The sequence below is a fragment of the Lithobates pipiens genome, unplaced genomic scaffold (assembly GCF_037356315.1).
Source record: "Lithobates pipiens isolate NorthernLeopardFrog02 unplaced genomic scaffold, aLitPip1_a1.2 Scaffold_13, whole genome shotgun sequence".
Classification (NCBI taxonomy): domain Eukaryota; kingdom Metazoa; phylum Chordata; class Amphibia; order Anura; family Ranidae; genus Lithobates; species Lithobates pipiens.
The window spans coordinates 387,954,398-388,084,568 of record NW_027507718.1 but is presented as its reverse complement, the minus strand read 5'-3'; the positions used below and the strand labels follow the sequence as shown (position 1 = coordinate 388,084,568).

General features: G+C 42.3%; 4 protein-coding genes across 6 annotated transcripts in view; 2 read left to right on the top strand and 2 right to left on the bottom strand.

Moving 5' to 3' along the window:
- Positions 1-22,773: 22,773 nt before the first annotated feature.
- CFAP96 (cilia and flagella associated protein 96) lies at positions 22,774-46,934 on the bottom strand. Its single transcript, XM_077477318.1, has 8 exons — positions 46,698-46,934; positions 42,279-42,412; positions 39,024-39,243; positions 36,354-36,491; positions 36,055-36,130; positions 31,991-32,170; positions 27,717-27,889; positions 22,774-22,951 (listed from the first exon to the last, which is right to left on the bottom strand). Exons 2-8 carry the CDS (start codon positions 42,373-42,375, stop codon positions 22,903-22,905), a joined length of 933 nt encoding a protein of 310 aa, XP_077333444.1. The 5' UTR covers positions 42,376-42,412; positions 46,698-46,934; the 3' UTR covers positions 22,774-22,902.
- A 178-nt stretch (positions 46,935-47,112) lies between these two features.
- On the top strand, positions 47,113-76,403 carry UFSP2 (UFM1 specific peptidase 2). 2 transcript variants are annotated; one of them, XM_077477316.1, is made up of 12 exons: positions 47,113-47,226; positions 50,345-50,423; positions 55,718-55,901; positions 56,007-56,073; positions 58,020-58,177; positions 60,267-60,459; positions 63,322-63,468; positions 64,453-64,617; positions 65,397-65,521; positions 68,409-68,485; positions 69,854-69,978; positions 75,627-76,403. In XM_077477316.1, exons 1-12 carry the CDS (start codon positions 47,224-47,226, stop codon positions 75,711-75,713), a joined length of 1,410 nt encoding a protein of 469 aa, XP_077333442.1. In that variant the 5' UTR covers positions 47,113-47,223; the 3' UTR covers positions 75,714-76,403. The 2 variants fall into 2 exon arrangements, with proteins under 2 accessions (XP_077333442.1, XP_077333443.1); XM_077477317.1 differs by having other exon boundaries at positions 47,223-47,259.
- A 16,957-nt stretch (positions 76,404-93,360) lies between these two features.
- Positions 93,361-111,493, top strand: LRP2BP (LRP2 binding protein). Of its 2 annotated transcripts, XM_077477314.1 has the most exons (9): positions 93,361-93,478; positions 95,679-95,806; positions 96,366-96,475; positions 98,969-99,082; positions 101,870-102,012; positions 102,085-102,190; positions 106,011-106,234; positions 108,415-108,580; positions 109,538-111,493. In XM_077477314.1, the coding sequence occupies exons 2-9, from the start codon at positions 95,689-95,691 to the stop codon at positions 109,601-109,603; spliced, it is 1,047 nt and encodes a 348-aa protein (XP_077333440.1). In that variant the 5' UTR covers positions 93,361-93,478; positions 95,679-95,688; the 3' UTR covers positions 109,604-111,493. The 2 variants fall into 2 exon arrangements, with proteins under 2 accessions (XP_077333440.1, XP_077333441.1); XM_077477315.1 differs by lacking the exons at positions 93,361-93,478; positions 96,366-96,475 and having other exon boundaries at positions 95,681-95,806.
- Positions 111,490-130,171, bottom strand: part of SNX25 (sorting nexin 25) — a 229,212-nt gene continuing 210,530 nt past the window's right edge. The window contains exons 14-19 of the mRNA XM_077477313.1: positions 127,378-127,542; positions 124,546-124,663; positions 119,240-119,306; positions 116,508-116,689; positions 113,887-113,987; positions 111,490-112,150 (exon numbers count right to left, since the gene is read on the bottom strand). Coding sequence (XP_077333439.1) covers positions 112,055-112,150; positions 113,887-113,987; positions 116,508-116,689; positions 119,240-119,306; positions 124,546-124,663; positions 127,378-127,542 — 729 coding nt within the window. The 3' untranslated portion in view covers positions 111,490-112,054. The remainder of the gene's footprint in view (positions 112,151-113,886; positions 113,988-116,507; positions 116,690-119,239; positions 119,307-124,545; positions 124,664-127,377; positions 127,543-130,171) is intronic.

The window sequence follows — 130,171 nt, the reverse complement described above, 5'->3', positions numbered from 1 at the left end:
ATATCATTCCACCAGGACCTCCATTGAAGTCATATCAGTGAGAGTTGTATATTCGACCAAGAAGAGCGTGACACGAGCGGCACACACTGGGTCTCTGTTATCCTATATGACTGCACCACCAGATGATGGACGATACTTGCACTTTCAGGTAAATTTGTTACAGCTATAGACATATATCTGATCATTTGGATCCCTGACTTTATACATTATATGCCACAATCTGTGGAACTTATTCCTGATTGCACATCCATTGAGCCTGATGCGGCTTACATAAAGGACATTTTTGGATACCAGTGAGCGCTGTATATTTGACCAAGGAGAGTGGCACACACTGGGTCTCTGTTATCCTATATGATTGCACCACCAGATGACGGATGATACTTGCACTTTCAGGTAAATTTGTTACAGCTATGGACATATATCTGATCATTTGGATCCCTGACTTTATATATTATATGCAATAATCTGTGGAACTTATTCCTGACTGCACGTTCATTGAGCCTGATACGGCTTACAAAAAGGACATTTTTGGATAGAACTGTGTGCATTTTTTGCATAGGGAAGGCAGGAGGGAACATAGGAGGGGGTGACCCTACATCTGTAATAGCAGTGTTTAGCATTGTTTTTATACCACATGTCTTGTTTTGTTTTTCTATTTTGATCCTTTTTTACACATTTTTCTACAGCCATTTATTTCACCTGTGTATATCTGGTATTGTCATAGAAAGGACCCCACAGGTTTTGATGGGCAATTCACCTGTGGAGTCTCTTTATACTGTTTAAGATGTTTGCGTGAATTTTCTAATAAAGTTTACAATTTTTTCATTTATTATATATTTTTTTTATCAATAGTTTTTATTAAAGTTTACATTTTTATCAAGACAAATGACAGAAATTATGACTAAATAACAGATCAGTTACAGTATTTAGATACATAGATAATAGTATCCAAAAATAATAAAAAATATAATATAAAGAAAACCATATTAATTATCTCAATTATAATCGGGATAATAAAGATAACGATTGGGAGGTTATTAATACATCCATTGTGGAGACAATACACAAAAGTAATATCAATATTATCTTCATATATTTATATACTGCCAATTTAAGTAATTCAAAGATGATGAACCTAAATATATTCCCGAACACCCCTATGGGTGCTAAACTGTGTTCGGGACAGTAATAGTAACCTGTAATTTAATAGATACAAAATAAAGATTAAAATATTAGAGCGGGGTAAGTAATTTTTTTAATTCAAGTTATCTAGGAACAAAGAACTCGTGCAATGTTTTGGGGACTAGCCCATTTTAACCATGGCTGCCATATTTTATGAGTATGTTCTTTTTTGTGAGGCCGAAGAGCTAGAATTGATTCATAAATGTAATGAGTTTGAGTTGATTCTATCACTTCTTTTATGGAAGGAGGATCAGGATTTTTCCAGTTCCTCATTGTACTGATCCTGGCTGACAGCAAAATATGTGTAAACACATTTCTAAACTGGATAGGATATCGATCAAGATCAATGGATAATAGAGCCAGTGAGGGATTTGGAGGAATGACTGTTTTGGTAATCTCAGACATAACTTGAAAGATTTCTTCCCAATACTTCCCAAGTTTAGGGCATGTCCAAAATGTATGCAACATATCACCTTTTTTGCTGCACAATCTCCAACATTTGTCGTCAAATGTGCCGTTGAATTTAGATATTTTCTCAGGAGTAAGATACCAGCGTTGAGTCAATTTAATGGATACTTCCCATAGTATAGAGTAGCATGTGGCTTTATATGTGGTGTTACAAGCTTTTTCCCATTGGTCAATTGTATAGGTGTATCCTAAGTCTTCTTCCCATCTAATTAAAGGGATAGTCTTTGTAAACACACTTTTTTGTTGAAGAAGATTATAGAAAAGAGAGATCCCCTTTTGTTGATGTATGGGGATCTTAAAGTGGGGTACCCCCTAAAAAAAAAAAATTAAAAGTCAGCAGCTACAAATACTGCAGCTGCTGGCTTTTAATAATCGGACACTTACCTGTCCCGGGTTCCAGCGATGCGGGGGAACGAAGCCCCCCCCTCGCTCCCCGCTCCGCTCGCGGCGCCGTCATGCATACTGTGGGCACCCGGCTGTGGCTTCACAGCCGGGCACCCACTGCGCATGCGCGAGCGGCGCAGGGCGCCGTGATACGCCGTACAGTCACCTGGGACACGTGACAGGTCCCAGGTGAATGTGCGGCGCGAGGGGAAGTGATGTCACCAGCCCGGGCAATGAAGAAGGCAGACTACGAGGGACCCCCTAGCAACCGGTATTTAGAGGTGAGTAAAAATTTTTTTTTTTGCCAATTATTTTTTTTTGATTTTTTTAAAGAATTTTAAGTAGTTTTATTTTTTGGGGGGCAACTCCACTTTAAGGAAGGACCAAGCTGATTGGGGAACATTATAGGTCCATGGTTGGAAATGCAATTCTTAGTTCGGATGTAGAGGAATAAATCTGAATTTGGCAATTGAAATTTCTTTTGAAGTGTAGGAAATGGTTTGATCACCCCATTATCAAGTAGATCAGATAGATATTTAATTCCCTTCTCGATCCATGGTGTAAATGAGGTTGTATTCATGAAATTATGTAGAGTATTTAGCGGAATTTGGACTTTGGTAGGAAGAGGGTGTGAGGAAGTTAGATGCAGAAATCGAACCCAGGATTTAAGTGTCGCTAATAATTTATTATATTCTTGAGCTTTCTTGTCCCGATATGAGCATGCGTGAGCCCGCTATGGTCTCACAGCATCCCTCATTGTTTGCCTCTATAATACGTTTGTGCTCCTGAGAAGGTAGCCCCTCATATTGACGGAATTTTATTTGAATTCGATTTTTGAGCGGATTCAAGTGCTTTCCTTTATTATTTATTACTGTCTGGTGTGTTCCTTGGCCTTCGTGATGCTGTTTGTTCACTAAGGTTCTCTAACAAACCTGTGAGGGCTTCACAGAACAGCTGTATTTATACTGAGATTAAATTACATACAGGTGGACTCTATTTACTAATTAGGTGACTTCTGAAGGCAATTGGTTTCACTAGATGTTAGTTGGGGGTATCAGAGTAAAGGGGGCTGAATACAAATGCACACCACACTATTCAGATATTTATTTGTAAAAAAATGTTGAAAACTATTTAGCATTTTCCTTCCACTTCACAATTATGTGCTACGTTGTGTTGGTCTATCACATAAGATTCCAATAAAATATATTTAGATTTTTGGTTGTAACTTGACAAAATGTGGAAAGTTTTAAGGGGTATAAATACTTTTTAAAGGCACTGTATTATATATACAGTGTGTATTTGTACTGTATGTACAGTATGTGTATAAACTGTTGAGGATCGGGAATCCTCTGTAGATGAGTGATCTCAGGGAAATCTCAGAGTCCGGGACTTTCTCAGACACAGAAGATCACAGTAGCAGCCGCCAAAACCCCCAAATATTTTCCGTGCCCCCTCCCTTGCAGGAAGTGATTTATGTCGATCGAGCTCCTTAGGAAAAGGTATAAGCCAGGAAGGGCTAATTAGGAAATCTAACAAGAGCACCACATTCCAGAGTTCATGTTCAGCAAAAATATATTACTTTACAAATGGACTTCAGAGGTGTCATAGACATGAATTGAAATGACCTACTATATAAAAATGGGGTAATTCCCCCTACAAATTTTATGATAAAAACATTCAATAATCTTTGATTAAAAACAACTACAAACAGCTCTGCAAAAAGCCATATATCCCAAATATGTAAAACTATAAAGATTTGTAAATACTATGTAACAAATACCACTGATGCTGATACTCAGACCGTGCAACCGATGAGAGTATATTTTTTTGTAGGTAGTTCGTTCAAAAAGCTGTGGTTCAATGTGTTTCACTGGAATTATAACCCACTTCCTTGGGAGACAAATAGGTTACAGTATTCAGAACAAACCTACAAGTGATAAAACAAGTAATCGGTAACGATATATACTAAATTAGCAGAAATATAAAAGACCATCTCATAACTGTATAATAAATAGAGGCAGTATGTCTCCCGGACAACACTCGCCCCTCCTTGCGATGGAAAATCGTGGTAATAGGTACCCCCCAAATGCGAGAGCAGGGACTAAAGTAGGATGCTTCAGCCAAAACAAAAAGGGGAAATATATATATATATATATATATATATATATATATATATATTTTTAAGGTAAGTTAACAGATATAATTTAATGTCATTAACACCTTCCTGCCCGGCCTATTGTAATATGACAGCTTGGCAGGAGCACTGTTTTTCTGGGAGGACGTCATATGACCAAGTGACCGCTGTGGCCAGACACAGATGACACGACAGTTGTACATAGTGAAATGCTTTGTTACATGCCTTTCATTGTGTACTATTGTGATGAGCTCTGTGATTGGTCACAGTCATCACATGGTACAGACAGAGCCAATCACAGCCCATCTGTACCATGAGATTTACTGTGGCCAATCACATTAATAAGCACTGAATGAGTAGCTTTCATTAAGAAAAAAAAATGTGGCTTATAACTGCAAAACAAAGGAGCAACCAAACTTCCACCACACGCCACCCGTGTAGTGATGATTACCAGCCCAATGCCGTAACCAAGAAACAGCATACACAAAATGTTTTCCAAGGAGGATCAAAAGAGAAAAGACCTCCCACGGAAGGATAAACGGCTACTATGGCTGTAGTGGGCAATTATGGGAGAGTAATAAAATGTAACTCATATTTTATTAGCTATCAAAACTACAACTATTTAAAAAATCACTTGGCAAATAAGAGCTATATTGAGCTGGTGTTGCTGAATATCAAAAAGTGGCACACCAAAAATGCATCAAAGCATGTGGTGCACCAAACCAAAAAATACACAGACAATAGACACAGAGATAACAGACGGACCAGGCGCCTTAATTACCAAAGATGCATTGAGACCCTGTGGTCAAACCTCCAATGATAGAAATATAAATATTGAAATTACTAAATATAGAGGGAAACTATGCATGCGTGGCCCCCAGCCAGGGGTGTGGAAAATCGAAAGAAATAAAATTTCCATAAAATAAAGTGCCTGTCTGGCTAATTTCCAGATATTGCACATAGGGGCTGATTTACAGAAGCTTTGCGCCATGAGTTGCGGCGCACGCTGTTGCGCAATGGCCGTTTTCGTATTCACAAAGCATTTGCGCCTGTAACACAGCGCAATTCCCCATTTACTATCAACATGCCGGCGCAAGGGAAGCGACGATCTGTGCGCCGCTATAGACCTGGCGCACGCATTCTTCAACTTAGAATTAAAAGAAGCTGGAAGTGCCAATATTATAGGGGTGATGTGGGGTGATGTGAGGAAGTATAGTTATAACTGTCCAAGTAACAAATATGCCCAAAATAGAACGTAAAAGTAACTTTCTGTGAACAAGCCTGCTGCGCCTGCAAATACACTTGGAACTGTGTGAGGTCAATTTATGCACTGTGCATACGCAAGCGGCATTTGCGCACGTTCAAATGCTTTGGTTCACTGCGACGGCAAAATCTTAGTAAATTTCAAGCCACGTAGATTCATTTGCATATGTTGAACAGGCGCACCTCTCAACTTGACTTTTTTTTTTTTGCACTTTTTCACTTCTATGTTTTTTTTTAAGGCTATTTGCACCCAGGTCATGTTAGCATTAAGAAAAAATAAAAATTAAGAAAAAAAATGTGTAGGGGTCCCCAAAGAAATATAGCAGTATACATTTTGGCTAAACTCGTGAAGAAATATTATTTATTTGCAAAATTTATAACAGAAATAAAAAAAGCACGTTTTCTTTAAAAATGTTCAATATTTTAGTGGTTTTGCAAAAAATAAAACGTGATTAAATACCACCGAAAGAAAGGTCTATTTGGGTACAGCATGACCGCGCAATTATCAGTGAACCTGCATTCACACCTTCATTTTCAGACAAAAAGTCAGGCATTTTTGCAGCGATTTTTACAGCATTTTTTTTCCACGGTTTTGCAAAAGGTCACCAACGTAAAAAGCAGAAAAACGCCTGGAATCTGCCCAAAAAGAAGCGCATGTACTTTTTTCAGCTTCAGGTGTTTTGCTTCAGGCTACAAAATGCTCAGATGTGAATAGGCCATTTAAATGGATGGGATTTTGCTTGTTGGGCATTTTTTGGGCGTTTTACAAGCTAAAATTGCTCAGGTGTGAATGCAGCCTAACAGCTCTGAAATAAATAAATTGGCCTGGGCAGGAAAGGTGTAATTGAAGTGGTTAACCTCTACAGATCTGCGCTATAGCCGAATGATGCCTACAGCGTGGACCTGCTTTGCCGGGACTACGTCTATTGACGTCCTGTGCCCGAGCTGCCTGCGTGCCTCCTGCAGGGTGTGCGCGGCGAACTCTGTGATCAGCGAGTCTATGAGACTCGCTGGATCACAGATTGGAGTAAGGGGTCAATCCTGACCCCTTGTCACGTGATCAGCTGCCAGCCAATGACAGCTGATCACGTGATGTAAACGGAGCCGGTAATCGGCTATTTTTTCTCCTCGTGCTATCAGCGCGAGGAGAAAAAAAAGAGCCGATCACTGGCAGCCATAAGAGGGACATAAGTCCCGATCACGGCGAGCTGCTGCAGATAGCTGCTGCAGATCCTTAGTGACCACCTGTGCCCCCCACCAGTGCCACCTAGCAGTAGGCAACAGTGCTGCCTATCAGTGCCCACAAGCGCCACCCATCAATGCCACCCATCGGTGCCCACAGTGCCACCTATCAGTGCTTCAACAAAGATGGCACTGATGTGCATCACTGATCAGTGTCACCTACCAGTGCCATCTATCAGTGGTACCTATCAGTGCCGCCTTATCTGTGCCAATCAGTGCCCACCAGTGCCGCCTCATTAGTGCATATCAATGAAGGAGAAAAATTACCTGTTTGCAAAATTTTATAACAAACTTTGAAACATGATTTTTTTTTTCAACATTTTCTATATTTTTTTGTTTGTTTAGCAAAAAAATAAAAATCACAGCAGTGATTAAATACCACCAAAAGAAAGCTCTATTTGTGGGGAAAAAAATTATAAAAATGTCATTTGGGTACAGTGTTGTTTGATGGCGCAATTGTCATTCAAAGTGCGTCAGCACTGAAAGCTGGCCTGGGCAGGAGGGGGGTTTAAGTGCCCAGTAAGCAAGTGGTTAAACAACCTTTCCAAGGAGGAAAGATGTAAAGCATTAAACAAATACCCAAATACAGATTTCAGCTGGCTAACTTGACTAGTGAAAAGACACAGGTCCCGATTAGTTTACCGTCCCAAAAAGACTTGATAATCAAACCATCTAAAAAAAGGTTGAAATAATGCATTAATGACCAACAAGCAATATGGAGGAGATGTGCCTAAAACATCCTCAATCAGGATTGGTATGAACCTTTTTTCCCCTCCTAGCACAAGGCTATATCAGGGATTATAAAATATTTTAGGTAATGGCTTTCAGGAAGCTCTAAATGACAAAATTGCATATGATTATTTGAATATGGCCTTTCCCAGGACACCTACCGTATTTGCCGGCGTATAAGGCGGCTGGGCATATAAGACGACCCCCTACTTTTCAATTAAAAAAATTGGTTTTGTGCTGTACTCACTGTATAAGACGACCCCCTTGTGCAGGAATTCCGTATGTTCAGAAACGAAGTTGGCACCGGGTAACTTGCTGTCTCACAGTATACATATAGTATACCGCCCTGAGCCAATCACGGCAAGCTATGCATTCTATTATTGCATACAGTGCCTGCTCGGATTGGCAGAGGCTGTTACATCATCAGCCCGCGCCTCTGACTCTCACAGCCAATCCGAGCAGGCTGCAGAGGTTGTTACTCCAATCCGAGCAGGCGCTGTATTCATTAATAGAATACATCACCTGCCGGGATTGGCTCAGCGGTGTATATTGTATGTATACAGTATTACCGCACACCTGGCGAGTATCCGGAGGGCTTAACATCCAGCGGATGGCTGGCATATGATAACCCCAGCTTTATATCTGGTGTATAAGACGACCCCAGCTTTTTGCTCATTTTTTTTTACTGTAAAAGGTCGTCTTATACGCCGGCAAATACGGTACATACTTTCTCCCTAAAACTCAGAAAAGTCTAAACCAGCCTATGGGTCCTCCCAGGGAGTCAGCTGTGGGATCTCATACAGAACTAGAGAGCTGTTTTATAGAATTTAATTTGATGCCTCACTTTAGGCATTTGTTAAAGATACTGTTGACTTGCTCAAGTATCTAAAGGGTGTGCAGGTTCCCCCCCAATGCCCGGCTTGTAACTATTGATGTGGAGGCGCTTTACTCCAGCATCATCCAGGGGCAGGGCATCGGGGTGGTGACTTCCTCAATGACCAAGATCAGTTCATTTGATCCTTAAATTCCTTCATTGTCAAACTATTAATGTAGACCAGCATTTCTGAACCGGGGTGCCGTGACAAAACGACCAATAAGTTCCCCAACTTAGGCAGCTATCTGCTGAAACATTCTACTTGCCTTTCTGCATTACAGAGGTGTTGTTCTGCTGTCTCAAGCTTGCTTCCCACTGCCACAGGCATTTGGGAAGTTGTGTGGGCCTCCCGACCACGTCCTGCCAACCAATGACATCTTTGGTTGGTAAGGGCGGGTTGGGTGTACGCACAGCTTTCTGGGATGCACTTCAGCAGGTCTTGGGATATGCTGGCTGGCCCACGTTTGTCCCAAAAAGCAGCACGTTTGTCTGTGTGTCAGGAGTGAGCGTGATTTTGTGCGCGTTCCGCAACACACAGTAATGTAAACCAAACCTTAGTCTAGAGTGCCTCGAGACTGAAAACACTTTTCAAGGCCGCCTCAACTTGAAAAAGGTTGAGAAACACTGCCCTAAACTGACAGTGCTGCTGTCCAGGTACCACATTACTTGTGATACCATGGTTGTGGTCTATTTGATTACCATTTTTTGTGATGCGTTCTGTGATGGAGAAACAATACGGCACTTTTTTGACCGTATTTATTATTGTGTATTTTACACAGCAAGTGGGCAAATGTTAGCTCCCATTAGTCAACATTTGGGAACACACCATTATTTTGATACCTCCGTCATGATATTTTGTGCATTAGACTGGATCATAAAGGTCCCTAAGGGAGGAGACTGCGACTGCCAGATCCTTCAGAGAGAGAGCAAATGGATAGAAAGACTGTTGGCTAAACCCCAGCCTTAATATAATGTACATATACAAGCCTTTTTTGTAGTCCCTTGCACCAGTTGGGCACCCCTGTTTAGGTTTATTTTTTATTTGTGGTCATTTTCCATCTATTATTTTTTTATTTTATTTTTTTAGTGAGTGACCCCGAACAGACATCGGGGTCCTGCACTAACAGAAGCAACCTGGCATTCTTTTATGTTTGTTCCTGCACTTCACTGATCCTCCATCAGGGGCAGTTGCTTATGATGCTCCTGTGTGTTGTCTCTAGTGTGAGCCAGCCTCACTTCTGCCCTGAGGGGTATCATTGGCAGGGGCTCTCCTGCACATGTGTGTCCACAGATAGGCTCTCTTGCACAGTACATGGTGTCAGACCAAAATGATTGCCCAGGCGTGTGATTGGCATCTCCCTCGGGTGCTATTTGTGGAGGGGGCTGTGAATCAAGCATGGAAGATGGTTTGTGCAGTGCACGAGATGCTGATCGGCTCTTGTGCACTGGGTAATTTTGATATTTTGATTTCATTTACTTCCACTATTCTGGGCAGCGTTATGCAATCTGTGCTGTGATGCTATCTTTGAGTTTGCGGAAAGGTTGGTCTGTGACTGTTTCCATTACAGGCTTTACAATTGGGTTCAGTTGGGGTTTTCTGAACGCACACCGATTATAGCAATTCTTATCTGGGATTACTTTAGCCCTAGGGAGTTTGGGGGTACTTCCACTGTTCTTAGAATCTTTATTTTCATTATGTGCCTTTTTGTTTTGGTAAAAATGTTTTTCTGGTTATTTCCTAATTCATGTTTTTAGTGGTTGGTGCTCACTCTTAGACCCCCCCCCCCCCCCCCCTTATTACCACTGATTATCCTGGATTTTTTCTGCCCTTTTGGATCCAGTTGGCTGCTAGATGCTTTCTTTCTCTAAAGGTTGTACCTGTTTCTGGGCAATGTGAACTTATGGTAAGATCCTTGTTTTTTTTGGGGGGGGGGGGGGGGGGGGGCTTTACATCTTGCCGCCTTTGTTCTGTTATTGACAGAGTATTATATCTGTTGAAACTTACCTTGAAAAAAAAAATGTCCTTCCCCTTTCCGTTTTGGCTACAGCATCCTACTTGAAGTGGTCCCTATTGCCAAGATTTCCACTCTGTATTGCTGTGGTGTCAGTCCCCAAGGAGGGGTGAATATTCTCCATTAGACACTTTGACACTATTTATTATACATGTTATTACGAGATGGCCTTTTATATTTCTGTTGAGTTGATAATGTCTATTTTGCATATTGGTTATAATTCCTGCAAAAAGCTTTTAGACACTTTTTTTTTAAACAAAATACCTACAATAAACTGTATGCTCATTGATTATAAGGGCTTATACCAAGTATATCATATATTTAAAAACTTTTGAATGTTTTTAGCATTTATTTGTACTAATACAAATTACCCCATTTTTTATAATATAAAAGTTTATGACATGAGCACCTCTAAAGTCTCTTTGTAAACGAATACATTTTTCCCCGCCAATGGTGTTTTCACCCAGTAAGCGATTTGCTCAGCTGTGTCTTGTGGAGGAGGAGTTCTACAAGAAATGGGGTTCTTCAGCTGTTGACCTGGCCATTTCCTACTACAATTATACCATGATGATCCAGATTAGGCCCCAGTCTTTAAAGTGACACTAAACAACATCCTTGTACTCCAAAAATAATCCATGCACATCCACTACTTAATGGCTCTGTCAACAATTTTCCTTGAAATCATTTCCTAGTGTGTTTCTCTGCTTTTTTGACCTTGGGAGACGCCACTGTCAAATTACAGTGTCCTGCTGGGGGTGGGGATTCCAGCTTTCTTGTATGGATCACATCAGTTCAGTTTTACAGTTTCTCATCCCTAGACTGCTTATGTTACACCTTCAAGCAATATGCTTGTCAGGGTGGATATGCTCCCTTCTGCTGTGTGGAAAAGCTTTGTCCTTGCTTCACTTGATTCTACCCTGTATTGCCATGCTGCTTTGGATACAAAGAGACCTACTTAAAAAAAAAAAAAAAAAAGACATTCTCCATTCTTAAACAAATAGAATGGGTAAATTATGACAATTGGTTCAACCTAGAAAAGATTTTCACCCCTCTGAAAATCATTGCCAAACTATATCCATTGTGAAAAGTTCACAAGAAAGTGGTCTGTTCCAGCAGTAGATCCAGCCGTCTCAGTCTTAGCCCTTGTACACACAGTCGGAGATTTCGACGGAATGTATCCTATAGGACCGTTTTGTTGGATAATCCGACTGTGTGTGGTCTCCATCGGACTGTTTTCCAACTTGTCCGTAAAATTTTCAGACAAAATGCTCCGATCGGACATACTCCGATCATGTGTAGCCTACTCCGACGGACAAAGTGCCACGCATGCTCAGATCAAATTCCTAGACCAAAGCTATTGGCTACTAGCCTGAACGTAGTCCCGTCGTAACGAAATAACGTCATCACGTTATGTGCAATCAGATTTTCCGACAACTTTGTCTGACCGTGTGTATGCAACAGTTTCGGACAAAATCCGTCAGACAAAATCCAACGGATTTGGTTGTCAGAATGTCCGACCGTGTGTACAAGGGCTTAAACAAACATCTCACTGTACCAAATGATTGCTCCTGAATTGAAAGATTCTGCAGGTAGGAACCTTTAGATGCTCTTAATGGCACTAGTTATACTTGCAGTCCCAGCTCTGCAACCAGCTTTGTACTGCTGCGATTCTCTAAAACTGCAGTGATCTGGACTAGGACAATAGACAGCCAACAATATCCTGTACTCCAGGACTGTACTTTATCTGAGCAGTTTTTTTCTGTGGATGCCCCAGAAGAAGTAATGACACATTTCCAGAATGGCTCTAATTTCCATTCTCATGCACAGAATTTTATGGCTCAAAGCCTGGTCGGTTAAAGCTGCCAATAAAAATGCCTCACACATATGCCCTTGAAAGGAGGATGTCTTTTTGGTGAGGCACTTCACAAATTCATCCAAGATGTGACAGGTGGACAGGTTCTTTTCTCCCAGCGAAAAGTTCCAAAATCTTCCCCAGCAGTCTCTATCTCCTAAAAATACAGAGCACCTCCACAATACTTAGACTTCAGCTTCTAAGCCTAAGTTCAGCCCTTCCTTTTCAGCACAAGGCCTGGCCCACAAAACCCACCAAGTCCTCCCAAAGAGTTGGGTATGTCTGTTACAATTTGCAGACTTCCCACAGCAGTAGGTTCAATTGAAGACGGGTTCAAAGGATTCTGTTCAAACCCGTTCAATGTACCAAAACCCAATAGGGTTATTCGTCCTATTCTGGACCTTAAATTGAACTAATACCTTTAAATTCCAAAAGGCCAGGTATTGTTTCTCTGCTTCTCACCAAAACATCATCACTAGATGGATAAGACAACTCATTGGCAGAGCTTATATTCTAAAGAAGGGGTCTCCAAAGTACAGTCTGTGAGCCACAACCAGCCCTCTAGGACATTTTTACTGGCCCACAGCTAGAGTCCTCAGACTCACTGCAGGGACAGTCTCTCTGCTAAAGTTTTGTTGTGCAGCGGAACCTGCAAAGCATACTTACCCCCACACCAGCAGTATGCAGTGCAGGTCCTGAAACCACTCCCGGTGCCTCAATGAGGTTGATTTACTAAAGGCAAATAAACTGTGCAGTTGCACACAGATGAAAACAAAAATCTGACAGGGGTTATAACCCTCCCTTGCTCTATCCTAAAATGGAAAAAAATGGTTTTGCCTATAGTTCCACTTTAACCACTCCCCACCCACACTATAGCCGAAAGACAGCTACAGTGCGGGGCTTAATTGCCGGGAGGGCGTCCATGGACGATGTCCTCCCATTTACCTGTTATCCGTGTACTGCAGCGGGCGCGCATCAGGGAAAATCTGCATTGCCCGTGTCCCTTGGACACAGCCAATCAGAGATCATGGTAAATGGTCAATCACAGCATCCATTTACCACACGAGCGGCGTGTCCAATGAGAGATGATCTTAAATGTAAACATATGAGATCATCTCTCATTGACGGCTCACCCTCCTCACACAGAGACCGCATGTGAGGGGGGAGAGCTTCTGTGCTGCAGATCTGTGAGTGCCTATCATCTGTCAATTTACAGTAAATACAGTGCCTATTGGTGTCACAGTGCTCATCACTGTTATGTCGTGTGCACACGATCAGACTTTCCAGCGGACTTGGTCTGGCAGACCAGGGTCCATCAGACAACTCGATCGTGTGTGGGCTCCAGCGGACTTTTTCTTCCCCAAAGTCCGGCGGACCTAGAAATAAAACATGTTTTAAATCTTTCCGCCGAAAGTCCGCCAGACCCAGTTTCTGTGGGGAAGTCTGCTCTTCTGTATGCTGGTCCAACAGACCAACTACGACCCAACGGCAACTACAGCACCTGCCTGAGAGAATGTTTCCAGCACGATCCTATCACACTGGTTCTCAGCTACAGGGTACTGTACACCAGGTCCTTAGGTCTGGTATGGATTTTAAGGGTAACCCCCATGCCAAAAAAAACGGCGTGGGGGTCCCCCCAAAGTCCATACCAGACCCTTATCCGAGCACACAACCCAACCGGTCAGGAAAGGGGGTGGGAACTCACCATACATCTTAACAAATACCTTGGAATGTATAAAAAGAAGGTAAGGTAACAGCGCTAAATTAACACAAAAGGAAGAAAGGACTAGCAGCTGACACAGTTCATTGATCATTAACCACTTGAGATCCGCGCTATAGCCAAATGACGGCTACAGCGCGGACCTCCTTTGCCGGGACTACGTCTATTGACGTCGTCCCGTGCACGAGCGGCCTGCGCGCCCCCTGAGGGGCGCGCGCGGCGCGCTCTGTGATCGGCGAGTCTATGAGACTCACCTGATCACTGATCCGAGCAATGGGTCGATCCCGACCCCTTATCACGTGATCAGCTGTCAGCCAATGACAGCTGATCATGTGATGCAACGGAGCCAGTAATCGGCTATTATTCCTCCTCGCGCTGACAGCGCGAGGAGAAAAAAAAAGCCGATCACCGGCGGCCGTGATCGGGACATCAGTCCCGATCACGGCCAGCCCTGGCAGTGCCCACCTGCCCCCTGCCAGTGCCACCTTAATAAAACATAAGTGCCCCCGTCAGTGCCACCCAGCAGTGCCCACAGTGCCACCCAGCAGTGCCACCCACAGTGCCCACAATCTGCCTCAACAACGGTGCTGCACCCCAGTGCCACATATCCGTGCCCATCAGTGTCATCTACCAGTGCCCAGCAGTGCCGCCCATCAGTGCCACCTATCAGAGCCACCTATCAGTGCCCATCAGTCCCATCTATCAGTGGTACCTATCAGTGCCCCTTAGTGCCACCCATCCGTGCCACCCATCCGTGCCCATCTTTGCCCATCAGTGCCACCTTATCTGTGCCCATCAGTACTGCCTTATCTGTGCCTATTAGTGCCGCCTTAACTATGCCTATCAGTGCCAGCCAGTGCAGCCTATCAGTGCCCACCAGTGCAGCCTATCAGTGCCGCCTCATCAGCGCACTTCAATGAAGGAGAAAAATGACCTGTTTGCAAAATTTTATAACAAACTATTAAACATGATTTTTTTTTTTTTTTGCATCTTTTTTTGTTTGTTTAGCAAAAAATAAAACTCAGAGCTGTAATTAAATACCACCAAAAGAAAGCTCTATTTGTGGGAAAAAAATGATAAAAATTTCATTTGGGTACAGTGTTGTATGCCCGCGCAATTGTCATTCAAAGTGCATCAGCGCTGAAAGCTGAAAATTGGTCTGGGACTGAGGGGGGTTTAAGTGCCCAGTAAGCAAGTGGTTAAACTTAAAAATATATAGTCTAAGGTGCAGCGCTTATACACGTTCCATCATTGAAGAAACCAAGGTAAGAAATAGATGATGAGGAGACCTCCACCTTTTCTAAGAAGTGCAGGAAACAGCACACAGCACCAATGTGTATCGAATCTGCTTACCAGATTATAAAATAGAGTGGATCATCAAAAATTATTTCTGGCAACACAACTTCCATTTCCTCTCAGATAGAAAGATGATCATTGGAATGTGGTATATTCAAATGGATGTCAATCCTCCTCAATCATCGTACATTAAGCGTAGAAGACAAATGTAGATTCACCATCAGTTTGAGTTCCATTTGCCCATTCTTCCGAAATTGCAGAATTCCCGTGTAAAGGCCTGAATACTGACATCCATGAGCACAAGGCTCACATCGGGAGTAATCCTCAATATCACTTCTTTATGGGTAAATGAATGTCCAAATGGAGTAACCAAGAATTCTTGAGATATATATTCATATATGGGGTTCTCTTCTTCCCATATGGAAATATGAATCTCCTCCAGATAAAACCGCCCGTCCGTCTTGTTCTTTCTTCTCATGTGTTCATCCTGCGTTCTCCAGGGATCAACTGCCAATACCTTGGAATGTCTGCTTTCAATAAAGGGGTAATTTGGGGGGTATATTTGTACTTTTCTAGCTTGTTTGGGTTGAAGAAATGACCCCCAGTACATCAGCTGTGATCAATTTTTTATGATTTGCACCATAGCTTGTAGATTCTAACTTTCACACAGACCAAATAATATCCACTAATTTGGGTTATTTTTACCAAAGATATATAGCAGTATAAATTGTGGCTAATTTTTTATAAAGAAAAATGTATAATTTGCAAAATGTTATCATAGAAACAAAGAAAAATTCGGTTTTTTTTTCAAAAGCTTCAGTCTTTTTTTCATTTATAGAGCAAAAAATAAAAAACCCACAGGTGATCAAATACAACCAAAAGAAAGCTCTATTTGTATGAAAAAAAGGACAAAATTTGGATACAGTATTACATGACTGAGTAATTGTCATTCAAAGTGTGAGAGCTTGACTATTGGACTTACCTTGGCCTTATATGAATGGAGCTTTCAAAAACATAAAATATTTAACCACTTCTGGACCGGCTCATGCCGATATACATCGCCACTTTGAAGAGGGATATTGTTGTTATGGCAGCAGCTAGCCACCATAACCCCGGTATCCTCTTCTTCAGTGAGCAGTCCGGTTTCAGATAAAAGTGGTCTCTGTGGCGGATTCACGAGAGATCACTTTTACCAGCAGCTGGAGAGGGTGCCCCCACCGCGGCAGAGGCGATCGGCTTGGTATGGAGATGAGTGAGGGGAAGATACCATTGCAGGGCAGAAGCGACATCAAAATGGCACTTGCACCCATAGTTTTTAAAGCAATATTTGACCTCAGATCTCATATTTAAGAGGTCCTGTTATGCTTTGTTTACATTCCTTGCAATAGGAATAAAAGAACAGTGTAAAAATAAAAGGTAAAATAAATAAGAAAAAAAATATTTTTTAAACCTGCCGAGCTCACGCACAGAAGTGAACACATATGTGAGCAGCGCCTGCATATGAAAATGGTGTTCAAACCACACATGTGAGGTATTGCCACGATCGGTAGAGCGAGAGCAATAATTCTAGCCCTCCTCTGTAACTTAAAACATGCAATCTGTTTAATTTTTTCAATGTCGCCTATGGAGACTTTTAAGGGTAAAAGTTTGTTGCCATTCCACGAGCGGGTGCAATTTTGAAGCGTAACTTGTTGGGTATCTATTTACTCGGCATAACAACATCTTTCACAATATAAAAAAAAATTGGGCTACCTTTTACTGTTGTCTTATTTTTTTTTAATTAAAAAAAGTGTATTTTTTCAAAAAAAAAAAGTGCGCTTTTAAGAAAATATGGTGTGACAGAATGTATTTCAACGACCAAAATTTTATTCTCTAGGGCAGGGATATGCAATTAGCGGACCTCCAGCTGCTGCAAAACTACAAGTCCCATCATGCCTCTGCCTCTGGGTGTCATGCTTGTGGTTGTCAGAGTCTTGCTATGCCTCATGGGAATTGTAGTTCTGCAGCAGCTGGAGGTCCGCTAATTGCATATCCCTGCTATAGGGTGTTATAAAAAATAAAAAAAAAGTATAATGTTTGGGGGTTCTAAGTAATTTTCTAGCAAAAAAAAATATGTTTTTAACTTGTAAACACCAAATCTCAGAAAGAGGATCGGTCCTTAAGTGGTTAAACAAAAAAAATATTTTTTACAGTATATCAGTAGCCCTAGAAGCACAGTAACTTTTTTGTATTTTGTGACAAAAATTTTGTAGGTATATGCATTTGACCCCAACTGTTGCAAGTGTTATCTTAACACCCCCAATTGAAATTTTGTGGTTATTGGAGACTTTATTTTGCATCAAAATGTTGGTTCTTGGGTTGAATTGGGCTAGCGAGTCCTGGACAAATGATCAGTCATTTGAATACTATGCCACTTGTAGGTAATTTTCCTTACATTGAAACTATTTGGAAATCTTTTGTAAATCTCTTGTTAGCCTCATACGCATTTAAGTGTTTCTTTCTAAAGGCTTCAGAAAGCTCTAATAGCAAAAACACTAGAACTTAGATATCTGTGGTTTAAGTCAGGTTCCACATGCATACTCCAAGGGGGTTCTAATCATTGGCACTGAATCTGGAATCTAAAATCAAAATGAATGGATTATGAATGGTGGTAAATGTAGGCATGTACTTACCTTTTTCTATTTGACCAATCTGCATTTTTGTTAATTTAGATTATGAAAAGCACCAAGCCAATTTTGTATGCCATTTGTTCAGATATATCACCTTTATCTGCAGGCACTATTTGAATTAAGATCTAATGTATGCCAGTTCAAATATGTTGAAAAAGTAAACTATTTTCATGGTATGGACTTACTTTTTCAAATGACTGTACCTAGTACAGTTGTAGTCTGTTGGCTCCTAATAAATTGCTTTATTTTCTTATTTTGCAACTAAATAGAGTTCATTTTAAAGTGGTTGTAAACCCTTACAACCAACTTTGACCTACAGGTAAGCCTAGTTTAAGCTTAAGATTGCGCCGTAGACATCGGCGCACAGGCACACTGAGCGCGCCGCGGTCAACGGCGATATGCCGCGAGTGGTGGCTCCCGTCCGCTTGCGCGGGAGTGGCGGCTTCGCCGAATGACAGCGGCGGAGCAGCGAGACCCACCGAGAAGATGGATGCTCCGGACTACAGGGAACAGCGGTGACTTCGCTGGCTCCTGTGTCAGGTAAGTGACACATAATGGACTACTATGCGATGCATAGTAGTCCATTATGCTTTACCTTTGCAGGGAATCAAAGAGGAAGTAAACTTATCATTGTTTACTTCCTCTTTAACTCTTCTTGTTTTTCTACAAATATATAAAGTATATAAAAAGCAACTGACTAGAACCTTGGTTTGTAAAAAGGGAGGCAGTCAGAAGCACGCTATGTGTGAGATCTGAAGTCAGCATTTATAAGTTTGGCTACAATGACATTAGGAGGAAACATAATATTGGTATAATGTTCAGCGCTAAACAATCTGATGAAAAAGATTAACTTTAAACGTTTAAATGAAAAGGCATGCATCTGCATGCTGATACATGAAGGTGCAACCATATGAATGGTGAGTGGATTGAAAGTTCTGGGGGATGAACCCCTAATAATAAGTAATGGCTACCCATATCTACTCTGCGTTTATATACTAAAGCCTAGTACACAAGGGCTGAATGTCGGACGGCATGAGCCATACCAATAGAAACGGTTCCAATAGAAACCAGCCCAATAGAAACCGGCAGACATTCGGCTTGTGTATTGCTGAAGGTTTTTGACTGAAAAAGGTCTTCAAATTGGCTGCCGATCAGCGCTCTTAGCCAATGGGGGGGCATCCGCATCCCCATGTCAGAATGCAATAAAACAGCAGGGGAAATTTCTATACTAACATTGGATTGTTAGTACAGTGGCTCCAACCTGAGCTGTCAGGGGTTTTTTTTGTTCAGCCTGCTGGGTTGAACGACAAAAAATAATTAGTGTGTACCAAGCTTTAGGATAGGGTAAATGGGAGTAAAATAAAACTAAACATCACATTCTGTTTGTACAGTCTTCTTTAGATTTAACAGTTATGTAGTATAAGGACAAAAGAACACAACCAATAAATCTCTGACCTAGTTGCACAGACCCTAACAATGCTTTGGTAAATCTAAAGAGGATTGCACAATCACACTAAAACATACCACAGGCATTAAAATCTGCTTAGATCTTGCAATAAATGGTTCATTCAAATGTTACGAATGTATTAAGTCTTACGTGAACATACTTTTATATTTATGTATATATGAAGTCAATAGTGTGTATAATCACACGTGTAGCCACGTTTAAAAAAAAAAAACACAATTGTTTCAGTCATAACTTGCAAAACCTAAAAAAATGGAATGCTTCTGTTTCAAATGGACCCCTTTTAAATACCTGGCATACATTTACTAATATATATTTTGCTGTCATCCATTGAAGGACACAGCACTGCAAATAATCACCTGTGGGTTTATATCACCATCTGCAGGAGGAATAGACAACAGCTTGTTAGAAATCTCTGTTGGATCAAAACTTTTCTAACAATTCATCATTCATAGAGCTAGTGGTAGTTGGCTGTCAGGACATTAAGAGGCCTCCTATTGACTTACAATTGCTTAGAGTGTTCTGCTTACATATACTGGCTTTGTACTCATAGTGCTTCACACGCTAGCCAGAACCACTACCTCCACGATGATGAGGCCTAAACTGTACTGCCTGTTCTGGTTTAACAAACTCCATGGAATTTATCCTCTTGGCGCCGGCGTTTCCTGGCCCTTTTAAGAGGTTTATTATGCCGGGAGCACGGCTTAAGATCACGTGATTGATCATGGTGGTCACTTGGTCAGAAAATTTTTGGTCAGTCAACGGTAACTTTGCTAGGAGCATGCGCACTCTCAGCACAAGTGTATACACAGCAAAAATGCTGCCCCTCGGAACTAAGGACCAGGCGCAGAGAGGCCACATATTTGCATACGTTCGGTGCCAAGGGATTAATGAATATCTCAACCCGTAATTTCATATTCCTGATATGTGCCTGTTGTATTATATAGGATTTAAATAGCGCCAACAGTTTACGCAGCGATGTTATACCATGTACTTTTATAAAAAATGATCCTGTTTTCTTTGTACTGCTTTGTGTAAAATACGTGTAAAATTCCTGCCAGTCACTCTATTTTCCAATTAAAAGCTGAACACGCTAAGCATGGGATCACATTGTGGTAAGTTCTCTAACTATGCTATGAATGCAGCCTGCACTCCTCCAATGATCAGGCTTGTGCTGACAATTCACTGGGAAGACCAGTGTGTTGCTGTGTCTCCTCCTCCAGGTCTCTAAGATCCTTATGCAGCTGAGAACAGAGGGTATGTGATCACTTATTAAAAAAAAAGGGGGGGGGGAGTTATTTATAATATTTATAGGTGTATACACAAATGTTTTGCCTTTCATTTGTATTTTAAAATGAATGGGTTGTTTTACAAGGTGAGGGTTCATAGTTAAAGTGTTACTAAACCCAGGACCCCACAGTCACTATATCTGGTCTCCCATAGTACACAGAACATGGAAATGCAATTATTTTAGTAAATATAAACTGCCAAATACCTTTTCTCATCAGCCATATATAGCAGTCTTATGACTTCTATAAGTGTCTGGTTAAAGCTTGTTTGAATTTTCATTCTACTCAGACTGTCCTATGAGGCTGCAGGACCCCAGGATCTCTGTCTGGGCAGTGCTGATATGTCCTGTGCTAATCACATGTACCCTCCCAAGAAAAAAAACTCAGCAATACACACCAAACTGAGCATGTGCAGGGCGTCCCCAAGACTCTGTTCTAACAGCAGATGGATTGGGGACAGTGGAAGGGGAGGGTCACAGAAGACAGGATCAAACAGCCTTTTTACACAATGTGCAGGTTCCACAGCGATTAAAACAAGCATGCTTTACTGCATATACAGACTGATTTTACTGTTGTGGGTTTAGTAACACTTTAGTGTCATCTGGTTTCCTGTAGCCTATGTAAGAAAAAGCAGTAGCTTTTCAGGTCCTCAACACATGTAAGTATTTAACTGTCAGATTCATTGAATTCTTTCTCCCTGGTGGTCTCTCCACTGGCTTGTATGTCACTACAGGATATATGAGCCGACAGGAGAAACCACAGCGATAGGGTCACCTTAACCGGTTCCCGACCGGCGCACGCCGATGTACATCGGCAGAATGGCATGGGCAGGCATATTGGCGTACAGGTACGTCCAATCTTTAATGCTGCCCTGCCATCGCGAGTGCGCCACTGGTAGCGAGTCTGGTCGCGGGTCCCGCGGACTCGATCGCCGCGGGCATACCCGTGATCGTCTCACGGGGCAGCTGAACGGAGAAATGCCATTGTAAACAGCATCTCCCCGTTCTGCCTAGCAACTAGTGATGCTGATCTCTGCTCCATGTGATTGGAGCAGAGATCAGTGTTCACTAAATTAAAGCCCAGCCCCCAACAATTAGTAACACACCCCTAGGAACACTTAACCCCTACACTGCCACCCACTGGTTAACCTCTTCACTGCCAGTGTCATTTACACAGGAATCACTGCATTTATATAGCAGTGATTACTGTATAAATGACAATGGTCCCAAAAATGTGTCCGCCATAATGTCGCAGTCACAATAAAAAATAAATAAAAAAAAATTATATATATATATATATATATATATATATATATATATATATATATATATATATATATATATATATATATATATATATATTATATCGCTGATCGCCGCCATTACTAGTAAAAAAAAAATTATTAATAAAAATGCCATAAAATTATCCCCTATTTTGTAAATGCTATAACTTTTGCGCAAACCAATCAATAAACACTTATTGCGATTTTTTTTTTTTTTTTTTACCAAAAATATGTAGAAGAATACGTATCAGCCTAAACTGAGGGAAAAAATGTTTTTTTTTATATATTTTTGGGGGATATTTATTATAACAAAAAGTTAAAAATAATGTGTTTTTTTCAAAATTGTCGCTCTATTTTTGTTTATAGCGCAAAAAATAAAAACTGCAGAGGTGATCAAATACCACCAAAAGAAAGCTCTATTTGTAGGAAAAAAAGGACGTCAATTTTGTTTGGGAGCCACGTCGCACGACCGCGCAAGTGTCAGTTAAAGCGACGCAGTGCCCGAATCGCAAAAAGTGGTCTGGTCTTTGACCAGCAAAATGGTCCGGGGCTGAAGTGGTTAAGGTCCCTTTGAATGGAGAATTTAGTAAAAGCCTTGACATCTAAAAATAGAATCTGCTCAGAAGTGTGTGTGTGTGTGTGTGTGTGTGTGTGTGTGTGTGTGTGTGTGTGTGTGTGTGTGTGTGTGTGTGTGTGTGTGTGTGTGTGTGTGTGTGTGTGTATATATATTCTATAACCTTATCTGAAATATTACCTGTCCTTTTGTAGCCCAATGCAGTCAAACCTGCCATAAATGTGCTTTTAATTTTCCAAGAGTTTGATGATTCAGACTCTCTGTTGTCTCAAAAATGCTATTAGCATAATCAAAAATAAAAATAAAATGTAGATTTCTATTTGAATTAATGGAAAAGGTTTGTACATTTCATATCACCAGCAAGGTTTATTTAGAAAAATAAAAACTGTACAGAGGACTATTATGATTGTCTTGGTGTTATGACGTGAATTTTGGCGTTGAATTCCACCTTTCCAGCCTGTCAGCTTTCAGTATGACGTTAGGTTCACAGTCTTGTAATTCACTGGATTCACTGACCTAAAAAGAATTATACAATTAACCAAATAGTTAAACATGTATAACAATACTGGCTATGCTGTATAAAACTGATAAATCAGAATATAGGCACACACACACACACACACACAAACTCTTCACTGGACTCAATGGGATTTAATGGAAGTGATTTTTTACTTTATGAATGGCAACATGTATATATATTTAGACTGTGAAGAGACTTTGATAGGCAGAACGGAGTCCAGCTGCCATTCCCTTACCAATAAGAGAGTCTCAGTGGCAAGTATAGGCACTAACGTTATAAGGGCCAGTTCACACCACATGCAGTCCAGCTTGTTTTTTTCTGCATCAGAAAACGTTTGGAAGTAGGTTATATGGTTTCCAATGGCATAGTTCACACCAGTGCGGTCAGTTCCAGGGCTTTCCAGTTCCAGAAAAAAGTAGAACATGCTGCATTTTTCCTGCACTGGACTGTACTGCAACGCAGTAAAACACAACAAAAATGCACTGGAACTCATCAAAAATGCACCAGACTCCAGTACAGTGAAATAATAACAGGGAAAAAAAAAGCATCTGGAAACGCATTAAAAATGCACCAGAACGTGTTAAAAACATGCATGCAAAAAAATGCACCTGGATCTGGAGTGCGTTTTTGTGGTGTGAACCAGCCCTACAGCCAAAAGTCAGCCAAGTTAGGCCCCAAAAACAAAATTAGAGAGGGGCCCAAAACATGCTTTACTTGTGTCATTCTTACCCTTCGGATTCAGTTCTTTCTGGGTTACTGACCTAGAATAATTGTACAGATAGTTTATAGATAAAGATTTCCCACTTCGCTAGCATGTTTTTCCAGATCAATTCAGGAAATATTGAAACCAGAGACAACCAGGCAACTTATGTTTTCAGAAGGCAGTCTGTAGTAGCAACTTGTATATTATACTGTTTTCACCAAAAGTTCATGTTAAAGGGGTTGTAAAGGAAAAAGTTTTTTCATCTGACAGCGTCGGCCCCCTCATCCCCCTCGTTTAACTTACCTGACCCCTCAAAAGTCCCGCGCTCGCCCCCGACATCCTCTTGGCCGCTCACCCTGGCCGTTGATTGGCTAGAGTGGATGGATTGAAAGCAGGGCAGCCATTGGCTCGTGCTGCTGTCAATCACATCCAATGATGCGGCGCGCCGGGGGCGGGGCCGAGAGATACAGTGAGCGGCTACAGCCACCAGCTGTATCACGGGAGCACGCCCGCAAGCACTCCACATCATGTGAGGGAGCTCGCATGAAGTTGTGGAGTCCTTGAGGGAGGGAGCTGAGACAGCCGCCAAGGGACCCCAGAAGACCAGGTTCGGAGCCATTCTGTGCAAAACGAGCTGCACAGTGGAGGTATGTATAGCATATTTGTTATTTAAAAAAAAAAAAAAAATTTCCTTTAGTGACCCTTTAAAGTGGTTCTAAAGGCTGAAGGTTTTTTACCTTATTGCATTCTATAAATTAAGGTAAAAAAAACTTTCAGTGTGCTGCCCTCCCAGCCCCTTACAGCGATGTGCAGGAAAGCAGCTCTCTGTCTCCCCACTGCACAAAGATGGAGCTGCGGGAGCCATTGGCACCTACTTCTGTTAATCACATACAGTGAGGAGGGAGCAGTGGGCATGCCAGAGCCTTGCCAATAGACACACAGAACTGGCTCAGTAACGAGCAAGCAGCTTGCTATGGGTGGGGCGCAGAGAAGAAGACATATATAGATACAATTCATGCCATCAGAAAAATCCAATAATATGGTATCAAATGCATTAAATTAATTATACTCTGGAGAGAGGATCAGTACCTGGCTGTTCTGGCTGGCAGGAGTACCTGGTTCATGAGGCTAGAAAATCCAAATTACAATTCCCTTAGCAGGCAGTGTGTAACACAAAGCAAATTTGTGTATAAAGCGGTCTCCCTGGAGTCAGGGCCTTGTTTAAGGCAGGACAAAAGGGGCAGCTGCCCTGGGCCCTGTCATTGTTGTGGGGCCCAAAGCAGCTGCCTCATACTTGCCAACTATCCCAGTTTAAATTCCCTTGAAGTTTTAGTCCCTTGCTGTGTCCTGATATCTCAGTGTGAAGTGCTGCTACTAATGCTGCCCAGCTCTGCCCTATTGTTGTGTACAGGTGACTCACCTGCAGACCTTGTGTTTACATGTAAATAACCTGCATTCATATGTAAATATATGCATCCTGGCTCCATATATATGTAAATAAAGGCGGCATTTATATGTATATCCTGCCCCCTGCAGTGAGATGATGTGCTGTAACCTCTAGCAACCTATCAGTGAGCAGTATTACTGTACAGTAATCTCTAGCAACCAATCAACAAGCAGAAATCATGTGCTGTAACTTCTAGCAACTAATCGGTGAGCCGTAATGTGTGACGTAACCTCTAGCAACCAGTCAGTAAGGGTAATGATACACTGTAACCTCTGGCAACCAATCGCAATCACTTCCTGATCTGATAAAATCAGTTTACTGTAAGTCTAGCTGCTATTTATTGTATGTCTCAGAGCAGGTGGAGAGCGAAACTGTATAGGGGGGGGGGGGGGCAACAAAACGTTTGCCCAGGGTCCAATCAATATTAAAGATGGCCCTGCCTGGAGTACAACTTTTAGGCTGGGTTCACACTAGCTGCAGCTGTGGCTCACAGCAAGGGGTTCAATACGAGTCTGTTCACCATTTCAGGTGCGAATCAGGTCCAAATCTTCAGCTGAATTTGCACCTGAAACGGACCAAAAGACACACAGGACCCTTCTGCAATTCAAACCACAGCCAACCCGGAGCTGTGTGAACTGGTTCCATTGAGAGCTGGTCCCTCTCGCCTGTCATGCGAATTGGATGCGGAGAAACTCACATCCAGCCTCAACCAACAACATGGCATGTTCTAAGTGTAACTGGACATCCCCCTGAAGTACTAAGGAATGGATAGGATTGCAGGGCACAAGATGGTTTTTAACAAGTGGCCAGGCGATCAAGTCAGTGATATCAGTCTTAAACTGGTTTGTTTAATCCCTTCCCGCCGAGCGTACGCAGATGTGCGTACTCGGCTTCCGGGGGTTATACAGGGATGATGCCCGCACCTGCAGGCATCATCCCGGTACCGTTTTTCACAGTGGGCGATTGGCTATCCAGCCATAACAACCAATGTGGCTAAAAGCCGCTCGGCTGTTATGCGGGAGGGGACGTCCCCACCTCCCGTCGCTGTTACCGGTGGTCCCGCTCAATCGGGAGCAGATTCATGATCCGATGCCTCCAGCTGCTGGGCAGGGACTGGAATGAAGCCGTAAGTGGCTTCATTCCAGTCTCCTAATAGTAAACACGGAAGCAACGTCATGACGTCACTTCCCGTTTACTCGGCTGCCAATGGTGCCGGTTTTAAAAAAATATACAGTATTTAGAATCGCCGTTTTCGGTGATCTGAATACATTGAAGTATAAAGGAGGGATCAGGGTTCTTTTAAACCCCCGATTCCTCCATAAAGAGTACCTGTCACCACCTATTACTGTCACAAGGGATGTTTACATTCCTTGTGACAGCAATAAAAGTGATCAAAATATATATATTTTTTTAAAAAATAATTTATTCATTTTAAGCGAAGCAAAGAAAACGCATACGGAAGTCGCGCCCGCATATGTAAACGGTGTTCAAATCACACGTCAGGTATCGCGATCGTCAGAGCGAGAGCAATAATTCTACCACTAGACCTCCTCTGTAACGCTAACCTGGTAACCATAAAAAAAAATGTAAGCGTTGCCTATTGAGATTTTTAGGTACCGTATTTTGTCGCCATTCCACGAGTGTGACATGTTTGGTATCTATTTACTCGGCGTAACATTATCTTTCACATTATGCAAAAAAATTAGGCTAATTTTACTGTTTCGTTTTTTTTTAATTCATGAAAGTGTCCCTTTTCCCAAAAAGTTGCTTTTAAAACACCACTGCGCAAATACTGTGTGACATAAAATATTGCAACAATCGCCGTTTTATTTTCTAGAGTCTGCTAAAAAATATATATATATAATGTTTGGGGGTTCCAAGTAATTTTCTAGCAAAAAATATGGATTTTAACTTGTAAACACCAAATGCCAAAAATAGGCTTAGTCATGAAAGGGATAAAACTGGGAATGGGAGCTTGGGGCAAAGAGTGATAGAATTGTAATGCCGCGTACACACGATCGGACTATCCAGCAGACTTGGTCCGACGGACAATCCGACGGACTTTGCAGCTGAGGTCCGCCGCACTTTCAAGCGAACGGACTTGGCCACACACGATCACTCCAAAAGTCTGACGGATTCGAACGTGATGACAAAGAATAAGGAAGTTCATAGCCAATAGCTGCCCTAGTGTCCGTTTTAGTCTGCCGGACCAGCACACAGACAAACGGATTGTCCGCTAAAAGCTGAGTCCCACTTTGTTAAAAAAAAAAAGCTGAGTCCAGCGGACAATTTTTAAGCAAGTCTTATTTCTAAGTCCACCGGACTTATGGGAGCCCACACACGATCAAATTGTCCGGCGGACTCTGGTCCGCTGGACTAAGTCCGCCGGATAGTCCGATCGTGTGTACAGGGCATTACTGCACCAAAGTTTTAATTAAGCCTTTCCAATAAGCTGCCAAGTAATGTAGTTCAGCAGGAGAGATGTAGAATTACCACATTTTTTGCTGTGTTATGAGGATAAGTTTTTTTTTACGTTCTTTTTCTCAATTAAATGGCAAGAATCAGAATACATTAAAACAGCAATGTAACATTTCCTTCTTGTAGTACTTACCTGACAACATGTGATGTTATTATACTCTTAACAGGAAAAGATTTGGGTCCTGCTGGAGGCTGGAATGACTTTCCCCCTTTAACGATGGTTGCACTTTTAGTAAGTCTTTTCCCATAAGCATCATTGGAATGAGTTGGGTAAGGGTCAAATGTTCCTGCTTTCATGCCACCTGGCTGCCAATGACATAAAAAATAACATTTTATTACATGACTGTAATGGCTGTCAATAATATTGGATTTTTATTTTCTTGCGTGTTATGAAACTGACAATCTCTAGGCTGGATGCAGCTTGTAATGAAGTCAACTTATCTGCATAATTTGGTTTGTGCGTTCCTGTGTCCCCTCAGGGGATAGGACATGAGGCTGCCCTCAGTAAGAAACATACAATTATTGTATCCTGCTTGAGGATTGAGCCAGATGCCTCGGCGCCGGAATTCAAAGTACCAGAGATAAAAATGAAGTCGTCAATCTGTTGAGAGTTCCTTCAGTGATGGATGGAGGAGCTGATGACTGCAGGTCTCACTAGGAGGCTAGAAGACACATAGAACAGTTTGTTTTGTATGGGCTGTTGCTTTGTTTTCTCCACTGCTGGGACTTGTAGTTCTACATTGTTTGTGTAGCTTTCTGGACACTGGGACTTTATTCTCTGCCCTTCCTGCAACTGCTGTCTGTGTGGTCTAGATGCTGCAGCCAGGACACACAGCCCTCTGTGGACCCGTGATGTGGCTATGAAGGACCTCCACCCGCCAGACCTGTGGCAGAGCCATGCCAGGCTTTGTAATGATCCCACAATTATTGTCAGGATCCACTCAGCTGTCTGATTAAAATACGTCTCTGCCTCTCAGTGCGTGGCTAAGAAACGGAACCAGCTGCACCCACTCTCTCCTGCCCAGCACTCCAATGAGCTCTGGAGGAACAGAGTGGAACTGCTTTACACTCTGAGCAGACTGAGATATGAGTGATCACCAGTCATGTGATTGTTCAGTTCTCATTCTTAGAGCTATCATGAGACACCTGCAACTCATAAAAAGGTGAGTATGTACTTTTCTATTTTTAAAAACTCCAGACTTCTTCTTGAGTTACACCATTATTGTCAAAGCTTAGTTTTGTCACTCTTCGTGGTTGGAGTTTAAAGCGGTTCTAAACGCTCAAGATTTTTTATCTTAAGGTCAAAAAATCTGGGTGCAGCTCCCCTTATACTTACATAAGTTCCATCTCAATCCAGCGATGTGTATGAGAGCAGCAGCTCTCCAGGGTCTCTCTCTCCTCAATGGTTCACACAACAGCAAGAGCTATTGGCTCCTTCTGCTGTCAATCACAGCCTGTGGGGGACCCAAAAGAAGAGGATCGGGGTCTGTTCTGTGCAAAACAATTTCCCAGAGCAGGTATCACATGTTTGTTATTTAAAGCGGAGGTCCACCCTAAAATGGACCTCCGCTCATCGGAATCCCCCCCCCCTCCGGCGCCACAATCGGCACCTTTCAGGGGGGAGGGGGGTGCAGTTACCTGGATAATCCAGGTAACTGCACCCACTTCCGGGCTAGCTCTCTGCGGAACGAGCGTAGGTTACGCCCCCGTTCCGCAAGCGCCCGCCCCCTTCAGCAAGTGCCCCGCTGCCTGCTGGGAAACACACAGCTCCCAGAGGCAGCGGGGACCGTCCGGATTGCGCCGCGCGGCTCGCGCATGCGCAGTAGGGAACCGGGAAATGAAGCCGAAAGGCTCCATTTCCTGATTCCCATACCCAAGATGGCGGCGGGACCCGGCAGCCGAGCGAGCGATCGGCTTCGGGTGCCGACATCGCGGGCGCGCTGGACAGGTAAGTGTCACTATTTAAAAGTCAGCAGCTGCAGTATTTGTAGCTGCTGGCTTTAAAAAAAAAAAAAAAAAAAAACGCGGAGTCCCGGTGGACTCCCGCTTTAACCTCTTCCCACCAGATGTACGCATATATGCTGCCTCTCGGCGGGTGGGCTTTAACATCATGAGGCTGCATATATGCGGCTTAAATGTAAACATTTCTGTGCTGAGAGCGTGCGCGCTGTGTGCTCCCTGGCAGGGATGGGAAAGCTCCCAATGCATACTTACAATTGGGAATTTCCAATCATGTGACAGCCAATCACATTAGCTTTTTTAATGACCTGGACACAGAGGAATGTGGCTTTTCCAGCAATGCTCAAACTGCTGGTAAGTTTTTGTAAATTTCGGGGGCAATGCCATATGTGTGTGTGTGTATGTGTGTATGTATGTATGTATGTGAACCTGTTACCACATACTGTCTTGTGTTTAGTCAGTCCAGTTTCTCCAGAATTTTTAAACAAGTGCTGAAGGCTGCTGTGAACACATAAGTGCGCCTTTAGAAATATTACAATAACTGAAGCGGAGGGGGCGGGGCTAAAGACGAAGCAGGGTTTTCACCTCCATTTCTCTGTGCTATCAGTTGTATTCATGTTACACTTCTATCACCATGCTCCTGGGTGGCTGGGTAGTCATCAGAAGGTATTTCCACACCCTCTGTGTATGCGATTTAGAATTTCCACTAGAGATGCGGCAATATATCGGCTGCTGAAAATTATCGATCGAAAATAGGGTTATTGGCGATAATTTAAAAAAAGTGTCGATAATGGCATGCTGCATCCCATTGACTTCAAAATGCAAACATTGCCCCCTAGTGACAAAATCGAGTCCCAGTGACTTCAATGCAAAAACGCCTTCTTCACAGCTGATGCTTGCTGGCTTTTACTGCTAAAAGACCCCCTAACATGTTTACGTGACGGGTTTGAAGCAATTTAGCGTGTTTATGGCTGCAGCTGGCCATTTTTACAGCTGGCAATTCTCTTTCTGATAAAAGGGATCTGGGTGGCTGATTAGCCACATGATTGCTTTTAGAAGCAGAGGGAGGGGGTCATCCATGTGCCCCCCCCGACCCCCCCCACACACACACACTGCTTGCCAGTGTTTCTCAGGCTTACCTTCTCTCCTGGTGAGCCTAGGAAACAATCTGGTGGTTTGCGTGGCTTGCGACAGAGGTGAAAATGGATGGGACTGCCTGCACAGGAATGCACGGAACACCTGTGCACTCCCGTGCAGCCTCTGTGTCCCAATTGACATCAATGGGACTGCCTGCACAGGGATGCAATGAACACCTGTGCAGCTAAACATGGCTTCGCTGTAGTATGCCCTGCTTGAACAAGGCCTTAGGCTTTGATTAGACTTGTGGTTGGGGAGCCAACTGCTTAAGTTGCAGTGGACAGGGTTGTTTACAAGCTGTCGATGCTTTGTGGCATGCAAAGTTGACCTGACGATGCCAACAATTGAAAACCACACATATAAGTCAAAGGGTGAAGTACCGCAAATGTCCCGCAACCATGTGCAATGCACGCAGCTGTGGTGCATTTGTCTGCAAAAATTGGGTCATACAGGTGGTGAGGAGATGTCATATCGCTTCCTCACTGCCTGTCAGTAGCCTCTGGAGTGCGATTCGAACATGTCTAAATCTGCCCTATGTTTATTTTGATGATTTTTTTTTTTTTTTTACAATTACATTTGAGGGGGGGGGGGGGGGCTTTGGAGAGACATCAGGGGTTTAAACAGACTCTAATGTCTCTTTTTGGACAGTCCCATTCTTTGCATCCTGAATAGAATAGGAGCCTGTATAGAGACTCCTATTCAGACACAGTTTACTACGCATCAGTGATGAATGAATACGGAAGCGAACGGTATTGATAGCTGACTGTATTCAGTCAGGAAAAATGCTGGTAAAGGCAAGTTTACCAGCACTCCCCGGGGGGGGGGATCTATTTGGATAGGTAGATCCCTCTGTGGCTTACCTGCAGCACCCAAAGCCAGCGGGAGGACAGAGGAGAAAAGCTGGCAACTGCAGAGTAGCCACAAGGATCGGGGTTTGAGAGGAAATCAGTGCAGCAGGGGTGAAGAAGTCACTGAGCTTTTAGCAGGAGGAATGTCAGATCCATGCAGCATATGGACCTGGCAGCAAAAAAGTTAAAGGCACACAAAATGAAGATAGCAATGGTATTTTTCTACTTTTATTAGTACAGAGTCTAAAAGAGATCTACTATTGTTCAAAGCAAAAACAATTGTATACATAGAATGACTTACAGCCCTGAAATCATCATTCGCATACAACAAATCATGTTGCATTTGATTCATTTACTCTTAATCACTTTAATAAAGAATATTTTGTGCTTGGCCAGCCTAAGCGTGTGTAAAAGTTTGAAACAAAAGATAAACATTGCATGATGGCATCTTTGTTTTACCCACCTCTTTAGCAGGTGAACTGGGCTTAAATGGTTTCACAACTTGCTTTTTCTCTGCCTTCTTCTTTAGTGGTGGTAGAGGTTTATCAGACCGATAAGGGTTTCCTTCAAAATAATCCTTTGGGTAAAGGTTTAACCGGAAAGCACCACCTTTTAGCTTTGATTTGTGGCTCTCAAACTCTTTCTGAAATGAAAATCACAGAGAATCATTGTGGGGACCTTAAAGTAATGTTACTTTGGATTCAAGTCCATGTCCCCCCCCAAAACACACAGACTCTGGGAACCCTGTATCTGCCATATTATAGTGATGGCTTTATAATGTTGAGTCTCATAGAAGGTGCCCGATGTCATCAACTCCAGCCACCTGTCTGTCTGTTAGAATGTGCTTATTGTAAATAAGTCTAGTATGGGATCTAAGAGTCATTAGAGCCCCATTGTTGATTGTGCTAATTAACCCTGCAATTGTATGAAGGAGTTCTGTGTTGAGATGTATGATAATGTGTATTGTATAGTCGGTGAGCTAGGAGACGTGAAGTCTGTCCTAAAGGTCATGTCTCTGAGTCACCTAGGCTGTCTAAAGGATTAGATAATTAGCTCATGTTAATTAGGTTTCTGGTTACAGGCTGTATTTTCATCCTGATGTATATATTTGTGTGAGATCTCAAAATAAAGAGTCTGATTCCTGCTTGACCCTCAACACAGAGGCTTGTCTCGTACTTGGGGGAGAATTATTCTTATGGGTTTCTTGTTTGGCTGATTGTAGTGTTCGGTAGCTGCCTTTGTGTTCGGGTATGGAATGTCCTAAACGACTTTTACCCCTTTCATACTCGGGGTGTCCTTACATACATCATTATCCAAGTGTTTCTATTGCTGATGTGCTTTTGTCAGAATGATTTTGCCTACTTTCCCATCCTGTTGACAAGGGAATGGGAAGTGAGAGGGGTCCCCCAAACAGGGTCAGAAACAGCAATAAAAAGATGGGAGTCCAACTCTTCCCCACTGCATCCAAGGGATAAACCAGTTTTGGCTGTAGTTGTGCTTTAAAGTTCACCGCTGGCTAGACTAGGAACATTAAAGTTTTTACCAATTATTAACAAGAGGCAAAAGAGCTTTATTACAAGTCACCACTGATCTCTCCAGCTTCATGTAGTGTTAAGTAATACATCACAAGAGAGACTCTAAACTTGGGTTTTGGTCAGTTTTTAAAGTGGAGTTCCACCCACATTTAAAAAATAATAATTTGTCACCCGTGCTATAAATTAAATACTCAAAAGCATGTTAGTAATACATTTTCCATTCAAGTACATCTTTTTTTATTTACTTACCTTTGTTTTCTGCTTCCTGGGCACTTCCAATTTGATTGTGGGCATGTGAAGCCCACTATGACTCTGTTCTGGGATAAGGTGTTGCTGGCTACCCAGCATGCACCTCCCGATCTGGCGCTTGCATATTCTACACAGGGTGTAGAGCAGAAATAGTATCTTGTTGCCATTACAATGGGTGGCGATGGAGGAAGTGCCCGCCCTGTTGTTAAGGAAATGACGTACATCGTCATTTCCGTGGCCCCAAAGGAGGCAGAATATAGGAGACATCCTAGCAACAAGCCACAAACTAAGCAAAAAATAAATAAAATATTGCCAAATTTTGTTCAACTTGCAGGAATGTACTGATTGAGATAAAGATTAAATTATGGGTGGAACTCCGCTTTAACTACTGGGAGTTTTTGAGGGGGCTAGTAGACTGCCAAGGTTCTGCATACAAAGAAAGCAAGGGGAAAGAAACAGTGATTTCAGTGCCTCTGTTATTAATTTTGAAGATTACTTTCTCCTCAATGTCTGAAGCTACAGGGATGACTTAGGGCTTAAAGTGCTTTTAACGTAATTGTTTAGAATATGTATATTTATGTGTGTAGCCTGTGCACAGGTTTATCTTTAAGTATAACTAAAGGCAAAACTTTGTTTTTAGTTTTGGATAGAGTGCAGGGTGATGAGAAAATCATGATAATAAGAATAAAGTGATGTATGAAAGAGGCCACTAAAAGGATAATGTACCCTGAGGTCATCCACCCGGTATAATGTAAATGTAAAGCAAAATTGTGAATAAGAGGACATTTAAACGATATCCCCTGATACCTACACATCATATATCAGCACACTAATAATGTATATATAAAAGGTAAGATCTTTATTACAACATGTTAAAATATAGCATATCATGACAAAAGGGCCACATACTGGCCCACACTATGCGAAACACATGTGATAGGAGTAAAAAGTCAGATGTTGGAAAATGCCTAGGCGTTACGTGGTCCAAGCCGCTTCTTCAGGGCTGCAATCTCTCAGACTTCTGACTAGATACCTCACATTATCATCACATCTAGACTGGAGCTGTTGGTAAGCAAATTCTACTGTCAGTCCTAGATAGAGGTCGACCGATATATCGGCCGGCCGATATATCGGCCGATATTTGCCGTTTTTTAAATAATCGGCATCGGCCGATTGTTCTGATAAAAAGCCGATTTAGAACTACAGCGGGACTTTGAAATGACTTCTGTAAGAAGTCAGTGTGAGTTGCCTGAGTCGTCATAGCAACACTTTCCTCCTCTCTGGGCAGACTGCCAAGAAAAGAACTAAATGATACAATGTTTACACTTCAATGAATTAAGTCATCTCTGTGTGTAGAAGTTCCCAGTTTAACCATTTAAAGACTAAATCTTTTCTGACACTTGTTGCTTACAAGTAAAAATCCTGTATTTTCTGCCAGAAAATCACTTAGACCCCCCAAAAATTATATATATTTTTTTAGCAGAGATCCTAGGGAATAAAATAGCGGTTGTTGCAATATTTTATGTCACACGGCATTTGCACAGAGGTCTTTCAAATGCATTTTTTTGGGAAAAAAAGACACTATTTAAAAATAAAATAAAAACAGTAAAGTTAGCCCATTTTTTTTTTTTCGTCCAAAAGTTTTGACTACCTTTTTTTATTTAATACATACATTTTAGCGGCTCTTTACCATCATTTTAGCGGTGCTATTTGGCTGCTAGTGGGGCACATATAACCCAGCTAGCGGCCAAGGAAGAGGTTAAATGCGCCCATGAAGCACTGCTGCCAAATCGCATTGCATGCGCTTCGGCAGTGGTGCCCATTCATATCAATGGGCAGGAGTGGTGGGGGAGGGGTATACACCACTCCAAACGTGCTGCTTGCAGGACTTTTTTTTTTAAGATCCTGCCAGCGCATCGCCTCAGTGTGAAAGCACTCTGTCTTTCACACAGACTGCAGGGGAGCCATTTTGCAGGCACTTTACAGGCGCTATTTTTAGCCCAAAAGCGCCTGAAAAACGCCCCAATGGGAAAGGTATGTTAGATCAAGGGGGATTAAAAAAAATAAATAAATAAATAAAAAAGGAAAAAAATAAATAAATAAAATAAAATCGGCCTAACATATCGGCCCAAAAAAAATCGGCATCATATATCGGCTATCGGCCGCCATGATTTCTAAATATCGGCATCGGCATCGGCCAGAGAAAAACCCATATCGGTCGACCTCTAGTCCTAGAGCTGAAAATGCCAAAGTACTGAATTCTAGATCTACTGTTTTGGTTGCCAACGGATTTGTAATGTTGACTAACCATTCTCATGACACATCTACTAGTCAGCAAGAACACTCGGTTCGTTCCTGGTTTAGCATAAATCCCCCTATTCCTATCTCACTGGATAAAAGGCGATGATGCTGATTCGCTGCCCAGTGAGGAGGAGATGACATTTGAAGCAGAACTGCTGAACCGGGAAGATGGATTACTTAATCAGAAGCTACATACCTGGCCATGTAGCACAGAAAATGTGTGTAGATACAGAAAGCTAAGGAGTTTTATATTTCTTTGGAAAACAAGGAAGCCCCCTTGAAGCCACAGCGTTCCACTGTAGAGTGCTGCTCCAAGGGCCAGTATTGCCTGGTGCAAGTTATGGCTTGATGAAATATATTTTATTTTACAAAGATGCATTATTCCAAATAGATAATACTGGAGGAGGGTAACTGGTTAGGGCGAAACATGTAGTAAACTAACCTTCATCAGTTCTCTTGATCTGTCATAGTCATCAGAAGCATATGGGTACTGTTTACCTATAGTGAGGCTTGGATATCTGTGGAAAGGGAATCGTCATTTCAATGCACAGTACAGCAGCCTGCAGTAAAAATGATTTACAAGATCAAATATGTAGTAGTTATGCTTTCAATTGCCAAATAAGACTCCTTGCTTGATCTTACAGATTAAATGTAAGTGCTACAAGCAATTGCTTCAATTTTGCTCTGGCTATTGCTGATCCTTTTTTTTGTTAATTGGCATCACTATATATAATACCTTACCCATATCCTGTACCCTTCTTGGGAGGGTTGGAATAGATATTCTTCCCCGGCGCAGTATATGCCTTCCTTGGTTTTAATTCTGCACTAAAAGATGGAACTGGACCACCCAAAGTTCCATAAAAGTTGCCCAGGCCAGATCTACAAAAAAAAAAAAAAGAGAAAACAGATTGCATGGTTATCACATTATTTACACAGTGAAAATTATAATAATACAGACACGGCAAAACAATGCTGTTGGCTACAGAAAAAAAAAATCATAAAGTTGTGATCTAAATAGATTTGTTTTATCTTTTTCATTTAGTTCTCGTTTCTTTCATATATCTACTAATATTCATAGGTCCGTTTCCACTGTTTTAACATTCTTTCATTCTCTTTTCCTTAACTCCTTCATGACCAGTCATGGAGGAGAAGCAACCCTGAGGTGGAACTTCACAGTAGTGATCACTGTGATTGGCTAATCACAGTGATCACATGTGTGGGAGTCAGGTCTCCCAGCTCCCGACCGTTAGGATAGGACTTGGAGTTGTCGGTAATAGCTTAGTTTCAGTGCTGGGAGCATGCTTTCAACACAAACACAGGAACACATATATGTGGCGCCTAGAAAGAAAGCCCACTTCCTGGACACCACATATACCCTATATTGTCAAAAGTATTTGGACACCTGCCTTTACATGCACATTAACTTTAATGGCATCCCTGACTGGCTTGCCTGGCTCTCTGTTTCTGCTCCAATTCATCCCACAAGTGTTCTATAGGGTTGAGGTCAGGACTATGTGCAGGCCAGTCAAGTTCCTCCACCCCAAACTCGCTCATTCGTGTCTTTATGGACCTTGCTTTGTGCACTGGTACACAGTCATGTTGAAACAGGAAGGGACCATCCCTAAACTGTTCCCACAAAGTTAGGAGCATGAAACTGTACAAAATGTCTTATGCTAACACCTTAAGAGTTCCCGTCACTGGAACTAAGGGGCCAAATCCAACCCCACGCCATAATTCCCCCCTCCACCAAAAGATTTGGACCAGTGCACAAAGTAAGGTCCATAAAGACATGGGTGAGTTAGTTTGTGGTGGAGGAATTTGACTGGCCTGCACAGAGTCCTGACCTCAACCCGATAGAACACCTTTGGGATGAATTAGAGCAGAGACTGAAAGCCAGGCCTTCTTGTCCACATCAGTGCCTGACCTCACAAATGCGCTTCTGGAAGAATGGTCAAACATTCCCATAGACACAATCCTAAACCTTGTTGGCAGCCTTCCCAGAAGATGTAAGGCTGTTATAGCTGCACAGGGGGGCCCAACTCAATATTGAACCCTACGGACTAAGATTGGGATGCCATTAAAGTTCATGTGTGTGTAAAGGCAGGTGTCCCAATACTTTTGGTAATATTGTGTATGTGTTACATGGTTGTAAGCAGTTGACTGATGTAGCATATTTTTTTTTCAGGTATTTAACCTGAAAAATATATACTAATATATAAAACATATTTAAGCTACAATTATATAATAGCCTGAAAGTGCACACACTCAAGTTTAATTTGAGGGTATGTACATCCAAATCGGAGAAAGTGTTTAGGAATTACAGCTCCATAGCCATCCCCCTTTTTCAAGGGGGATGGCTATGGAGACCAAAAGGAATTGGACAATTGAATGAAAAGCCGTTTCATGGCCAGGTGTGGTCTACTCCTTTGTTATTTCTTCATCAAGCAGGTAAAGGTCTGTAGTTGATTCTAAGTGTGGTATTTGCATTTGGAATATATTGCTGTGAACCTACATCATGCGTTCAAAGGAGCTTTCCATGCAAGTGAAACAGGCCATTGTAATGCTTCAAAAACAAATCCATCGGAGAGATAGCAGCAACATTAGGAGTGGCCAAATCAACAGTTTGGTACATTCACAAGAAATAAGAATGCACTGGTAAACTCAGCAACATAAAAAGGCCTGGATGTTCACGGAAGACAACATTGGTGGATGATCGCAGGATCCTCACTATGGTAAAGAAAAACCCATTCACAACATCTAGACAAGTGAAGAACACTCTCCAGGAGGTGGGCGTATCATTGTCAAAGTCTACAATCAAGAGAAGACTTCACGAGGGTAAATACAGAGGGTTGACCATAAGGTGCAAACAATTCATAAGCCTGAAGACAAGAAAAGATTGTTTTTGTTTTAATTCTGGTGATATACAGAGCCAAAAGTATGAAAATTGTGTCCAAATATATATGAACCTAACTGTATGCATTTCTGCTGGCAGAATGATAAATCGGGGTTGATTTATTAAAACTTGAGAGTGCAAAATCTGATGCAACTCTGCATAGAAACCAATCAGCTTCCAGGCTGTTTTGGTCAAAGTTTAATTGAACAAGTTGAAGTTAGAAGCTGATTGACTACCATGCACAGCTGCACCAGATTCCGAGTGCTCCGGTTTTAGTAAATCTCCCCCAACGTGTCCATCTTTTACATATTTGACAGGGCCTCTTGAATAAATACAACTTGTAGTAGCTTCTGCTTTTAATTTGTCTAATTCACATTGGAAAATGAAAGGAAGAATTTGAATAGATACTTGCATGGATTAGAAAAGTGAAATGCACAGATCTTGCCAGATGTGCCTGAGAAGTACAACAAGTTGGTGACCCAGTATGATCTACCCAAATCAAAAGATTCACTACTTACGGCTTTTTTTCCCCATTAGCTGGTAGAAATGCTTTTCCCAAGTTCTTCTTGGCCTGCTGCATATGGTACTGCCTTCTTTGTTTTAGTGAATCTGTATAGGCTTCACCTTCAAATGTACGTTTGAACTGAGCATCAAAGTATCCTCCTAAGGTGTTAGCCATGGTCTTGGAGCCACCAGGGAGCATTTGCCTGTTTTTACTTGCTGCTTCGTTAAACGGCTCTGGAATGACGCACACATTATACTTTAGTTCTGCATATGAATGCTCATAACACAGCATAAATTGTATATGTTGGTAAAACTCAACAATATCTTTCCCATGAAGCTTAGAGTGGTTTGCAACATTAATAGAAATGTGACCCCCTGCATTAGACCCTGCTGTAACACTGAAGGCTAATACTGCACCCCCGATTTCCCCTATAAGTATTAGCATCCGTTTCCTCCTACTGCTATTTATATTGCTTTGGCAAACTAATTATATCTAACAGCATTGACAATTTGTTATACAAGTACATCAATGCAAGTTTACACCTACAGAAACACTGGAGACATCTGATGTTACAGTCCTGGTCAATGGTGAATGGGATCTTCTCTCAGAGGCAGTAAATATCTTATGTTTCTTAAAACCAGAATACAGCAGAGCTTAGGCTCTAGTAATTTGCTTGTTGCAATATTTTATTCACTTTATTAATTTCTTATAAATATAAATGATACATTCCTGGAATATCACAATTCAAGGCAATTGTGTAATCCCACCCCCCAAAAAAGACAAATGTACTTTTTATCATTAACCACTTCCATACCGGGGATATTCTGGCACTCCTCTCCTCCATGTAAAATCCTCTTTTTTTTGCTAGACAACTACTCAGAACGCCCAAACACACACACACATATATGTATATATATTTAGCAGGCACCCTAGGGAATAAAATGGTGGTCATTGCAACTTCTTATCTCACACGGTATTTGCTCAACAATTTTTCAAACGATTTTTTTTTTGGAAAAAAAACTGTTTCATGATTTAAAAAAATAACAAAAAATAGTCAAGTTATCCCAATTACAAGGAATGTAAACATCCCATGTAATAGGAATCTTTTGTGGCAGGTCCTCTTTATGGAGAGATGTGGGGTCAATAAGACCCCACATCTCTCCTCCAGACTGGAAAGCATGAGAGAAAAAAAAATCCAAGATCTCATGCTTACCTGCCCGATCACAGCTTTGTATACATCTGCAGCCCAGACGTGATGTCATAATGTCGCGCCCGGGCCTCTGACGGTCATAGAGATGACTGGTGACCATCTGGTCACCGTAAATTTCTATGGCTGTCATTCGGCTGCGGGCGATTCTTTATTCTTTATTCCGGATGGCAGCGGGAGGGGGGTCCCCTCCCGTTGTCTGTAAGAATGATCAAGTGGCGGAACCACCGCTATGATCATTCTTATGGTGCACAGAATCGCAGGCTAAAAACAAGGATATCTGAATGATGCCTGTAGCTGCAGGCATCATTCAGATATTCTCACTAAAAGTCAAATGACGTCTTTGGGTGGGAAGTGGTTAAAATATAATTAAAAAGGCAAAACTTTTTTTCAGTTTGGATAAAACAGAGAGAGATTACAACACCTGCCAGGTTTTTATTATATATGTACGGAAAGTATTCAGACCCCCTCTTTTTTATATTGCAGCCATTTGCTAAAGTCATTTAAGTTTCTTTTTTAATAAATCTGCAAAAATGTCAACAATTCTGTGTTTTTCTGTCAATATGGGGTGCTGTGTGTACATTAATGAGGGAAAAAAATGATTTTAGCAAATGGCTGCAATATAACAAAGAGTGAAAAATTTAAAGGGGTCTGAATACTTTCCGTCCCCACTGTATATATATATATATATATATATATATATATATATATATATATATATATATATATATATATATATATATATATATATATATATATATATATATATATATATAATTTTTCTCCAGATTAATACAGATTTTAGAAACAATGGAATTCCAAGACTGGGGAACTACAGGTTTCTGACAGTTTATCATAGTCCTCGCAGACCTCCAAGTCAAGAGGTATCAATTCTCCTTTCCAAACAGATTCCATGGAAGGAATCAAAAGGCAATTACGGATGATGAGGGTCCCTTCCTTATCGTCAAGGGACTCCTGTTTGAGCAAAAAGTTACTTTGGTTAAAGAGGAAGTAACTTCCTCTTTATTTCCCTGCAAAGGATAAGCATAATGGGCTACTATGCATCGTGTAGTAGCCTATTATGTGTCACCTACCTGAAAACGAAGCCTGCAATGTCACCGCTGTCCCCACTAGCAGCCATATTCACCCCTCTTCCTTCTGGGGCCGCAAACGCCGGCTCTGTGACTGGCCGGAGCCGTATGATGTCACTCCCGCGCATGCGTGGGGGAGCCGCCAGTCACAGCATGACCCGTTTAGAAAGGGCACGATCTGCCCTTTCTAAAGTGCGCATGCGCCCTAGACATCTGTGCACAGCTTTATTGTAAATATCTTCTAGCACCTACAGGTAAGCCTTAATATAGGCTTACCGGTGAGTAAAAGTGGTTGTACAGGGTGCACAACCACTTAAACCTATACTTACCGAATGAGGATCAGGTCTCCTCACTTGAGACACGTCTACATTTGGTGCATCAACACAAGGAGGGTCTCCTGTTGGTGGGTGGGGACGTTAAGTTGGCACTGGATCCCACACTTGATGTGTCCAAAAGGTGCTTCCCACTTATTCTATGTGAAAATATGCAGAGCTAAAATACTTCTCCAGGATCTGCAATTGGTGGATAGCTGGAGAACCCTTCGTGTACAGAAAAGGGATTATACATTTTCCATTGAGGTGAAAAACCACAAGGGTTTACAACCCCTTTAGGCTAGAAAATCAGCTCTTTATTGCTGTAGGTTTCCCTGTTGTAGATTTTCTATTACTTCCTGAGTGGTAGAACTGTGGCCATGTCATCTTGACATGAAGTGAGGGGATATCTCTCTAATATAATCCCACATAGCAGTAAAAACCTGACAGGGGTTCTAATCTCCACTCAAAAAAATAAAATAACGTTTTAGGTTGACATATACAGTATAGTGTAAGAGAAAGAGGTAGAATGTACACAATTTGGTTAATTTTAATTGTACACATTTGGTATTTACTTTCTTTTTCAAGCACACACCATAATAAAATACTTTCCTACTTATCTCTGATTTGATGAAGAATCTTTGCTGAAAAATACTTACTAGAGCCAGGAGTGACATATGTGTCCCCAATACTGATATAGCCCATCTCACGGAATAGACCGATCCGGTCCATATCGGATTTTCCATCTAAAGGCATTGTAGCGCAATGCAGATATGGCACTCTATGCTGTGACCTAAAGCAGAAAAATACTTTTAGATAAGCTGGAAGAAAACAATAAATTATATGCTGTCACAGCAAATCAGTGAAAACGCCATGTGAGTACAAATAGGAATTATTTATTAGGCACATACTAGAGGACTATGCATTATTAACACTAACTAACTAGCATAGGTGTCAATGCTTAACAAGTACAGCATGTTAGTAAAGGCTGTAGCAGTGACACGCTCCCTGTGCTGTCACATTTAGGCCTGATTCACACCTATGCAGGTTGCAGTTTATATATTCCAGGTGCATTTTGCATTTTGTCAATACATATTTTTGATCCATTGAAGTCAGTGAACCTAAAAACCAGAAAAAAGTCCCTGGCCCTTTCCATAAAATGCACAGATGTGAACTACATCCATAGGAAACCATGTTAAATGGACTGTAGTGTGTTTCTGCAAAACTGAAACTACCCCCCCCCCCCCCACCACCGGGTAAAAGCGTTAAGCCAATCACCAAATGTCCCTAGCAGCACTCTGGACATGAGATGTGAAGGATTAGATCTAACTAGAGAAAAAGGGGAAAAAAAGATTATTCCTGGACCACCACAAATCAAAAACACTATTTAATAAAATCACTTTGAAAAATACACTCCTAGCATTTCTGGCCACGGCCATCTTAAGAGCAAATAATTAATGTAGTATTCACTTCCTGAAATCCATCTGCCCTTAGTTCAGGCACGCAAGCAGGAGGGTGTGCTTAGTTGAGTAAACCCCTCCTCCTCTCCTGAACACCCCTGGGATGTATGACATCATTTGCCTAGGCCAGAAATCAGGAAGCAACTGAAGAAATGTAAAAACAAAAAGTTTAACACAAGAAAATATTATATTCTTTCATATTTGTTTACAAATGCTAGCAGCATAAGGATTAAAAATAGTCAACGTTGATTGCGAGAGTGAAGTTCCACCAGATATGGATATTTTATACATTGATACATCTTGGACCAATGTAACTATGTATATTCCATACCTGGCTCACACCCCTTGAAGCTGAAACTCATTAAAGCAGACATCACTACTCCAATTTCTGATCCCATGCCAAGCGGCCGGCCTGCTGCATTCAAAACACAGAAGGTTGGCCACTCAGCATGGGCACCATTCAGATAATGCTTTGCATGTTCTGAATAAATGCAAAGTGTTCTCTGATTGGAAGAGGTGGCGAGGTGGGGTGATAACTTACCAGGAATTAATTTTTAAGGCTGAGCTCCATGGAAGTTAAAATGCTCCTGTAAAGTGGGGCTGCCCCCTGCAGTGCAAAGATTAAATGACAAGCATGGACAAAGTTTCTTTAGTCATACTTCTCTTGTGGTTCACAGGAGTCCACTTACTTTTGTTTTCCTGTAATCCAGAGTGAACTCATAGCGAGCTAAAGCTTGCTATCATCTGCCATCAAAGAGCTTCTCCAGTCTCTGAAAAGGATCCCCACTATATTGTCAGTATCCACCCAGCCAGGGCCCGTGCTACCACTAGGCAAACTAGGCAGTCGCCTAGGGCGCACTGCTGCCTAGGGCGCCCAGCCACTGGTGTTTCTGCTCTCTTCTCTCTGAATCAAGCAACTAAGTCTCAGTATCAGCAGGCAGCTGCCACTCTATTCGCATAAAGTGTCAGAGGTGCAGCGGCAGCAGAGGACTGTATCTGTGCCCCGACTCCCAAATGAATAGAAGCAAGCAAACATTCATTGACCAGGTCATTGGCTTGAAGAAGGAACCAATCGGTAATTCCCACAACGCGGTCCATGCTGGTCGTCGCCCCCTCCTGCTAACGTCATTTACGGGATTCATGCTCCACGCTGACTCGCGATTGACGGCGTGATTGCTTCACCAGTGTTCCCAGAGCCTGGGGTGTTCACCTGCTGGTTATCCTGGGACCTTCTGCTGCTGCATATCGTTATCCTTGGAAAGCTGTGATACACTGGGACCTACTGATGCCGGATCACCTGCTTCATACATCCATGTTATGCCTCTTCTTATCCTTGATTCTGTAAGTGTTTTTAATCTTGTTTGGGGATATTAAAAGTTTTAATTCTGCACTTAGAGGCGCCTTTTTTATTTTACCTGCTCCTTCAAAGCATGTTATTTGACACAGTGCTTGTCCTGTGTCATTTGGCCCCCTGTAACACCTACAAAACCTGGCTGATCCTGCCAGTTTCTCCCCACCCCTCTGTAAACTGACCACGGTGTATCATGGCTGCTGAGACCAGACACCGTGGTCAGTTTACATGTCTTTATCATTAGCAGCCGGATATCTGCTCTCCTCTCTGCTCCTGTGTCCTCCCCCCTCCTTCCCCTCTCTGTGTGTGAGCCGCCCCTCCCCCCTCCTGCTGCTCTCATAACACTAACCTGTATACACCATCAGCACTGCCTCCTATTGCAGTGCCCCCCTCTGTGAATGATTTATAAATATAAATGCTGTGAATACCTCATTTAAGAGCCGATCACATGACCAGCCAGCTCTCTCCTCCAGACTGACATCAGCAGAGGAATCTCAGCCCCGCCTGCTGCCTTTCTCAGAGGAGGAAAGGATGAAGCTGGCCAGTCATGTGATAGCAATCTCACCAGTGAAATTAGGTATTTGCAGCATTTATTTTTATAAATCACATACAGAGGGGGATACTACAATAGGAGGCAGTGCTGATGGTGTATACAGGTTAGAGTGGCTTAACAACCACTTTAACCTCTTCACTCCGGTGCCTCCCGGCCCTTTAAGAGGCTTTGATTGCCGTGGGATGGAATGGAATGGGGCTTAAGACCATGTGACCGCTGTGATTGGCTGTCGTGTGATCCGAAAACTCCCGATTGCTCTTTCAGCTAGGCCTGGTAATTGTGATGGGAGCGTTCAGGGCGCATGCTCTCAGCGCAGCAAATATGTAGCCTCTCAGTGCCTAGGACCAGGTGCCGAGAGACTGTATATTTGCATGCAACCAGCGCCACGGGGTTAAGGGTCAGATCACACTACTGCGATGCGAGAACCTGTGTGAATCCAGTACGGATTCCTGCATCGCATGTAACCCGCCGGCAGTTCACACTGCCCTATTCAAACGGTTGAGGGTGTCAATAGAAAGTTAATGACACCCCCAAAGCGGCTTGCATATAGCAGTGTGAACTGTCAATTTGGACAGGAATCGGATCTCATGGGTGTAAACTAAGAATGAGCTCAGGTGTGTTCACAACTCCACGTGCCCGATCCCGCCAAGGAGGCTGACACTCCACAGAGCTAATCACAGGCAGTGACACATTTGGCGATCTGCAGCTGCACAGATCAGGAAATGTCTCACTGCCTGCGATAAGCGCTGTGGAGTGCCAGCCTCCTGGCGGGATCAGGCACATGGAGTTGTGAACACGCCTGAGCTCATTCTTAGTTTACACCCATGAGATCCGATTCCTGTGAGGTCCAAAAAAGGGGTCCTGCACGAATTTGGTCTAAATGCAATGAGAATTCAGCCATACTAACTGTATGGCGAAATTTTCATCGCACAGACATCGCATGTGATCTGCACAGAAGTGCAGTGCGAATCACATGCGATGTCTGACATTGCAGCAGTGTGAACCGGCCCTAAAGTGGTTGTAAATCCTCACATATACCCAGTGGAGTGGTTGGCCTCAGGTGATAGACAGAGATGAAACAAATGTTCCTACATAACTTGTACCCATATATCTGCAGCCTCTACATATGTTCAAAGTGTTGAATTTTAAAGCTTGTCTGAGAGTGCAGAAAACAAAAGGGGGCAGAGAGCTGAAGTTACACTCTGCAGAACTCAGCGAGAAATCTGAGAGCTGATTGGATGGAATAGACACACCACCCCCTTTTCCCTTTACACAGGAACAGAGCCAAGGCTGTCAATCACATGCTGTGCCCTCCCCTGTCACCTTTTTTCCTCTTGGTGTCAGGAAAACTTTTCAGAAACGATTCATGCAGATAGCAGAGGAATAGAGCAGCACACAGAAATAACACTTAGTACTCTGGACTGAGACAAGTAAACACTATGCAGGGATATGCTTTGTTCAGAATTCATGTCTGCGGTTTACAAGCAGTTTGATGCCCTAGCTTGCCTGTCAGTGACTTGGACTATTCCTTTTCTTGTTTTCCTACCACATCCAGCCAGTGATTAGAGAAGGAGCTGTGTAGTGATAGATGTCAGGGAAGCTCTGCTGACTCTTTTTATTAATGTAGAATTACACTCTGTCTGCTGAGGATCCCAGAATAGGGTGACCCCCCCATGCAATCTCCCTGTTCCCCCCCCCCATAGACTGACTCTACCTGCTGCCTCTGGCTCCCTCTTCAGGTGTTCTCTCTGTGACAAGGGCTGTTAGCTGTGGTTACCATGGCTACAGACTAGATCATTAGTGAGAGCTTCCTGTCAAAGTCAATTGAGCATTTCTTTATAGAAACAAGACCCGGAGTCATCTCAGTACGGCTTATATGAACTCCCATTAATGATCTGTAGAGCACCTTCAGCGACCCCGGAGATAAAATATCCAACGGGTATTTATAACCCCATCTTCGTCAAACTTGGTAGCGCCCAGCCGTGATTGGCTTTCTCGGAAACAATGCATGCCGGGACTTGTAGTTTTCCACTATGTGTGCTGAGGCTGTCTGAAAGGTGGGGAGGTGCCAGGGGACGTTGAGCCAATCAGACCAGAGATAGTCACCTCTGGGCCCTTCAGGTGACACGTGCTGTGTGCGGAGCGTATGTGATTGGAGGGCGAAGGAGGAAGCGGTGTGTGATTGGCTGTGCGACAAGGAAGGACTGCAGCTGGATGTATAGCGGAGAGCAGTGGCAGACATGGTGAGTAGATAGCGGAGAGTAGCTGTAAACATGGTGAATTTATTATTCGCCATGAAGAGAAGAATCGCACTCTGCAGATGTAAATTGCTTGGCTGTCCTACTCATCCACCGGCTTCAAAGCTTTCAGCCAAAAACGCACTCTCATTGGTATCAGTGGGAGGAAGAATGAGATCTACAGATCACCTCCTGTGCACATACATCACCTACATACACAGAGAGTATATTATAAAAGTGGGTACACCCCTCACATTTTTGTAAATATTTTATTATCTTTTCATGTGACAACACTGAAGAAATGACGCTTTGCTACAATGTAAAGTAGTGAGTGTACAGCTTGTATAACAGTGTAAATTTGCTGTCCCCTCAAAATAACTCAACACACAGCCATTAATGTCTAAACCACTGGCAACAAACGTGAGTACAACCCTAAGTGAAAATGTCCAACTTGGGCCCAATTAGCCATTTTCCGTCCCCGATGTCATGTGACTTGTTAGTGTTACAAGGTCTCAGGTATGAATGGGGAGCAGGTGTGATAAATTGATAAATTTGGTGTTATCGCTCTCATTTTCTCATACTGGTCACTGGAAGTTCAACATGGCAAAGAACGCTCTGAGGATCTAAAAAGTTATTGATGCTCTACATAAAGATTGCCAAGACCCTGAAACTGAGCTGCAGCACGGTGGCCAAGACCATACAGCGGTTTAACAGGACAGGTTCCACTCAGAACAGGCCTCGCCATGGTCGATAAAAGAAGTTGTGTGCACATGCTCAGCGTCATATACAGAGGTTGTCTTTGGGAAATAGATGTATGAGTGCTGCCAGCATTGCTGCAGAGGTTGAAGGGGTGGGGGGGGTCAGCCTGTCAGTGCTCAGACCATACACCGCACACTGCATCAAACTGGTCTGCATGGCTGTCATCCTAGAATGAAGCCTCTTCTAAAGATGATGCACAAGAAAGCCCACAGTTTGCTGAAGACAAGCGGATTAAGCACATGGATTACTGGAACCATGCCCTGTGATCTGATGAGACCAAGATAAACTTATTTGGTTCAGATGGTGTAAAGCGTGTGTGGCGGCAACCAGGTGAGGAGTACAAAGACAAGTGTGTCTTATCTACAGTCAAGCATGGTGGTGGGAGTGTCATGGTCTGAGGCTGCATGAGTGCTGCCGGCACTGGGGAGCTACAGTTCATTGAGGGAACCATGAATGCCAACATGTACTGTGACATACTGAAGCAGAGCATGATCCCCTCCCTTCGGAGACTGGGCTGCAGGGCAATATTCCAACATAATGACCCCAAACACACCTCCAAGACGACCACTGCCTTGCTTAAGAAGCTGAGGGTAAAGGTGATGGACTGGCCAAGCATGTCTCCAGACCTAAACCCTATTGAGCATCTGTGGGGCATCCTCAGAGGGAAGGTGGAGGAGCGCAAGGTCTTTAACCTCTACCAGCTCTGTGATTTCATCATGGAGAAGTGGAAGAGGACTCCAGTGGCAACCTGTGAAGCTCTGGTGAACTCCATGCCCAAGAGGGTTAAGGCAGTGCTGGAAAATCAAGGTGGCCACACAAAATATTGACACTTTGGGCCCAGTTTGCGTTATTTAGAGGGGACAGCAAATTTACACTGTTATAAAAGCTGTACACTCACTACTTTACATTGTAGCAAAGTGCTGTCACATGAAAAAATATAATAAAATATTTACAAAAATGTGAGGGGTGTACTCACTTTTGTGAGACACTGTACATACTGTATAACATACCAGCACTGGAAATGCCATTCACACATTAATTCAACATGGATCCATTTCAGTGCAGGGCTCCCCTTAAAGCGTTCATAAACTCCATTTGGGCACTTGTACCTACAGGCAACCTTGCAATAAGGATTACCTGTAGATAGAAGGAATGGAATGTGCTTAGTTTAGGAGATATTCAGTGTCTCTGCAGCCAGTGACATCATCGACATGTGCACTCTGAAGGAGAAGCATACGCGTGCCGTCCCTTCAGAGCTGTGGGAGTGATGTCATCACAGCTCTGCCGTTCAAACATCCTTTGCCAGTGTTTCCTGAAGGAAGACCATCTGAATGGAAAAAAGTCATCAGCACATCAAGGATTTCTCAGAAGGGTCCGAAGTTTATGAACATGGTCACGCAGTACACACCTGGCAATGTTTCGATGCCCAGCAGGGCCCCTTCATCAGGCAAGTGCTTGTGCTGTACCACGTGACCATGTAAATAAAGCTTTGGACCCTTCTGAGGAATCCTTGGTGTGCTGATGACATTTCTCCATTTAGATTGTCTGTGGTTTCCAGCTGGTGGTCATTATAGCACCCAGCATTATTACAGCCATTTCGATGAATGTGTGCATAGGGAATATTGCAACTGAAGTAAGACCAGGTGAAGATGGAAGCCCTGTTAGAGGTGAATAGACTGGTGCAAGACAGATCAGATCACCTTGTCAGGTTCTGAAGGGTGGCCGTCTGCATACAGCCCCGACTCCCTGTTGCATAAATGTGAATGGGATGGGTAAAAGATGGCTTCAGCTCCTCTTCTCTACCTGTAGAAAACTCCTCGGATGCATTTCGCCCCTTTCGGAGTATAGTTGTAGAGGCCTCCACCCCCTGGGTCACATCATGGACAGGAGGAGTGATATTGTGTGTGTGTATGTATGTGTATGTGTGTATATGTGTATATATATATATATATATATATATATAAAATGTGTCAAAAAATGCTTGTGAAGTCTTACTATTTCATTCTTATTAAAGTGTAAAAAAAAAAAGTGTATATGCTTTAAAAACAATTATGCATTTTTTTTTGTACCTTATTTCAGAGTGCCTCTTGGTGCTCACATGACCGCCCACTGCTCTCCTCCTGGCTAAAGTCAGCGGGAGTTCTCAGCCCCTTCCGCTGTAGTTGTCAGATCTGGAGAGGAAAGCAGTCACATGAGTGCCAGGTGGCACTCTGAAATATGGTACAAATCGACATAAGTTTTATAAAGCACATACACTGGGGCACATAACATTATCTAACATGGGATTGTATGAAAATGACAAAGTGGCTTTTTTTTTTGGATGGATTTAAGTAATCAAGAACTTTCTTTTGTAATTATTATACAGGTTGTTTCTGAAGCTCCAGAAATAATTTTTAGAACACGAGGTGGTCTCAGTGTGTCATTTGACTTGCCAGCAGCTGATGGTATGTTTGACCTGTTGCCTTAACGCAGAAGTCCAAATGAAAATCCCAATTTCAGTGTTAACATTTTGTGCTCCACATCCTCTTTCTACAGCTTAATAACTTCTCTCTGCCTGGAAATTGCTGTAACGGTAATCATTTTCCTGAAGGATTACTATAGGAAAAAAACTAAAAATGTTCTGCTTCCTGACAGAACCCTGACAGATAACTCTGACGACGGAGTAGTGGTCCCTGCCAAGGTCAGGCATACCCGACCATGTTCTTCTGCTGTTGATGTGCAAGAACGACAGGGCTCTCGTATGGAGCAGAGAGCCAATACTAGTGCCGCTCATCCTTCTGGTGACCTGGCAGACACCAGCGGCCCAGTACATCCTGGTCATACATCCAGCACTGCAGTAACACTTGGTGATATGGAGAGTCCCATAAGTGCAGTTCAAGCTAGTGAGGTGGCTAGCACAACTAGTGTCTCTCAGCACCAAGAAGACAAACACAGGCCCGTCGAGCCCATAGTGCCCTTCCTGCTGCATTTGCCAATGCAAATTGGGAGCCCACCACTTCTTCTGCACCCATACTTCCCCCATTCACTGATCAACCTGGAATTCAGGTGGAAACAGTTGATTCTACGTCACTTGATTTTTATTTGCTGTTTTTCAAGGAAGATCTCTATAGATCCATTGTGGACCAAAGCAATTTGTATGCTGGTCAATTCATCGCCGCTAATCCCAGTTGACCCTTGCCAGAGATTGGAGACTTATTACGGTCTCTGAATTTAAGACTTTCATGGGCATAGCTAAAAAAAAAAGTGAGTTGCGGTCGTATTGGTCCATTAACCCAATTCACCATATGCCCTTGTTATCTTCCTCCAGGATCAGGACACGATACAAGCAGATCTTGCGGTTCATGCATTTCAATGACAATGAACTCTGTCATCCTCGGGGTGACCATGAATACAAACGGCTCTACAAAATTGGGCCCCTCGCAAACCACTTCAACCGGCAGTTTGCAGCCTTGTTTACACCCAATCAAGTTGTCTGCATTGATGAGTCCATGACTAAGTTTTCTAACTGCTTGTCATTCAAACAGTATCTTTCCCAGCAAGTGTGCCACGTACGGGTTTAAGATGTATAAGCAACGTGACAGGGAAACAGGCTATACATATAGTTTTATGGTTTACAAGGGAAGAGATAGTTACGTAGAGCCGGAGAACTGTCCAGACTACATAGGGAGCGCTGGTAAGATTGTGTGGGACTTGGTGTCACCCTTATTCGGAAAGGGGTACCACATGCATGTGGACAATTATTACACAAGCGTGCCACTTTTTAGTCACTTGTTTGATCATGGAATTGGCGCATGTGGCACCGTGCAATCTAATCGCCGGGGCTTACTCCAGCGACTTGTAGATTTCCATCTTAGGCTGGGGGAGAGAGTCTGATTGAGATGTAATAATTTGCTCGCTATGAAGTGGAGGGATAATAAGAATGTTTTCGTTCTGTCCTCCCTTCACGCAGACCCGACTATCCAAATTCAAACGGTGACTGGTGTTGTGGAGAAACCACCTCTGTGTCCACGAATACAAACTTAACATGGGAAGGGTGGACCTCATCGACCAGTTGTTGGTGATGTACCTAAATGCCCGTAAGGCCAGACGCTGGTACAAAAAAGTGTCTGTATATTTATTACAATTGGCTCTGCTGAATCCTTATGTGCTATACAGAGCTTCAGGATGAACTGGATCCTTCCTTAAATTCAAGGAAGAGATCATCAAAGCCCTTCTGTTTTCAGACAGTGCTGCGACCCACCTTCCTAATCCAAATGAAGTGAGCTAGCTGCATGAGGGGCATTTTCTGTATGTCCTCCCTGGTACCCCTACCCAAAGAAATCCCCAAAGAAGATGTCATATCTGCAGAAAAAACGGATATAGGCGTGACACCCGCTTTTATTGTCCCTCCTGTCCTGACCAACCTGGTCTTTGCATTGGTGAATGTTTTGAATGCTACCACACACTAGTGGAGTATTAGCATAGGGTACAGCATTGCACAGTCCTTGGGCATACTTATGCCGCGTACACACATCCGGACTTTCCGGCAGACTAGGTCCGAAGGAATTAGTCCAGGGGTGTCCAAACAGATTTGATGAAGTGAACATGCGCGAGGGCCGACCATTTTGCCTGACATTGTTTGAACCATTAAAATTCGGTCTAAGTGTGTTCATTCGAGCACTAATACACTGCCCAACAAGAATTCTCTTGCCTTTGTGGCTGTGTGTGGTGAAGAAATGAACTCTGGTGTATTTGGATATACCGTATTTATTGGGGTATAGCACGCACCTTCACTTTAAGAGGGAAGTTTCAGGAAAAAAAACTTAAAAATTTTAAATAAAGAACTGTGAAGCAAAATAAGGGTCAGTGCCCATCTGCAGACCCACAATTGCCAGGAATGCAGCCGCCATTGCCAGGAACACAGCCGCCATTGCTAGGAATTAGCTCACCATTGCCAGGAATGCACTCACCATTACCATCAGTGCAGCCTTGGAGGGGACATGAGGGGGCCGGACAAGCGCCAAAGACCTCCTACAGGAGAATCTCCTGTTTACACAGCGGCCTCTTTAAGAGAAAGTCCCACCTCCTTTGATCGACAGAACAGTCGTCCAATGGCAGCGCCGCAGACGGTACTTCCTATTAAGGAGGCTGCGTGTAAACAGGAAATACTCCTCCTGTGTGCACGGCACTCGTCCCATCTCCTCCCACCGAGGCAGCCAGCCTACATATCTTTTGTGACCTCGGCCGCTGGGAGATCGTTGGGGGCCACAAAAGATATACATGTTTAAATAACCAGGCGGGCCGTTCAAAACCAGACCACGGGCTATGATAGCCCCACGGGCTGGACTTTGGACATGCCTGGATTAGTCCGTAGGACAATTTTGATCGTGTGTGTGTGCTAGTCCGATCGTTTTTCGGAAAAAAAAATCGGACGGACCTAGAAATAGAACATGTCTCAAATCTATCCAACGGACTAAAATCAGGAAAACCGTTTGTGTGCTGTTGGCTACTGAACTTCCTTGTCAGTCCCGTTTTACGTCATCACGTTCAAAACGGACAGACTTTCAAACGGACTTTGTCCATTCGTGTGTGTGTGGCCAAGTTTGTTCATTCGGAAAGTCAGTCGGAACTCTGCTGAAAGTCCGTCGGGAAGACAGCCGGACCTAGTCTGCCTGAAAGTTCGGTCGTGTGTACGCGGCATTACACAGGGTCTCGAAAGATAAGATGGCCATCACATTTTGAGAGACCCTAATCTGGAACGTTTACAGTTTATATAAGAGCAAAAAAAAAAAAAACACAAAAAAAAGTCAATAGAGTGGGTGATGTGTGGCATAAGCTTCTAATGTTCTGCATAAAAAGCACCTCAGGAAATGAGATGGGCAGGCATAAACTAAAATCTGCGTAAATTCCATAAAATGTACCCTAGTTTGTAGATGCTATAACTTTGCGCAAACCAATAAATATATGATTATTGACTTTTTATTTTTTAACCAAAGACGTGGCTGAATACATTTTGGCCTGAATGTATTCGTCTGCTAATTTTGTGTTAGTAGAAGTTTGAGTGTTGATTCTCGCTTTTCAGTTTGCACTTTTCAGTTAGTTTGTGAATGGCCATTCGTCAACATGTTGTGTAATCGGGGGAGATGACGTGTTATTATTGGCCTTGGAGTTATTGCTTTGACCCAAGTCCAGTCCAGGAACAGGAGGAGGGGGAGTTCTTGGACCAAAAATTGGTTGCTTTATTAGTCGTGATGAATTATGTCATACGCCTTTGCTGCGGGAGCTCCAGGAGAATAATCCAGATGATTTTTGGAATTATGTCCCAATGATAGACCCCTGCTTTCACCAACTCTTTGCGTTGTTGACCCCCTACATTAAGAAGCAGGACACATGCATGAGGCTTTTATTTTATTTTTTGGTTGAATAATAATGATTTGATTTGTTATATTTTTGGATGCATAGAATGCACTTTTTGGTTAAGTTCTATTGGCAGATAGCATGTCTAATTTTATTTGTTTTCTTTTTTTAATGCACAATAAAAAAATTGTGGAGAATAATACTTGGCTATGTGTTTTACTTCAAATGGGAGTAGGCAGTTACATTTAAAAGAATACAATGTAAAATTGACAAGGGATACAAACATAGTTGATCTTAACTACGGGATAATGGTGTTGTGGTAACTTGCCCAAAAAAAAGAAAAAAAAAAAAAAGCATAATAATATTCTTTTATCACTAGAAAAAAAAAAGCCTTTGAAAATTTTGTGTGCATTAACTCCATCAGTATCACCAGCAAAGCAGCTTCATTATTATCCCATTAAAGAAGAAGAGGATGTGCGCTGCATTTGGAGATTTCATAATTTGCCTCGTCACAAATGTTAATTCTCCATTAGGAACGCTAGTTTACAAGGCAAACCGCTTCTATCTCGTCCTTCCAAGACCGTCTGCTTCCGAGCATGCGTGTTTGAACTTATGTCCGACGGACTTGTGTATACACGCTTGGAAAATCCGACAACAGAGATTTGTCTTGCGAAAAATTGTAAAACCTGCCATCCAACATTTGTCTGTGGAAAGCGGGACTGTACTGGGGAAAAAAATATTAAAAGCCAGCAGCTATAAATACTACAGCTGCTGACTTTTAATAAATGGACACTCACCTGTCCCGGGGTCCAGCGATGCCGAGGCCGATCGATCGCTCGGCTCTCGGCTGCTGCCGCCACCATTCTAGGTGAGGGAATCAGGAAGTGAAGTGAATCGGCTTCACTTCCCGGTTCCCTACTGCACATGCGCGAGTCGCGCAGCGCAATAGGAATTGTCCGCGCTGTCACTGGGACCCGTGTGTGTCCCAGCAGACAGCGCGGCAGGACAGAAAGAGGCATAGACTCCCACGGGAGTCTATGCCCGGAAGTGGGTGTAAATACCTGTCTTTGACAGGTATCTCCACCCCCCTCCCCCCTGAAAGGTGCCAATTGTGACACCGGAGGGGGGGAGGGTTCCGATCAGCGGAAGTTCCACTTTAGAGTGGAACCCCGCTTTAAGTCGGATTCCCTTCCTAGCGGTAGATTTCCTCTCGCTTCTTGTCTGAAAATGGTCAGATTAATCAACTGCCCTCTCATGTCTACAGACTGCTCTGTTAATCAGTTAGTTCTGTCATCCACGTTCTTGTGATCCTATCAGGAACAAACACTCTTTGGCTTTGTCAGAAAACTTTTTATGTAGATTAATTGTTGCATTTTTTTTTTTTAATCTTATTTTAATATAGAATCATCCTGCAAGAAGGCACTTGTGCAAGAATTAACCAGTCTTTCTGAAAAACTTCAGTCGGAGTCTCTGGTGCTTAGTGTCAGGCACAGTTCATTATATGTATGGCCCAACACTGGAGTCAGCACGTCCCCCTCCTCTCTGACAGATGACTCCCCCTGCAAAGACATCTTGAATTTTATCCAGTAAGAAATAGGATATATATATATTATATAAATTTTTTTTTTTTTTTTTTGTTCTATACTATTTTATCATTTTAAATGTGTTCTCTTATTATTTGCTTTTTAAAGGTCTGATGATGATGATGACAGTAGGCGCAAAAACTCTAAAAGAAAAGAAAAAAGGCAACAAAAAATGGTATGTCATTTAGTGTATTTACTGTCAAACCAGTGTTATCAAATGTGGTCTCTGTTCTATTTATTTTCATGGATGGGAGTTTTTCTCAACAAATTAATAATAAAATATCTTCTATAGCTGAATCCTAGCCAGCCAATGGACCAGACTAAACTCTGGCTCCGATTATTAAAGGGAACCTGTGGTGAAATAAATATGTAGGCTGCCATTGCTGATGTCTTTATAACAATACTAGTCATTGACCCGGATCAAGCATGCAGCAAATTTTTAAAGTAAAAATCTTTCAATAGTATCAAAAGTTAGAATTCCTGACCTGAATATTTGTTCTGGGTCTGTTACTCAGTAGGTGTTAAAGCTACTGATCAGCATTTAAAGCCAGATAACTAGCATTTCCAGCAATGGCAGACAGTGTGTTGTGTGTGTGTTTTTTTTTTTTTGCTACACAGTAATCGGTGCATTTTTATAGCACTGAACGCTGTATTAATGCCAATGGTCCCAAAATAGTGTGAAAAGTATCCGATGTGTCTGCCATAATGTCACAGTCATAGTAAAAATCGCAGATCGCCGCCATTACTAATAAAAATGCCATAAAACTATCCTCTACTTTGTAGACTCTATAACTTTTACGTAAACCAATTAATATACGCTTATTGCAAATTTTTTTTTTTTTTTTACCAAAAATATGTAGAATACATATCCGCCTAAACTGAGGAAAAAAAAATGTGTGTTTTTTTTTTTTTTTATATATATATATATATATATATATATATATATATATATATATATATATATATATATATATATATATATATATATATATATATATATATATATATATATATATATATATATATATATATATATATATATATATATATATATATATATACTTTTGGGGGAGCAAAAAGTAAAAAATTTTGCTTTTTTTTATTTTTTTTCAAAATCGTTGCTTTTTTTTGTTTTATAGTGCAAAAAATATAAAAACTGCAGGGGTGATCAAATACCACCAAAAGAAAGCTCTATTTGTGGGAAAAAAAGGACGTCACTTTTGTTTGGGTAAAACACCTCATGACCGTGCAATTGTCAGTTAAAAGTGCTCTGGTCAGGAAGGGGGTAAAATCTTCCAGGGCTCTAGTGGTTAAAGTGCATATAAAGCCAAAGAGTTAACTTTTTTCTTTTTTTTTTTTTTTCCTTTTGTCCCGTTAAATATACCATTGAAAAAGTTTGTTTAAACCTGTTTATTAAGTGCAAAACATACCTGTTGATCCTGCTGGAAATTCTCTGCAATCTTAGCTCAACTAATATCAGAAAGTACTGTTTGTTTTTTTTATTTTTAGAAAAGCAGTATGGTCACCCTAGGACAGTATTACAGATGTTTAAAGCTGAACTCCAGGCAAACTTTTTTTATTTTTTTATTTTTTTACCACGTAGTGGGGCTGTGCCCACACTGCATGGATTAACTGCTTGTTTTTGTCTAGGGTTCATAGAGCCGAGATATACTCAATCCTCCCAGCACAAGACCAGTCCATTTTGTCTTCTGCCCCTCCCCCCATTTTGCAGTGGTCTAGTGCAGTGGACTGTTCCTGACATCATCACACCGCTGGACGTGGGGGAGCGCCATTTTCCGAAGGATCGGGTGAGTAATAGGCTCTCTGTTCACCCCCAGACAAAATGAGCAGGTATTCCATGCAGTGCGAGCACAGCCCAGGTAAAAGTACCTTCTTTTTTTTTTTTTTTTTTTCTCGAGTTGGGCTTTAAGGAAAATGTAATATTAGTTTGCATACTCTTTTCAACTCTGATCTTCTATATATATATATATATATATATATATATATATATATATATATATATATATATATATATATATATATATATATATATATATATATATATATATATATATATATATATATATATATATATAACATTGTTTGTTTTTCTGTTTACAGCAAGACGTTGTTAACCTCAGCCTCATGTTTGAGTTGTCTACCTCCTCTAAAGCGGTAACTCCAATAATTATGTACAACAAGAAGAGTCATCATAGTGTGAACTTGACGTTGCCCATTGACACAGCTGTCTCTGTTTCTTCAGAAGAAAAATGGAGGAGGTATTTCCCTTTTTTTTATTTTATTTTTTTGTAGTTGAGGTTTGTACTAATGATTTTTCTAATTTAAAATTGTAGTCCACTTGAATGATAATTGCTTTTTCTTTCTTGAGGGACACAAGAAGTATTTAACCTTCAGGTTTTACTGCTACCTTTAGGAGGATTGGACACTGGCGAAAAAGAAAAATGTAGGCCAGCCCAGCATAACCCATTCTACTACCAGCACGACTCAGTTCTTTTGATAGTGTCCTGGGGGAGTGGACGTATTTTTCTTAGCTCTGCTGTGTTAAAGACTAACCTATTTTTGCTAGCACTTTTTTTTTTTCTTTCTATCAGTTATTTTTCTTTAGTCAAGACTTCTCCACTTTACTGATAGTTTGTCTCACTAATTCTCTGGTGCAGAATCGTTCTTAGTAGGGATGCACCGATACTATTTTTTTATTTTTTATTTTTTTTATTTTAGTACTTGCCAATACCAGTTACCGATACCTACCGCAACTGTTTTGTTTTCACTTCAGCTATCAGCAATGGTAGAAAGCATTGAAAAGTTATTTGCAAACGAAATTGACTTTTTTTTTTTTTACATTTTGGGCTTTTTCAATGTGAAATGTGTAAATATGTTAGTGAATATTTTTACACATATATATTAACACAGCAAACAAAAAAAGTTTTCATTGTTTATCGTTTATAAAATAGACGCGAACAAAAAAAAAAGCAAGAAAATAATAATTAAATGGAGGAGATTAGGGAGTTAAAGTGGAAGTAAACTCCCCTATCGTTTTCATCCACGGAAGCTGCCATCTTTGCCTGTTTAATCTTCAGCTGCCACGGTGCTGCACATGTGATCCGTTATAACACCAGCCATTGGGTGGTTTGACAGTTTGGTTGAGAGCACAGCCAATGTGCAGTTAGCATTCCCGGCATGCCGTTTTTTGAAACTGTTTAAATCAATGGGTTTGCTTCCACTTTAAGGCTGATTTAGAGTAAATTAAGGGGTTAAACAGAGGAACATATGTTCATCCCTCTGATTTGCAGATGAAGAAACAGAAAGATACAAAAAGAAACAATGTTTCTTTTAATTTTAGTGTTTCAGCAGCTGAGCAATGTTTATTTATTTTTATTTTTTTTGACAGCTCCAATTACCGGACTACTTTAACACTTCAGCTGTCAACAGGGGAGACCCACTGACAGCTCAAAGAGCCGAGCCTGAATGTATCGGTTTCAGGTATCGGTGCATTTGCACGAGTACCGATACTTGTGCAAATACTCTGTATCTGCACCGATACTTGTATCGGTGCAAACCTAGTTCTTAGTGTGGTCTCTGGAATGACCTGTATTGACTCTGCTGGACTCACTGAACGTCATAGGGGTAGCCTGGAATTCACCCCCTGGCACTGGGTTTCACTAGGCGCTATTAAAAGTAACCTGCAAAGTGCTTTCCATGCCTAGAGCTGCTGTCATTGTCTCAGCACTTGCCCTGTCCCTTAAGACTCCATTTGAGTAGGCCAATCTTGCCAGGCAATATAGCTACCTAATTTGTACAGGCTCACATCATCTGCTGGGTGGAGTATCGCACACGCTCTGCGCTCTTTCTCGCCATACAGCATCAAGAAAGCATATCCTTAACCCCTTTCTGGACCACATAGCACATATATGCGGCATCCAAGAAGTTGACTTTAAACCTGGCTGCCACTTATATGTGTTCTTGTGTTTGTGCTTTTATTATAGGAAGTCAGTGTGTATAATGGCATTTGTTTGTCTGATTTTTGGTCAGTATGCAGTGTGGTTGATTTACTAAAGGCGATTCCACTTTGCACTACAAGTGAACTTAGTAGTGCAGTCACTGTAGATCTGAGGGGAAGATCAGAAATGAGGGGGGGCTCTGTTGATTTTATCATCCAATCATGTCGAAGCAAAAATGCTGTTTATTTCCCTTGCATGTCCCCCTCAGATCTACAGCAACTGCACTTCCAAGTCCACTTCTAGTGCACTTTTAGTGCACTTGTAGTGCAAAGTGGATTTGCCTTTAGTAACCCCCAATATTTTGTATGACCTTCTAACTATTTTTCAATGTCATTTTCTTTTTGAATAGTGTTTGTGGAATTCTAGTGAAAACACTCAAACAGCAGTTGACTGACATGGAGAGGTGCATGCTGAAATATATGAAAGGAACATCAATTTGTTTGGCAGAACCATTCCACTTCATGTTACCAGAAAGTAAAGGTCTTCTGACAGTGGTTTATCCAGTAGGAGTAGCAGACTCTCAACTGGAGGAACACAGAAAGGTATTAAAGAGGAACTGAAGTCTGCTCACATTTGTAATGAAAACATCTTTGCCATTCTAAAACTTCCCTCCAACCACTTTTCATATTATTTTATATATACTGTGATTCTGTACTTGCCAAATATGCTGCAGAAATCTCCCTCCACCAAGTCTGGCTGCAGCCATTTTAACTGTGGGCAGCTGAAGCTCCTGCCTGTTCACTTTCTGGATTTACACAGACACACAGAGGCACACCTCCAGCTCTGCAGCTCTCATTGGCCCCTCACCCCTCTCCCTTCCTGGCAAAGGAAGGGAGCTGTGCATGATGTCCTAAGCCTAGGCTAATGACCAGACAAGAAACAGGAAGCGGACTGTATAAGGCATTTACTGTCAGAAACTAAACAAAAATTACTATCCAAAGTTAAAACAACAAGGGCAGAAGATTTAATAGATGGAAAGTTGAATTAATTATTGAAGGTCCAAGTGTCCCAGGTGACGTTTGTTCAATAGGACAGAAAGAGAGGAGAAATGTTTGAGACACTAGAATCTTTTTATGCTTATTCAAGCAGTCAGAAGAAAAAACAGGACTTGCAAACTTGCTGCATCTGAATCAGTAACAAAAAGGCTTTGTAAAAACTGTGCTGTACTGATCCAGAAGCAGCCCATTTTACTGGCTTTGCCTCCATTCTCTGCAGTAATTGAAAGATACCAATGCATGAAGATTCTGCAGGATTCCACACTTCCAGAAGTGTCAATTTGCTGGTCTTCCACTATTTTCAATGGTTGGCCCTCTGTCACTGCTGTGTTCTGTAATGACATAGGGGTCAGCAGGAGATACCACAGAGCACTAGGGTCAGGAAATCTACATTTCTGGAGATGTCAGATTCTGTGGGATCTTCAGACACTGGTATCTTTTCACTACTGCAGGTAGTGCAAGAAGCAGATTGAGGTGAGAATTCAATATTTTCTTTGCAGGGAGGACCTTATGTTAAAGAATAGTACACTTTTTTAAATGTTTGTTTTATAACTAGGTACCAAGACGGCCGATCCCTGCACCTCCACAGCACAGCGCTCCGATGAGCATTGAGAAGCAGAGAGGAGAGCTGCTGATTGACAGTTAGCAGCTCTTCTCTAGGTGATCTGTGAGAACCGAGCCGTTGGCGATGTTCGATTGCTCTGTTCTCAGTGCAGAGATAGCGGGGGACAGATGCAGAATTGGACCGATGCTGCATCCACCTAGGTAAGTATAAATGGTCAAAAAAAGCAAAACCCCATACTTCTCTTTTAAGGGCATCTTAAGGACTGAATCACCACTGTTTGATTGATGTTGTATTATTTTTATATATTATTTGATATAATATTGATAAATTGATTCAACGTTTATTATGATTATGCAGTCTTATAGGAATATTAACATTGTTGTTAGGAGCGCAGCACTTTTTATATTTATATATATATATATATATATATATATATATATATATATATATATATATATATATATATATATATATATATATATATATATGTGTGTGTGTGTGTGTGTGTATTTGCATATTGGTACAGTTTTGATGAGTTGTGAGCGATCCATTTCTAAGAACATATATTGAGCATAACATAGCAGCGTGCAAGTATATACACTGTTTGTTTCAGTGTAGTCTAAAGCCTCGTACAAATGATCAGATTTTCGGACAACAGTTCGTCCGTTTTTTATTGCATGCTAGTCTCATGTCGAAAGTGGAGAGGTTACTCGCCATAAGAAAATTCTCGTACGACAGAATAAAACTTCAGAAGTGACGTAATGTGTTGAATAGTTTTGTATGTATTCTTTAATTTCTGAGCATGCCTAGTCTTGCGCTTATGATTTTTTGGACGGAAACTGTACTAATTAAACGAAATTCTGATATTGAGTTCATGTACGACAAATTTTATAGTCTGCACATCCAGCTTTTGTTGGACGAGAAATCGGAATCTGCTGTCGAAAGCGCCATACTAGCAATCCGAAAATCGGCAGATCGTTCGTTCGGACAAAATTTTACTTCCGATTTTTGTTTCATGTGTACGGGCCTTTATTCTCCACGCTGTTTGTTTTCCTTACCCCTGTAATAACTGGCTTACATGTTTTGGCTGCAGTTTGTAATGTCATGGCTGATTGATTCCCCTATGTCCATGTGTTTACTAGGATCCCTGTGCACTAAAGGGACAGGCAGCTTCTTTTTCTGGGTCACAATGCATACCTCACCATTTCCTCTGTGTTGCATCACAGTTATGGGAGTGCTAATGCAATGAAAGACTGCATGGTGAGCTTTCTGTTAATTACCGTTCAGCTCTCACCTGGAGAGCACTAGACTGAGAGACCCAAGGATTGGGGGATATGTACTTTTCTTCACAGGAAATGTCGTCTATTTTAAGACTACAGACTGAGGTCATGTATTAACTTGTGCAGTGCCGTGCCTCATGTTTGAACACAAACAAAAATCTGACACCAGAATGTGAATATTTACTCTACTATAGGCGGTGTGTAGAGGCCAAAAACTGACACAATGGAACTACATGATCAATGCACATCTTAAACGGGTAAAAACGCAAAGGGCAGGTAGGCACAACACCCCATACCCATTGCCCAAAAGTATGCGTTTTATCTGAGCTGTATTCCAAGCATATGCACAAGTTTGATTGGCTGGAATGCAGAAATTCATCTGAAAAGTTGTTTTGAGACCGTGAGGTCCTTGATGATCAATCCATTGCCTTTACAGCATGCTATGAGGTTGGTCCAAGAAAAGCCTACAATTTTAAGATTGTTTTTTATTTATTTTTTTACCCCTAGTAACTGTAGATAGAAATAAATTCTGCTTTGCAATGTCTTATTTATATATTTTACTAGATGTTACACGCACAATACAACCTTCCATTGGATAGACCATACTTTAGAAGAGCAAATGCCTATCATTTCCCTGATGACTTGTACAAGGATGGGTATCTCCGTAATCCACATTTACATCTCAATCATCCTACTATAGAGGGAGGCACAGTAAGTATACACTTCATAAGAAGGAAATAGACATTGTAACGTGAATACATTTTTAAGTTGCCAATGTGTTGCACGATGCAGAATATTTAATGGAATTCTTAAATTACCCATTTTTAGGTGGTATCAACCAGAAAAATAAAAATGCCCAAACAAATTCAAGGCATCAACAGTTTTACCTGTTTCACAGTTAAAAAAAAAAAAAACTGTTGGTGGTCGCTGTTTTTTATCCCCATAATTGCTTTTTGGCTCTGAAAGTGGCTAAAATAGCCAGAAAATGCCCACGTCTATGGCCATATCGGATTGTATAAGCGCTGTAAACCAGATCTTTAGGATGCACTAATAGCCAGGCCATTTGGTAAAATTTGCATGGCTTCCTTTGTAAATTTGGCGTATATCTAAAGGCAAAACTTTGGAGAAGGATTGAAACGCCTGTCAGATCTTCATAGTTGTGCCTCCATTAGGGAGATTCAACCTCTATATTTGTCTCATTTACTGTTGTCACCAAGAGTGAAAGTAAAAGAGAATAAAACATTTGGGAGCGTCAACCAGAATATAGGGAACATCTTCTAATGGGGACACAAATTCTGGTGACTCCCTGAATTTGAAGTGATTTCATCACACTTTTTGTATTGGCTATGGCTATGGGACAAATGGAAGGGAAATCTCCCCAATTGGACACAGATGGCAAAAAAACACAGGGATTATAACCCTCCCATGCTATATTCAAAAAAATGCCCTTGGTCCTACTTGAATTAATTAATCTGCTCCCCCCCCCCCCCTAATTAGATGATACTTCAAATTGTCATAGAAATACTGATCTCTGCACTGTGTTGTTCTAATTTATATTAGTCCATGTACATTTTGAATATAGTAATATTCAAGACCTAACAAACAAACTGTGTGTTACCCATTTTGTTTTTAAATCTAATGTATAGCACACTTTACATGCAGCAGTAAACCTTTTCCGTACTGTTTTCTTTGTAGGTTTCATTGGTTCATGGAATATACAGTTACCATCACTACATGCAAGATCACATGGATGACAATGGTTGGGGCTGTGCCTACCGTTCTCTACAGACCATCTGCTCCTGGTTTAATTACCAAGGTTACACAGACAAGTCCATTCCAACACACAGGGAGATTCAACAGGTTGGATTTTTTTTTTTTTTTTTTTTTTACCGTTCATCTAACTGAACACTTTCTGCCAAGGAGAGTATGGGGAATCTAGCATTTTAATTTTTTTTCCATTCCATTACTTGATTGCCATCTTAAAGAGGAACGCCACCCTAAAATAAAAAATGCCATTAATATTCTTAATTACATTTTTTAACTTGCCTGAAACCACTGTTGCTAGGCAGTCTGCCTAATCTGCCTCTTCTTATACTGCGACGCTTCCTCCTCTTCGAGCGGCCCCGTTTTCATCTGGGACAAGTCTGTGTTCCAGAAAACAACGGGGCCATTCACAAAGCGCCGCCCAACTCGTGCATGCGCAGTAGGAAACAGGCAGTGAAGCCTCAAGGCTCCACTGCCTGTTTCCCTTCGTTAAGATGAAGCCGCCGGCAGCCGATCTGATGGACGGTTCGGCCTTCGGGCGGCCGACATCGCGGGCTCCCTGGACAGGTAAGTGTCCTTATTAAAAGTCAGCAGCTACAGTGTTTGTAGCTGTTGACTTTAAAAAAAATAAAATTGCGACTGGAACACCCCTTTAAGTAGGAAGTTGATATTACACATAAGGATAATTCTGTCCTAATGGTGCAGATGTGGTAATTGTTGCATTAAGCATTTGAATGCATCAATCTCTGAAATCAATTATTTCAGGCATGTCAAGAAGATTTTTTTGTAGGGAAATGTGAATGTACTACATAAGTGTTCTTTATTTAGTTTTAATTTTACCCTGACATACATTATAATGCTGTGTGCATTTGCAGGCTCTGGTGGATGTTGGAGATAAACCTGCAGCCTTTGTTGGTTCTCGGCAGTGGATTGGTTCCATAGAGGTTCAGCTCGTACTCAACCAGCTGCTTGACATTACATCAAAAATCATGTTTGTTAGGTGAGCAGTAGTACCTTTTAATGTATATAGGCTGGTGGAATGGAACATTTTTGTGTAGCTCCGTGAAGCAGTTATATCCCAGCTGTAATTTTTCCAGGGCAGAAGAAAAATAGGAAACGTGCTGACCTTATAGGCAGCAAACACAACTTGCTGTTTTTTTATACATGAAATTTAATTGGTGTGTATGCCACTTTACTGCTGTCACATTTGGGTAGGTTTATATATTTTAGTCATTTACATAATGAAAAGAGTCGGATGTATTTTTAAGATACTGTAAATCATTCACATCAGTCCTTCGCAGTAAGAGTTCTAACCTATTAGTCCCAATAGCATGCGTTCCCACAACATCGCTTTAAGAAGTTAAAACTGTTAAAAGAACCGCTATGTGCAATACATTGTTTTTACAGAGAAATCGGACCAGACATCATTTGACCGTGTGTGGGCTCCGGCGGACTTTAAAAGAAGCCTTGAATCTTGTCTGTGTGCTAGTCCGCCGGACTTTTCAATGAAATAAACAGACTAGCCCACACACGGACTAAAGTCCGTTCATTTTGAACAAGACTTCAGGTACGACGGGACTAGCGAGGGAAGTCAATGTCGCTGCTTCCATCGGCGAGATTGACACCTCGCAAGCCCCATCACCTGGTATGGGTTTTAAGTCCATACCAGACCCTTATCCGAGCATGCAGCCCGGCCGGTCAGGAAAGTGGGTGGGGGACGAGCGAGCGCCCCCCTCCTGAACCGTACCAGGCCACCTGCCCTCAACATGGGGGGGGTGGGTGCTTGCGGGCCCCCCCCCCACCCCAAAGCACCTTGTCCCCATGTTGATGAGGACAAGGGCCTCTTCCCAACAACCCTGGCCATTGGTTGTTTGGGTCTGCTGGCGGGGGGCTTATCGGAATCCGGGAGCCCCCTTTAATAAGGGGGCCCCCAGATCCCGGCCCCCCACCCTATGTGAATGAGTATTGGGTACGTCGTACCCCTACCCATTCACCTGGGGAAAAAAAAGTGTCAATTAAAAAAGCACACAACACAGGTTTTTAAAGTAGTTTTCCTACAAATAGAGCTTTCTTTTGGTGGTATTTGATCACCCCTGCGGTTTTTATATTTTGCGCTTTAAACAACATTTAAAAAAAAAAGCATTTATTACATTTTGCTATATTAAATATCCCCCAAAAATATATGAAAAAAGATTTTTTTCCCTCAGTTTGGGCCGATGCATATTCTTAATATTTTTGGTAAAAAAAAAAATCGCAATAAGCGTTTATTGATTTGCGCAAAAGTTTTATAGCGTTTACAAAATAGGAGATAGTTTTATGGTTTTATTTTTTATTAAAACATTTTTTTTTTTCAGTAGTAATGGCGGGGATCTGTGATTTTTATCATGACTGCGGCAAACTACTTAAAATTCTCCATGGGCGACGCTTTAAATTTTTACAGGTTTAGATTTACAGAGGAAGTCTAGTCCTAGCATTATTGATCTTGCTTTGGCGGTCACTGCGATACCTCTTGTGTGATTTGAACACAGTTTATATGTGTGGACGTGATCTATGTACGCATTCACCACTGAACGGGGGCGCTTTATATTTTTGAAAATTTGATTTTATTTTTATTTTTTAAACACTTTCCCACTTAAATCACTTTTATGCTTATCACAAGGAATGTAAACATCCCTTGTGATAGAAATAAGCAGTGACCTGTCTTCTTTATGGAGAGATGTGGGGTTAGTAAAACCCCACATCTCTCCTCTACAATGTAAAGCATTAGATCAAAAAAAAAAACAACATTGATCAGAGCCCATCTTTTCCCTTCTCATCTCTGTTACCGCCAGATCGGTTCCAGGGCTCACCGGTCATCCAGGTAAGTCTGAGAACAAGCTAGACGCGGCGCTTGGCCCACTTTTTTTTGGTTGGAGAATCGCTAGCTGAAAGTAAACAATACCGGTGTTATGGCATATTGCTGCAGCCATAATCCCGGTATTCCACTGCCAACCGAGGACATGAAAACCTGTGGCTTTTAAACAAAATTTATTTACATATTTTAAGGATACTATTGATTGTATGTCAGTCAATCATAGCAATGTACTACTATCATTTACTGTATACATTAACATAATTTTCCTCACTAAGAAATCTGATATATACTGAATTTTTCTTGATACGATATCCCGTTTTGTACCACAATTTTTGAAAATTTTAAGTATTTTGCTAAGGCACCCCTTAAGAAACCTCAAGGCACCCTAGGGTGCCTGGGCTGGCTTAAACTGTGGCTGATCAAGAATTTTAAATTTAGGCAGAAATCAGTCCGCCTACCAGAATGCTGTTTTTATGTGGGTGCAGTTCCATTTGGCAAATGGAATCATAATATCACATTGCCCGTCACCTTCATAATTGAGCCCAGTACCCTGGCACTAGAAGGCTCTGTTTCTTCTCGGTGAATTCTAAGGAAATACGTATTACAGGCTGTTGATTGAAAATGTATTTTTGAGTGGCTACTATGGCTGTTCGTTACCTGTCAGTTGATTCTCTTTAGAAGTAGGTACACACTGTCGTAGCTGGGGGTCTGATTCTACAAGGTAGGTATATACTAAATTTGTATTTACAGCTACTGAAGCCACCAAGATTTGCCCCAAGGCCAGTGAGTGAATGCGCCAAACTCCATGTATAGGTAACCATTGAGAAATTGAGTTGGCCACTGTTGGCTTAAAGATGAATTCTGCTTGGTAGTTATGGGTTCCTAAATTTTGCAGACTTGTCTAATTAAATCATAGGTTTTGTTAACTAATTGCATTATTTCATGCTGCTTTATGGAAAATTATGTCTATGTGAAGTCTGTTCCATAATTACTGCTGTCATGGAGACAGTAACTTTTGTTTTATTTTCTGCAGCCAGGGCACAGAGCTGGAATCCAAAGGGAGAGAACTTGTTAATCATTTTAAAACTGAAGGAACACCAATAATGATTGGTAAGTGTGTGTGGTACATGAATATGGCAGCTGCTCAGTAAACAAGCGATTTATTAAACGTTATAACTGAAGCTGTAATTATGTATGCATTACTTAGACATTAAATTAGGGATGGAAAAACTGTATATTAAATTTTTCTGACAGACTGGTCAGTTATTGGTTGTCTATTTGAATCTTTATTATCTGGCAGCTCCTACACAGAAAATCAGTGATAATGGCCAGTGTATTAAAAAGTTTTCACCTATTTAGTATCATTCAGTGTTTGTACAGGACTTCTGATACTTAAAACCAATATCAAGACTTAGCAGGTAACCGCATAGCACTGGAAATTTCAAATGTTGCCATTAGTAGGGCTGTTCTAATGGGGAAAGGAAACTTGTTCCTTATTGTATACTATATTGTACTATTGTAGCTATAATCCTTCTATCATTTTGCATTTCATTATATATTGCATGCTGACATATAATCAATTGTATTATATATTGACCCTCCTTTTTTAAATTTATTTTTATTTAATGAAGCAGTTTTTATTATCAATTTTGACAATACAGATACAGATACGTTAAAGCAAACGCATATGCTGTAGGAAAGTTACTGGTAACAAAACAGTAAAATACAGTAAACTAATAAAACAGGACAAAATGAAATATAGATTTTTGCAGACTAATTGAGTCTCTTTAATAGGGCAAAGAGTGTAAATACCATCCACAAAACATTTTTTTTTCTCTAACTGCAGTATTTAAAAGAAAAATGTTGTTACAGGTTTATTAACTTAGTAGATTATTGCTTTGCTATTTGTATTGCCTTTTATATCTAAGGTAGTTTATTACAATTCATATAGTATTGGTTGACCCAGGATGTGATCCTATCTAGCAAGTCAAAGTTTGGCTTTGATGTCATTTTTTTGCAAGTATGGCAAATCCATCAAATACACATGCCAACTCTCTGATCCTTAGGTTTTATACTGTGTGCTATTTCCTTTGATGAAGCACTTCTTTACTTGGTATGTATGGAAAGAAAGAGAGGGTCCCCTCTCTCAGTGCATGCCTTCATATGTGGATGTGTCCCAGGAGGCAATTTCCATATTTTCTATCCTCTCTTGATAGAATGGAGAGTGTGCTTTTTTTTTTTCAGCTACATTGATGATTATGTCTTATACTGGACACTGTAGGAATATTGTTGGCCTGGAGGTTCTAGGGGAGTACCCCATGTTAAAATATTCCAGAACTGTGAAGAAACTGTTTTTAGATAATTATTTATTACCATTGTTTGGTTCATTTTCATTCATTTTAAGAATTTATTTGAACTCTAAACCCCGTTGCTGCTTATAACATTGGAAAATAGCCATTTTTATTTGCTTCAAATTAGGGGGAGGTGTTCTGGCTCACACAATCCTTGGAGTGAACTGGAGTGAGTCCACTGGTGACATTAGATTCCTCATACTGGATCCACATTACAAAGGAGCTGAAGATCTCCAGACCATTTTAGAAAAGGTACTCTTGTACTCCTAAGCCTTCTCCTTCTCTAAGCTCACTCCCCTTTTCTTTCTGTTTTATCCACACATTTCTGGCCATATCCCTTAAGCCAATGTAAACCTAAAAGACTTGCTACAGTAAACACTGGTTGATCGCTTTTAAGTCAAACCAGGTTATCAAGCACCCCCAAGCTATTCATTTCGTTACGAATGTTTTCTCCCAGAATTACCTTGCAATGTTGGTTTGTCCACTTAGGCCAGCCATAGACAGAGCATATTTCTTTCTTGCAACCACAGGTTTCCAACACACAGTCAGTGTTGATAGAGGAATCCCTCCCGAGGAGCCATTGTGTTCTCCCGGTGGGGAATAACGCCCTCTAGCAATAATTGCATGTAAAATCCGACAGGCTGGTTGCACCCAAGTTGATCAGTACATTTAGCCTACGCATACATGGTTCGAATCTCGGCTGGTTCACCAGGAAGATTTGGACCGTCTATGGCCAGCTTTATTTAGGAAAGGTCGCTCCAGTACTAAGCTGTTCAGTACTATGTGTTATAATGGTGCTCGTATTGTCCTGCCATAAAAGCTTACATACCCTAGAGTCTAAAACTGCCTGCTCTAACCAACATGTGAATGGTGGGAGGCCAGCTTCCTTGCCTTATTAACTCATGCTCTGATATTGAATAGTCCAAATGAAAAATACACTTTTTTTATAACTGCATGTGTATGATGTCACTGCCCAAAACTTCACATGGCAGAGAAATTTTGGCATGGGTGTGTATGACTGGATTATATTTATTATTTATTGCTGGAATTTATATTACACCAACAATCTATGCAGCGCTTTACGTGTATAGTGTACATTCACATCAGTTCTTGCCCTCAAGGAGCTTACAATCTAAGGTCCCTAACTCACATTCAGACATACACATACTAGGGCCAACTTAGACCGGAACCAATTAACCTACAAGCATGTTTTTGGCGTGTGTGAGGAAACCAGCACAGGGAGAACATGCAAAGACCTTACACTTGTATGTCCAGATCTTTAAGTGATCGGGTCACCAGTGAATCAGGTCAGACTGCCCATTCCGTGTGTGTGTGTGTGTGTGTGTGTGTGTGTGTGTGTGTGTGTGTGTGTGTGTGTGTGTGTGTGTGGTTAGCTTTATGACTACAGTATAACCTTTATTTTGAATCTGTATGTCAGGAGCTATCAGTGCTGACTAGGTTTTAAAGATAGAAGTAACGGGATATTAATTCTTATTTTTTGCTTTACTACTTAGCAAATCACTGACATTTAGCAAGTATGCTTGTTGAGTCTCCCTTTACTGTATACATGCCTAAGCTGATCTCCTCCTCCTCCTCCTCCTATACTCCTCAATCAGGGCTGTCTTTAATATTGACTGTAAAAAAAAATTCTTGGGCCCCCTCTTCCATGCAATTTCGCTCTTCACATGCTTTGACACAATAAATAGCAGCTAGACTCAAAATCAGTTTACTGAATTAGATCAGGCAGCAATTGTGATTGGTTGCCAGAGGTTACAGTGTATCATTACTGCTCACTGACTGGCTGCTAGAGGTTACAGCACACATTATGGCACACTGTTTATTTTTCTAGAGATTACAGCACATGACTTCTGCTTGTTGATTGGTTGCTAGAGATTACTGTACATCAATACTGCTCACTGATTGTTTGGTAGAGGTTAATGGACATCCTTGCCACTCACTAATTGGTTGCTAGATGTTACGGCACATTATTACTGCTCACTGATTGGTTCCTAGAGTTAACTGCATATCCTTACCACTCAATGATTGGTTGCAAGACGTTAATTCACATCATTACTGCTCACTGATTGGTTGCTAAAGGTTACAACACATCATCCTCACTGCCTGCACACCATGGACTGGGGAGGTCAGGGGACTTATCAATAGACAGAAAACTCCTAGGAATCCTGAGATCAGTGGCAATGCTGGGGGAGGGGGTGAGTGATAAAGGGCAATGCTGGGGGGTTGGTGGGATCAGTCACAGTGGTGGGGGGATGCGATTTAGTTAGGAGGCAGTACACTGTGACAAATTTTAAATCATGTAGAGCAAAGCTGGAAATCTTTGGCAAGTATTTAGTGGGGGATTCTACCAATGTCATGGGGAATTTACAATGACCACCAATGTAAGGGAGGATTTAAACTGACCACCATGTAATAGGGGATTTTGCGCCACCCACCAATAGAAAAGAGGGATTTCAACACTGACACTAATGTAATTAGAGAATTACGACCAACACCAGTGTAAGGGGGAATATACAATGACCTCCATGTAAGGGGGAATTTACACTGACAACCAATATCGTGGAGATTTGTACTGACCACCAATGTAAGGTGACACTTCTACACCGACCACCAATGTTAGGGGGATTTACACTGACCACCAGTGTAAAGGCAATTCTGCTCTTACCACCAATGTAAAGGGAAATGTACACAGATCACCAATGTTATGAAGAATTTACACTGACAACCAATGTAATGGGGGATTTTACTTCAATAGCCAATAAAGGGGGATTTCTACACTGAGCACCAATGTAAGGGGGGTTTACATGCACTACCAATTTAAAGGGGGCTTCTACATGGACCACCAATGTAAGGGACGATTCGAAACTGACCACAAATCCAAGATTGATTTTTATTTTTTTTACCAAAAGAAAGAGGAGTTTCTACACTGGCCACCAATGTAATGGGGATTTACACTGAACACTAATGTAATGGGAGCATTCACAGTAACCACCAATGTAAAGAGGGATGTACACTGACCACCAATGTAAGGGGGACCTTCACACTGGTCACTAGTGTTGATGAAAGGATTGTACACCAAGCCCCAATGTAATGAGAATATTTACACTGACCACCACTGTAACTGAGACATTTAGTCTGCGTTCACATTTGTGTGTGTCGGGAATACATGCAAAATCGCTTTCCTGACACCACAGAAACGTGCTGCCCTTTAGCAGATACACAGAAGTGCCATTAATTGTTAATAACACCCTCAAACATTGGCTGAGGTACACAATCACATGCACCAAAATTCAGGGTGCTGTGGCACCATGTTATTTTGAAGAAGGGTTTGCTTACCTTTGCACAACAGGCTGATGTTGGGCTTAATGACTATAGTTGTAGGCAGGACTTTCAAGCATGTGCCTTCAACCTCCCCAATGGGCAGCATTCAGCAGAAGTGATGGTAGATATGACCTCAGGGGGACATGATATACATATGAATGCCACCTCTATTTACCTATCAATGCCGCAGTCCGCATATATTTACATATGAATGCTGCTGCATTTACATATCAATACAGGTTATTTACATGTTAACTCAGGGTCTGCAGGTGAGTCATCTGTACAAGGCAAAAGGGCAGAGATGAGCAACAGAACTTTACACTGCGATATCGGGACATGGCGCACGACTAAAACTTCAAGGGATAGGGGAATTTAAACTGGGATAGTTGGCAAGTATGAGGCAGCTGCTTTGGGCCCCACAATAATGATGGGGTCCAGGGCATCTGCCCCGTTTGCCCTGCCTTAAAAATGGTTCTGTCTTTAAACCATGTCATTTTATGAACCTGTCTTTTGTGCACAGGCCAGGGGCACAGTTTGGGTGGAACAGAAAAGTGCCTTTTAAATGTTTGGAAGTTCACAGTTGTCTAAATGCCTTGGTACTATTTGCTGTAGCATTCACAGTATCCTTCAATGAAAAAAACAAACTCAATCATTTGGGGGAGTGACCTCATTTTTGCCATGTAGTGTGTGTATATAATTATTGGATGGGGTGATCTGATTTATAGAATAGGTTATGTTGAAAGTACCGCACAGTGTGTACTCTCAGAATATGCTATGCAAAGCACCATAAACCAACATTGTACACACAATGAGGCAAACTGAGATGTCAGTTTTTGCAGTCTACATTTTCACTGCTCAGGGCCCAGACAGACGTGTGAAGTGCTGTATACCTTGGTACACTGTGACATATTAGAATGCATGTGTTAACAGGCAGTTCATTTTTAAAATATATTAATTTTTGATTTGTCTTGTGTCGCAAAATGTAGATTAACATTGCCGGGCATCACAATTTTCTCATGTGTCTGCACTTCTTCTGCATTAGAAACTACATCAATATGCAGGACAGAGCATCAGTGTGGACTGACAATGTGTGCTTTCCACTGCTGCACTACAAAAAGGCAAGGGCTGTTGTCCTGCCCCAATGCATTTGAAACGTCACACATTTTAGATGTACCAGCAGTTAAGTGACTCACCTCCTTCATCCCCCTTCAGCATTTTTACCGCCTGAGGTGTGTGTATATATGTGTAATATATATATATATATATATATATATATATATATATATATATATATATATATATATATATATATATATATATATATATATATATATATATATATATATATGTTAAATATAGTGAGGAGTATAAAAACTGCCAGACCCTACATTGTGGTGATAAAAGCTTGTATCCTGTGTGTTGGCAGTTGATAGGAGAATTTTCATGTTACATGTGTTGGTGGTGGCAAATTCAACCTAGGGTTTTATCTGTAAATGTTTCACACAACTTTCAGCTAGGATTCACACATTTTTTTCCAATTGAATCCTAAGTCAAAGTTGTGTAAATCTTGTGTGAAAACATTTTATATTGAAATATAGTGTTGCGTTGAGCTACAAATTTGAAGCGGCATTCTAAAATAATTGTTTGAGAATCTAAGTACTCTCCACGGTGGCAGCATTCTTACTGTGTGCATGCTGCGAGTGGCCGGGCAATCTTCCGGGACCTGTGACTTGTCCCAGCAGATAGCAGGGAGGTGAACTTCCTTCTGGTGCCCTGGGAGGAAGTGGGAGCTGGATGCCTCCTCTAAAAAGAGAGTATCCGCTCCCCCCCCCCCCCCCCCCCAAGAAAATGTGACATGCCAAATGTGGCATGTCAGGGGGTCACCTTCACTTAAAGCAGAAGTTCCATTTTTGGGTGGAACTCCACTTTAAGGGGGCCCAGGGAAGTTGCCCCTTTCCCCCCCCCACTTATAAATCCAGCACTGCCTCTCCCCCTTTCTTACAATTATACAGGTAAGATAGCAAAAACATGGTGGGTAAGAATGTTAGTCAATCTTAACTTATCTCCTTGTTTATAGAGAAGATGAAGTAATCTTACGATTGTGCACTGGTCATATCTGTCTGTATACATGGCACTGTATCGCCACATCTTTCTACCCATACAATATGATATTTGAATCTAACACCAAATGAGTGGACCTTGATAGTGTTCTTGGCTCATACTTTGCTAAAGGTCTAGCCTGCTTACTGAGGATTACCTTCTAAAGCAGGGATATGCAATTAGAGGACCTCCAGCTGTTGCCAAACTACAAGTCCCATCATGCCTCTGCCTCTGGGTGTCATGCTTGTGGCTGTTAGTCTTGCTATGCCTCATGGGACTTGTAGTTTTGCAACAGCTCGAGGTCCACTAATTGCATATCCCTGTTCTAAAGCAATATTAGAGAGCATGCATGCTGCTATAAAACAGTCAGCCAGGAAGGATCTTCCCAAGATGATTATGCCACATTTATTGGCAATGAATAATACAGAGTTGATAACTGATGATTTTTCTTGTTTTTGCAGGGATGGTGTGGCTGGAAAGGAATCGATTTCTGGACGCCAGATGCTTACTATAACTTGTGTTTACCACAACGACCTGTAGCTATATGATATGTTTGTGGAATGTGCGTTTGCTGTTGTAAATATGCAATATAATTAAGGAAATGTTTTACCCAAAACTGAAAGTTTAATTTTAAATGGAAGGTGATAAGGTCTTCTTCTGTATAAAGTTATACTTCCAGAGTCGCAATAACATTCTGCCAATGTAACCATTTCCATTGCTCACACTGCCTCAGAATGATGTGACATTCAGTTCAGTGGTTGACTGCACAATCCAAACCGTTCCTACTTCTTCACATTGCAGAACTATGTTTAGACATTAGGCATTGTGTTTTTTAATGGAACAGTGTGCACAGTTCCTGTAAAGACCATTACCGCTGATCCTATGTATAGCCATTTATCTTCGGAATGCAAGCATTCATCAGCAATGTGTTCAACACAAGGGAAATGGTAGTGTGTGTTGACATGCTGATTGCCACAATCTGCCTCCCCACAACTTTTTAAAAGCAGCTTTTCTATTTAGGTTTGCACTTGTTTTATAATGTTTTGAACCATTCACTATACTCTACCAATTTGTCTGAACCATCATTTGTACCACCATTATTTTTTTAAATTTAGAATGTACCCTGCTGCTATTATCCAAAGACCGACCACAAACAGTTTGCCTATTATTTATAACGTACAAATAACTTTCATGTAACATGTGAGGCAATCATATAAATAAAAAATATTGTACAAATATTTTGTAAATTAAGTGATTTCTTCAAAAAAAAACTTTTTTTTTATTTTATTTTTTATTTTTTTCTGTTTAAGAGGGAAAAACACCTGTGTGTACTGGAGGTCTGTGGAGATGGATTCCCATCCAGTGGTGATCGGTGGGGAATGATCCAGATACATTAGTGCCAAGCGTAGACATACACAAATGAGTACCAGTCCATAACTTGAAAGAATCCAAGAAAATTATATAAGCTCACAATTGACCATAAAAAGACAACGTGTTTCGGAGAAAACAAAACTGCCCCAACACCAGGCTTGGAAAAGAGAACTGAAGTCTTAAAAATTACAAAAAAAAAATTAAATTAAAACCAGGAGAATCTGTATTGGGAATCTATATTAGTCATGATGTTTTTAGAAACTTCCCAACATATACTGTGATCAAAGGCAGTTATGAGTTGAATGGGCAAAATATGGAAGGGCCTGTCACTGCAGAAGTGAGCATTGGTACAATGGAAGCAAGTGCTAAGGCATGCATTGGTGAAGTGGCAGCAAGCAGAGTGATGTGGTCATAAGAGCAGGGGGAAACGATGGGGGTCAGGTGTTGGGGTCAGGGTGATGATTTCTGTGCAGATGAAGGAAAATGGAGGTCAGCTACAGTAAAGAGATCATATAGGGGTAAGGGTGAAGGTCCATTGATGGGAAGGTTTCAGAGATGGCAGGCACAGTGGTAACTTTTGGGGGGGGGGGGGGTAGACATGATGGTGCCTCAACATGATGGTTCAGATGCAGTCTTCCTAGCCAGCAGCGGAGCTTTGCCAGTGGGATAGGAGAGGTGAGCTGCCAGGCTAGAGATTACAGTACCTGTTTAAGCTGCAGGAAAAGCAAGAAGACAGGTGGTGTGAGCTGACAGTGCCAGAAATTAGAAAGCCATGAGCTATTGCAACACAGATTCAACTGCTGCAGAGAATCATTGTGGACGTGCTTCTCACCAGGTATGGCTGTTGTGGATAGTTCTGGTCATTTAAATGTAGACACTACTGTGCATTAGCAACACAATGCCCTCACTGCACCATCACCAGCCTTGCCACTTTTGCAGGGACATGTAGAGGTGCTCGCTAACCACTTCTTTTACCCTCTGGTACCATCATCCCCTCCCCATTGCACCTTGTAGAGGCCAGTCAGTCCTCTGGGGGATCTGTGTGCATGTTCCTGGGGGAAGGGGGTAGGAGGTGCAGACTTCTTCTGGATTGAGAAAAAGAGGGAAACCAACCACCTCCATTATTGTCGTACCCTCCCAATGCAACAGCCATTTTATAGAGGTCCAAAATTGAAATATATTTTTTATTTTACTTTAAATTAGGTATATATATATTTTTTTTATTTTTATAATAGTTTTATTGGATTTTTACCAAATACATACAACCAGTACAAGACAGTTCACATAGCAAAGTAAGGAACAAAGTAAGCCAATTCAGCCATAAATGTGCAGCAGAAAATGGGAATACATTCAACATCATGGTGACGTGTTTATAAGTATATCAAATGCAGTATACGAAAAGGGGAAACGCAGAATGGATAAACAAAGGGCACCCAACAAAGGAGAGCCCCGATGTTCCACCCGACCCCCGCACCATCGCCAACACGTGTGCACCAGGACAGAGGAGGGCCCATCGAGGCATCCCATAAGAAGAGTGCCCACTAATACATTCACACCTGCTCAAGGCATACTGAATGTAAACTCAGCACTAGCTTCTTCAAGTTAACTTCCACACTATGGGTGATAAAAAAGGAAAAGTAGTAGCAGATTCATCTGTGGGGAGGACATGTAGCAGCTCGGGTGTCACTTGAGTGCTGTAGAGTGATGGTATTTAATCTGTGGAAGTCTGAGGAATAGTACATCCAACCTGACCATGTGTCTTTAAACTCATCTTGCTGGTCTTTGATAATGTGAACCCACCGTTCAGCCATGATTGCATCAACCTCCCTTTTCCAGTCTAGCAGAGAGGTGTGGATTGTTTCCAGAATCTGGAAATTAATGATTTGGTTGCATTGAATAGATGAGTTACGCTTTTTTTAAATAAAGTTTTAAGGTGGAGGAAACCCCATGGAAAAGAAAATGTAGTAATCAACCATGTCCTCAGGGCCCACTAACAGGTCAGGTTTGCAAGATAACTGAGATACATCACAGGTGATATAATTTGCTGCTCAGTGATTGCAGTATTCTAGTCTGCATGTCCCCAAGGTAATACATAAAACCTGGCCTGTTAGTGGGCCCTGAGGACAGGGTTGATGACCATTGCTCTATAGGTCTGAGAGTCATCTGTTTGATCCATGGGGTGATAGCTTCCCAAAATGATTTAATTTTGGGACAAGACCACAGATGGAGGAACGTGCCTGGACTATCGCAGCCCCTCCAACAGCGGGAAGCCACCATCAGATACATCTGTGCTAATTGGACAAGGGCCCGGTACCACCTGGTGACAAGTTTGTATGACATTTTTTGTGTACGGGAGCTTATGGACATGGAGTGGGTCAATCTAATCAGTCTCTGAATCTGTGGCGTGGTAAAGTCCTGACCTATTTCCCTCTCCCATTCCCTAACAAAGTAGGTAACTGAGGAAGACCTGGCACAAAGGACGAGTCTATACATCTATGACAACAGATGCCTGGATCCGAGAGATCCCTAGAAGCGGCAGGGATCCAGGGAGCACCTGCCATTGTTTTCTCTAAGGGGACCCATAGTTTAGTTGAGTCATGACACCAATTTAAAATACGCACTATAGACAATGACTTATAATATAGAACTATATCAGGAAGCCCGACTCCCCCATCCAGTTTAGTTCTATGAAGAATTTCATAAGCCAGCCTGGGGCCCCTGTCCCTCCAAACAAAGGCTATGAATGCCCAACGTATGAGTCTAATGAAAAATCTGGGGAAGGGCAATGGGCACTGTATACAGAGTGTAAACTACCCTAGACAGTATGGTCATTTCTCATTCGTTCATTGACGGACACAGCCTTCTATCTTCACAACGATAGGGCTATATTGCCTCCACAGGAGCAGGATTAGGCAGAACAAAAACAAAACACTTGGTCACTCCCATGGGCCTTCCACAGTCAGTATATAACCCCCCTCCCTGCTCTAGGTATTCAGTTTTTTTCCTGCCTAGTCAGGAGTAAGGACTTGGTTCCCTCCTGGGAAATGTGGTTTGTTATTTTTTACTTTTTCCTGGATTTTTTTTTCGGTGAGATCTATAATCCACTGCCGGGCTGGGCGAATGACTGGACACTTGGTCCAGGGGTCACCCCAGTCTAGCCAGCGAGTGCGTGCAGACCGCAGCTACTAGCTAGGTCGGCTGCGACATAACCCCACTAGACAGGGCCTGACCCTGCGAGTTAAATGTCTCACGAGGTCGCATACGACTGGGTCTTGGCCTGTGTCACAGTGTTCCGCGTGGCCGACAGCCCCCCACTTTGGTGTTGAGGAGAATCTGTCCGGGAGCGCTACCCACGCATTTCGCTGGAGAGGTAAGTAGTTCTTTCCTCTCCTTCCCTGGAGAGGTGTGGGATGCGGGTGCTCCCTGGGGTGGTCGGTCCCTCTGGGGTTCTCCTCCATCCCCCCCTTTCCTGGGTGAGGCCCAGGCTTCCAGCCTAGCAACTTTTTGGGACAAACTGCCCCTTTTTTCCACCCTCAGGTTTTGTATTGGGGGTATCCGGTGGTTAGGCCTGGGAGGAGGGTGATCGGGTTTCCTGGGACTAATTTAGGCCACGGCTTTGCGGCCTACCAGCTTGGATCGGTCCGGTCCCCCCATGCGTGGCTGGCAGGCGAAAATTTAGGCCACGGCTTTGTGGCCTACTGATCGAGAAAAATTTAGCCTGCGGCTTTTGCGGCCTACCAGCTCTCATTGGTCTGGTCCCCCCACAGGCCGCGCCCTAGCGAAAATTTAGGCCGCGGCTTACCGGCCGAGCTTCCATCCAGGGCTCAGGGTCATTTGATAATGGAGGAATCTGGACTACCGTGTAATATCCCGGAACTTCAATTGATCAGACTAGGTCTGGATCATGGACGACTCGACTTCGGGACCTCCCTATATGGATCCAGTCAGACAAGGCAAAAGCAGTGGCTCATGACCCTCATCAGGGTGGGCCAAAAAGGCTGTTGGAAACCCTGGCTGTGGCCAGTATCCTCCGGTGGACAGAATGTCCAGTTCCGGCCCTTTCCAATGAACACATTCCAGGAGTGGAATGCTGTCAGATGGATACCTCAGTTGGCTAGGGATGGGGCAGGGGGTGGGCCTTTCTCCGGGTCAAGTTTCATCAGATTTTAAGGTGGCTCTGTTTTTCCTACCTCCATTTATGAAGGGATGAGCAGGAATAGGCCTTGAGTACCATAGAGGGCCTGGGCGGTCTTCTTCAGTGTCTCCTGGTCTTGCACTTCCTGGTGCGTGCCTTTTTGTGCTAGGGTTTAGACGTCTGTTTCCACCGGGGTGCTTTTTTCCACTGCCGTGGGATCTGAAGTTGGTGTTTTCAGTTCTCCAAATGCTTTTCTATTTTTCTCTCAGAATTTTCGGGAGGTTCCACTGCTTACTCTGTCTCGGAAGGTGACCTCTTGGTGGCTATCACCTCTACTCGCAGGGTGTCGTGAATGGTGGAGTTATCTGGACATTCACCTTACCCAGGTTAAGGTGGTGCTTCGTCCTTTTTTACATAGTTCCAGCCGTGGATTTCCAACCCAAGGACATTGGGTTGGCTTCTTGTGTCCCTGGTCAGCACATCCCAAGGAATTGGCTTTATCTGGCCAGGATGTGTTTTGGGGGATTCGGATGTATTTGCCAGCCACTGAGTCTGTTGGTCTGGATCGAACAGATGATGTCTCTGGGCTATCCTGTCAGGGATCGGTTTCCTCTTTTCCCGGTTATGGCGCATTCTTCTCGGGCAATTAGTGTTTCTTGGGCCTTCGGCTGCCACTGGTCGTCGGTGTACATTTTCACAAGTTCTACGAAGTAGATGGTTTGGCATCTGCGTATGCCTCTTTTGGCCACAAGTTGTTTATTTATTTTGCAGGCCGCTGTTTAGAGGGTCTATTCCCTCTTGAAGGGGTATCGTTCAGGTTGAGTTCCAGCTCGTCCTGGGAGAAGTTCCTGTTACCTGGTTGGCTCTTGTATTAGCCTTGGGATTTTTCGTTTTCCCACCCCTCATGTTGGCACTGCTTTGGGTTGTCCCTATCGTTATGAAGATAGAAGGCTCTGTCCGTCAATGCACGAATGAGAAAATAGGATTTTTAACTTACCGTAAAATCAGTTTCTCTGAGTTCACAGCACCCACCCCTCTATGGAGTTCTTTTGATACTTCTATTACTGCTTGCAACTAAACTGAATACCTAGAGCAGGGAGGGGGTTATATGCTGACTGTGGACGGCCCATGAGAGTGGCCAAGCGTTTTTTTTTTATTTATTTTTTTTGTTCTGCCTAGCCCTGCTCCTGCGGAGGTGATATAACCCTATCGTTATGAAGATAGAAGGCTGTGTCTGTCAATTAACTCAGAGGAACGGATTTTACAGTAAGTAAAAAAATTCTATTTTTGATGACATTCACCCTCCCGAACCATGTCGGAGATTAGACCTTCCAACCCTGCAAGTCCCTTAATATGCCCATTAGCAGGGCACCATAATTGAGGTTGTATAAAAGTTTTGGGTCCAGGGTGATATAGATCCCCAGATAGGGCAAAGAGGCAGTACGCCACATAAACGGAAAGGAATGTTGCAGGGAGGCTGCCATGGCCGGGGGAACATGAATAGGTAAAAGTATGGACTTTCCAAAATGTATTTTAAAATTAGATAAGAGACCACATTTGTGAACATCGTATAATAGGGCAGGTAGGGATATCTGAGGGGTAGATAGGTAAAATAAAAGATCATCTGCATAAGCAGATAGCTTATACCCTGTGGAACCAATGCGAATCCCTGAGACATCTGCATTGCCCCTAACTGTTCGAAGGAAAGGCTCCAGAACTAGGGCGAATAGCAATGAGGAGCACCCCTGCCTAGTCCCATTACGTATACTAAAGTTGTCTGAAAGCGTATTGTTTACCTTAACTCCTGGCTCTGATGCCAACACCCTGCCCAACATGTGGCCCCCCAGACCCAAGGCCCCTTACTCTTCGGTCATAAACACCCAGTTCACCCGATCAAATGCCTTTTTGGCATTGATAGACCAAACCACTCACGGGGTTTGGTCAGGCCCATGTTGCGCCCAGTGGAGTACGTGAAGGATACAGATAGTATTGTCTCTAGCCTCACGGTCCACCATAAAACGCGTCTGGTCTGGGTACACTAGTGTCGCCATGTGGTCTTGCCAAGGAAGGGCCAAGATCTTGGCTAAAAGCTTAGTGTCAGAGTTCAGGAGAGAGATGGGTCTGTAATTAGCACAGAAATTGAGGTCCTTCCCAGGTTTTGGTAAAACCGTTACATGGGCTAACAGGGCTTCTGGGGACAGAGGGTTAGAGGTAGTAATAGAATTAAAATAACTGCACGTAGAAGACGCCAATGTGGGGAAAAACATTTTGTAACACGCATTCATAAGGCCATCAGGTCCTGGACTCTTGCCTGGTGGCAGGGCAGCAACTGCAGTACTCGATTCTTCAACAGTAATGGGACCAACTAGCTCCTCAAGAAGAGGGCAGGGCGGGAAAGTTAGCTCCCGTACACACGGTCGGACATTCCGACAACAAAATCCGTCTGATTTTTTTCTGACGGATTTTGTCCGAAACTGGTGTTGCATACACACGGTCGGACAAAGTTGTCGGAAAATCCGATCATTCGGAACGCGGTGACGTTATTTCGTTACGACGGGACTACGTTCAGGCTAGTAGCCAATAGCTTTGGTCTAGAAATTTGATCTGAGCATGCGTGGCACTTTGTCCGATCGGAATTCTCTACAAACGTCAAAGTCCGATCGGATCATGTTGTCGGAAAATTGTATATCCAGCTCTCAAACTTTGTTGGTTGGACATTCCGACGGAAAAAGTCAGATGAAGCCCACACACGGTCAGATTATCAGACAACGCGGTCTGATCGGACATTTTCCGACGGAATGTCCGACCGTGTGTACAAGGGCTTAGACTCCCTAAGATACGCTCAGATCTTAGACCCCTTTCACACTGAGGGGCTTTTCAGGAGCTTTCACACTAAAAAAAAAGTGCCTAAAAATCTCACGAAAACCAATTTAGATTAAAATCAATTAATGCTTTCACACTGTGGTGGGGCGGTGAAAACTCCTGAAAGAAGCATCTTTGGAGCATATTTGAAGCACTAAAAAAAGCACCCCTCTCCATTGAAATGAATGGGAAGCGCCTGCAAAGCACTTCAAAAGCGCCCCAAAATGGTTCTTTTGAATCACATGAACTTCAAAAAAGCGCACCGCTAATGCCTCAAAAGAGCTTGAAAATCACCGCAAAGGCACATCAAAAGTGCCCGCATTTTGTGGGCAGTTTTCAAGCATCTCAGTGTGAAAGGGGTCTAATCGACCTGACAACCAGCATCACCTATCTGGGAGGGAGGAGGGATAATATATAAGGACTCATAGAAGCAGTGGAACTCTGCTGCTATGGATTGAGTGTCACAACTGCTTGTTGGGGATGGACAAGGCATGGACATGGCGGGAATCCTGCTGCTTCTTCAATTGTCTAGCTTACAGCTTTTTTTTTAACAAGAAGAAAAATGTTTATTCAATCTTTACACTACAAGCGATGCATATACACATTTGTTCACAGGAGTATGTAACATAAATCGTCACAGGTCAAATGAACTGTACAGTAAGGCAGTCAAAGAATACACCAAGCCGTGGAACTACAATACATGAGGATATGGATACGGAAGTGGTAGATTTCAGCGGAACTAAAAAAGGATGTCCTAGGGGAAAAAAAAGGGTCCTCATATGTTGTACTAAGTTCACTCAGTTCAAACCGTGATTAGACAGTTAATAGAGCGCATCAGTGGAGCACTATTTGGGGGGAGGCCCAGCAATGAGAAGTTAGTGATTGTCCACCAGTTCTATGCCCCAGGCATCTATCAAACCTGACCATATTTTGTCAAAATTGGCAGGACAGTTGCGATTTGGCATAAGTGAGCTTATACAATGGCAACACCGAGTTCAATGTCAGGCGCCACGAGGACACCACAGGAGGTGCAGCATCCTTCCAATGTAGGAACATCTCTCTGCGGGCATAAAAAGTAGCGTAGCTCAGAAACAATCTAGTATACTTGCCCCCTATTCTGGAATCAAAAACATTTAGCAGCAACATCTTGGGGTCTGTACCCAGCTCCAGAGAGGTCACCCGACTAAGGGTACCAGCCACCCCCGTCCTATAGTCCCGCAGATGAGGGCATGACCATGTCATATGAAAGAATGAGGCGGAGCACTGATCACATCTGGGGCAGGCCACTGGATTGTCAGGATTCATAATTGTTAGTCTTTTAGGAGTATAGTAGGCTCAGTGGAGGAACTTGACCTGCATAAATCGGTCGTTTGCCGAGATCATGTTAGTGACAAAGAGGGGTACGCATGCCTCCCATTCCTCCTCTGACAGGTCTGGGACGTCCAACTTCCACTTTGCCAAGGTTTTTTCTAGTTTCTTCAGTAGAGCTATAGACAAGTGAAAATAAAGAGAGGAGAGGGGTTTATGTATAAGCCTGGCAGTGAGTAGTCCCTCCACAGAGTCCGATTTCAGTATGAGCTGCACTGGGAACTGTTTTTTATACGCATGGCGAAGCTGGTAATATCGAAACAGCATCCATCCCGGCAGGGAATAGGCTTCTTTAAGATCAGAGAAGGTTCTCAGTTTACCCCCTGTAACTATATGTTTCAACTTGACTATACCCTTCCTTGCCCAGACTTGGGGGTCCGGGACCATATTCATGTGTGATAGGTTGGGATTGCCCCAAAGAGGGATGTGGGGAGAGAACGTCTCAGGGGAGCTAAAACGTGTCCTGGCCTTATTCCATATATTAATGGTTGTGAGCATCAGCTCCGTAATGCCGGGATGAGATCTTGACCCCCTGAATACCACTTTACTAAGGGAGGAATATGAATCCATTATGGCCGCCTCCAGGGTCACTCCCGAAGTTGGCAGAACCACCATCTGACCGTCACCAGGACGGCTGCCCAGAAGTAGGTCTGGCAGGGATAGTCCTCCCTGGGCGACGGGCAACTGAAGGGTGGCAATGGCAACTGGTGATAAGGGAAGGGTCCTCCAGGCTGCAAATTTCTGTGAGAAATTTTTTAATAATGGTTGAAGATTCAACTCGTGGTAAGAGGATAACAGTTCCAATCCTTACTCCTAGGTATTTGAATTCAGATGTCCAGGTTAAAGGGGTGCCCGGTGGCGGGTGGTGAACTGACACGTTTAGCGACAAAAGAGTTGATTTCCCCCAATTAACTTTAATACCCGAGAATGAGTCAAACTTGCCTATTATTTGGAGCGCTGGCGGGAGGGAGGAGATGTCTTGAAGGAAAAGGAGGGTATCATCGGCATATAAGGATATTTTATTTATTATTACCCCGACTTGGATTCCCTCAACTAAAGAGGCAGATGTGATGCGAGCTGCCATGGGTTCCATGGCTAGCACGAATAAGCCAGGGGATAAGGGGCAGCCCTGTCTGGTGCCCCTGGACAGGGGAAATGGCATGGATAGTGTGTTATTTATTCATATACGGGCTGTAGGGTTGTGGTATAGCATCTGGACCCAGCTAATAAAATGAGGACCAAACCCTAATTTGTGAAGGACCGCCCAGAGGTAGCACCACTCAACCGAGTCAAAAGCTTTTTCGGCGTCTAGAGAGGCAACTACCTCTGGGCCGAATATTTATGTCTGTCCCTCTGCCCGGCATAGATCCAGATTTATCTGCATGTACCAATGCCGTGATCACAGTGTTCAGTCGGCCAAGACCTTGGCCAACAACTTGGCGTCCACATTAAGGAGGGATATTGGGCGGTACGAGAAACACTGTTCAGGGGGTTTTCCAGGTTTAAGGATGACCACTATGATTGCCTCAGCCATTGTCGGAGGCAGCAGCTCCCCCTCCATGGCTTTGAGCAGTACTGATTTAAATGATAGTAGTATGTCCTCCGCATAAGTTTTATAGAATTCGGCAGGTATTCCATCTGGGTCAGGCGTTTTACCATTTTGTAGGGAAGCTACTGCCCTCTGTAACTCCTCCAGTCGAATAGGGCTATCTAGAGTGTCTCTAGATGTGGAAGTAATCGGGGCATGATCGGATATGCCTCGGGGGAGAATAGTGATGTCCCTGACCCTGGGCAAGACAGACCCCCCCCCCCCCCCCCGCATAGGCAAGGTCTATGCGTGAAAGAGTCTTGTGTGAAGCTGAGTGGCACGTATAAGCCCTCCGAGAGGGGTTACGCCACCTCCAGACATCAGTAAGATTAGAGGCTTCCGCCCAGTCGAGCAACTCCAGGGATGAGCTCGCTCCGGGTGAGAGTCTGTCCAACCCAGGACCAGGGGCCAGGTTAAAATCTCCCAGCATCACCACATCTGTAGCATAAACCTCTACTTTAGAAATAAGCTGACTGAGTAACCTCGTGGAGGCCGGAGGGGGCAGATAGAGACCCACCACCACCAGCTCCAATCTGTCTACCATGGCATGGAGTATAACAAATCGCCCCTCTGGGTCTAGTTCCAACGCCAGTAGCTTAAAGGGCAGGGATTTATCAACGAGAATGCTGACCCCTCTAGAGTAATTGGTGTATGTGGAGTGGTATTGATGTCACACCCAGGGCCGTCTAAGACTCAAAAGCTTGCTGTCTGTCACGTGGGTTTCCTGTAATATACATATTTGGGGATGGTAAGTTTTAAGAAATTGAAACACTAATGACCTCTTCACTGGAGGAGTTCAAGCCCCTGGTGTTCCATGAGACAATAGTACAGTCAGCCATAGTCATCTATTGTTACATTGTTAAACCATGGGCCTCTGCCCAGGGCCAGAAGCAAGATCCGAACCACTGTGCGGGTCAGGACATGGCACCTCAAGAATCCAGTGACATACATGATTACATCGCTTGTGAAAAAACAATACAAGAACCAAACATAACAGAACAAACCCAACCAACCCCCCCACCCTGCCAGCCCCAGCCCCAACCTTGGGGAGGCTCAGGATCCCAACTTAGAACCAAGGCGAATACGCCTGTTATGGGGGAACGTGTACAAAGAGGCATCCGCAGTTCAGTGGTTAGATATTACATCTAGTCTCTTACTGAAGACCGGATCAGAAAAGAAAGCGGGTTCAGGCTCCCAGCTATTGCCAGGGGTACAGACTTGAATAATAACGTTGCACAGTTAATCAAAATATTTCAGCCGTTACCATGGGAGAAGGCCTCAGTCAGTCACAGCAGCAGGGATCAAGGCGCGTCAGCTCCCAATATCCCTGTCCTACAAAAGGGTGGGTATATAGTGGTATTCCATGGATGATCTGAGCCAAGGGGCCCCACTCGGGCTACTATATAAGAGAGGCACGTCTCTAAGGCCATCGGTGGCTATAGCAGCTATAAGGTGGAGTCCCCTGCATAGGGACAGTAGCGGCTAAATTGATGGTGTCACACTTGTGATGGGCCTGGGTCCAGGATAGAGGGAAAGGGGAGGGAGAAGGGCAGAAGCAGGTTGCACACTAGGAGCCATCTCTCCATCAATAACGTCTCAAAGGATATTCCGAGACTTAGCTTCCCGGCCTTTTGGGCATGGAAGCAGGAAACACAGCGTGCAAAGTGTAACAAAGTCCAGGAAGAGGACCCAGGCCAATAAGTGAAGAAGGGCGCCAGGGGAAAGAAACATCAACGGACAATAGCCCGCTCAAGGAGGCAATCCAGCAGGATACTTAGCCAGGCGGCAGTGTATCAATCCATCCGTAGGCCTCCTCTGGGGAGGTGAAGAACCGAACAGACTCGCCATCTTCAACCCTCAGCCTGGCCGGAAAGAGCATGCTGTACTTGATATGATGTGATCGGAGCCTCGCTCTTACAGCGTCAAAGGATTTCCTCTGCTTCTGGGTCCCCAGCGAATAGTCCGGGAAGATCAGAAGCTTTGCATTTTCAAAGCGGAGTTCACCCTGGGCTCTGGCCTCCCTCATATCACAATATCTCTGTCCCAGAAATGAAGGAGTTTGAAGATAAAGGTGCGGGGTGCTGCTCCCTGGGGCCCCCTGGTGGTGGGTATATGGTGAGCCCTTTCTACAGTAAAAAATGGAGAAAAGCACGCTGAAGGGAGTAGTTGTTGCAATAAACGTTCAGCTATTGCCCTCAGCCCCCTCAGGCAGACCCAGGACACGCAAATTATTCCTTCTGTTGCGATTTTCTGCATCTTCTGCACAGAATTCAATTGTCTTCACACTAGCTTTGAGCGCGTGTAGGTCAGCTCCATGGTCTCGTACTGTATCCTCCGCTTGAGAGACCCTCTGCTCTACCTCAGTCATTCTGCCACGAAAGGTGTCAAAGTCCTTCCTAATAAACTCCACACTGGCTTGAATATGGTCTACCTTACCAGTCAGGGTAGTTATGGCCTGTACAACTTCCTTGAAATCAGCTGCCGAAGCGGGCAATTTATCAGGGTCTTCAGCCTGGGTCTCCATGACAGTAGGATGCATAAGCGAGGCCACGGCCGAGGCCTTGTCCAGACTGCTGGGCCTCACAGCCTTTTTTCTGGATCGGGGCTGACATTTCCTCCTTTGCATACCACGGGGAGGGTATCAGGAGCAGGGAGGGACAAGAGGAGACCTTCAGAGAGTCTTTCCCAGGCACCCAGGGGGGGCTCCGCACCAGCCCTGTGAGACCTTGGGCAGGATATTTCAGGCGAGCCTGTGGCTTTGGCCTAGACCATAAGGCCCTGCACCGGCGCCGCCGTTTCCTGGGTCCTCAGCCGACCAGCCTCCCCACAGACACACCGGAGGGTAGGAGGAGTGAGGAGGAGTAGGGAGAAGCCAATAACTGCAGTCTCCAGACCTCAGGACGTGCTCCGCGCCACCCCCACAAGGCCACGGGCAGGATTTTTTAGGCAAGCCCGCATCTTCGGCCTAGTCCGCGAGGCCCGCCACCGCCTATTCCCGGGATTTCGGCCAGGTGATTCTAGCTGCCAGACATGCCAGGGTGGCCCCCCCTGTAAGCGGAGATCAGAGGCACCCGTTTTGGACCTGCACCCTGTAGAGAAAAACGGATCTAAAGCTGGTCTCTAGGGAGCTCAGACGAACACGTCTGCTCCCATTGCCATCCTGGACACGCCCTGTCTAACAGCTTGCCACATTTATTCCCTTGCTCATAAAAACAGTGGGCAAAAAAATCTGTTTATCCTTGGCCTTGTGATCCAAGAGAGACTTAAGCCTCGTACACACGATCGGATTTTCCGATGGGAAATGTGTGATGACAGGCTGTTGGTGGAAAATCCGACCGTTTGTATGCTCCATCAAACAGTTGTCTCCTACTCACCAAGCTTCTTGCTGATGGTCTTGTAGCCCATTCTAGCCTTGTTGCAGGTCTACAATCTTATCTCTGATGTCTTTTGACAGGTCTTGCCCAGGATGGTGAGATTTGAATTGAAGAAAGAGATTCTGTGGACAGGTACCTTTTATACACATAACGAGTTTTTGTTAGGAGCACCTTCTTAATTGACAGTGCTAATCTGGGTACCACATAAGCATATACTATAGCCAGTCTATGGGAGCCAGAATTATTGTTGGTTGGTAGTGGATTAAATACTTATGTTACTCACTGAACTGCAACTCAATTTATAACATTTGTATCATGTTTTGTTTTTGTTTTTCTGGATTTTTGGTTGATATCCTGTCTCTATCATTTAAAAATACATATGATGACAATTATAGACGCTTTATTTCTTTGTAAATCTGAAAATCTGAAGAGGATCAGATAATTATTTTCACCACTGTTGATAGGTTGTGTCTATTTCAAAACAAAATACGCTAAAGATAGGTCAACTATGCCAAATTAAATTGGTAAACTCTTAATGAAGTGCAACACCTCCCAACAATAATCCTAAGAAAAACTATGTAATGAAAGCAACAACCAGCGATGATTGTGTGATTGTTTCTCAAAGGTGAGGTGGGTTAAAGTGCCACTGAAAACCAATAATGGTGGAATGTTATGCCTGGTTACCTTGCCCACTCCCAAATGCATCGTCATTTAACAGTGATCACCTAAAAAAAGCAATGTAGCCTAAATGCAGTGTTGCCATGGTTTAAAATAAGCACTGAGATCTACCAAACAGAATTTCACAGCAGCCCCTCCTGCCTCTATATGTATAATATGACACCTGGCATCCCTTATAGAATACATTCTGGTCTAATTTGATAAAGAAAGACTAATTATTTGATGTGTTATAACTTTTGTTTAGTTTTCTTTACACATTTGACCTTTTTGCTTCATATAGTAAAAACTAAAACCCACAGTGGTTAATAAATACCACCAATAGAAAGCTCTACCGGTCTCAAAAAAAACTATATAAAATTTATTTTGATGGAGAGTTACATGACTGAATAGTTGTCAATCATACTATCACAGCACTCAAAATGGTCTGGAAAAGAAGGGGGTTAGGTTTATTAACCACTTGCCGACTGCCTTTCCACATATATACTGCGGCAAAGTGGCTCGGCTGCGCAAAGCGACGTACCTTTACATTGGTTTGTACATGAGATACAGTGGGTACGCGTGTGATGGCGGTACAGAGAGACAGGATGGGGATCTGTCTATGTAAACAAGGCGGATCCCCTTTCTGACGGGACAACATTGAGATCTGCTGTTCCTAGTGATCAGGAACAGCGATCTCTGAGTTGTGGCAGTAAGCCCATCTCCCACACAGTTAGAACACACTTGACCCCTTGATCGCCCACTAGTGTTAACTCCTTCCCTGCCAGTGTAATTTATACATTGATCAGTGCTTTTTTTTTTTTTTTAGCAATGATCACTATAATGTCACTGGTCCCCAAAAGCTGTCACTTGGGGTCAGATTTGTCCGCCGCAATGTCGCAGTCCAGCTAAAAGTCGTAGATCGCCACCATTACCACTAAGAACAATAAAAAAATAAAAGTCCATAAATCTATCCCATAGTTTGTAGATGCGATAACTTATGTGCAAACCAATCAATATACGCTTATTGCGATATTTATTTTTACCAAAAATATGTAGAATACATATTAGCCTAAACTGATGAATAGATTCTTATTTTTAATTTATTTATTTTTGGATATGTTTTATAGCAGAAAGTAAAAAATATTGTTTTTTTCTTTCAAAATTGGCAGTCTTTTTTTGTTTCTAGCGCAAAAAATAAAAACCGCTGAGGTGATGAAATACCACTAAAAGAAAACTGTTTGTGGGGAAAAAAAAATCATCGATTTTGTTTGGGTACAACATTACACGTCAGCGCAATTGTCAGTTACATAGACGCAGTAACTAATTATTTTTCCAATGTAGTAACTGAGTTACTAACACAATTACTTTTTGGGAGAAGTAATTTGTAAGTTAACTAATTACTTTTTTAAAATAGGATGACCAACACTGGAGATCAGATGAAAATGAACAGCATGTCCATTTTCATTCGATCCGCTAAATGGTTGACGACCGTAATGCCATTCGTCCGTTTCTAGCAGATCTTGACAGATTGTATGGCAGGCGGGTGTCAGCAGACACATCTGCACTGATATCCACCTGCCCATACAAGTCAATGGATGGCCCGCTCAGATCCGCCTGAAAAACTGCCAGCCAGCCATCGTTGTAAGTTGGTACTTTGACGTAGAATACCAGGGTTATGGCAACAGCTAGCTGCCATTACCCTGGTATATTTTAAACACCGGAAGGTCCTCTCTCTGATAAAAGTGGTCTTGCCACCTTTTTATCAGGGGCTAGAGAGGGCCCCCCCTCCCACCGGAAGCGACATCAAACGTCACTTCCGCCCAATGGTCTTAAAGGGGAATTATTCTTTTTTTTTAAATACTTTTTTTTTTTTAATTGCAATTTTGACCCCAGATCTCACATTAAATCAGTCCTGTCATGCTTTTTTCTATTACAAGGGATGTTTACATTCCTTGTAATAGGAATAAAAATTACCCAAATTTTTTTTTAAAGGGACAGTGTAAAAATCAAAAATAAGAAAAAATAAAATAAAGTTTTTTTTAAAGCACCCTGTCCCGCAGAGCTTGTGTGTAGAAGCTAACGCATACCTAAGTAACGCCCGCATATGAAAACGGTGTTCAAACTACACATGTGAGGTATCGCTGCAATCGTTAGAGAGAGTGCAATACTTCTACTCCTCTGTAACTCAAAACTGGTAACCTGTAGAAACTTTTAAATGTTGCCTATGGAGATTTTTAAGGGTCAAAGTTTGTCACCTGTCCACGAGCGGGCACAATTTTGAAGCACAGCATGTTGGGCATCAGTTTACTTGGCGTAACGTTATCTTACACAATATAATAAAAAAATTTAGTTAACTTTACTGTTGTCTTACTTTTTTAATTCAAAAAAGTGTTTTTTTTTCCCCAAAATTTGTGCTTGTAAGACTGCTGCGCAAGTACGGTGTGACAAAGTATTGCAACGACTACCATTTTATTCTCTAGGGTGTCTGAAAAAAAAAATATATATATATATATATATATATATATATATATATATATATATATATATATATATATATAATGTTTGGGGGTTCTAAGTAATTTTCTAGCAAAAAAAAAAAATGATTTTTAACTAGCAAACCCCTCTGATCATTAAACTGAAACAGTAACAATAACCTCCAAGGAAATCTGTCTGCAATGTCGGTATACAGATAACAATGGGAAGGTGGTCTGTGTGTATTCTGTGTGTGAAGCTGTTCTTCCCCTGATCCCCAGCCTCCGCCATGCTCCTATCAGCAAGGAATCTCCTATGTATCAGATCACATGTCATACACTGAGCTCTGGGCAGGACACGTCATTTGAGGTAGCCAGGCAACAGTTGCCGAGGCGATGGAGCAAACACACACAGTGAGCACGTGACCGTGCATGCTCTGCATTGTCCTGTGTGCCCTGGGGAGCTGTGCCTGCTACATGAAGGAAGGTTTGTAAAGATTGTGATGATGGGAGAGCTGAGCACTGCTATGTACTACAAGTCCCAGCAATTCCCTAACAAAACAGGGCTGAGCACTGGTATCTTGTTGTGATTGGAGGCAAGTTGGCTCTTCATTTGGAGGGGGGTGGTGGGTGAGGATGGTGTTTGTGGAAGTGAAGTGCCTCCAGACTTGTACACATGGACCTATCAATATTTGATAGGTTCAAGCCTAGCGTTCCATGCTACACGCATAGTGCAGCCCATAAACTTCAGGGCACTACCCCACACGTCACAAATGCATCAAAGAAGCTCTTTGGGATTGAAACTTCACACATTTTTTGACCACGCATTTTGACATGTGCAAAAACGCACATCTGTATGTCACATTTGGGGCACCCTTAACAAACTATGGTGTCACAAACACTGTGCTTTTTTTGTGCCCATTTGTGGAACGCCCTTAGGGCTCATTCACACCATATGTTTAGATCAACACAAAGGTGCATGGAAAACCTTTTTCTTCTCTGTGCCTTGTTCACATACTGCGGTGCATAGACTTGAATGAAGTGTCATTTATTTTGTGACACTTTAATAAAGTTGAGCAAAAAAGTAAACAGTGTGATGTATTGTAACAACCCATCACACCACCTCTAGGACTTGGTTCACACTCAGCAATTTGGAATCACAATTCTGCCCGTGATCCTGAATCATGTAGCAATCGCTGCAAGGTGCTGGTTTGGGTGCCATTATCCTTCAATGGTATTCAAAAAGCAATGCTGTTCTTCCACGATTGTTGTGCAACAGGATCGTGTGGCAAACCATGCCTTTAAAAATCACATGAAGCATGTCACCCGAAAAAGAGCACAAGCTTTTTTCTGGTGACAAATGCCCATAGGGCAGCCCTTTCGAGGGAATGGGCTGGCCCTATGCAACACGCAGAATCCTGTGACAATAGTGCTTTGAAAGTTGTTGCCGCTACACAATATGTGATCAAGGCCTAAGTCACCATCACACATACAAGTCACCACACAGGCTGCTGGGAATGAGCTGTGTGAGGTGTTGGATTGCCTCGCGCTGGAAGAAAGTATGGCTGGCCGCACTTTTTTTTCAGCGCAAACCACTGCAATGAGGTGGTGTGAACCGGCTAAACAGGAGGCAAAGCATTTTGCCTTGTGTTGCGGTGAGACTGCGCTAGAATATCCGCCTAACACAGTCCTACTGCACATGATGTGAATGTACCCTGACACAATTGCTTTAATGTCCATTTACACCGCAATGTGTGCATTCAGTGCAGGTAAACGCACAGGCATTGATGTGCATTGACAAACTGCGTTGTGTTTAACATGCACTGCGTTGCGCTGTAATACTTTTCTTTTAACTTCAGTCATTTTTAAGGGAAACTTTACATATATACATTATGCATTGCAATGCAGTTACATGCGTTTACAAGTTATGCTGAAAAATGTAGGGCTTGTTCTACTTTTCTTTCAGCATAGGGCAGCAAACATCAGCAAAATGCACTGGTGCGAATTACTTCTATTGTGATTTATTGCTTTTACTATGCACGTTGTATATGCATCTGGTGTGAATGGAACCTTAAAATCATGGATGTGGAGGAGGGCGATTTATCTAAACTGGAGCAGTTGTGCATAGCAACCAATCAGCTTCTATCTTCAGGTTGTTCAGTTAAAGCCGAATTAAACCGATTGATTTAACGATTACCCAAAATAGTTCTATATTATTCCATATGAGTAGTAAGGAATACCCCGAGCTATGATATTACCAGTTCTAGTAAAATGACAGTCTGATAATGGGCTAGGACTAGGTCTATCATTTACACTGACAGGTAGACTGTGGGGTGTACACTCATGGAAAAATGAATGCTCAGGGCTAGAAATCCATTTCAAACTTTCAGATTGAATCTGTTATATACAGTATGGCTACAGGTTTGGATGATGGCTATATGGCAGTTCAGATGGTTCTTCTCTCAGATATGGACAAATGGAGACAAGTGTGGGTTTTCATGGTAGTCTATTAGAAATTAGCAGATTCGTTTCCCATAGCAGCCAAATTGGTTTCCACTCCACTCTCAAATACAACAAGGGCATCTTATCTATAAAGGGCAACAGTTCCACTATTGTTCTGGGCCTCTTTGCATCTGCTTTCCTACAACAATGAACTAGCTGGCTGTACATGTATTGCTTGTCCTCAGAGAGCGAAGAATGGAGAACCTGAGTTCTGAGCCTCTGCCCCGGAGTAAAGAAGGAGACATCCTATATACAGTCACCCAGTTACCGGGGTTCCCCAAGAAGGTAGAATGTGAAAAATGTGAACTTGCAGGTAAGCCTTAACATATTGCAATTTTTTCTTAATAATTCTACTATTGTCCAGCTGATAATATATCGTAGATATAGCCACACATACAACTATGTTCAAAAAAATGCTAGATAACCTATGAACCTTTTTTCTATTTACGTTATAAGGACAGTAAGGGTCCCAGGCATGGTAACCAAAATATGGAATTGGGAAGGGAGGGCTTAGAGAGGTTGGAGCTGGTGTATTGTCTTCCATGTAGGAATAACTTTCCCCACTACATTTATTATGCAGAATATGATGAAAAAAAAATCAAACCACAGATCTTATACAAGCTACCGTCATTCCATAATACACTATAAAGTATAACTGTACTCATACCGAGTGTCTGGAGAAAACTGCCTATCAATCTGTCGGTCAGTTTGTGTTTGTGTGCTGTTGTGTATGTCTATGCTATAGGGGTAGTTATGGATTCAGCATTACTGACCATACTGATATGTTCCATGTAAAAATAATATGTATGGGTTTATAGAATTCATATCATGACTGATATGATGATGGCAAATATATTTTTTATGGCTTTTAGGCTATAACCACTCTGAGTTAGTTGAGATTGCAGAACATTACTTAAAAAAGAGAATTCAAGAAGGGGATAAAGATACAACTTTCCTTCTTGGTCAACTCTATTTTGAAGAGGTAAGACATTTTCTTGATATATTATTATCTTTGGACATATAAGGGCACACCATCATTTTAGTAAACTGTATAGGAATAATGTACAACCTTACAGTGGGTACAACATTTACATGTTACCAAAAATGTGTAGTGAGTATCACCATCAGATAAATCAGATATGGATCATGGGATGGGTTGGAGTTTAGTACTGTAGCAGATCAGTTTAGAACAGGGGTGCCCAACCTTTTGAAGAGAGAGGGCCACTTAAGCGACTTGGTAACCGGTCGCAGGCCACAATGAGCGGAGCTGGTGGATGGCATGTCCGTGCCCACTCTGTATTTGCAGAGCGGACACAGACGCAGCCCATGATACTTTTTGGCGGATCGTATTGTAGATAGAACACAAGTAGGTTTATGTCTGCCACTACTTAGAGGTGAATGGAGGGTCCAATTGGTCGGTCTCACCATGTGAAAGGGGTCCAGGGCTGCTTTCACACTGATGCGCTGGGGTTTATTCGCACCACGTATGCAACGCAGTGTACCTTTGGCTTTCCTGCAGTTTGTAATAGACTTCTATTATATTCTGCAAGTTTGGTGCACTTTCAGAAAGCTCACTAAATGCACAGGTAATAATAGAAGTCTATGGATCACTGTAGGTAACCTGCAGGTAAACTGCTCTGCACCTGTGGATCAGTTTGAAAGCAGCCCAGTAACCACTGCAGAAAAGATATGTCCATATATACACTGTGATTTTAGTAATAAACTGACCTTTAATAACAGTATTCTTTCTATTCTATCCCAGATCAGGAGGTCGCAGGCCACATGTGGCCCCCGGGCCACTGGTTGGGCACCCCTGGTTTAGAACAATACATTGATTTTGACATATATATATATATATATATATATATATATATATATATATATATATATATATACACACACACACACACACACACACGCAATAACATGCAGAGGCTGCAAGGTAGAGTGCTGTACAAAAAGTGATCTTATGGCAGCAGTAATGAGCAGTCTTCTATAACTTGCTAGTTATATCTAGTAATCTCTTCTAAATTTGGGGTCACTCATGGTTCAGAAGTGTTTTGTTACATGGTCGAAGCCCGTAATAGTCTATATATATATATATATATATATATATATATATATATATATATATATACACAAGTAACATGTTTTGCATGTAAAAAAATGAAATGTGCATTTATTGTGCATTTATTCTTTTTTTTTTTAAACTAGGAGCCTGCAAGGCATTGCACTGGCCAACAGCAGATTGTGGGTTCCATGCAGGACTCCTGCAGACTGTCAGTGTAAACATACATTGTATGGGCAGGCAGTTACACAATGACAGGAAGCATCAATGAACTACCTAGAGTGCTCAACAGCGTCCTTGTAATTCATTAAGAACTACAAGCCGACAGCTGCAAATTCTGTTGGTAGTTGTAGTTCTCCTCTGAATGAATAAGTAAATTGAGACAGTGAGTTCAGGGAGATGATCTCCATCTCACTGTCACTACAGGCGGCAAGTCGGTAAGAGGCTGCAGCAGTGGGAAAATGTTACACGTTCCACCCTAAAAATGGGTGTAATGTGTTCCCAGAGGTGAACCTATCCTTTAGGCTGGGTTCACACTAGTGCAAACTGGATGTGGGTTTCCTCCGCATCCAATTTGCATTTCAGGAGATTGTGCCGGCTCTCTATGGAGCCGGTTCACACATCTCTGGCGCGGCTCCAGTGCAAATTGCACAGGAGCCCTGTGCGTCTTCTGGTCCGCTTCAGGTCCGAATTCAGCCAAAAATTCGGACTGGAATCACACCTGAAACGGTGAAAGGGGAAGCACCGGAACCCCCTGCTGTGAGCCACTCCATGCTGTGGTGTGAACCCAGCCTCTAATAGCAGTCTGTTATATCATGCAGCAGTCTCTTATACGTTCATAGCTCTTTCTTGTAGCCTTGCAGATTTTCATTGCATGATGGCAGTAAAACCAGCTTTGAGGTAGGATTGTGGGTACAATCTATAGGATGAGTAAAGCTGACCAAACACTTAAAGATTTTGTTTGTGCAGCCTGCAGACTGAGTGAAAAAGATCTAACAGAATCCTCCATTCATGCTAAATAGTGTGTGGATGAATCTCTCGCTATGGCTATTGTATTCTGACAGGCGACACCTCCAGCTGTCAGAATACGTGAATGGTGCCTGGATCTAATTGGATGCAGGCACTGTTTCCTCCAACAATATTTTGCCTAGCTCCTTTGATTTTTCAATTGAAGGTTGTTGGGCAGAGTGGTCTCGACAGGGCCACCCACTGACCAAGTTTTGTCCGGTTCGTTGGGAGCCAGTTGCAATCGCTCAGTGTATGGCCAGCTTTAGGCTACAGCTGTAATTGGGTTCAAATGTGGGTTGTATTTCATGGTTATGGATTAGATGTGAGTCTATGGAAAACAGTTTGATGAAGGTCTCTAGGCACATTTCATTTAAACTGATTTACATTTATTTTTCACAGGGGTGGTATGAAGATGCACTGCTGCAGTTTCATAAAATCAAAGATGATGACTACCAAGCTTTGTATCAGATTGCAGTGATGTATTATGATGGTCTAGGGATTCAAGAAGATCAGGTGTGTATTGACAACCCTTTAAAGAGACCCCCTCACCGGACAATTCATTCCAACAAACTTACCATAAAGGCCCACACACACGATCAGACTTTTTGACAACAAACATGCAAATTAGCTGTTTTGGAGCAACATCCGACCGTGTGTAAGCTCCATCGGACAAACTTTTTTGGTTTTCATCTGTCTTTTGTTGGCTGTGCGAACGGACAAACTTTCTGGCAACAAAAGTCCAATTAAGCAAAGTCCGATCGTGTGTAGAGAAAACCATAGGACTTTTGTACAAAGTACAAACAGGCATGCTCAGAACCAATGCAAAAGATCAGACAACAATACAGAAGTTGACTAAAGGTGGCGGTAAAGAGCAGAAAAACAACATGATTTGGTGAAAGTTGGCTGAAAAAGTCCTGCTGTGTGTATGCAATACAAGTTCAGGGCCAACGCCCTTTGTACAAAAATCCACAGGAAAGTTTGTACAAAGTCCGATCGTGTGTATGAGGCTTAAGACTTACTAAGGCCGGTGAAGGAAAATACACTTTAAACTTCAAGTTGTTAATTGCTTGAATTATTTATTTTATACGGTCTTACTTTCTCCTGTTATGTCCTCCCCTTTCCTCTTTTCATGTTTTTTTTTTTTTTTTTCTGATCTTTTATAAAGGATCTTGCTTAGAGAAATATCAATTGAGGCAGAAGTTATTTTTCAGAGGACTGTAGGGAGTATTTATTTTGTGACGGTGCTGTAAGAGCAGTGATTTCTAGCAGCCACTTATAATTTCGGTGTATGACCATCTCATATAGTAAGTCTCCAAACAACCTCTATAGTATATTGAGGCTTGGACCATCTCCTGCTGCATGTCTGCAGTCTCTTTCAGCTTTCTATATCATTGTATTCACAATATATTATGCACAGCCCTTTGCTGATACCAGGGACAGCACTTGAGGACCCCTATATCAAAAGAGTTGATCACCACTAGGCTAAAGGGGATCTTCACTGCATCTGAGCACCATAAACCAAAAACACAATTTAATTCATTTTTAATATTCAAAGCAAACACCCCCATCCACCCATGTCTCTAGGCTTTATTTTGTTCAGAAATCACTTTGAAAAACATCCCCCTAGCATTTATGGCTGTGACCACCTTGAGTAAGGCTGGATTCATACCTCGGACGGATGCGACTCGTGGCAGGGGTCTGGTGCCTCCCTGTTTTTTGTTTCAGGGACAAATTTTTGCCTGAAATCGGCCCTGAAATGGAGCAAAATACGCACATCGTTTCTGTGCAAGCTGCTTTGCAGCCGCAACAGAGATATGTGAACCGGCTTCATAAAGAGCCAGCCACAATCTACTTCTTGCAAATTGGATGCAGTGAAAAACAGATCCAATTCGCATAGAAGTGAACCCAGCTTTAGGGCAATTGATTCATGTAGCAATTACTTCCTGGAGTCCATCTGCCCTTAGCTCATGCATGCAGGAGAGTGTGCTTAGTTGAGATAACCCCTCTCCTCTTCCTCTCCTGAAGACTCCTGGGATGTATGATATAATTTACCTAGACACGAAACATGGAAGTAACTTAAGAAATCTTAAAAAAAAAAGAAAAAGTTTAAAACAAGTAAATATGATATACTGTATCTATTTACTAATTCTAGCAGCATGAGTATTAAAAATAATCAGTGTTGATTGGGGAGAGTTCATTTCCACTTTAACCACATGCCGCCAAATTACATACCTGGTACGTCATTTGACTTCAAGTAGTTGTTCCGGGGTAATGCCTGCATGTTGTACTGGTGATGTAACATGTTCCCAATGCTGCAGCCACTGGCCCGATCCCTCCCTGTGACAGCAGTATAGGGAGAAGTTCCCGGTACTAGCTGTCAGTTTTTGAAATCTGCACTACAGGGAGGGGATCTGCCCACTCAGCCATGTCATTCATACACAGAGCTCTGTGTATGAATAAACTACAAGTCTCAACATCCTTTGCGGATGTTGGCTTTTAGTTCTCAATTAACTGGTAGTTCCTGTCAGTGTAACTGCTGATTACTGGTGCAATGCATTACAGGCTCCAAAATAAATAAATGCACATTTTTTTACCTGCAAAAAAATATGCTTGTATTTATTATTATTATTTAAAGTGAACATCTTTGAACTATCACATGTGCCCACAGACAGCTACTGCCCACACAGACTAATAGCACACCCAAGTATACCAAACTGTAGGCAGCTGAAAAGTAGAAATCAACTGATGTTAAAATGTTAAACTGGTCTCCCACAGTAGACAGAACAATTATTTTAATAAATATAAACTGCTAAATACCTTTTCTCATCAGCAGTATATATCAGTCTTGCGACTTCTATCAGTGTCTGGATAAAGCTCGTAGGAGTTTTGATTCTCCTCCGACTGTCCTAGGAGGCTGCAGAACCCCTGACCCTCTGTCTGGACAGTGCTGATTGGCCCGTTGCTGATCACATGCATCCTCCAAAAAAAAAAAAAAAAAACAACTCTCTAACGATCCACACCAAATTAAGCATGTGCAGAATGCCTCCTAAGCTATCAGCAGATGGATTGGAGACAGTAAAAGAAGGGGAGGATCAGAGAAAACAGGATCAGCCTATCTATGAAGATCCTAACCCTTTCCTACCCGTGTTAGGTGAATCATTACACTTCATGTCAATCACCTATTACAGATAGCAGTAACTTGCCAGAGTTTCTCACCCGTTCCTACGTCACAAAAAAAAAAAGTATTCACAGGAAAATAAAAATATGTCTAAATATAACAGATTTTTTCCTCTTGTCCAGAGAAAAGGAGTGGAGTACATGAAAATAATTGTCAACTCAAACAGCTTGCAAGCAGAACACCTGAAATATGCAGCGGCATACAATCTGGGACTTTCGTGTTTTGAAGGATGCGGGATTCGTCACTCTGATGAAGAAGCAGAGAGGTAGTAATTCTTCCTGAAATGATTGGATGCCAGCCAGGCCACACATGTCATGTCTGCTTCCTTTTACTCTAGGTGGTGGCTTCTGGCAGCTGACAATGGGAATCCTAAAGCCAGTGTAAAGGCTCAGAGTACACTAGGAATGTTTTATTCACGACCTCAAAGCATGAATCTGAAAAAGGTGATTTGATTTGTATCATTCTGATCCTACCGATCGACTTCTGTGAATCGCCCTGTTGACTTTTTGCCACTCAATCAGCTCCCCCAGCTGTAGCGAGCAGTGCTAATCAGTGTATTCTGACAGCAGGGAAGGCTCCCCACCATTATAATACAATAGCACAGCAGGAGGATACCCTATGAATCATTTATGGGTTGCCTTACTAAATAGCGGATAAAGGTATTTTATCAGGTTTGAGATCAAGGAAATATTAAGAGAAGTTATTGCTGTAATCTACTTTGCCATGCACCAGACTATTCTGTACACTACATCTTCCCAGGACTACTGAAACTGATAGAACATATTATCTATTTATGTTTTTCACCATGCCATTGGTTAGAACCAGGATCTAATCCATTAGTCAAAAGATATTTTGTTATATTCCAAAAATTGCTATGAGGAACGCTGTTTTTATACTGTAATAAAATTATAGCTATAAATATGCGAGAACTGAAAATTACATATATCCATTAGTGCCATTTTCTACCAAAACTATTTTAATTTCAAGATACTATAAAATCGGACAGGATGTTTAGTATTTCCCCTGGGCTTAGGCACATCGTCATCCATTACACATGTGGAAACCCTCACAGAAAAAAGAAATTACATGGTAATATTTATAAGTAGAATGCTGCAATCCTGTGATGAACAGCCACTTACTATGAAATGACCATAAAATTCAATAGTAATGGGGTCATTTTCTATGCTGCTGCTTCGTAATGTAATACAATGATAAGAGGGATGTGACTGCTGCACATTGCTACACTGTTGTGTATAGGTTTTGGTAAGCCTAGCTGGAAGTTTTTTTTTTTTGTTTTTTTTTTTTAAGTATAATTTATTTTCCAAATTTGCTAATTACAGTGGGAATAGAAAATAATCACCCACAGCCGTTTAAAATAATCACATTGTGTTGCTTTTCAGCCTGAAATTAAGTTTTTGTTTTATCAAACTGTATTTACTAGTGCAAATTATAACATTCATATGAAATATATAAAACCAACTTGTCAGGAAAAAAAAATTCAAACACAGAATCACCGAGTTGGAAAAAGGATCACCCCTTGTGTCAGTATTTCGTTGAACCATCTTTTTCTTTAATTCCAGCCTTTAGTCTGTTGGGATATGTCTCTACTAACTTTGCACATCTAGACTTTGCAATACTTGCCCACTCTTCTTTGCAGAACTGCTCAACTTCAGTTAAATTTGATGGTGACCGTTTGCGAACTGCAGTCTTCAAGTAATTTCACCCTGTTCTGCTTCCGCTTGACCAATTGGCACTTTTGAGGAGCGAGGGGGGGGGGGGGGGGGTCAAGCAGGTTCCCAATTTTGACAGGTACCATTTTCGTTCAGAGCGCCATGGCGGTCGGAAACTGAAGTTCTCCTCCCTCACCCCTTGCAGTCTTTTGGGACACTGACAGGTCCTAGATAACTGCATCCACCATTCACAACGTGCAGCGCGACTCACGTATGCACAGTGGGCACCTGGCTGTGATGACATAAGCTGTCACAGTCGGGTGACCATAGTGAAGATCCCAGCGTCGGGGACCAGAGACACCAGGTGAGATCGACTGGGTGAACACACCGCTGGACCATGGGACAGATGAGTGGCTGTTTCTCTCCGTTAAGATCGCCATAACCTTATAAATGTAATAAAGAAGGTGTGGGACAGAGAGAGAAAAAAAAAAGGAGGAGGCAAGGAAATGAGAGGACCCAGAGGAAGTATCATTAGTTGTATCCGATAAAAAAAACAGTAATTTCAGAGGCAAAAACTAAAGTGTAGCCATACAGTCCACATAGTGGTGTGGGATTCATTCTTATTATCCCATGCTACTATATGTTCGATCCTGTCCATTTCACTAGCCCAAACATCTAAAAAGGGCCCGCCAGTTGGCGGCTGATATTGTGACATTTATCTTTTTCTCATTCAGCCACTGTGTAGTCATTTTTGCTGTGTGCTTTGGGTCATCGTCACGTTGGAAGGTAAACCTTCTTCCCATTGACAACTTTCTGGCAGAGGGCAGCAGATTTTCTTTAAGAATTTGATGGCATTTTGCCCCATATCCTGACAAATGCTCCAGTCCCTGCTGCAGAGAAACACCTCATAACAGGATATTACCACCTCCATGATTAACTGTAGGAATGGGGTTAGTTGGGTGGTGAGCTGTATTGGATTTCCAACATAGCGTTTGGTGTTGAGGCCAAACAAATACATTTTAGTCTCATCTGACCATAACACCTTTTTCCATGTGGCCTCAGAATCTTCAAGGTGCGTTTAAGGTTGGACTTGATTTCTTTTTTTCAACCTCGCCTACTATGCAAGGTGGTTAGACGAGACTAAAATTTACTTTTTTTTTTTTTTACATGTTAATGTTATATCTTTCACTTGGATATTATAAATTAAAAGTAAATGCAGTGGATAAAACAAAAACTGTGTGTCCTTAATTTCAGGCTGAAAAGCAACAAAATGTGATTTTAAAGGGGGTGATTCTTTCCTATACCCGCTTTAGGTATACCTTTATATCTGTTCTTTACCACAGGTCACACCTACATAATAATGACATTTTTAAGCTCATCATTACACTTTACTGTATTAGTTAATTACACTTGCAAACTATCTGCAAGTGTATTTTACAGAGGAGTGACTGCACTTTGACAGCTTCTATGCAATACATAGAAATGGCTGCTTGTCCTTATGCCAGTAATAATGGCAATGAGTGGAGAGGAGCTGAACAAAGGACACACTCCCATACATATAAGGTCCCCAAATGCTTAAAGTGGATGTAAACCTGATTGATTTTTTATTTTTATTTTTTAAATTAAGGCTTGTACAGTATAGGATTTCATGTCATCTGTGCCCAGTCTTGCCAAAAAGAGTTAATGCAACTCTGAGCAATCCTCTTATCTTTTTTTCAGTGAGATAAAAAGGGTCAGAGAAATAGATGTCAGTTTCTCCCCCTTGCTGTGAGTGACACGTGATTTACATATCTCATGCAGAGGCATTCTGTGTACTTCCCATCTCCACTCCTTTCTTCTCCAGCTCTCCCAGGATTGGCTGCTCCACACCTCAGCATGATTGGGCATGCTGAAGTCATGTGGTGACTTTCCTGGGTTTTGACTGGATGTTAGTGATCATGGGGCATCATCCACAAGACCAGCAGAAGTTCAGTGTAATAAATATCAATGCCTGGCCAAGGGGAGTGTAGAGGTGGGCGGGGAGTCTACTGACATCACGACTCCACCCACCAAGCTCCAGACAACAGACCTGCAGTTTTTGGGTCTTATAACAGACAGAGGGGAGACATTAGATAAGGATATACATGCAGGAGGCATGTATATCCTTATAGATGACCACTATGGCAGTAGTTTACAAAGGATAAGAGTGGGTTTACATCCACTTTAATATAGCGTCACTTAGGACCAAAGCTTGCAGGTAAACTTTCTGCATATTGGCATATTTTACATTTCTTAAATATGAGCTCCTGAAGGTCCTTGTATAAAAAGTGAAAAACTGTTTTGAACAGCGAAATTTGTTTGTATTCAACGACACCTAGATGCATTTACTGATGGATCAAACATGGTCTCTTAATTTGGTTAGTCTCGAGTTTCCAGAGTTATACTGCTAAATGACAAGAAAGTGTACCAGTTCAGACTGTTAATGAAATTAAGGCATATTCTACAGGTCATGGATTATGAACAATGACATTTTAATAAATAAAATAGACAAGTTCTTTCTAATGTTGTAAGACAGCCAGGCCTCGTTAGCAGAATGTCATCTGGTCTCTTGCAGGCTTTCTTCTGGCATTCAGAAGCTTGTGGAAATGGCAGTGTGGAGTCACAGGGAGCTCTTGGTGTGATGTATCTGTATGGACAGGGAATACAAAGAAATTTACAGTTTGCTCTGGAATGTCTGAAGGAAGCAGCTGAGCGTGGAAATGTATACGCACAGGGACATCTGGTCACATTCTACTATCACAGGAAGCTATACAGAAAGGCGGCTGAGTTAGCTCAAAGGTAAAACATCCCATACCGCTGCCATTAAAGGTTTACTGTATGACTAAGTGATATTAAAGGCTTTTAAAAAAAAAAAATTATATATATATATATATATATAAACAAACCTGTCATACTTACCTTCTTTGTGCAGTGGTTTTGCACAGAGCAGCCCCAATCCTCCTCTTCTCCCTGATGGCGCTCCTGGCCTCTCCCTCCTGCTGAGTGCCCCCAAAGCAAGCAGTTTGCTACAGAGGCACCCAAACCAGCTTACACCCAAGCCCCTGCTTTGTGTGTACATTCACACACAGAGTGGCTCTGCCCTGCCCCTGCTTTCTCCTCATTGGCTCACTGGTTGTGATTGACAGTAGCTGAAGCCAGTGGCTCCAGTTGCTGTCTCAGCCAATGAGAAAGTATAGATCTGGGAGAGCTGCTGCTGTCGTGCATATTGCTGGATCGAGATGGGACTCAGGCAAGTATTAGGGGGTGCTATCGCACACAAAAGGCAGCCTACCTTACCTTAAGGTGGTTCGAAACATACTGAATGACCTTCTCCAGAAAATGGTAGGGGTCTAACCCTCATATCTTCAATTCTTTTTGAACCTTCTTCTTTGTCTTTCAGAAAAAAATCCAAAATTAGAAGACTTTCCTTTGTTGCATACTTTTTCTGGGTCAGATTAACAAGATGACTATCAGTCAACCGCCATTTTCAAAAGGTGGTCAGCCTAAAAACTTATTTCAGGATAGGTTTCCTTCTAAGGCAGGGGTCTCAAACTGGTGACCCTTCAGCTCTTGCAAAACTACAAGTCCCATGAGGCATTGCAAGGCTGACAGTTACAAGCATGCCACCCACTGACAGAGGCATCATGGGACTTTTTCGCCAGTTTGAGGCCCTGTTCTAAGGAATGAATTGCCACATCTTTAAAGAACTAAAAGAAAGTCACCAACATTTATAATGTATTGGAAGTATATATAAACTAGAACAATGAACTTCTCTTATATGCATCCTTTTGCTCTATTAAATGTATTTTAAATCTATTTTGCTCTTTTAAAGCGTTAAAAAAATAAAAAATGAATCATGTCCCTTTAAAGAAAGTTATACAGCACAGTGCTTGTGCTGTGTACTTTGGTCCACTGCATCACCTGAAATACCTGGCAGATCCTGCCACTTTCCACCCTCCCCTCTGTAAACTAATCGTGGTATATCATGCCTGCTGAGCCCTGACACCGTGGTCAGTTTAAGTGCTTTTGTCATCCGCAGCCCTGTTTTCTGCTCTCCAACCAGGGCCGTCCCCACTTCCTGCTGCTGCAATAATATTTATACTACCATACTATCCTCACGATCTCCTAATCCTATGTAACCCTGTGTGTGAGATTTATAAAAAAAATAAAAATAAAAGCAGATTATACCTAATTTCAGAGCGCCACTTGGCGTTTATGTGACCAGCCCCCCTCTCTCCTCCTTCCCTCCCAGCTGATGTCAGCGGGGGGAATCTCAACCCCGCCCACTGCAGCTGTCAGAGGAGGAAAGGAGAGAGCCACGCGCTCACGTTAGCGCCGCTCTGAAATGAGGTATAATCAGATTTTTCTTTTTTATAAATCACTCACAGAGGGGGACACAGGATTAGGAGACAGAGAGGATAGTATTGTAATGTCAGAGTGGCTTAACAACCACTTTAAACATACCTTTGGAAGTGTTAAAAAAATACCTGATCCTGCCAGACATTCAGAGCTGACCTGTGCACACATCCTATGTTGTCTCACGGAGTCTAATTAGCACTCCCAATTCTAATCTTCGGATTACAGAACAAATCAAATTTTATGGAGAATTGGCTAGGGGAAAGACTTGGATAGTTTAACAACTAAGCAGGATGGAGTCCCCTGTGTGCTGTCAGTCTACGACAGGATTTAGGAGCCAAGTGCAATTCTAGCAGATCAACAGGCAATTTTCCGTACTTGCAGGGTGTTTATAAAGATAAACCACAGGGAATGTGCTTGTATTACAGAGATGTGCAGCATATTTTTTTTTACTTCGCCCTGACATAAGCTTTATAAAATACTCAGTATATAAGCTACAATAATATGGGTGTGTTACCCATCCAGAACTATGCAACTCCACATGATGAGATTCCTAATAAGAAGTATACAGCATGTTTGGTGACTTGCTGATGTCACCGTTACTGTGCTCTGTTCTTTTATAGTATCGCACACTATGACAACATTGACTTGTTGGCAAAGACTACAGATTGCCTTCCTACATATACCTCCAGAGGAATTGCCATAGCCAACTTCTATCTGGCCAGATGCCTCCATCTCGGTTTAGGCCTAAAACCGGACATCACAGCTGCTAAAAAATTTTACTCTAAGGTAAATTTTTCATATTTATTATGTTGTAGAAATAGTACCACTTGTATGATTAGGTAACATTTAGCAAAGAATATACTGCACAGTAAATAGAACATCCATTCATACACCCAATATTTATACACAAGGGTGCTATTTCTGGAGAATTAAGTATATTGGGCACGTATGACTGTCACATGTGAACATATTCAGAATAATAGAGCCCATGGCTCAGGGTTTTTTTTTTCTTAAGAAAATAAAAAGTGGCCGCACACTGCAGACTCTATCCAAATAAAAGTCCTCTATTTCTCCAAGATGAAATGAAGAGCACAGGGACTTGACAAGTTGTCAACAATTTGTCAAGTCCCTGTGCTGTTGGTCTCATCTTGGAGAAATAAAGGATGTTTGGATCAAGTCAGCAGTGTGCGGCCACTTTCACTTTTCTATGGCGTATATGGTGACGGGCTGGGGTCAGCACCTGCCTGGGGCTTGAGTACACACACCTGAGCAGTATATCATTTATCGATAGGGTTTTTTTTTTTTTTTTGCCATCTGTGTCCAATTAGAATTTCCTTCAACTCTTGTCCCATAACCACAACAGGAAACAAGAAAAAAATCCCTTCAAAAGTGAAGAAATCCCTTTTTATCAACAAAGCTATTGTTGCAATTGGAAGATTTCCTCTTTATTCCTGCCTTGGTGACCACTCAAAATTTGTGATTTTAAGTATATTGTGCAGGTATGAATACTTTCACTCTCTGATAACGGCCACCAGGACAAAAAAAAAGGAGGGTGAATCTCCCTAATGGTGCCACAGAAAGCAATAAAAACTGACAGGTGCTCTAATCCCCCTTAAACCTATCCAAAACTGAAAAAAAGCAAAGTTTTTCCATTGGTTATACTTTCAGCATACTGATAGGATGTATGAAGATAGAACAGCATTATCTACAATCTCACTTTGCTATGTGTTATTCGGTTTACAGGCATACCTACTAAACGCAGATGTGACTGCTGATCTGCAGTATGAAGTCATTTCTGGAAAGATCTGAAGCTGCTTCCCCGATCTCACATCACATTGATGTGTTTGTGGTTTTTCACTATTTCCAATAAATTCTCAGTAACAATTCTTCCCATATGGTATAGAATCTGCATTAGTCTTACAGTAAAGACTAAACAAAAAATGGGATTATTCTGAAGATTTTATTCTGTAGCAATCTCCTTTTTTACTGTACATAGAGAGTCCACCCACACAGATCTTTCAGTGGATACCTAGGGTTGAATAATACTTTTATATGTTTAGTTTTTCTTGAGGACTTCTAGGAGAGAGAGAGCTTTATTTTATAGCTCTATTCAGGAATTCTATGAATAGATAAAAAAAAAAAAAAAAAAAAAAAGAGTTCTTATTCTTCTAACCAAGTCTTCTGTAATAAGAATACATTTGTAAAGGAATCCGGTGTAGAGACCTTCCTATAGTGTCTGCTGCTAGTGGGCAGAAGTAACGTGTACAAGTAATATCAGCTGTTAGCTTAAAGAGGAGCTCCAGTCGTTTAATGCTTATTAAAAATCAGTAGCTACAAAAAGTGTAGCTGCTGACTTGTAATAAACACACCTGTCTCACGACCCAGCACTGCGGTCACCTGAGCCATCGCTGCTCTCCCTCTCTTCCTGGTGCGGGCATTTCAACTGGGGGCACCCGGCTATGATAGCTTGCGGGTTCACAGCCGAGTCATGCTGCGTGTCCTGAATGGTCCGGCAATCGCCTGGGACCTGTGACGTGTCCCAGATGATTGCAGGGAGGGGTAGAGGAGACCTGCAGGAAACCGTAACAATGAGTCATAGCTATACTTGCAAGCTATACACTGGGGGTTGAACCTCTGGAGGAATCTAGGATGGAAAAGGACCTGGGGGTCCTAGTAGATGATAGGCTCAGCAATGGCATGCAATGCCAAGCTGCTGCTAACAAAGCAAACAGAATATTGGCATGCATTAAAAAGGGATCAACTCTAGAGATAAAATGATAATTCTCCCCCTCTACAAGACTCTGGTCCGGCCGCACCTGGAGTATGCTGTCCAGTTCTGGGCACCAGTCCTCAGGAAGGATTTACTGGAAATGGAGTAAGTACAGAGAAGGGAAACAAAGCTAATAAAGGGACTGGAGGATATTAGTTATGAGGAAAGGTTGCGAGCACTGAACTTATTCCCTCTGGAGAAGAGATGCTTGAGAGGGGGATATGATTTAATTATACAAATACAATACTGGTGACCCCACAATAGGGATAAAACTTTTTTGCAGAAGGGAGTTTAACAAGACTCAGGGCCACTCATTAAAATTAGAAGAAAAGAGGTTTAACCTTAAACAACGTAGAGGGTTCTTTACTGTAAAAGCAGCAAGGATGTGGAACTCCCTTCCACAGGTGGTGGCCTCAGTGAGGAGCATCGATAGTTTCAAGAAGCTATTAGATAAGCACCTGAACGACCACAACATACAGGGATATACAATGTATTTCTGACATATAATCACACACATAGGTTGGACTTGATGTACGTGTGTCTTTTTCAACCTTGCCTACTAAGTAACTATATATTTGCTTGTATATCTTCCATTTTGTTTTGTAGCGATCTTTGAAAATGAAAGGACATATAAAACAGTTTTCTTAGAAGTACTGTCTGCATTTCCCCTATGCACCAATCTAATTCAAACCTCTAATCTATGTTCTATTGGGCAGAACAAACAGTTATTTCCCAAGAACACTCTCAATGATTGGTTGCTGGAAAAGCATTCTTAATTTGGATACACACAGTAACTTATAAGCAGTAATTTTTAGCAACCAGTCAGAATTCATGTTGTTGAAATGAGATCAGTATCAGAGGGATTGTGTTTGGTTGATGCTATACATTACCATATTTTTAAATAAAGAAACTAAAAGGACAAAAATAAATTTTTGTATTTATTGCTTACAAATATTTTAAATAATGGGCAGTCTTTGGTAAAAATAAAAGCAATAAAGAATAAAATATTCACAATAACATTACGTAAAGTATTGCACAAAACATTCTTCAATACACCGGAAATAATAAAGGAATGTTCAGGATCCTCAATGAGGAAATGATCTGTACAACATTCAATTATTTAACACTATCTTACGAAATGTCTGCTCTTTGAATGTCGAGTACGTCCAGCTCCTTAACGGTCCCCACATGTCACTGAACTGGATAAAATGTCCCCTGTCCTTAGTGCCTCATCTCATGATCCAGAAGCCAGTAACCAAATTATCATTTTTAGGGGTTCTTTTTCTTCATTTTTGAGTAAAAGTGGTGAGAGTGCAGCATTACCTTCTCATTCTACACTACAGCAACGGCTTCCCCAACCTGTATATTTTACATAAAATAAAGAAGGGGGAAAAAGACACAGGAGCGTAAGTAGTCCTCAGTCAGCCCTCTATGGAAAAGAGGAAAATAATTTGCATGTCTATTGTTACACAGACATTAGAAGTAGTGGTTCACTTTGTGCTGTCGCAGGCTGGTCCGGCTTTCAACTGCTCTAAGTGACTTCTCAGTTCTGGACATAGCTCTAGCAGACAGACTTCCATCAGTACCTGAAAAACACAAGAACATTCCTATTAGCCTATAGATTATGCAATCTTCTATCCTTCCACTATAGGTGGAAGGAAAGAAAATCGCTCGATTCCGCCATCAACACAGTTAGTGTTGATGGGAGAATACCTCCTGCAGCAGTTAGTGTTCTGCCAGCAGGGAGCCTTCCCTACCAGCAGAACGCAATGATCACCACTGACAGCTATCACTGCCGGCAGCGATCGCATGAAAAAAGGTCTGACAGGCTGGTTGTACTGAAGTCTATCGATGGATCGACTTAGTACAGTACAGCCAGCCTGCCCAAAGATGGATTGAATCTTGGTTGATCCCTTATGAACTGGCTGAGATTCAATTAATCTATGGACGGCTTAAGACCTTAATGCCTTATCAGTGCAAAATGTTTAGCTCCCATCTTCTGGTTTGAGTTACACAAACAAAAACATTTCAACCACCATACAAGTAGGAGGGTACTAAAATGCTAATTTTAATATCAATGCACTGTTCTACCATTGTAGTACAGTACAAATGCTTCTTATCCAGACTCCCGTCTCAACTGCCCCACAGAGTCAGCTGGTGCCCAGAAGAAATAGGCATGGTACAGGCAGCTGAGAAAAATGAAAGTGGTGATCTCTCTGGTGTGACCAGACAGCCCACATTGATTCAGAACCAGAGCTCCTCAATCAGAAAAACTCCTGCTCCCTGAATATTGCAGCGCTCTATTGTGCCGGGGGTTTCAGGCGGATGCTGTCACTCAGACAGACAGCAGACTGTCCTTTGAGGTCTGCGCTCTGGAATTTTGCCTGGTATTGTGCAGAAATGTAACTTTAAGACATTTGTCATTTACCTTTTTGCTGCACATTCAATATATCCAGCTAAAGTGATAGGAAACTTCAATTGGGACTTATAACAATTTTGTCAGTAATGCTTTTTGTCAATATTTCGGGTGCAGGTTTAGAAATAAACTCTGCATTTTTGGGGCCAACAGGTGAGATTCAGGAGCTGAGGATCAAACAGATTTCATGTATCATCCTGTGTATATCACAGACATGGGTATGGGCAAGGTGGACTGGCATGCTGATTGTTCTCATACTTTTAAAGCTCCTTTGTAAAAAGTGAAGGCACACTATGAATTAAGTCCAAAGAGCTGTATAACATCTCCTGGGCTCATCTCTATTTACATCTGACTGTTTTACTGTACTCCCAGAAGACAGCTATTGCTGTACTTCCGGGAGCCCGATGCTGATGCTTCAGGTCTAAGCATCTTCAACAATAAAGCTGGTGCAGCTGCTATACCCGCTCCTCCCCTCCCCCTGCTCAATCACAGAAGCATTTGTATTATGTGAGCTCATGCCCAAATTTAAAGGCTTATCTGAATGGGCAGCAAAGGGGAGAGGTGGACATAGCAGCTCTGTGTGCCTCTCTCTTTTCTCACAGCCCTAAGTGTAAATATCTGCTCTGGCAGAGCCAAAAACCTGTCAGATATAAATAGAGATAAGCCCAGGAGAGGTCATGCACCTCCCTGGACTCAACTCCTAATGTGCTTGCACTTTTTACAAAGTGTCTGAATTCTTGGCATTACGCTTTAAACAGAGTCAGTATGACCATTCCATTACAAAGTGATAGTTTGCTAGTTATGAAGAGACTTTAAATAGCCTGAAAGGAGTTGTTACTAATCAACTTATGAATTTTGAGCAAACACAAACTCACAAAACAAAAAAAAGGAAGCTTCTCTACTTACATAAAGTAGATGCTTATTAGCTCTGTTTTCTTGAAGTGCATTAAATATCTTGATTATGCCATGACGTGCATTCTGCTGTCCAACCAAGTTCTGAAGTGCATCTGGAAACAGACATGAAAAGTGAACTAAATAAAATATAAATAATATATATATATATATATATATATATATATACACACACACACACACACACAAATTCATTTTATATATATATATATATATAAAAACGGCCTTGTCTATGCCTGAAAAACAGTAATACTTTTACTTATAAAGGTAGTTGAAAAGCAATTGTACTTTTATTGTTCTGCAGAGGCAAAAGCAAAAGCCGTTTCATCAACTATCTGTTTTTAATTGACATTAAAACTGCCCTATTAAAATATATATATATATAAAAACGGCCTTGTCTATGCCTGAAAAACAGTAATACTTTTACTTATAAAGGTAGTTGAAAAGCAATTGTACTTTTATTGTTCTGCAGAGGCAAAAGCAAAAGCCGTTTCATCAACTATCTGTTTTTAATTGACATTAAAACTGCCCTATTAAAATAAACTATAGAAAATAATTGTTATTGTACAGAATGATACTGTGAGGGATATTTATAAACTAGCCTCAGGGAGCAATTCAAATAAATTACAGCAACACTGTCTACAGACAGTGCATTCCACATCCAGCACCACAATATACAAAGCTGGGTGTCTTTGTAAATCCAGCTATCAGGCGCAATACAACATGGGTACACCCAGAGGGGTAAAGTGTAACAGCTTTACAGGTTTTATCAATATAATATGTTACTATATTGTTTTTTTAAGCCCGGTTCACACTGATGCGGTGTGGGAAATGCAGCGATTCCTGTGCAGATCCTACACTGCATCAGAATCGCAGGCAGTTTACACTGTGCTCTGCAAACCGCTGTGGGTGTTAATATAAAGTTAATGACTCCCCCCAAATCGGTTGGCAGAACACAGTGCGAACTGTGGAATCGGATGGAATGTTCAAACCCATGCGATCCGATTCCAGTGCAGACAGAAAAAAAGGACCTGCATGCTTTTGGTGTGGATCCAGTGCGAATTGAGCCACACGTAACGTATGGCCCAATTCGCACCTCACTGAATTTGCATTCGGGAATTCCTGTACACATGACATGCAAAGCAGAAGACCGCATCAATGTTAACCCAGCCTTAGTTCCTAAAACTTACTTAAGTTTGTAAAGCTGGAGTTCCACTTTAAAAAAAACAAAAAACTTTTTGGATCTTTGGTGCATTTTTCATTAACATCAAAACATCTTCCACGGGGAAAAATAGCAAAATGGGTAGAATGCATGGAAAATGCATCAAAATCCATTGCACCTCCCAGATTTGACATATGGGTGGCCCAATTGAACCACAGCACACAGTAGAGGGCCAGGGATCAGGAGATCTTTCGGCGAGCTTCAACAGTAAGGCCTCATACACGTTTTTACAACAGCTGTTTTTGGCTGTAGACTTTTTCTACAGTCATTAAACTCTCCATCATGTTATCCTATGTGTCCATGCACACACACATAGGCTGTTAGCAGTTTTGGGCAGTGGCGTTTAAAAAAAAAAAAAAAAAAAAAAAAAAAACTAGTGGGTTCTGAGAGATGTTTTTTTAGCTGTAACGCTGAAAAATGTTGATGAATGCTCAAAAACTATGCTCACTAGTGTTTTTTTTTTTAATGGATCAAAAACATGAAATCTTAAAAAATAAATAAAAAATAAAACGCTAAACGCGGAAAAACGCTAAGAAGCGCCCCAAGCCACTATTGCAAAAACTTTGAAAAAAGTTGAAAAACTCACTGCAAAGCTACTGTCGTTTTTAGAATGTTATTTTAACGTCCAGTGTGCATGAGGCCTGAAGATCAGGGTAAGTGGGATGGGTCATTTCTAGATTTCTTTGTGGGAATTTTTTATTTATTCATTTTTTTATTTGATCAAGTCACATTAAGCAAACTCATCACAAGAATAAACTGACTAAGTTTACGTGAGTTTAATCAGAAAGGCAGAGACATGATTAGGGCAGAACTTTAGTATAGTAACCTATTGCAAGCAGTGCAATTAGAGTATGCACTTGGCACTTACTAAAGCAATGCACCATGGGACACAAGGTTAGATATTAGGCAGTACAACACATACAGTATGAAAAGAGAAGTAGGACCTAAACAAATAACCAGAATGTTACGATAAAGTGGTTTTAGAATAGAAAATATTAATGGTTGCGTTTTCATGAAACTACATGGCTCAGGTAAGACCGCATTCATTCAGTTAGCTCCGTAATGGGTAGAAATAGATATATGCCCTATTTTCTATAGTGCTGAAGTTAGTCTATGTAGCAAAACGGAACAAAAATACAATGTCAGCCAATAAGGCTCTTTACAACACACTGTGAGGTCACTCCGCTTCCATGATTACACACTATAACAATCCCCAGCATGCATCTCCAAAGCAGACAAGTCACAATGGAAGAGAAAGGTGCTTATTAACTTGTGTGTATCTTTATTCAAGATAAAAACATTGATGACTGTAGCCTTTACAGCCTAATGACAGTGAAGTGGTCACTGCTGTGTATAAATGCGCCATCCAACCCTATCATAGCAGTTAGCTCACCGGGGATGTTTTCAAGTAGTTTTTGCTGTGCTTTCTGCTTTGTTTCCTGACACTGCAGCTCTGTTCTTGAGGTTTTTGGAGGTGCTAATCTTCCATTTGGCCAGAATGCATCTCGGAATACATTGATATAGTAAACTAGCATCTGCTCACTGAAAATCCAATTCACGGTGTCCCGGATCTGTCTGAAAGTAATAATAAAAAAAAAAAAACATATAAGGGCCATAAAAGCATCAGTCTACTTGGCTACTGGTCATTCTAAGTTTCATCCAAAGTGAAAAAAAAGGTGATCTTAACCCCTTCCCATCTGGACCATTGCAAAAATTATGGCCGGACAGGACTCATTGTTCTGGGTAGACATCATATGACGTCCTCCCAGAACACAGGAGGGGCAGCACAGTGGTGTAGTGGGTAGTACTCTTACCTAGCAGTAAAAAGGGTCACTGGTTCGAATCCCAACCACGACACTACCTGCCTGGAGTTTGCATGTTCTCCCTGTATGGGTTTCCTCCGGGTACTCCAGTTTTTTCCCACTCCAAAAAACATGCTGGTAGGTTAATCGGCTTCTATCAAAAATTGGCCTTAGTATATGAATGTGAGTTGGACACCTTGGATTGTGGGGCAGCAATGTGTGTGTGGTGCGCTGCTTAAATTGACAGCAATATATGGGTATCTTAAATAAATAATATATAATGGAGGAGCATCTTGATGAGACACAATGTACAGGGATAGGGACAATTGTGGACACTCACTCAGGTTGAACTGGATGGACTGGTGTCTTTATTCAACCTTACTACCGTATATACTCGAGTATAAGCCGAGATTTTCAGCCTCTTTTTTGAGGCTGAAAGTGCCCCCCTCGGCTTATACTCGAGTCATCGCCGTCTGCCTGCCCGATCAGCGTGTCGAGCAGACAGACGGCGGCCATTCTACTTTTCAAAAGCCGCGCCTCCCTCTCTGTGATAGGCGGAACACTCAATTTCCCAGCAGTCAGTGTTCCGCCTATCACGGACATCCGCTCATTCTCATACTATGGACGAGGATGAGAGGATGTCCGTGATAGGCGGAACACTGACTGCTGGGAAATTGAGTGTTCCGCCTATCACAGAGAGGGAGGCGCGGCTTTTGAACAGAGGAATGGCCGCCGTCTGCCAGGAGGAGAGCGTGGCACACAGAGGCTGCAGATTGGCACAGGTAGGCAGGGATGGACGGACAGCACAGCACAGCACAGCGACGGACGGGACACAGGGACACAGCGACGAACGGGACACAGCGACGGACGGGACACAGCGACGGACGGGACACAGCGACGGACGGGACACAGGGACGGACGGGACACAGGGACGGACGGGACACAGGGATGTCTCACCCTCGGCTTATACACGAGTCAATACGTTTCCCAGTTTTTTTGGGGTAAATTGGGGGCCTCGGCTTATACTCGGGTCGGCCTATACTCGAGTATATACGGTATGTAACACGCCACGCTGTGGGCAAATACCTTGCACTGTCTACTTTCCAAAAAGGGGTCATTTGGGGGTATTTGTACTGTCCTGGCATTTTTGGGCCTCAAGAAATGAAATGGGATGTCAGTACATCAGGATTGATCAATACATATCATAGTCTGTGGACTCTAGAACTTTCCTACAGGTTAAAAACACATACACCGATTTGGGTTACTTTCCCCGAAGAATACATTTTGGCCTAAATTTATGAAGAGAGATTATTTGCAAAATTATTAAACGAAGAAAAATGTGTTTATTTTATTTTTTTCAAAATATTTGTTATTTTTAGATTTATCAGAAAGTTAAATAAAACAGTGGTAATTAAAGACCACTGAAAGAAAGCTCTATTTGTGTGACAAAAAAAGCTAAAAATTTAATTTGGGGTACAGTGTTGCATGACTGCGCAATCGTTGGCCTGGGCAGGAAATGGGTAAAAGTGCCCAGCACTGAAGTGGTTAAGAAAGGACATAAAAGAATGTAGCAATAAACTGATCTCAACAGCCAGTAATTTTAGTCTACAGGCTGGCATGTATTTTTAGAGGGACATCACATTTTTCCCCTATAATCGGATTATCCTTTAAATGTTATAATATAGAAAACAGACTGAATCCACCTCTAAGCTGTGGGTGGGCATCTTACAGAAGTGGATGCAAATGCTGGATACAATCGCATATCAATAGATATCATGTGGGCAAGAGCGGGTGCATAGATCTGAACGTAAAAGCCTCCTGCCTGCATGGCAAGCTTTGAGATGTGATTGTGTTTATGCAGTCGTTACATGTGCACCTTCTTCTATGGGCTGCCTGCACGCAGCTCCGACGTGGATTAACACGCATCTGCCGTCGGCTCTACATGGAGGACAGGCTTAATCCCCTGAATGATTCCTTTTTGTGCATTATGAAGTGCATTAAGTTCTGTTATAACAAACTGGTGAAATCTGGGCAAAACACCAAGCAGTGTGGTGTTAGTCAAACATGTCACTTTGTAGATAAGTATAAATTATATCGTACATATTTTAGTAGTGCCATTGGACACGTGTAACCATTAGGAAAAAATAAAAACGTGGCTTTTAAAGTGAGCCACCCACATGCACTGCAGTGCTTCAGTAAGCCACAAAAATACAGGACTGAGACAGTAGGCCCGTTAGTCACTGTTTAAATCTGTTATCCCCAAATGTCACCAATAAAAAAAGAAAATTTAAAAAAAAATGAAAAAGGGACATTTAAAGCTTACTTGTTTATGGTTCTTCCAAATGTAATTTGTACCAGTGCAATTAGTGTCTTTCTCACCCACTTAAACACTGCAATAAAACAGAAACACTCGTCAGGAAAGATAACCCTCTAGTTTTGATACTTATGTGGTCATTTATTTTACAACCGACAAATAGCACACTGGATTATTACACCTGAGATATTGGGCAATATTATTTCGGACCTTAAAAAGAAGAGGAAATGGCACCAACCAACGAGTTCCTATGTGTTTGTATGTACAGTATCTCACAAAAGTGAGTACACCCCTCACATTTTTGTAAATATTTTATTCTATCTTTTCATGTGACAACACTGAAGAAATGACACTTTGCTACAATGTAAAGTAGTGAGTGTACAGCTTGTATAAAACAGTATTAGCCATTCATATCTAAACCAGGGCTCAAAATTTCAGGTCCAGAACCACTAGCCAGGCCTTAAGAGTTACTCGCCACCAGTTGCCCCAACCAACCCCTGCCCTGCCCCACCCCTAAACACACCCTTGCAAATTACCTCATGAATATACACTGTTAAATGTTTTAAGCAGAATTAAGTTCCAAAAATAAATATTAACAACTTCTTTAACAATATTAACATAAAGCATATCAGTACCCATCAAAGGCGGCCTCACTGTGCCATCAATCCAGCCTCACTGTGTCCCCGTAAGCACAGCCTCACTGACTGTGTCCCCGTAAGCACAGCCTCACTGTGCCCCACCAACGCAGCCTCACTGTGCCCCATCAATACAGACTCATCTGGATGATAGATCACACACACAGCGGGCATGTCCCGCTGTGTATCACAGAGCTGGGTTTGTGTTCAGCGGTGTGGTTTAATAAGGTCCCAACCCCTAGACTGGGTCGTTTCATAGGCAGAACACTGATTCAATCTATCACGCGAGTCGGTCTAGGACGACAGGACCTTGTTACATTGAGCCGCCGAACACAGACTCAGCTCTGGGACATGCCCGCTGTGTGTGTGATACACAAGTGGAGGAGGAGAGAGATGGAGGGGAGCGCTGCAGCCTCAGCTCAAAGCAGTGCCAGGGGAGTCTGGTCCTGCAGCTCTGCTGTGTCCTCCGGCTGACAGTTTTCTGGCCGATTGCTTCAGCTAGGAAATGTTCGACCTGGTCCACCCCTGCTCCTCACTCACCCTGCACTAAAAGCAGAGGTTGAAGGGGTGGGGAGTCAGCCTGTCAGTGCTCAGACCATACGCCACACACTGCATCAAATTGGCCTGCATTGCTGTCGCCACACAAGGAAGCCTCTTCTAAAGATGATGCAAAAGAAACCCTGCAATTTGCTGAAGACAAGCAGACTAAGGACATGGAATACTGGAACCACGTCCCGTGGTCTGAAGAGACCAAGATAAACCTACAGCATTTGGTTCAGATGGTGTCAAGCATGTGTGGTGGCAACCAGGCAAGAAGTACAAAGACATGTGTGTCTTCTCTACAGTCCAGCGTGGTGGGAGTGTCATGGTCTGGTGTTGCATGAGTGCTGCTGGCACTGGGGAGCTACATTAGACATTAATGGCTGTGTGCTGAGTTATTTTAAGGGGACAGTAAATGTACACTGTTATACAAGCACTACCGTACTTTACATTGTAGCAAAGTGTAATTTCTTCAATGTTGTCACATGAATAGATATAATAACACTTTTGTGAGATACTGTATATGGCAGCTGCCCCATTAAGTGTGAATAAAACACCTCTAAGATATCAAGCTAAAATTAGAAGGGTGCTTGCTCTATTTGCGTCACTCAATAAAATATATATAATGTGATGAATATACTAGTTTGAGAAAATGTGTGTGCAACCACACAAATAATCATCTAAAATTAAATCCAATGAAATGCAATATACTCCTGGTGCTGGAATGAAGAACATAATACACTGTAAGCATTAGTGTAAAGGCTCCCGCACACTTCCCGGTTCTCATGGGGGAGGGGGGGCACTGCTCACCTCCCGGTACTCATATGGGGCATCATGGAGGGGGATCCCCGCGCGCCTCCCGGGCATCCACCGTTTCAGTCACAAGTGTTTCATCATGGCGTTTTGGCCCCAGGTTTATGTCTAGGCGTTTAGTCTCAGCGTTTTTTTCTGTCATAGTGTTGGGCCCAGGTTTCTGTCACAGCGTTTGTCTAGGCGGTTAGTCTCAGAGTTTTTCTGTCGTAGCCTTCCTGTCATAGCGTTTTTTGCCTTAGCAGTTCTGCCCCACCATTCCTGTCATAGCGTTCTGACCCAGCATTCCTGTCATAGCGGTCTGACCCAGCATTCCTGTCATAGCGGTCTGACCCAGCATTCCTGTCATAGCGTTCTGCCCCAGCATTCCTGTCATAGCGTTCTGCCCCAGCATTCCTGTCATAGCGTTCTGCCCCAGCATTCCTGTCATAGCGTTCTGCCCCAGCATTCCTGTCATAGCGTTCTGCCCCAGCATTCCTGTCATAGCGTTCTGCCCCAGCATTCCTGTCATAGCGTTCTGCCCCAGCATTCCTGTCATAGCGTTCTGCCCCAGCATTCCTGTCATAGCGTTCTGCCCCGGCTGTCTCGGCGTACAGTCTCTGCATTTCTGCCATAGCATTTCCTGCCCCAGCATTTCTGTCAGTGTTCTGTCCCAGCATTTTCTGGCTCAGCGTTCAGTCTCAGCATTTCTGTCATAGCGTTTCTGCCCCAGGGTGCTCAGGATTTCTGTCATGGCAATTCTGCCTCAGCGTTTCTGCCACAGGATTCCTGTCATTGCATTACTGCCTCAGCATTCTGTCGTAGCGTTTCTGCCCCAGCGTTTCAGTCTCAGTGTTTCTGTCATTGCGTTTCTGCCCCTGGATTTCTGTCTCTACGTTTCTGCCTCAGCGTTAAGCTTCAGCGTTTTCTGTCATATTGTTTTTCTGTCATATAGTTTCTGCCTCAGCAGTTTCAGCATTTCTGTCATAGCGTTTCTGTCACAGTGTTGCTGTCCTTGCATTTCTGCCCCAGCATTTGTCATAGCATTCAGCCTCGGTGTTCAGCCTCAGCGTTTCTCAGAGGGGCGTTGTTCACTCATGGCATACTCCGGTAGCTGTTTTCATCTTCGTTGGTTGTCATGTCTCATCATATCTGTGTTCATGTTTGTACCTGGGTCAGTTAGCTGAGGATTCGTTTGTAAATGATTGTTGTTCACAATATTCTCGCCCGTATACCATATATCATACGCTGCATGTTCATTCACCACACCTATACGACTACCCACCACGGTCCGTGGATACACGAGCCCTGAGTTTTCAGTTAATTACCTGTCTCTGTTCTGCAGGTTACTCGGGCTCACTTACTTCTTACACGAGGGTGGGGGTCCTTCATCAGGTTCATTTACGCGCAGTGGTCTTGTCATTTCTGCTCATATTCTCATTCTTAGGTAGGCACAGAGGGGCGTTGATTCCACTCTCGGCTCTGATGTTGTGTATAGGATGTTGCCTGGAGTAATGCTCAGGGACATCAGTCCAGTTGTCTTTTCCGATCCCCAGCCTGTTCCAGGTAGGGGGGCTTCAGTATGTCTGTATCATGCCATGGGACTCATTTCCTCGGGATGGAGTCTGGTCCTCCTCCCTAGGTTCAGGATTCAGACCCGGTTGTTAGGTCTCAGGCTGAAGCATGACCCGATCATATCAGGTGGGACCAGTGTCCTGTGTCTGGCATGGTTTCTCCATGTTTGACGATGCTTGTTGCCATGGGGGATGGGCCTTATCTGCTTACTCCATCACATCCATCAGGTATCCAGCATTTCGCACTCCTGCCAGTGGTCTTTTGCACTCACCCTCTCACTTCCCCATAACAAGTATGGTTAGACCAGGGGTTGGGGGGGGGGGGGGGGGCATTTCACCAAGCTACTTCTCTGGTGTGTGTTTGAAGTATTTTTCGATCTTCTCGGCCATCATTTGCAGGGGTTCCTCGGGCCAGCCCTTGCTATCCTTTCCCTCACGTATCCTCTCATTCACAAGCAGTTCATTCTCATGTCTGGGTTGTCTCGGGCATCAGGCTCAACCCAATCTTTAACGGGATGTTCAATTGGGTTCTAGGTAGCTTCGCAGGTTCTATAGGGGGTTCCTTCTCATCACCAAGTCAGGAGTCGTGGGTTTCTCCTGTCACAGAGGATACTTACTGTTGCCATCCAGGCGCACGCCATTATACGTGTTGGATCATTACCTTCCCTTCTTCACCTAAATTTGTGTCTTTTTGCCCTCTTTTCAGGCATACTGACCAGCTAGGCCATGGTACACCTCGGCCTTGGTTCTTGTGAATATTGCATTTCCCACTTGAAGACTCTGACTACAAGTGCTGTATTTGTCGGAGGAGTCAGAGAGCTATTTAATCATCCTCCTCTGTCAGGGCCAGTGTTGTTGGCGTTTCTGGGTTACCACCCACCCGTTTCCCCCAGCCTTTCATACATACTCATAGTATTTTCTTATTCTTACATTCAGAGTATGCCCTCTTTTCAGGCATACAGACCAGCTAGGCCATGGCACACCTCAGGCCTTGGTTTTCAGGAATATAGTATTTCACACTTGAAGACTGACTACAATGACAAGTTAACAATAAGTGCTAATAAGGTGTTAATCCATAAGTCCATGATTTGGCAGCACTGTGATTTGGCGATATCCATTTAGTTATAGACTTATGTATTAACACCTTATTGCCACTTATTAACTTGTCTTAATGCTTACATTACATACATGCTTCTTATATGCCTAATTTCAGAACCAGGAGTATATTGCATTTCATTTGATTTAATTTTAGATAATATTTTTTGGGTGCATGGTTACACAGGTGATATTTATATATATATTTATATATTTTTTTGTGATGTGTATAGAGCGAGTGCCTTTCTAATTTTAGCAATCACATAAAAGATACCAAGATCTATGTTTGTGGAGATCTGGTTGATGTATAACAAAGGTTTGTGCTTCATTCTACACCTAGTCTGTGGAATTTATTTTATACTGGCCATGTGTACATGGCCCTTATCTGAACAAAACAAAATTGGAAACAAAGTGCAAATATATGTGGACAGATTCAGTTTTCTACAAATACTGTAATGAAGACATGAGAGGCATTCCCAAAATTTTCTGTAGTCAGTACACTGTGGTATAAGTTTTTGCCTGTAGATGTCAGTGTTGCAGCAGCCGTCTCAATAGAATAAGTATAACATCATACTGCAAAGGGTGGCTGTGTGACAGGTGTGACACCTATGAAGAATGATGCACTGCATAATCATTGTATTCTGTACAACAAACATCTGAGATGTGTGTCAATAACACTCACTTCCTCGCAACTCAAAAATCTCAACAATCAGCATGAAGCATGGCTCGGCCAAGGCATCCTTCTTCCCATCGAGATCATCCCCATAATCAGATAAGTCACTGTCTTCCTCAGTTTCATCCTATAGATGCACCAGAAAGTCACGTAATGACAGTGAACAAATAGTGAAATGTGTGGATTTAAAATATGTTAGGTGAAGACAAGTCAGGCAGATGCACAGTATATAAAATAAAAAGCAACTTGTACAACAAAGTAGCAAAAGTCATATTTTAAGAATACAGACAAGGAATGAAGTCTCAGCTAACAATGCAAGAAAAAAACTGCTGAGACAAAAGCAATACATAGCTTGCTACTCAGGTTGTAAAGTTAAACACGATGTAGTCATTTTCAGATGTACATTTAGTCAATTTAGCAGATCTTTTGTTTTCTTCCAGTATCTGCACCATCAGCAGAAACGGCGCTCAGCATTGTCTAACATAGAATACAATAAAAGTCTATAGGGATAAGCTTACTCAGGCAATAAATCTCATCATTACCAGTTCACTACCGAAGTATTTTTTTCATTTTTCACACATGTTCATATCTGCATTTTTAGCTAGAAATTACCGTATATACTCGAGTATAAGCCGAGATTTTCAGCCTCTTTTTTGAGTCTGAAAGTGCCCCCCTCGGCTTATACTCGAGTCATCGCCGTCTGACTGCTCGATCAGCGTATCGAGCAGACAGACGGCGGACATACTACAATTTGAAAGCCGCGCCTCCGCCTCCGCCTCCGCCTGTGATAGGCGGAACACTGAATTTCCCAGCAGCCTGTGTTCCGCCTATCACGGACCTCGTCACATCCTCGTCCGTAGTACGAGGATGAGACGTTGTCCGTGATAGGCGGAACACAGGCTGCTGGGAAATTCAGTGTTCCGCCTATAACAGGCGGAGGTGGAGGCGCGGCTTTCGAATTGTAGTATGGCCGCCGAGGCGCCGACGAAGAGCGGCGATCCTGGCAAGGCACGGGACGGGACGGAGGCAAGGCACGGCACGGGACGGGACGGAGGCAAGGCACGACACGGGACGGAGGCAAGGAGGCAAGGCACGGCACGGGACGGAGGCAAGGCACGGGACGGAGGCTCGGGACACAGGTAGGCTGGACACACACACACACACACAGGGATGGATGGATGGAGACACACACACACAGGGATGGATGGATGGAGACACACACACACAGGGATGGATGGATGGATGGAGACACACACACACAGGGATGGATGGATGGATGGAGACACACACACACACACACACACAGGGATGGATGGATGGATGGAGACACACACACACACAGGGATGGATGGATGGATGGACACACACACACACAGGGATGGACGGATGGATGGACACACACTCACAGGGATGGACGGACACACAGGGATGGACGGACACACAGGGACGGACACACACACAGGGACGGACGGACACACAGGGATGGACGGACACACAGGGACGGACACACACACAGGGATGGACAGGCATGTCTCACCCTCGGCTTATACACGAGTCAATAAGTTTGCCAGTTTTTTTGGGGGTAAATTGGGGGCCTCGGCTTATATTCGGGTCGGCCTATACTCGAGTATATACGGTACTTTAAGCCCCCAACATATTCTATATATATATTTTAAAGCAGATTCTTAGTAGAATAAAATTTTTTTTTTTTTTTTTTTAAAAGTAGTATTTTTAATGCCACATGACCTTTGGGCAACTGTTTACCAAATCTATATTTTCAGTAAAATATACACTAAACGGATATTTATTGCACACAAACACAATATAATCCCCAATTTTTTGTACAACATAAAAGATGAGTTAGTGTAAACAGATATCAACTATTCAAATCTGCGTGCATCCATGAAACGGTAAAAAAATTACAGTACCCCAAATTTTCAATAGGCAACAACTGAAATGCCTTTACAGCTCACGGTTTAGTGATAACCATAAATGAGGAACTTACAACTATTTCTCTCACTCCAACTAGCTTGGCAATACCCAATATGTCTTATGGAATGGTTATTTATGGGATGTTGTTAATTAATTTTTTTCTTTTCTACTAACCTTTTTTTGCAGTTACTATTATCGTGTGATAGAACTGGTCAGGTGATAGGTACTGTTTATGTCAACATAAGGGGTCCATTAGATCCCCAACGTCTCCCTTGCCCTCTGCTCCAGCCCACCAAGCATGGACAGATTGATCTACTTCAGTGTTTCTCAACACCAGTCCTCAAGGTGCCCCAACAGGTCATGTTTTCAGGATTTCCCTCAGATGAAATGGCTGTGTAATTACTAAGGCAGTGAAACTGATCAAATCACCTGTGCAAAATAATGGAAAGCCTGAAAACATGACCTGTTAGGGCGCCTTGGGGACTGAAGTTGAGAAACACTGATCTACTTACTGCCTACCAGACTTAGCAGCCTAAACTCTGACAGCTTGGATCTCAGAAGTGCTCAGAGCTGAGCGCTTCCAGGTTCACACTATGCAGCAAATTTCCCAAAAACCTTTACATTTTATTGACTCCCAATATAGTTGACACATTTCCAGTAGGGTTTCCTTATGGCTGAGTACTGCAATGAACAATTCTGGGGAAAAATAAATAAAAAATGGAACATAAAATAAAGCAAAAAGGATTAGACTTGTACCGACTTCCATCTCCGTCTGATCAACTATTTGTGATCGATAGATTACTAGAAAGGATACTAGAGATCTGGCCCTGAACCCTACAGTATTCCATAAAAACATAATAAACAATTCTTTTACAAACTCATGAATTGTAATAGCTGGGATGCACTCACCTCTTGGTGAGAGAAGAACTCCCCAGGAAGTCTTTCCAAAAATGAAGCAAGTGAGAAGGAAGATTTTTTGCACTGGACATCCATGACTTTGAGGTGCTCAGGAGACGGGCTCAGGAAGGCATAGAGCACCTCACTTTGATATAATCTCTCATCAGAAAGCAGCTTCTGCAGAGAAAGGATAAGCGTATCTTAATAAATCATGTCATTTCAGAATAGATCAGAAAAGTACTGCTGTGTGTGCTGCTCACAAAAATAAAACGTTTCTACACAGTGTATTTTCTTAACGTCAGCACATGTAAAGTAAAAACATGGAATAAAAGACTCTTTATTTCAAACTATATAAACCTATAAAATTCTGTTTGTGAGTGATTTCTGATCAATTTCATTGTTTTAATGCATTTAAAGTAGATATAAACCCTAACTGAATACCATTTAAACTTGCTATGCATCAGAAATAATTGCCAAGTTTTTTTAAATTAAAAAGATGGTTTTCTCCTCTTGTTTCATCTCAGAGCTGCTGCCTCTTTGCAGCAACATCCTGTCTACAAACATGCAATCCAGGGATAACTACATGGCCAATCTTGGGGTCGGTTTCCTGATAACAGTGGACATGCTATGCATTGTGTAATGAAAGGACCACTTGCAGTCTTCATTTGAAGCATATTAAAATGATACCTTCCTGTCCATGCCAATTTTCAGCTTTAGCAATTTGAATGACAATTGTGCAGTCATGTAACACTAACATAACACATTTTTTATCATTTTGTTCCCACAAATAGAGCTTTCTTTTGCTGGTATTTGATCACCTCTGCGATTTTTTTTTTTGTGCAATAAAAAAAAAGACCGAAAATGTTGAAAAAAAAACGCAATTTTTCTTTGTTTCTGTTAAATTTTTTTTGTAAATAAGTACGTTTTCTTCAATGACGGGCACCGATATGGCTGCACTGACGGGCACTGATATGGCTGCACCGATGAGGTGGTACTGATGGACACTGATGCTGGGCACTCATAGGAGGCACTGATAGGCACTCATAGGTGGCACTGCTGGACATTGGTGGGTGGCATTGCTGGGCATCACTGATTTTATTTGTTACATGATGGTGCCAGTCAGTGCCCATTTGTGGGCACTAATTGGCACAGATTGTGCCTCCATTTGCACATGTGGATGGCCATGGGGTACATACCTGGCCATCCACATGTTGCCCCCCCTTCCTGGTGGTCCTGGCGGCTCTCCTGGTGGTCCAGTGTGAGCATCCGAGGGGGGGGGGGGGGCTGCACTTATAAACAATCAGCACAGACCACCCCTGTCAGAAGAGCAGCCGATCAGCTCTCGTCTACTCGCGTCTGTCAGACGCGAGTGAGGAAAAGCCGATCAATGGCTTTTCCAGTTTATATTGTGATCAGCTGTGACTGGACATAGCTGATCACGTAGTAAACAGCCTTTTCTCCACTGATCACCGTGATGAGCGCCACGGTGGCTGCTATCCTGAAGGCGGCACAGTGGTGTAGTGGTCAGCACTCTCGCCTAGCAGTAAAAAGGGCCGCTGGTTCAAATCCCAACGACGACACTACCTGCCTGGAGTTTGCATGTTCTCCCTGTGCCTGCGTGGGTTTCCTCCCACACTCCAAAGACATGCAGGTAGGTTAATTGGCTTCTATCCAAAATTGGCCCTAGTATATGAATGGGGACTTTGGATTGTGGGCTCCTTGAGGGTAGGGACCAATGTGAGTGTGCAAGGGGCAATTGTAGACACTCACTCAGGTTGAACTGGATGGACTGGTGTCTTTATTCAACCTAACTATATATATGACATCCAGTCAGGATAGCTGAACCACTTCCCGGATGTCAATCCGCTATTGACCAGGCGGGAAGTGGTTAAGATGACCTTTACTGAGAGAAATAAATACTGAGGCTACCTTGACAGACCCCCTTATGAAAATGATAGTTGTCTGGTTAGGCCTTCTATGAAAACTGACCTGGTGCAGCTCCATGTTAGTGAATGTACTAAAGACACTGGACCAGAATGACAGCCAGGAAGGCAATACTTTCAGATAGTGAGGTGATCATTGGCAGCCTGCACACTTCCTTAGTACCATCTTTAATTAGGAATCAGAAATCTTCATTTATAAAGCAATTTGTCTCTAAGCTTTAACGGCCAACTCTAAATTTGCCTTGCAACCTCCAGACTTACATTAGGTCCCATGGAGAAGCCACCATACATGCATAGAGTGTTGCGGCCCACTGCTTCAATAAAGCTGAAGGCTGCTGTGTCAGCATAGGTACTGGTGCCTGGAGGAAATTGTAGGCTGCTTCGTAGAAGTAGAAGGGATGTCTATGAGATGGGCAAATGGGGCAAAATAGGATTTTTATAACAGCTTACCTGTAAAATCCTTTTCTTGAAGTACATCATAGGACACAGAGCCACAGTAATAACTGTATGGGTTACATGGCACCTTTAGGTGGTGGACACTGGCACACCCTAAACAGGAAGTTCAATTCCCCATATAACCCCTTCCCTTACAGATAAGGCCAAGATCTGACTCTTGACCGTACCTAAAGCCAGCTTAATTTCTACCCCCAACTGTAGAAATGCAAGAATTCTTCCTATGACATATTTACAGGGATGCCATTTCCTGGCCTCACACCAAGAAATATAAGACTTCCAAACCCTGTAGTAAATAGTCCTCAAAGCTGGTTTTCTCGCATTTACCAGGGTAGTCACGACTGAGCCAGAAAGCCCTTGATTTTTCAAAATCCGGAACTCAATAGCCAAACTGTTAAATTTAGCGACTG

Coding starts and splice junctions, on each gene's coding strand:
- LRP2BP (XM_077477314.1), top strand. CDS start 95,689: ATGGAGAACCTGAGTTCTGAGCCTCTGCCCCGGAGTAAAGAAGGAGAC. Junction 102,191..106,010: donor AAAGCATGAATCTGAAAAAG/GTGATTTGATTT, acceptor GGTCTCTTGCAG/GCTTTCTTCTGGCATTCAGA. Junction 108,581..109,537: donor CTAAAAAATTTTACTCTAAG/GTAAATTTTTCA, acceptor TTCGGTTTACAG/GCATACCTACTAAACGCAGA.
- UFSP2 (XM_077477316.1), top strand. Junction 50,424..55,717: donor TGACTTGCCAGCAGCTGATG/GTATGTTTGACC, acceptor ATTTTAATATAG/AATCATCCTGCAAGAAGGCA. Junction 69,979..75,626: donor TCCAGACCATTTTAGAAAAG/GTACTCTTGTAC, acceptor TTGTTTTTGCAG/GGATGGTGTGGCTGGAAAGG.
- CFAP96 (XM_077477318.1), bottom strand. CDS start 42,375: ATGCCTTTAGATGGAAAATCCGATATGGACCGGATCGGTCTATTCCGT. Junction 39,244..42,278: donor ATATGTCACTCCTGGCTCTA/GTAAGTATTTTT, acceptor GCGTCATTCCAG/AGCCGTTTAACGAAGCAGCA. Junction 36,131..36,353: donor AAGAAGGGTACAGGATATGG/GTAAGGTATTAT, acceptor CCCTTTCCACAG/ATATCCAAGCCTCACTATAG.